This window comes from Panthera pardus, unplaced genomic scaffold (genome assembly GCF_024362965.1).
Source record: "Panthera pardus isolate Hobbes unplaced genomic scaffold, ASM2436296v1 HiC_scaffold_3, whole genome shotgun sequence".
NCBI lineage: Eukaryota > Metazoa > Chordata > Mammalia > Carnivora > Felidae > Panthera > Panthera pardus.
This window is the reverse complement of record NW_026526876.1, coordinates 60,385,615-60,529,793: the sequence shown is the minus strand read 5'-3', so window position 1 is coordinate 60,529,793 and position 144,179 is coordinate 60,385,615. Positions and strand designations below refer to the sequence as shown.

At 44.1% G+C, this 144,179-nt stretch overlaps 3 protein-coding genes and 1 pseudogene across 15 annotated transcripts; 2 read left to right on the top strand and 2 right to left on the bottom strand.

Moving 5' to 3' along the window:
• Positions 1-17,538: 17,538 nt before the first annotated feature.
• On the top strand, positions 17,539-17,999 carry LOC128774245 (40S ribosomal protein S15a-like; annotated as a pseudogene).
• A 34,307-nt stretch (positions 18,000-52,306) lies between these two features.
• Positions 52,307-76,676, bottom strand: ZNF207 (zinc finger protein 207). 9 transcript variants are annotated; one of them, XR_008418916.1, is made up of 14 exons: positions 76,487-76,676; positions 74,958-75,085; positions 70,782-70,920; positions 69,234-69,404; positions 69,033-69,108; positions 68,471-68,518; positions 67,336-67,406; positions 65,382-65,539; positions 64,134-64,226; positions 62,874-63,116; positions 62,111-62,270; positions 61,794-61,977; positions 58,658-58,712; positions 52,307-54,823 (listed from the first exon to the last, which is right to left on the bottom strand). XR_008418916.1 is itself a non-coding variant. In XM_053893504.1 (13 exons), exons 1-12 carry the CDS (start codon positions 76,524-76,526, stop codon positions 61,817-61,819), a joined length of 1,488 nt encoding a protein of 495 aa, XP_053749479.1. In that variant the 5' UTR covers positions 76,527-76,676; the 3' UTR covers positions 61,127-61,576; positions 61,794-61,816. The 9 variants fall into 9 exon arrangements, 7 of the variants coding, with proteins under 7 accessions (XP_053749479.1, XP_053749478.1, XP_053749480.1 ...); XR_008418917.1 differs by having other exon boundaries at positions 52,307-54,820; XM_053893504.1 differs by lacking the exons at positions 52,307-54,823; positions 58,658-58,712 and adding an exon at positions 61,127-61,576.
• Positions 76,677-80,872: 4,196 nt separating this feature from the next.
• On the top strand, positions 80,873-91,315 carry CUNH17orf75 (chromosome unknown C17orf75 homolog). Its single transcript, XM_019423897.2, has 10 exons — positions 80,873-81,077; positions 81,768-81,848; positions 82,927-83,052; positions 83,934-84,077; positions 84,311-84,368; positions 86,093-86,212; positions 86,963-87,027; positions 87,181-87,317; positions 88,441-88,544; positions 89,165-91,315. The coding sequence occupies exons 1-10, from the start codon at positions 80,938-80,940 to the stop codon at positions 89,378-89,380; spliced, it is 1,191 nt and encodes a 396-aa protein (XP_019279442.1). The 5' UTR covers positions 80,873-80,937; the 3' UTR covers positions 89,381-91,315.
• Positions 91,316-92,928: 1,613 nt separating this feature from the next.
• Positions 92,929-143,085, bottom strand: RHBDL3 (rhomboid like 3). 5 transcript variants are annotated; one of them, XM_019423892.2, is made up of 10 exons: positions 142,477-143,082; positions 140,906-140,929; positions 130,993-131,122; positions 126,090-126,248; positions 121,964-122,188; positions 118,591-118,739; positions 116,127-116,239; positions 110,571-110,671; positions 100,425-100,485; positions 92,929-97,287 (listed from the first exon to the last, which is right to left on the bottom strand). In XM_019423892.2, the coding sequence occupies exons 3-10, from the start codon at positions 131,107-131,109 to the stop codon at positions 97,016-97,018; spliced, it is 1,197 nt and encodes a 398-aa protein (XP_019279437.1). In that variant the 5' UTR covers positions 131,110-131,122; positions 140,906-140,929; positions 142,477-143,082; the 3' UTR covers positions 92,929-97,015. The 5 variants fall into 5 exon arrangements, with proteins under 5 accessions (XP_019279437.1, XP_053748634.1, XP_019279434.1 ...); XM_053892659.1 differs by lacking the exon at positions 110,571-110,671 and having other exon boundaries at positions 142,477-143,085; XM_019423889.2 differs by lacking the exon at positions 130,993-131,122 and having other exon boundaries at positions 142,477-142,705.
• Between the last annotated feature and the right edge of the window lie 1,094 nt (positions 143,086-144,179).

Genomic DNA, 144,179 nt, shown 5'->3' with positions numbered 1-144,179 from the left:
ACACTTAATACCACAGAATTGTACACTGAAAAATGGTAGAAATACGTTTCATTACATATATTTTACCACAATAAAAAAAATCTACTTCACAGGATTCTTTGAAGATTAAAATTTTAAAGACACTAGATCACTTCAGCGCTATGACTGACACCTATAAGTGCTCAATAAATGGCAGCTGTTAACATCATAGTTAAGTTGCTGATTAAATTAGCTAATTAGCATCACTACTCCCCTTCCTCAGGGAGCCCTCATAGAGAGCTAAAGGATCCTTTAATTAGTGAGTTTTATTGCAATCAGCTCTATCAATCAATCATCAATTTTGTTTCCAATCTTAGACTTCCTCACCCTTGCCTCACCTCCCTTCCCTCTCTGTAAAGCTTCTGTCTCTACACTATTCCGAAACACACTACAAAGCCCTAATCTCCCCCTTGCTACCCTATATTCCAGAACTATTTCTTTTCCTGAATATAATTGTTAATTTTTTAATTTTTAAGTAATCTCTACACCCAATGTGGGGCTTGAACTCATGACCCGAAGATCAAGAGTTGCATGCTCAACCACCCGAACCAGCCAGGCACCCCATAATAGTTCTTTTTTCACTGAGATTTTTAAATGTTTTATATCCCATAAATGACCAAGTAGGGAAATGCTATAATGTACTATCCTACTAATACAAGAGGATACACTTCTGCTCTCCCTCATACTTTGTGCAGTGCAGAGACAGGGAATTAGGTTAGCAATTCTAAGCTAGTGGTGATTCCCCAGCTCTGCACGCTGGCTGCCATTGAAGTTCTAGAAGCGAAAAGAAAGTACAAAGTAGACAAAGTATATCACTATTATCCTTTCATCTCTCTTTGGAAATCCTTCTCTCTCACACTGCCACCTTTCCCCAGACCTCCAGGTACCTTGTTGTATTTATGTTTTATTACAATTCTCCTTCAGTGAAAGTCTGTTAGTGACGCACTTTGTCTTTGACTAAAAATGTCTTTATTTCGACCCTCTTCCTTTTTTTTTTTTAACATTTATTCATTTTTTGAGAGACAGAGAGAGAAGGAGTGTGAGTGGAGGAGGGGCAGCGAGAAAGAGGGAGACACAGAATCTGAAGCAGGCTCCAGGTTCTGTCAGCAGACAGCCCGACATGGGGCTTGAACTCATGAACCGTGAGATCATGACCTGAGTCGAAGTCAGACACTCAACCAACTGAGCCACCCAGGCACCACTTGACTCTCATTCTTAATTGTTCAAATGGGTACAAAAATTCTTACATTGACATGTACTTTTGTCCAGCATTAAAGATATTAAAGATGACTGTTTTCAGTCTAATTGAAATTTCTTTGTAGGTAATCTGTCTTATCTCTCTGGTTAATTTTATTTTTATTTTATTTATTTTTTTAATATTTATTTATTTTTGGGAGAACGCAAATCAGGTAGGGGCAGAGAGAGGGGGACAGAGGATCTGAAGTGGGCTTTGCACTGACAAGCTGATAGCAGTGAGCCTGATGTGGGACTCAAACCCACGAACTGCGTCATCATGACCTGAGCCAAAGTTGGACACTCAACCAACCGAATCACCGAGGCTCCCTTTCTCTGGTTAATTTTAATATCTTTTCTGTGCTTGGCTCTCTACAGTTTCACTACAAAAATATTTACATTCTAATGAGTCTAAAGACTCACGCTTCCTGAATCTGAGGATTCATGTCTTACATTAACCTTGGAAACTTCTCAACCATTATCTCTTTAACGATTGCCTCCTCTGTTTCTCTTCTCTTCTGAAAATCCTTTGAGATGTAAGTTAGATCTATGTTGTCCAATACAGTAGTCACTAGTACATGTAGTTACTGAGCGTTTGAAATATGATCAGTCCACACTGAGCTGTGGTGTAAGTGCAAAATGGAAAAAAAAAGAATTTAAAATATATCATTCATAATTTTTATATTGATTATATATGGAAATAATATTTTTATTAACTTTTCCAGTTTCTTTCTACTTTAATATGGGTATTGGAATTTTTTTAAGTTTATTTATTTATTTTGAGAGAGAGAGAGAGAGCAAGCAGGGTAGTAAGTGGTAGAAAGAGGGAGAGAGGGTATCCCAAGCAGGTTCCATGCTGTTAGCGCAGAGTCTGATACAGGGCTTGATCCTGAGAACTGTGAGATCACAACCTGAGCTGAAACCAAGAGAAGGGCACTCAACTGAGTCACCCAGGCACCCCAGTATTAGAAATTTTTTAATTATGTATAATCTCACATTATATTACAATTGGACAGCACTGTGTTAGACTATCTGCTTCTTTTCACCATATTTCTTATCTTTCCCATCTTTTTATCTCTCTGTGCTACATTCCAGGTGATTTTTTTAAAGGTATTAATAGCCCACTGATTATATCTTCAGCTGCTTCTGATCTGCTATATGCTCCATCTACTACTACACTTTCATTTTAAACAAAGTGAAATCTATATGTGCATTTCTACAAGATTTATTTGGTCCTTTTCTGAAATATTGTATTATTTTCTTATGCACTGGGTTCCTTCTTTTATGTTTTTAAGTATACAAACCAAAGTCTATAATCTATATCTGGTAATTATTTGATCTTCCTGGGGATCCAGTTCTGCAGTTTGTTGTGTTTGCTGAATTTCCCTCCTGGAGGATTTTTTTTCTCATGTGTTTGTAATTTTGAAATATGATGGGGCGCCTGGGTGGCTCAGTCGGTTGAGCGGCCGACTTCGGCTCAGGTCATGATCTCGCAGTCCGTGAGTTCGAGCCCCGCGTCGGGCTCTGTGCTGACAGCTCAGAGCCTGGAGCCGGTTTCGGATTCTGTGTCTCCCTCTCTCTGACCCTCCCCTGTTCATGCTCTGTCTCTCCCTATCTCAAAAATAAATTAAAAAAAAAAAAAAAAGAAAGAAAGAAATATGAGCTCATCTTCAACAGGGTTTTATCTTTGTTATTCCTAGGAGATCTAGAGTGAGTTTGCTTCTGCCAAACTGTTCCAATATCACTGTTCCATGAGTGTAATTTACATTAGTTTACAGGCTTTGGGGAATTCCTAGAGATATTATTCCTAGAGATAATAATAAAGAAGAGAGAGGGGCACCTGGGTGGCTCAACTGGTTCAGCATCTGACTTCAGCTCAGGTCATGATTTTCCCATTCTCTCTCTGCCCCTCCCCTGCTCACGCTCTTTCTATCTCAATCTCAAATAAACATTAAACAATTTTTTTAAAAGTCGGGGCTCCTGGGTGTTTAAGTGTCTGACTTTGGCTTAAGTCATGATCTCACAGCTCATGAGTTCGAGCCCCGTGTCAGGCTCTGTGCTGGCAGCTCAGAGCCTGGAGCCTGCTTCAGATTGTGTGTCTCCCTCTCTCTCTGCCCCTCCCTGGCTCACGTTCTGTTTCTCTCTCTCTCCTTCAAAAATAAATAAACATTAAAAAAAAATTTTTTAATGATAATAAAGAAGAAAGGCAACTACCATAAAGATAAGTAATACCCCTGAAGTAAACAACCTAATGTATAAAATAGAAAAATTATTCAAAGAAATAATTTTTGAAATGTCTTTTTTATAAATGAAAAAAAAAGTAGTTACAGGTGGAAATAACAAATCATATCCCAGGAAGAAAAAAAATTGGCACAGAATGATAGAACTCTCTATCTTAGTTAAGTAACTAAACACCAAAGTTAAAGAAAGTATTCTTTAGACAACAAGACACCAGCAAGTTGACTAAAAGGGTAAAGTGGAGTTGTGAATCAAGCTTCCCTAACACCTAAGGCAAGGTTCGATGCCAGAAGATACTGACATGCTGTCACAAATTTGAAAAGAAAGAAAATGTGGCCCGAGAATATTATACCCAGTCAGTATATTCAAATATAAGAGAAACAGAAAGGTACGATGTTGGCAACATTTAAAAAAAAAAAAAAAAAAAAAAAAAAAAAAAGTCAGGGAATATAAGACAAAGAACTTTTTTAGAAAAAACAAAGTTGATTAAATCTAATTTAGTGGTGGATCAAAACAATGAACTCACTAATAGGAGAGCACTGCTGGTGGTGAGCTCTGATTCCATATATACATAGTACTGAGACTAAACAGGATGTAAAGCAAATGTTAAAAACCTTGACAAGTAACAATATAACTACGGAAAACAATGGGACGAGGAGAGAAGATGGAAAGCTGATCAGTGTTAACTTCAATTTCTTCATCTTTCTGTAGTAAGATGTTAGGTATAAGTGTCCAAAAAGTAGCTAAAATGCACAATTATTTCAATTATTTAATGTTTTTAACACTCCTCTTCTTAACTTTAAAGAGATAGTCTAGGAAATAATAGTTCTTCCAATGGAGAAATATTTACTGAAATTCAACCGTTTCTTCAATTTTACTTTTTTTTTTTTTAATGTTTATCTATTTTTGAGAGACAGAGATACAAAGCACAGGCAGGAGAGGAACAGAGAAAGAGGGAGACACAGAATCTAAAGCAGGTTCCAGGCCCCGAGCTGTCAGCACAGAGCCTGACACAGGGCTCAAACCCAGGAACCATGAGATCATGACCTGATGACCTGAGCCAAAGTCGGAAGCTTAACCGGCTGAGCCACACAGGTTCCCCCAATTTTTTTTTAATAGAGATTTATTTTTATCTTTTTATTTTTTGGAGAGAGATGGCTAAGTGAACGAGGGGAAGAGACAGAGGGAAGAGAGAGAGAATCCCATGAGGGGCAGTGAGAGAGAGAGAGAGAGAGAGAGAGAGAGAGAGAGAGAGAGAGATGCAGGGCTCACTCAAAGTGAGGCTCGAGCTCACCCAATGCAGGACTCAAACTGACCAACTGTGAGATCATGACCTACGCTGAAGTCAGATGCTTAACCGACTGAGCTACCCAGGTGCCCCCATTTTACTTTTTCTTTTCAGTAAACTCTACTCCCAACGTGGGGTTTGAACTCACACCCCAAGATCAAGAGTTGCATGCTCCACAGACTGAGCCAGCCAGGCTCCCCTCTTCAATTTTACTTTAATTTCCTTTTTTGCCGTTGTTAATTTCTGACAAAAAAAAATTAAGTGGAGAAAAGTAGTAGGAATTATAAAACAAAACACCTACATTGCTACCACTCAAAATTAATAATTGTGTGTCAAATTTTATTCATCTTCTTAGGAAATAAAACATTAAAAAGACAAAACTACCATCCCTTCAAGCCAGCTTTCCCAGCACCACCATTCTCACCGAGCAAAAACTTGTCATTCTGTCTAGAGACAAATCAGTAACTGATATACAGTATTGCTTTGTGTGAATAATCATTTTTTATTCACATAATGGTAGCCTATCAATCATAGTGTTCTGCATTTTGCTTTTTTCATTCTACATTGTGAACTGCATATAGAGCTATTTTATTCCTATTAACTGTATAAATTGCACATACTCTCCCACATTTATCCATTCCACTATTAAGGAATATTTAGATTGTTATTCTTTGGCTTTTGCTGTTACAATACTCTCATGCAATCGGCAAAGCTAAAAGGCATCCAACGGAATGGGAGAAGATATTTGCAAACGACATATCAGATAAAGGGTTAGTATCCAAAATCTATAAAGAACTTATCAAACTCAACACCCAAAAAAACAAATAATCCAGTGAAGAAATGGGCAAAAGACATGAATAGACACTTCTCCAAAGAAGACATCCAGATGGCCAACTGACACATGAAAAGATGCTCAACATCACTCATCATCAGGGAAATACAAATCAAAACCACAATGAGATACCACCTCACACCTGTCAGAATGGCTCACATTAACAACTCAGGCAACAACAGATGTTGGCGAGGATGCAGAGAAAGACTTGGATCACTTTTGCACTGCTGGTGGGAATGCAAACTGGTGCAGCCACTCTGGAAAACAGTATGGAGGTGTCTCAAAAAGTTAAAAATAGAACTACCCTACGACCCAGCAATTGCACTACTAACCATTTATCCAAAGGATACAGGTTTACTGTTTCAAAGGGGCACATCCACCCTAATGTTTATAGCAGCTCTAATGACAATAGCCAAAGTATGGAAAGAGCCCAAATGTCCATCAACAGATGGATGGATAAAGGAGATGTGGTATGTGTGTATATGTGTGTATATATATATATATATATATATACACACACACACACACACACACACACACACACACAATGGAGTATTACTTGGCAACCAAAAAGAATGAAATCTTGCTGTTTGCAACTATGTGAATGAACTAGAGGATATTATGCTAAGCGAAATTAGTCAGAGAAAGACAAGTATCATATGACTTCACTCATATGAGAAATTTAAGACACAGAACAGATGAACACAAGGAAGGGAAGCAAAAATAATATAAAAACAGGGAGGGGGACAAAACATAAGAAACTCAAATGTGGAGAACAGAGGGTTACTGGAGGGGTTGTGGGAGGGGGGATGGGCTAAATGGGTAGGGGGCATTAGAGAATCCACTCCTGAAATCATTGTTGCACTATGTGCTAACTAACTTGGATGTAAATTAAAAAACAAAACAAAATAAAAATAAAAACAATGCTCTCATGGACATCCCTGCACATATGTGAAAGTTTCTCAGTATACCTAGAAATGTCATGGCTGGATTCTATAGATCGGCTCATTTTCAGTTTTATTAGATACTGCCAAATTACTATTGCAAATGACCATGTGTCAGCATACCCAGTCCTCTCTCAGGTGGTGTGACAAAACACCATTTTCTCCATATCCTCGCCAATACTTGGCATTTTTGGCAATCTAAGTGAAATAGTATCTTGTACTCACCTAAAGTTAATAGTGTTGGGACTATTTCTATGATTGTTTAATCTTTTAGATGGACTCTTCTATAAAAAGATGGACTTATAAAAGACTATATGGACTATACAAGATGGACTCTTTTATAAAAATCAAATTTCCTCTTAAAAATTTTTTTCTCCACATCACATTTTGACTGGTATTAAATTGCTAGTCCAGATGACTTTTGGTTACTATTTGCCTGGTATGTCTTTTTCTATTTAATATTTAGGTTTTCTATGTTGCTTTGCATGTGCCTCTTGTACACATCATATTGCCGGATTTTGGTGTCTGAGTGTGGGTTTTTTCATATTTTTTAAGTTTATTTATTTATTTTGAGAGAGAAAGAGCACAAGTGGGAGAGGGGCAAAGAAAGAGAATCCCAAGCAGGCTTTGCTCTGTCAATACAGAGCCTGATCAGAGGCTCCCACTTCTGGTCCTACTATACATAGGATTTCTGCATGCACACTGGACTGCCATTACCCTCTTCAATTCAATCCCATCTGATTGTAGTCGAGAATTTCTCACGATCTCTGAGAATGCGCATTTTTTTAGAGCTCATCTATGAACACATGAAATTTTTTTTTTCCTATCATTTCTAGAGTTTGGGGGGAAGGACTGAAACTGCAGGATGTGCTCAGTTCACCATCTTGGACGAGAAACTCTTCCATAAAACTCAAGTAAAATATTATTTTTGTTTAAAATCATCATGTATAATATTTCAGTTATATACTTCTTTTTCTATCTATTCATCCATCCATCCATCCATCCATCCATCCATCCCTCTGTCCTTCTATCTATCATAAAAGAAGAGATGCCTAGGGGGCGCCTGGGTGGCTCAGTCAGTTAAGTGTCCAACTCTTCTTTAAAAAATTTTTTTAATGTTTATTTATTTTTGAGACGTAGAGTGCAAGCGGGGAAGGGGCAGAGAGAGAGGCAGACACAAAATCCAAAGCAGGATCCAGGCTCCGAGCTGTCAGCACACAGTCCAAAGCAGGACTTGAACCCACAAACCATGAGATCATGACCTGAGCCAAAGTCAGACGCTTAACCGACTGAGCCACCCAGGTGCCCCGAAGTGTCCAACTCTTGATCTCAGCTCAGGTCTTGATCTCAGAATTGTGAGTTCAAGCTCCATGTTGGGCTCTGCACTAGGCATTAAGCCTAACTAAAGAAAAAAAAAAGGAGCACCTGGGTGGTTCAGTCAGATTCTATGTCTCCCTCTCTCTCTCTGCCCCTCCCCTGCTCTCTCTCAAAAAATAAACTAAAAAAAAAAAAAAACGAATCAAAAAGACGTCCAGAATCCACTTAACTTAATATTAAAATAGTTACTTCTGGGTGGGTGGAATTTATTTATTTTTAATTTTTTTAACGTTTATTTACTTTTGAGAGAGGCAGAGTGCAAGTGGGCTCCAAGCTTCAAACTGTCAGCACAGAGCCTGACGTGGGGCTTGAACTTACAAGCTGTGAGATCATGACCTGTGCCAAAGTTGGACGCTTAGCCGACTGAGCCACCCCGGCACCCCATATTTTTATTTATTTATTATCTTCTATTTTTTTTAATGTTTATTCATTTTTGAAAGTCAGAGAGAAACAGCACAAGCAGGAGTGGGGCAGAGAGAGAGGGAGACACAGAATCCAAAGCAGGCTCCAGACTCTGAGCTGCTAGCACAGAGTTCAACGTGGGGCTCGAACTCACCAACTGTGAGATCATGACCTGAGCAGAAGTCTGACACTTAACCAGCTGAGCCACCCAGGTGCCCCTCACCCATATTTTTAAATGTCTATTTATTTTTGAGAGAGAAAGAGAGAGAGAGAGAGAGAGAGAGAGAACATGAGTGGGGGTGGGGCAGAGAGAGAGGGGGACAGGGGATCCAAAGCAGGCTCTTTGATGACAGCAGAGAGCCAGGTGCAGGGTTTGAACCCACAAGCTGTGAGATCATGACCCAAGCCAAAGTTGGACGCTTAGCTGTCTGAGCCACCCAGGCATCCCATGGGTGGGTAGAATTTAAAGTGATTTATTTTCTAATTGTTTACTTTTTTTTGGAGTTTATAATAAATATGTATCATTTTTACAAATAAATTCATTCTTAAAAGTATGTTAAGGTCAGCTGTCTTTGAGTGTTACAGGTAATTTTTAATTTTGCCTATCTGCATTTCCCAATTTCAACAGTGTGCGTATATTTGTGTTATCATGTTGCATTTTTTTTTATTTATTTATTTTGAGAGAGAGAGGGAGAGTGAGCAGGGAGAGGAGCAGAGAGGGAAAGAGAGAATCCCAAGCAGGCTCCACAATGTCAGCGCAGAGCCTGACTTGGGGCCGATCTCATGAACTGCGAGCCGAAACCAAGAACCAGTCACTTAACCAAATGAGGCACCCAAGTTCCCCTATTTGTGTTACAATGTTAAGAAAAAGCTCAAAAGGTGAGCAATCTGAAATCGGGAGCCATCAGGACCTGTAAATAGTTCAGTAGCATCATCAAATACACTAGAAGGATTGAGGAGTATTGTTATTTTCTAATAGGAGTGGTTTGGGTCTTCCTATTTTGGTTTAAGTAACAAAATTGATTAAATCACAAACACATAGGAAATATCTGTATCAGGGCTTTCACAGTTGAATCGTTAAGTACAGTCCAGCCAGTCTTCTAGAAGCCCCTTCTCTGTGAAGACCAGATGCAATAGAGAGAGTTCAGAGGAAACTGGTCCAAATGACCAACTGGTGAATGGATAAATAAAATATGGCCTCTCCATAGAATGGAAAATTATTCAGCAATAAAAATGAAGTCCTGATACATGCTACAACATGGATGGACCTTGAAAAACTCACACTATGTGAGAGAAGCCAGTCATAAAGACTCCATATTGCATGATTCCACATAGGAAATGTCCAGACTAGGCCAATGTATAAAGACAGAAAGCAGATTAATTGTTGCCTAAGACTGGGGGTATTGGAGGGAAATGCGAGTGACTGCCAATGGGTATGGGTTTCATCTGGGGATGATGAAAATATTCTAAAATTGCAGTGATAGCTGCACAATGCTGAATATACTAAAAAACAGTGAATTTGACTCTTTAAATGGGTGAATTGTATGGTATGTGAATTATATCTCAATAATTCTGGGTTTTTTTATTTTTTTATGTTTTTATTTTATTTTTGAGAGAGAGAGAGAGACAGAGTGTGAGTGGGGGAGGGGGAGAGAGAGGGGGAGACAGAATCTGAAGTAGGCTCCAGGCTCTGAGCTGTCAGCGCAGAGCCTGACGCAGGGCTTGAACTCACAGACTGCAAGATCGGAAGCCGAAGGGACGCCCAACCAACTGAGCCACCCAGGCACCCCTCAATAATGCTGTTTTTTTTTTAAAAAAAGAAAAAACTGGTTGCTTACACATCTGTCTCTTTGTGAAAAGTATTCAATTTTTCCCTTGGGCCTCTGAAATCATACTTTATGCTAGGAAGGTTTGTTTGGAAACACATTTTGTGCATGAACTGGAGCATTATTAGAATCACAACCATTTATACAAGGCTTCGTGATGTCCACAACTTGCTCCATGTGTTCCTCCTCCACCAGGTGAAGCGAAATGATTAAGAACATGGATTACAGGGGCTCCTGAACGGCTCAGTCAGTTAACCATCTGACTCTTGGTTTCCACTCAGGTCATGATCTCACGGTTTGTGAGTTCAAGCCCCGCACTGGGCTCTGTGCTGACAGCTCAGAGCCTGGAGCCTGCTTCGGATTCTGCGTCTCCTCTCTCTGTCCCTCCCCCGCTTGTGCTCTGTCTCTGTCCCTCAAAGATAAATAAATGTAACTAAAAAAATTTTTTTAAGGTAAAAATAAGGATTACAAATAAGAACAGGCCTGAAGTGCTGATGTTATCGGGGTCGGAGCTAGAGGCTAGCAGTGAAACAACATAATGACCTGCCTATCAATCTTAGGAAATCTTTAGCATGGGGGTGCTTACCAAGTAACTGATAGTGAAAATTTCACATACATTACTTCACTTCATCCTCAAAATAACCTTTAATAGCAGGTACTACAGATCTGTGTTTTATAGATGAGGAAACTGAGGCTAGCTTAGAGAAGTGAAGGAGCTTTCCAAGAATCCAGGATCAGAAAATCATGAGTCAGGGCGCCTGGGTGGCTCAGTTGGTTAAGTGTCTGACTCTTGATTTTGGCTCAGGTCATGATCTCACGGTTCTTGGGATCAAGCCCTGCATCTGGTTCTGTGCTGACAGCAAGGAGCCTGCTTGGGATTCTCTCTTTTCCTCTTTCTCTGCCCCTCCCCCATGCACACATGCACTCTGTCTCTCTCATAATAAATAAATAAACATTTTTTTTTAATGAAAATAAAGTACAAAAGTTAAAAAAAAAAAAGACAGAAAGAAAGTCATGGAGGCAGTCCAAATTGGACAAAGTCAAGGAGACTGAGAAGATAGACTTAACTCACCGAGGACACCTCCAACAAAAAAAGGCATGCACTCAGATGTCACTGCTCAATGCCTATGTTCTTAGCAGCATCTTAATCACACAGGCATGTGGTAGATTTACCTTCTCTGGAAGTCACCATTTCTCCTCTTTTTTTCAGAGTGAATTTTTCTTGACCTTTTCATTACCTGGATTCATCTCAAGAGCATTTCACTGTCCATTTTTGAAGAACCTTCTTAGCCAACTAATTTTCCTGTCTTTCCCTGAGTGCAAGCTAGGGAGTTCCAGAAAACTCTTCCCTGTATTTGCTTCTCGGGGCCTGATAAACATTTCTTCAAGGTGTGGCAACACTTCTGTGTTGTGTGCTGCAACCAGAACATCGTCAGATCTTCGAAGTCTAGTCAGAGTGCTGTATATCTCAGGGTGGGAGGGTGTTTCACACCCATGTTTATTTATTTATTTTTTCAGGTTTCCGTTATTTAAGTAATGTCTACATCCAGTGGGGGGCGGGGCTCGAACTCATGAACTGTGAGATCATGACCTGAGCTGAAACCAAGAGTTGGACACTTAACCAGTTGAGCCACCCAGGTGCCTAGGTGCAAACTCTTGACAGAGCAGCATGGTTACGAGACAAATAAGCATTCTGTATTAAGCCAGTACCACCAAAACTACATTTTTAGAATGTCTGTCTTTTGACTTGGCTAATTCCACAACACATATAGACAGGTGCCCATTTTTTAAATTTTTTAATGTTTATTTTATTTTTGAGGGAGAGAAAGACAGAGCCCGAATGGGGGAGGGGCAAAGAGGGAGACAGAATCGGAAGCAGGCTCCAGGCTCTGAACTGTCCTGACATGGGGCTGGAACTCACAAGCCGTGAGATCATGACTTGAGCTGAAGTCGAACGTGTAACAGACTGAGCCACCCAGGCGCCCCGTGGTGCCCAAATTTTAAACAAGAATTTTGTGTCATCAGAATGAATCTTCCTAGTAGAAATTATTTCTGGTACTAATGGTGGTAGTTCTCCATTATACAATACATAATGCAAATGTGTTTATAATCTGAGTGGCTAACGATAGCTTTTCCTGATGTCACATAGTTTCTCTTCATCCATTAGTTTAACCAGTCAATTAAAAGACAGAGATTTGGGGGCATCTGGGTGGCTCAGTCGGTTGAGCGTCCGACTTCAGCTCAGGTCACGATCTCACGGTTCGTGAGTTCGAGCCCTGCATCAAGCTCTGCACTGACAGCTCAGAGCCTGGAGCCTGCTTCAGATTCTGTGTCTCCCTCTCCCTCTGCCCCTTCCCCCACTCATGCTCTGTCTCTCTCTGTTCTCAAAAATGAATAAACGTTAATAAATAAATACATACATAAATAAATAAAAGACAGAGATTTTTACTGAAGACTCCTTGTACACCTGGGTTTTCGATCCCATCTGTCATCTATAAACTTCCCATTTTCAAACGACCCCCTTAGAACCCTTAGCAGAGAGCAAAGAACAGAATTCTATGCCATTACGTTGTAGCCTACAGATCATCAGATGGTAAAGGTACTCTACATATATTATTTCATTCAATCCTCCCAGAAACCATATGGAAATAAGTATTATGTAACAACAACAAAAATAAACAGACTGCTAGAAAAGATCAGAGCTAGTATCCAAATTCAGGTTATTCCAACCTAAGAACCCATGCTCTTCCTACTACCATGATTGAAGAGATAGACACATTCATGTAAAGCTATGATACACATTATAGCATGATGTCTCATAAGAGAAGGTATAAATGAAAGCTGCCCAAACCCCCTAATAAGGATTCTTATTAGCCGTAGAAAACTGGGGAAGATCTCAGGAGGAAATGGCAAATGAAAGAGGACTTTATGAATGAATAAAATATCATCCAGTTCTGAAAATACGGCCATCAGGTAAATTCTCCATGCAGAGTCACAGGGATTATCCTTCAAACCCATATTTCACCTGAAAATTCCTCAGTACTTCAAAGCCCTGCTCATCTTTTTTTCTTGTTAAGTTTTTATTTAAATTCCATGGGGCTCCTGGGTGGCTCAGTTGGTTAAGTGTCCGACTCTCAATCTTGGCTCAGGCTCAGGTCACTTGGTCAGTGTGGAGCCTGCTTGGGATTCTCTCTCTCCCTTTCTCTCTGTCCCTCCCCTGCTTGTGCGCTCGCTCTCTCTCTCTCTCTCTCCCTCTCTCTCTCTCTCAGAATAAAGAAACTAAAAAATTTTTAATTCCAGTTAGTTTATATACAGTGTGATATTAGTTTCAGATCTACATACAGCATAGTGATTCAACACCTCCACACAATTCCGGTGCTTATCATGATAAGTGCACTCCTTAATCCCCTTCACCTATTTCACTCATCCCCTCTCCCCTCTGGTCACGAGTTTGTTCTCTATAGTTATGAATCTGTTTCTTGGTTTGCCTCTTTTTCCTTTGCTCTTAGATTCCACATATGAGTGAAATTACATGGTATTTGTCTTTCTCTGACTTATTTCGCTTAGCATTATGTTCTCTAGCCCCATCCATGTCCTTGCAAATGGCAAGATTTCATTCTTTCTTATGGCTGAGTATTATTCCATTGTATATATACGCCACATCTTCTTTATCCGTTCATCAGTCGCTAAGACACTTAGGTTGTTTCCATAATTTGGCTGTTATAGATAATGCTGCTGTAAACGTCAGAGTGCATGTATCCCTTTGAATTAGTATTTGTGTATTTTTTGGATAAATACCCAATAGTGTTATTGTGGGATCATAGGGTAGTTCTATTTTTAACATTTTGAGGAAACTCCATACTGTTTTCCATGGTGGTTGCACCAGTTTGCATTCACACCAACAGTGCAAGATGGTTCCCCTTTCTCCATATCGTTGCCAACACCTGTTGTTTCTTCTGTTGTTGATTTTAGCCATTCTGACAGGTGAGGTGATATCTCATTGTAGGTATGACTTGCATGTACCTGATAATAAGTGATATTAAGCAACTTTTCATGTGTCTGTTGGCCATCTGTATCTCTGGAAAAATATCTGTGTCTTCTGCCCATTTTTAATTGGATTATTTGTTTTTTGGGTGGTGAGTTTTAGAAGCTCTTTATAGATTTTGGATATTAACCCTTTATCTGATATGTCATTTGCAAATATCTTCTTCCATTCCATAGGTTGCCTTTCAGTTTATTGTTTACTTCAGTGTACAGAAACTTTTTATTTTGATGTGGTCCTAATAGTTTATTTTTGCTTTTGTTTCCCTTGCTTCAGGAGACATATCTAGAAAGAAGTCACTATGGCCCATGTCAAAGTTACTGCCTCTGTTCTCTTCTAGGACTTTTATAGTTTCAGGTCTCACATTTGGGTCTTTAATCCATGTTGAATTTATTTTTGTGTATGATGTAAGTGGCCCAGTTTTCTTGTGCATGTTGCTGTCCACTTTCCCCAAAACTATTTGCTGAAGAGACCGTCTGTATCACATTGGATATTCTTTCCTGCTTTGTCAAAGATTAATTGGCCATATAGCTGTGGATTCATTTCTGGTTTTTCTATTCTGTTCTATTTACCTATATGTCTATTTTTGTGCCAGTACCATCTTTTCATCACTACAGCTTTGTAGTATATCTTGAAGACTGGAATTGTGATGCCTCCAGCTTTGCTTTTCAAGATTGCTTTGGCTATGGGGTGCCTCAGTGGCTCAGTCGATTGGGCATCTGACTCCTGATTTTGGTTCAAATCATGATCCCACGGTTTGTGAGGTTGAGCCCTGCCACGGGCTCTGCACTGACAGCACAGAGCCTCCTTAGGATTCTCTCTCTACCTCTCTCTCTCTCTCTCTCTGCCCCTTCTTCATTCATGCTTTCTCTCTCACTTGCTCAAAAAAAAAAAAAAAAAGATTGCTTTGGCCATTTGGGGTCTTTCTGGTTCCATACAAGTTTTGGAATTGTTTGTTCTAGTTCTGTGAAGAATACAGGTGTTATTTTGATAGGGATTGCACTGAATGTATAGATTGTTTTGGGTAGTATAGACATTTTAACAATATTTGTCCTTCTAATCCATGAACATGGAATGTCTTTCCATTTCTTTGTGTCATCTTCAATTTCTTTGATCAGTGTTTCATAGTTTTCAGAGTATACCTCTTTCACCTCTTTGGTTAGGTTTATTCCTAGGTATCTTATGGGTTTTGGTGCAATTGTTAATGGGACTGATTTCTTAATTTCTCTTTGTTGATTCATTTGTGATGTATAGAAATGCAACAGGTTTCTGTACATTGACTTTGTATCCTGACTTTATTATCAGTTCTAGCAGTTTCTAAACCTACTTTATTGAAGGGTTTTATTATAAATGAATGTTATGTTTTGTCAAATGCTTTTTCTGCATCTATTGAAATGATCATATGATTCTTACGCTTTCTTTTATTAACATAGTGTTTCATGTTAATTGATTTGCATATATTAAACCACACTTGCAACCCAGTAATAAATATCAATTGATCAAGGTGCATGATTTTTTTGATGTATTGTTGGACTCGGTTTGCTAGTATTTTGAGAAGTTGTGCACCCATGTTCATCAGGGATATTGGCCTGTAGTTCTCTTTTTCAGTGGAGTCATTCTCTAGTTTTGGTATCAGGGTAATGCTGGCCTCATAGAATGAGCTTGGAAGTTTTCCTTACTTTTCTATTTTTTGGAATAGTTTGAGAATAGGTATGAACTTTTATTTTTTTTTTTTAAGTTTATTTATTTTGAGAGTGAGAGAACATGCATGTGGGTGGGGGAGGGGTGAAGAGAGAAGGAGAGAGAATCCCAAGCAGGCTCCACACCGTCAGCACAGAGCTCAATCCCACAAACTGTGAGATCATGACTTGAGCCAAAACCAAGTGTTGGATGCTTAACCAACTGAGCCACCCAGGCACCTCAAGAATAGGTATGAACTCTTCCTTAAATGCTTAGAATTCCCTTGGGAAGCCATCCAACCCTGGACTTTTGTTTTTTGATTACTGATTCAGTTCATTTGCTGGTTATTGGTCTGTTCAAATTTTCTGTTTCAGTTTTGATAGTTTATAGGTTTCCAGCTATTTATCCCATTTCTCCCAGGTTGTCCAATTTGATGGCATATAGTTTTTCATAATATTCTCTTAGAATTGTTTGTATTTCTGTGGCTGGTGTTGGTTGTTATTTCTCCTCTCTCTCATTTGTGATTGTATCTGGGTCCTTTCTCTCCCCCCCCCCCTTTTTTATTTATTTAATTTTTTTGATGAGCTTGTCTAGAGGGTTTTCAATTTTATTAAAGAACCAGGTCCTGGTTTCAGTGATCTGTTCTGTTTTTTTTCCTTTCTATTATCATTTATTTCTGCTCTAATCTTTAGTATTTCCTTCCTTCTGCTGGCTTAGGCTTCCTTTGTTCTTTTTCCAGCTCCTTTAAGTGTAACATTAGGTTGTTTGAGATTTTTCTTGCTTCTTAAGGTAGGCCTTAATGCTATATGCCTTCCTCTTAAGACTGATTTTGCTGCATCCCAAAGGTTTTGGATTGTTGTGTTTTCATTTTTCATTTGTTTCCATGTATTTTTTTTTTTTTAATTTTTTTTTCAACGTTTTTTATTTATTTTTGGGACAGAGAGAGACAGAGCATGAATGGGGGAGGGGCAGAGAGAGAGGGAGACACAGAATCGGAAACAGGCTCCAGGCTCCAAGCCATCAGCCCAGAGCCTGACGCGGGGCTCGAACCCACGGACCGCGAGATCGTGACCTGGCTGAAGTCGGACGCTTAACCGACTGCGCCACCCAGGCGCCCCTGTTTCCATGTATTTTTTAATTTGATTTCCTGGTTGGCCCATTCATTGTCTAGCAGTATGTGGTTTAACCTCCATGTATATGTGGTCTTTCCAAATTTTTCTTGTGATTGACTTCTAGTTTCCTAGCATTGTGGTTAGAAAAGATGCATGGTATGATTTCAACCTTCTTGAATCTGTTAAGGCCTGTTTTGTGGCCTAATGTGTGATCTATTATGGAGAATGTTCCATGTGCACTTGAAAAGAATGTGTGTTCTGCTTTCTTAACATGGGATGTTCTGAATATATCTGTTGAGTCCATCTGGTCCAGCGTGCCATTCAAAGCCATTGTTTCCTTGTTGATTTTCTTTTTAGATGATCAATCCATTGATGTAAGTGGGGTGTTACAGTCCCTACAATTATTGCATAATTATGAATTAGTTCCTTTATGTTTGTTGTTTTCTGTATTTGGGTGCTTTATGTTAGGTGCATAAATATTTACAATTGTTGTATCTTCTTGTTGGATTGTCCCTTTATTAATATATAGTGGCCTTCTAGCTCTTTCTACCATCTTTCTGTGCCGCCATTATGGTGAGCATGAATGTCCTGGCAGATCCTCTCAAGAGCATTAACAATGCTGAAAAGAGAGGCAAACGCCAGGTTCTTATTAGGCCATGCTCCAAAGTCATTGTCCGATTTCTGACTGTGATGATGAAGCATGGTTACATTGGTGAATCTGAAATCATCGATGATCACAGAGCTGGGAAAATTGTTGCGAATCTCACAGGCAGATTAAACAAGTGTGGAGTGATCAGCCCCAGGTTTGATGTACAACTCAAAGATCTAAAAAATGGCAGAATAATCTGCTCCCATCCCGCCAGTTTGGTTTCATTGTGCTGACAACCTCAGCTGGCATCATGGACCATGAAGAAGTAAGACAAAAACACACAGGAGGGAAAATCCTGGGATTCTTTTTCTAGCGATGTAATACATTCATACAAATAAAATGCCTCACTGGAAAAAAAGGGAAAAAGGAAAAAAATATATATAGTGGTTTTGTCTCTTAACAGTCTTTGTTTTATAATCATTTGTCTAGGGGCACCTGGGTGGCTCAGTTGGTTAAGCATCCAATTCTACATTTTGGCTCAGGTCATGATCTCACCAACTGCCCATGACAGCCCATGCTGTCAGCATGGAGTCAGCTTGGAAATATCTCTCCCAATCTCTCCACCCCTCCCCTGTTCACACCCATGCTTTCTCTCAAAATAAATAAAATTTTAAAAATAAATAAAGACTAGTTTGTCAAAAAAAAAAAAAAAAAAGCCTAGTTTGTCCCATGTAGGTATTGCTACTCTGGCTTTCCTTTGACATCTATTTGAATGACAAATGTTTCTCCAGGCCCTCACGTATCTAGGTGTAAAATGAGTCCTGGGGCATCTGAGTGGTTCAGTTGGCTGAGTGCCCAACTCTTTATTTATTTTAATATATGAAATTTATTGTCAAATTGGTTTCCATACAACACCCAGTGCCAACTCTTGATTTCAGCTCAGGTCATGATCTCATGGTTCCTCGGATTGAGCCCTGCATTGGGCTCTGTGCTGACAGTGTGGAGCCTGCTTGGGGTTCTCTCCCTCCTCTCTCTCTGTCCTTTCACCTGTTCATGCTCTAAGTAAACCTAAAAAAATAAAATAAGTCTCTTGTAAGGCAGCATATAGAAGATGGATCTTGTTTTTTTATCCATTACGTCACTTTATGTCTTTTGCTCGGAGCATTTAGTCCATTGACTTTCATTTTTTTTTAAATTTTTTTTTCTTTTTTTTTAGTGTTTATTTATTTTTGAGACAGAGAGAGACAGAGCATGAACGGGGGAGGGGCAGAGAGAGAGGGAGACACAGAATCGGAAGCAGGCTCCAGGCTCTGAGCCACCAGCCCAGAGCCCGACGCGGGGCTGGAACTCATGGACCGCAAGATCGTGACCTGAGCTGAAGTTAGACGCATAACTGACTGAGCCACCCAGGCGCCCCAAGTCCATTGACTTTCAAAGTAATTATTGATAGATATGTATTTATTGCCATTTCATTACTTGTTTTGTTGTTCCCAGAGATTTTCTCTGATCCTTTCTTGTATTTCTTTCACGCATTGCTGATTTTCTTTAGTAATATATTTGGATTTTGTTCTCTTTATTCTTTGCATGTTTACTGGTGGGTTTTTATTAACTTGTTTTACTTTTTATTTTTAAAATTTACATCCAAATTAGTTAGCATATAGTGCAACAATGATTTCAGGAGTAGATTCCTTAGTGCCTCTTACCCATTTAGCCCATCCCCCCTCCCACAAACCCTCCAGCAACCCTCAGTTTGTTCTCCATATTTATGAGTCTCTTCTGTTTTGCCCCCCTGCCTGTTTTTCTATTGTTTCCCTTCCCTTATGTTCATCTGTTTTGTCTCTTAAAGTCCTCATATGAGTGAAGTCATAGGATTTTTGTCTTTCTCTAATTTCACTTAGCATAATACCCTCCAGTTCCATCCACGTAGTTGCAAATGGCAAGATTTCATTCTTTTTGATTGCTGAGTAATACTCCATTGTATATATATACACCACATCTTTATCCATTCATCCTTTGATGGACATTTGGGCTCTTTCCATACTCTGGCTATTGTTGATAGTGCTGCTATAAACATCGGGGTGCATATGTCCCTTTGATACAACTGTATCCCTTGGATAAATAGTAGTGCAATTGCTGGGTTGTAGGGTAGTTCTATTTTTAATCTTTTGAGGAACCTCCATACTGTTTTCCAGAGTGGCTGCACCAGCTTGCATTCCGATGGTGGTTTTGATATTTGGTTAGCATTTGGTTTGTATATAACCTCTTCTGCATACAGCTGCCTATATTGTTGATGGTCATTTAAGCTTGAACCCATTCTTCTCTCCTCTCCTCCTCATGTTTTAGATACATGTTATTGTATTTTAAATTCTTTTTTGTGTGTGAGTTCCTTGGTGGATTTTTTACAGAGACATTCACTTTTACTGCTTTTGTGTTTCCTACCTTTATACTGTCATTTTTGGGCTCTCCTTTCCACTCAAACAGTCCGCCTTAATATTTCTCACAGGGAGTACTGCTCGTCTTCAGAATTCTCTGCACTCCATCTACAAATGCTCCCTGAGCCATATCTCAAACCAAATTTCCATTATAATTTTTTTCAGGATACCTCGGGTTATTCTTGTTTAAAAATAGACACTTAGCTCTGAGGCATAAGGCTTTTCAAGAGCACTTTTCATTCCACTCATCCCCTGCATTCTGGATCATTTGTATCTACTTAATATTGCTTAATCTTAGTTACACTTTACAAAATCTCTTTCACAACTTTTATAAATATGGCCTGGTCTAGGGGCGCCTGGGTGGCTCAGTCGGTTAAGCGGCCGACTTCGGCTCAGGTCACGATCTCACAGTCTGTGAGTTCGAGCCCCGCGTCGGGCTCTGTGCTGACAGCGCAGAGCCTGGAGCCTGTTTCGGATTCTGTGTCTCCCCCTCTCTGACCCTCCCCTGTTCATGCTCTGTCTCTCCCTGTCTCAAAAATAAATAAAACGTTAAAAAATTAAAAATAAATAAATAAATAAATAAATAAATAAATAAATAAATATGGCCTGGTCTTTATTCCCCTTCAATAACAATTTTAGTCTAAACACCTAAAAGCAGAGTGCCTGGGTGGCTTAGTTGGTTAAGTGTCCAACTCTTGGTTTTGGCTCGGGTCATTATCTTGTGGTTTCATGAGTTCAAGTCCCACGTCAGACTCTCCTCTGCACAGGCAGTGTAGAGCTTGCTTGGGATTCTCTCTCTCTCTCTCTCTCTCTCTCTCTCTCTCTCTCTCTCTGTACCTCCCCCACTCAAGCTCTCTCTCAAAAAAAAAATTAATAAACTTAAAATAAATAAATAAATAGATAGATAGATAGATAGATCGATAGATAGCTAAAAGCAATAGAAATGGGGTGCCTGGGTGGGTCAGTCAGTTAAGCATCCAACTTTGTCCATGATCTCACAGTTGGTGAGTTTGAGCCCCTCATTGGGCTCTGTGCTGACAGCTCAGAGCCTGAAACCTGCTTCAAATTCTGTCTCCCTCTCTCTCTGCCCCTCCCCTGCTCACGCTCTGTCTCTCTCAAAAATAAATTCTAAAAAATTTTAAAAATAAAAAATAAAAGCAATAGAAATAAGCATGTGTTTATTTAACTTTAATATAAAGAATAAAGAAATCCAGAGGCTCCTGGGTGGCTCAGTCAGTTGTGTGTCTGACTTCAGCTCAGGTCATGATCTTGAGGTTCATGGGTTCAAGCCCCACATCAGGCTCTGTGCTGACAACTCAGAGCCTGGAACCTGCTTTGGATTCTGTCTCCCTCTCTCTCTGCCCCTTCCCCCACTTGTACTCTAATTCTCTCTCAAAAATAAATAAACATTAAAAAAAAAACAAAAAAAAAAACACAGCGGTGCCTGGGTGGCTCAGTCAGTTGAGCATCCAACTTTGGCTCAGGTCATGATCTTGCAGTTCATGAATCTGAGCCCCATGTCGGGCTCTGTGCTGACAGCTCGGAGCCTGGACCTTGCTTCAGATTCTGTGTCTCCCTGTCTCTCTGCCCCTTCCCTGCTCACTCTCTGTCACTCTCTCTCAAAAATAAATAAACATTAAAAAAAAATTTAAGAAAGAAGCATTTATATTTAAAATGAAATCTAACAACTAGGGTACCTGGGTGGCTCCGTCGGTTAAGTGTCCAGCTTTGGCTCAGGTCATGATCTCATGGTTCATGAGTTAGAACCCCGCATCAGCTCTGTGCTTACAGCACAGAGCCTGCTTTGGATCCTCTGTGCCCCCCCTCTCTGCCCCTCCCTTGCTTGCTCTCTCTCTCAAAAATAAACATTAAGAAAATTTTTAAAAAGAAATCTAACAACAAAACTAAAAACAGGCTACCACAATGTTTGCATTTTCTTAGATGATTAAATGTTAACAACACACAAGTTTAATAATTTACATGGTAACATTTTCACTAAAATTTCTCTAAATTAACAATGAGAAATTAACATTAGATGGGAACTCATCTGTATTGAGTTTACATAGCTTTGAGGTACAAATAAAATATGCCAAACATTGCTGTAGATGTTTGTATTATTTAAAAAAAAACTTTTTTGTAAAAGTTTATTTATTTTAAGAGAAAGAAAGAGCGGGGAGGGGCAGAGAATGAGGGAGAGAGAGAATCCCAAGAAGGAACCAAGCTGTCAGTGCTGAGCCTGAGGTGGGGCTTGAACCCACAAACTGTGAGATCACAACTCGAGCTGAAACCAAGAGTCAGATGCTTAACCAACTGAGCCACACAGGCGCCCCTGTATTATTACTATTTTTTTTAAGATTTTATTTTTTTAAGCAATCTCTGTCCTCAACATGGGGCTCGAATTCACGGCCCTGAGATCGAGAGTTGCATGCTCCACCAACTGAGCCAGCCAGGTGCCTGAAGCTTGTATTATTGATGACAGAATATTGTACTTACTGTATGCTAGGCACCACACTAAGATTTTATTCAATTTTCCAAAGACCCTACGAAGTAATACTAGTGCCATTTTTACAAGTAAAGAAATTGAGATTCAAAGACGCTACTTGCCCAGGCTTAAGTTGTTACTCAGGATTTCAATCCCAACCACTCTGATGATGGAACTTCTGTTCATTCAACTATACAATACCACTTTCATCTCCAAATCTGGCACATGAAAGGAGGTCAAATTAGCAAACCAAGATGAGATTTTCCAAACATTACCAATTATCTCACAATACCTGCACATGTGGGATCATGATTAGTCACGGATAAAATCTGCACCTCAATTCCACAAAAGCAACCAGAGAAGGTTCTGTCGGCCACCTTAACACACGCCTGCCAGGTATTACACATCTGTCACCCACAGGCCAGTCCTGGTGGAAAACCTCAACTTGGCTTCGGTCAGGAGAAAGCAAAGCCTCAGGACCACCCCAAAGGCCAGCTTTCCCTGATAGAGTAGCATTGCTCAAATCTGCCTTCGGTTCAGGGCACCATCTCTCAGTTTGTGAGTTGGAGACCCACACCTGGGCCTCTGCTGCAGAGCCCACTTCAGATTCTCTGTCCCTCTCTCTCTGCCCCTCTCCCACATGTTCATCCTCCCTCTCTCTCTCTCAAAAACGAATAAACTTAAAAAAAAAAAAAAAAGACTGATTAAAAAAAATAGCGTTGCTCAAAATAATTCCATCATTGCATTCGGTAGAGCCTTCTGTTAGAGATTCCATTCTATTAGAAAGCTAAATTCTACAAAAGTTTTGTTACAGTGTTTACAGGCTCACTTTAATATGAACAAGGAATTCTATACAATGTACAAAACAATCTGCAATAAATTTGCATACTTTTGTATCAGTGTAATTAATATGTATATGTGCTGCCTTAAGAGTACCCAGTGAATGCCATCATTTATGTAATATCACCATATGAATGCGACCATAATGTATGACTGATGTATAATTAATATGAATGGACCATTTATTCATCATTGATGCTTAACTGGAAAAAAAAAAAAAGGTTTTCTGCATATAAATAAGAGACATACCGTAAAGCAATGGCTCCCCTATTTCCCAAATTTTAAAATCCATTTCCACTTAATTATATTATTGATATGCTGATCATCTCAACATCCCTGTGGAGTTAATAATAATGATAATAATCACAGATTTTCTGTTATTCACCTCAAGGACTTTTTTTTGTTTTTGTTGACATTTGACTTGTTTCATGTACTTCAACTGCTAGACTTTTCATGTCTTATTTCTCATCTATTTCAGATCTAAAAATAACAACAGGGGGTGCCTGGGTGGCTCAGTTGGTTAAGCGTCTGACTTTTGAGCTCAGGTCATGATCTCACAGTTTGTGAGTTTGAGCCCCACATCAGGCTCTGTGCTGACAGCTCAGAGCCTGGAGCTTGTTTCGGATTCTGTGTCTTCCTCTCTCTCTCTGCCCCTCCCTGACTCATGTTCTGTCTCTGTCTCTCAAAAATAAAAACATTACAAAAAAATTTTTTTAATAAATAAAAATAAAAAAATAATAAAATAACAACAGTAACCTACAAGGCATTAATCATCTAAAATACTTCTAACAGGGGCGCCTGGGTGGCTCAGTCAGGTAAGCATCTGACTCTTGATCTTGGCTTAGGTCATGATCTCACAGTTTGTGACATTGAGCCCCCACATCAGGCTCTGTGTTAACAGTGCAGAGCCTGCTTGGGATTCTCTCTCTCACTCTCTCTCTGCCCCTCCCCGACTCATGCACGTGCTTTTTCTCTCTCAAAATAAATAAACACTTTTTGAAAATAAAACACTTCTAATAAGCAAAATTGCACTTTAAATGCAAGGGGCCAAATTTTGCACACAGATTAATCACTCCTTGCACAAACACAGTATCAAGGAGGGTGACCTAGGCTGAATGTTTTAACACATAGATTGTTCAGATGAAAAAATTCTAACTGTGGAAAATGTAATTTTCAAAAACATACCAAATCAGCCATTATCAATTGTGAAATATAATTTCAAAATGGTGTAATAAACAAAAATTCCTGGGCACCTGGGTGGCTCAGTCGGTTAAGCGTCCAACTTCGGCTCAGGTCATGATCTCACAGTTCATGGGTTCAAGCCCCATGTCAGGCTCTGTGCTGACAGCCCAGAGCCTGCTTCAAATTCTGTGTCTCCTCTCTCTCTGCCCCTCCCTGCTCACACTCGGTCTCTCAAAAATAAATAAACATTAAAAAAGTAAAATAACATAAACACCAATTCTTTCTTGTAATACAAATGGTACACATCAAATCAATACATTGTACATCTTAAACTTATACAATGTTATATTCTAATTATAGCTCAGAAAAAGCTAGAGATCAAAGGGGGGAAAACATAACAAAGCCTATGAATGCCATCACCATCTATCATTACCATATCTCAATAATCTGTGTCTCTCCCTTAATCACTGTTTTCACATTTACACTTCTGGTGGTATATCCCAATGATATCTGTTGATGTTACTTGAGGTCAGCATCTTTGTCTTATCTTTGGTTCCGCAAGAGCCAATACAAAACCTGGCACAAATCTGCTCCATTAAAAAAACGAAACAAGGGGCACCTGGGTGGCTCAGTCAGTTGAGCATCCAACTTTTGATTTCGGCTCAGTTCATGATCCCAGGGTAGTGTGACTGAGCCTTGCATCAGGCTCTGTGCTGATTGTCGAGCCTGCTTAAGCTTCTCTGTCTCTCCCTTTATCCTTCACTCTCTCAAAAACAAAACAAAAATAACCCTGCCCTATAAATAATCACTGAATTGAAACAAACCTTCTTTACACATCTTTGATGAACAAATGAAACAACACATGCAAAAATGCTTTGGATACAACGCTGGTTTGTCAATGACTTTTTGAATATGACATAAAAGGCACTGGCAACAAAAGAAAAAATAGACAAGTTGGACTTCCTGAAAATTTAAAAATTTTGTGCACCAAAAGATACTGTTATCACACTGATAGTTATTGGAATAGGAGGTCGGGGCGGGGGTAGGTTAAATGGGTGATGGGTCTTAAGAAGGGCACTTGTGATGGGTACCAGGTGTTGTATGGAAGTGATGAATCACTAAATTCTACACCTGGAATTAGTATTGCATGTATGATAACTAGTTGGAATTCAAATAAAAATTTGGGGGAAAAGGGGTGCCTGGGTGGCTTAGTCGGTTAAGCTTCTGACTCCTGATTTCAGCTCAGGTCATGATCACACAGTTGGTGAGATTGAGCCCCACACTGTGCTCTGTGCTGACAGTGTGGAGCCTGTTTGGGATTCTCTCTCTCTCTCTCTCTCTCTCTCTCGCTCTCTCGCTCTCGCTCTTGCTCTCGCTCTCTCAATCTTTTCCCCTCCCCCACTCGCACACACTCTCTCTCAAAATAAATGAACATTAAACAAAAAAAAAAAAAAAAAACTTGGGGAAAAAGAAAACAAAAACAAAATACTATTATCAGAGTAAAAAGGCAACTTACGGAATGGGAGAAAATATTGGCAAATCAAATATCTGATAAGAGTTTAATATCCAGAATGCATAGAGAACTCATAAAACTCAAAAACAAAAAAAACAACCTGATTCAAAATTGGGCACAAGACATTTCTCCAAGGAAGATATACAAATAGTCAATATATACATGAAAAGATGTTACACATCACCAATCATTAGGGAAATGTACATCAAAACTACAATGAGGGGCACCTGGGTGGCTCAGTCAGTTGAGCATCTGACTTCAGCTCATGGTTCACGAGTTCCAGCTCCACATCAGGCTTGCTGCTGTCAGCTTGCAGCCCACTTTGAATCCTTTGTCCCTTTCTCTCTGCCCCTCCCTGGCTTGCGGTCTCTCTCAAAAACAAAATAAACGTTGGCACAAAAACACTCAGATCAATGGAACAGAATAGAGAACCTAGAAATGGACCCGCAAACATATGGCCAACTAATCTTTGACAAAGCAGGAAAGAATACCCAATGGAATAAAGACAGTCTCTTCAGCAAATGGTGCTGGGAAAACTAGACAGCGACATGCAGAAGAATGAACCTGGACCACTTTCTTACACCATCCACAAAAATAAACTCAAAATGTATGAAAGACCTAAATGTAAAACAGCAAGCTATCAAAATCCTCGAGAAGAAAGCAGGCAAAAACCTCTTTGGCCTTGGCCACAGGGACTTCTTACTTAACATGTCTCCAGAGGCAAGGGAAACCAAAGCACAAATGAACTATTGGGACCTCATCAAAATAAAAAGCTTCTGCACAGGGAAGGAAACAATCAGCAAAACTAAAAGGTAACCAATGGAATGGGAGAAGATATTTGCAAATGACATATTAGATTAAGGGTTAGTATCCAAATCTATAAAGAACTTATCAAACTCAAAACCCAAAAAACAAATAATCCAGTGAAGAAATGGGCAAAAGACATGAACAGACAAAGACATCCAGATGGCCAACTGACACATGAAAAGTGCTCAACATCACTCATCATCAGGGAATTACAAATCAAAACCATAATGAGATACCACTTCGCACCTGTCAGAACAGCTCACATTAATAGCTCAGGCAACAACAGATGTTGGCAAGGATGTGGAGAAAGAGGATCTCTTTTGCATTGTTGGTGGGAATACAAGCTGGTGCAGCCACTCTGGAAGAGTGTGGACGTTCCTCGAAAAATTAAAAATAGGACTACCTTACGACCCAGCAATTGCACTACTAGGTATTTATCCAAGGGATACAGGTGTGCTATTTTAAAGGGGCAGTGTTTATAGCAGCGCTATTGACAATAGTCAAAGTATGGAAAGAGCCCAAATGTCCATTGACGGTTGAATGGATAAAGATGTGGTGTATGTATATGTGTGTATATACGCACACATACATACATACATGCAGTGGAGTATTACTCGGCAATCAAAAAGAATGAAATTTTGCCATTTGCAACTACGTGGGTGGAACTAGAGGGTATTATGCTAAGCAAAATTAGTCAGAGAAAGATAAATATCATATGACTTCACTCATATGAGGAATTTAAGATACAAAACAGATGAACATAAGGGAAGCAAAAATAATATAAAAACAGGGAGGGGGACAAAACATAAGAGACTCTTAAATATAGAGAACAAACAGAGGACTGCTGGAGGGGTTGTGGGATAGGGGGATGAGCTAAATGGGTAAGGGGCATTAAGGAATCTACCCCTGAAATCATATGTCTTCCCATCTACAAATCTATCTCCAAATAGTCAGGACTTCTTTGTCTCCTGATAGTATAATTTTTTTTCATAAAAAGATCTTTTATTAATTTTGGAGTAGTTTATACTTCAGGTTATCATAAATTGGTTCATTTTGCCATTATACGTACTAATTGTTACTTGTGTATGAGAATGCTGACCTTTATATAATAGTTACTTGGGGCGCCCGGGTGGCTCAGTCAGTTGAGCATCTGACTTCGGCTCAGGTCATGATCTCACAGCTTGTGAGTTCGAGCCCCGCATCGGGCTCTGTGCTGACAGCACAGAGCCTGGAGCCTGCTTCGGATTGTGTCTCCCTCTCTCTCTGCCCCATCCCTACTCATGCTGTGTCCCGCTCTGTCTTAAAAATAAAATAAAAACATTAAAAATATATAATAGTTACTTCATTGAACTAATTGTTTCACCAATTTGTAGATCTTTTTGAATATCCAGGGTAAACATCCTCCGCAAATAAGACAGCTTTGCTCTTACTTCCCAATTTTATATCCGTTAGTACTTTTTCCTGTCTTAGCATGGAGTTGAATAGGGGATAGCATGAAATGCTCCTTACAGTTGCACCATCGATTATGATGTTAAGTCTAGGTTTTTTATTGCCGGCAAGCGAAAGTTCTTTTCTACTTGTTTACTAAGAGTTCTGATCACAGATAATTTTATCCAATCATTTTCTGTATATGAACTTACCATATGACTTTTTCTTTTTTAAGTAGGCTTCACGTCCAGCACCAAGCCCAACATGGGGCTTGGACTCAATGACCCCGAGATCAAGACCTGAGCTGAGATCAAGAGTCAGATTGCTTAACTGACTGAGCTTACCCCTGATTTTCCTCTTTTAACCTGTTGGTAAGTTTTCTGATGTTGAAACTTTCATTCATTTATTCATTCAACAAGTATTGAGTGCCTGTGATGTGTCAGGCACTGCTTTAGATTCTGGGGAAATAGCAAGAAACAGACAAAAATCTCTGCACTCATTAAATTCTAGTTGGGAATACAGACAACAAACAAGAAAATAAAATATACTACTATATTTGTGGATAAGAATGCTTTTGTTCTGGGGTGCCTGAATGGCTCAGTTGGATGAGCATCAAACTCTTGGTTTTGGTTCAGGCCATGACCTCATGGTTCATGGATTCCGGTCCTTGATCTGGCTCTATGCTGACAGTGCAGAGCCTGCTTGGGATTCTCTCTCTCCCACTTAATCTCAAAAAAAAAAAAAAAAAAAAAAGCTTTTGTTCTTTGTAAGCTGAGTTTTCTTTACCAATTTCTGATAGAGCTGCTTCAGAATTTTCCACCATGACCAGTGAATCTGTCAATTTCTTTTTGTAATTCTCAGTTAATACATTGGAAAATGCATACTATTTTAAGTTTATTTATTTTGAGAGAGAGAGCATGCACAGGAGAAGCGCAGAGCGAGGGAGAGAGAGATAAAATCCCAAGCTGATCCGAGGAACCTGCCCGAAGCTCAATGAGGGGCTTGAACGCACGAACCACGAAATGACGACCCTAACTGAAATCAAGAATTGGACGCTCAACCTACTGAGCCACCCAGGCACCCCAGAAAATGCATAATTTTTAACTATAATATCTTCTTACTAGATCTCTCTTTTGTCACTAGGTAATGTCCTCCCTCTCAATTAATGGTTTTAGCATTGTTATTTTGTCTAATAATAATATTACTGTGCAAGCTTTTACTTAGTACTTGCCTAGATTTTCTTTTCAACATTTTTCATTATTCATTTTTAGCTGTCTTTTTTAAGCAGCATATAGATGTTTTTAAATCCAATATGATCATCTTTTACACAGTTCGTTTACTGTGACTACTCATATAGCTGGACTTACTTCCCCATATTAGTGTCTTCTGTATATCCCTTTTTCTTAGGCTCTTTTCTTGCCTTCTACTGAATTCATAGATTTCTGTATAGCTCTTCTTGTTTGTAATAGATTCATAGATTTCTTTTATAGCTCTTCTTGCTTGTAAACCATATATTTGCCTTCTACTGAATTCGTAGGTTACTGTATTTTCTTTTATAGCTCTTCTTGTTTGTAAACCATAGATGTCTTTTTTTTTTCAGTTGTACTCGTTTTTAGAGGACACACTTAACATTTATTCTAAATGTTCTGCAGCTATCTTTGTCTTCTTCCTGGTGGTTCTTAGCACACCACTGAACAAGTGCTCTGTCTTGTCTATTACTATTTAGAGCAGTTCTCAGAGTATTTCCCAGGACAATTTCAAAAATCTACAAGGTTAAAACATTTTTATAGTAATACTAAGACTTTGCTTTTTTCCCCCACACTGCTGACATTTGCACTGATGATACAAAAGCAATGATGAGTAAAACAGCTGGCAACTGAGCACGAATGCCGGCACTGGTACCAAACTGTCCCAGTGGTCATTGTATTCATCGTCATGCATTCACCAAAAAGAAAAAACAAAAAACAGTTACACTTAAGAATGCCCTTGATGAGGCAATAAAAACTGTTTAATCTTATCAAATTTTGACCCATGAATACATGTCTTTTTTAAAACTCTGAGTGATGTGGGAAATATGCATAATGCACTTTTGCTGCACATAGAAGTACGAGAGTGGGTTCATGGAAAAGTACATGTGTGATCGTTGAGTTGAACTAGCCACTTTTTTCAAAGAACATGATTTTATGTGAAAGAACAACTGAGAAGAGGCACCTGGCTAGCTCAGCTGTTTAAGTGTCCAACTTCAGCTCAGGTCATGATCTCACGGTTCATGACTTTGAGCTCCGCGTCAGACTCTGTGCTGACAGCTTGGAACCTGGAGTCTGCTTTGTATTGTGTCTCCCTCTCTCTCTGCCCCTCCCCCCACTCAGACTCTGTCTCTCTCAGAAATAAACATTAAAACACAAACACAGCATGTTTGCCTTTCTCACTGTCACTGGGCCCAGTTTTTCACAAAGCAATAGACTCAACCATTCTGTCTGTTTCCACAAACTGAAATCCCGGGCCCTGGCTTCACTTCCCTATTCCAGCTCATTCACCTCAGTCATGGAGCTCTCAAGGTGGTCTGTTTTACCAACAGAGGTCATACTCCTAGCCACCTTGGTTTTAGACCCAGAGTCTGAGTCCTAAAGTGAGCCCCACTCACCACTAGGGGTTTCTTTTACATTTTTAGTCACGTGAATTTATCTGTTTTTTCTTTTTCCATTTTCTCCTGGGTGTGTGAGGCCAAGGGACTATGTTGAAGCATGGACTCATTCTACTATCTCAATCACAAGCCATACTTTATTTCTACATTTTTAAAAACGAGAATCTTGTGGTGCCTGGGTGACTCTACCAGTTAAGTGTCTGACTTTGGCTCAGGCCATGATTTCACGGTTTGTGGGTTCAAGCCCTGCATGGGGCTCTGTGCTGACAGCTCAGAGCCTGGAACCTGCTTCGGATTCTGTGTCTTCATCTCTCTCTGCCCCTCCCCCACTCGTGCTCGGTCTCTTTCTCTCAAAAACAAACATTTAAAAAATAAAAAGGGGTGCCTGGGTGGCTCAGTCGGTTAAGCGTCCGCCTTCGGCTCAGGTCATGATCTCGTGGTTTGTGAGTTCGAGCCCTGCGTCAGGCTCTGTGCTGACAGCTCGTAGCCTGGAGCCTGCTTCAGATTCTGTGTCTCCTTCTCTCTCCGCCCCTCCCCTACTCGTGTTCTGTCTCTGTCTCTCAAAAAATAAATAAATGTAATAAATAAATAAATAAATAAATAAATAAATAAATAAATAAAGATGAGAATCTTATAATCAGAAAAAATCAGGTGTATATATTATATATATACATACACACCTGATATATTGTATAATGTATACTATATATATATATATATATACACACACACACCTGAGTTTTTTTCTGATTACAAGATTCTCATTTTTATTTTTTAAATGTTTATATATATGTGTGTGTGTATATATATATATACATATATATATATATATATATATATACATAATATATATATACACGCACATTATATTTTACATATACTCTCTTCATTATTTTACCATAACTGAGGCAAATAATAGAGTTATGGATGCAAAGAGTAGGAAGGGCCAAATTCTCATATAGGGAACTGGAAAAGGCTTCCCATTTCAATCATTCATTTGCTAGCATCCCAAAATGTTCTACAGATTCACTGGAACCAGAAGGGAAGAAGTGAAAAAAACATCCAGGCCCACCTAATGAGCTTGTGAGAAAAGCTCCGTGATGCAGTACTGGGTAGAAAGGTCCCATCACAGATGAAGTGGCAACAGTGCAGTGGGGGCAGGAGCACAGATATCAACTTTGGTTTGCTGCAGCCCATGTCTCTTCGGTCTGCTCTATTGTCATATGTGGGAACGGAGCCAGTTTAGCAGTCCAGTAAGAATCATGAGAGAGAGGGGCGCCTGGGTGGCTCAGTCGGTTGAGCATCCGACTTCAGCTCAGGTCATGATCTCACAGCTGCTGAGTTCGAGGCCCCTGTCGGACTCTCCACTCAGTAAGGAGCCCACTTCAGATCCTGTGTCCCTCTCTCTGCCCCCATCCCCCACTGCTCTCTCTCAAAAATAAATACACATTTAAAAAATTAAAAAAAAAAAAGAATCATAAGAGATATGACAGAAGGGGGGGCATCAGCTGGTTGGGGACTCAGAGACAGCAGTGCTGAGAGTGAAGCAGAACAAATGAGTGGGCAAAAAGAGGGTCAGTTCTGAAAGCTCAAGTACGAGTAGAGAAGGTGGAAATGGGACATGGACTCAGACACTGAAACTACACTCAAGTCAGAATGAGTTCAACAGCTGAGTGCAGGAGCACATTGGTCCTGACCCTAAGGTTTAGCTGGATCTGGAGATGGGGTGGCAATCTCTCAGCAGTGGAGAGATTAGGGATGGGGTCAGACAGGGAAATTCATACATTCAGAGCGTTAGACCATTATCATCAAGATGGCTGAAGATCCATGAAACTAAACTTCAATTACCTCAGTGCTATGCTCTAGCTCTATTTTTTTTAGTATCAAATGTGGACATTAATTCACAAACAGCAAATTATAGAAACCTGCCTAATGTCTCAAGAAAGCAGCAATTTGCATACAGAAAGATATGAATTATCAATTCAAGGTATTATTAAAGACAACTTCATTCCTTTTTCTCCTGTCGGTTTCCTTAAAATATTAAAACTTTTAAACAACATACCCTAGGGGCGCCTAGGTGGCTCAGTCGGTTAAGCATCCGACTTCAGCTCAGGTCATGATCTGGCAGTTTGTGGTTCAAGCCCTGTATTGGGCTCTGTGCTGACAGCTCAGAGCCTGGAGCCTGCTTTGGCTTCTGTGTCTCCCTCTCTCTCTGCCCCTTCTCTACTCATGCTCTGCCTATGTGTCTCCAAATAAATAGACATTGAAAAAAATTTTAAATAAAACAACATATCCTAGACTCAATGGTACAAACTATTAACTTTTTAAAAAACAAAACACAGTGAAAGAAATCTTCAGATCCAAATTTCTTGGTCAAGTAAAACTAAGAGATTGGTCACTAAATTACAAAAACAAATCCATGTATAACAATCTCAACTTCTAAATAAAAGTTCCTTTTCATTAACTCCAAAATATAAAAATGTTGATGGGTTGGCTTCACAAAAGTTGTGTCTGGACCAGAAATGCCCAATTAGAATATACATCACCCTAAGGTGCTGGGTTCTGAGTGGCTAAGCTCTACGGACAAGGTACTAGCTAGTTGGGCTTGCTGCCAGCAAAGTGAGTGTCAATGATTGCTTAGAAGGGTACCAGCAGTGTCATATATGAGATACTTAAGCATGGTTATCTTACAAACCAATTTGAAGTGTCTGGGGAGATTACATACCTTAAGAATTGATTTTATTCTTCACTTATCAAATATTTATTGAGCCCATACTATGTATCAAGCACTAGATCTGGCTTTCAAGAAGCTTGCCATGAATGACATTATTAATAAAAACATTAACAAGAAAAATTAAAATAAACTATATGCTGTGTGCCAGATACTGTGTTTTACGCTTGGTCTCTCACTAAACCCCATTTTCAGGGTGAGAAAACTCAAGTTTAAAGGTTGAGTAGCTTGCCCAAGATCACATAGCTAGGAAGTGGTAAGGAAATTAGAAGCCCACACTGTTCCAGAGCCCCAGATCCTAGCCACTGTGCACACTGCTTCTAGCAATGGAGCTAAGACATAAAAGTGTCACTATCAATAAGGTCAAAAGTGAAAATGGAAAAAAGCACTGTAGGTAATTTGGGAAGGACATTGAAGAGGACAAATTTCTTCCCATTAGGTGAGTGAGGAATGACTTTGTGAAGCAAGTGATATTTATACAAACTTTTGTGGGAAGACTAGGATCTGGCTGTACAGAGACAGGACAGGAAAGACTAGGTGTGAGAAATAGGGCACTGCATTGGAAGTCAGACGATCAGGTTCAAGCTTTACTCCTGCCTCCTGGGCTGTGCGACAAGAAGCAAGCCTCCTACCTCCCTAGGCTTTAGTTTAATCTTATGTCAAATGTCCAGTTTGGCTCGTTTAAAAAATCATGTATTACATGTAGGAAGATAGCCACAGCATAGTCATTTGTAAAAGTAAAATATAGGCAACTTAAGTTATCAATCATCAAGAAATAACTAAATAATCCAAATTATTATTCAGCTTTCCTAACAGTAACTGTGGAGATGGTAGCAGAAAAGTGTAACAAACTGCAAATCATAAAACTGTGTGCACTATTACAAACATATATATGAGTACACACAGAGTAAAGGATAATGCACAGAAATAACATTTGCAAAATAAAAATGCACGTGCCAAATCTGTGTCCCAGATCTCTTAAGTAAAAAACCCTAGGGCTGAGAACTGAAAATATATTTTTATTATTATTTTTTAACATTTATTCATTTTTGAGAGACAGAGAGAGACAAAATGTGAATGGGGGAGTGGCAGAGAGAGAGAGGGAGACACAGAATCTGAAATAGCTCCAGGTCTGAGTTGTTAGCACAGAGCCCAATGCGGGGCTCGAACTCACGAACTGTGAAATCATGACCTGAGCTGAAGTCAGACGCTTAACCAACTGAGCCACCCAGGCACCACTGAAAATACTTTTTAAAAGCTTTCCCAGTGACTCTGCTATATACCCAGGGCTGGGAGCCCTGGGTATCTAAGTGATATCTAAGATTTCTTCCAACTTTGACATCCTAATTCTCCAAGAACATTCCACACACCATGGCAGAGTAGACAAAAGCTAAGAAAAGATTATAAAAATGTATAGGGACCAGGGATTGGCTTGGGGTAACTATACCACAGGATATATTAAAGAAGGTATGGAGGCCACAAAAAGCTAAGAAGGCACTTGGACATTATGCTGTAGGCCACAGGGGGGTTTCTACGGCTTTTGACACAGAGCAGTGCCAGTCCTCTGGGTCTGTGGTCTTAGAATCCTTGGGGCCTCTGCTGCTTTTGGATGCAGGTTGGCATCATTGGATTCAAAGGGCCCTCACTGGTCTCCAACCAGGTCCCTAATCTCTTCATGAGGACAATCTAAGCTACCTGTTAGGGACAGCAGGATGGCAGTGTCCTGGCATATTAGATACCACTATACTCTCCCTCACCGAGGCAGACATCACTAATCAGTCACAGTACTCTTTCCCAATAAGCGTAGTCTGCCTCAAAACATTTCTCAAAATAGCCCTCCAGGAAGCTAGTAGATCCTAATTGCAGAGATTTGCCATTCCCTACTCTGAGCCTTCCGACCAGTACATACCTCTTCAATCTAGCTTAAAAATGCTCCATGGGTTGTACAGGAACTCTGAGAATTCTAATTTAATTTTATGTGTCTGTTTAAGTAGGTCACAGCCTGATCTTACACCAAAAAAAAAAACAAAAAACAAAAACAAACACAAACCTGATGAACAAAATATAGCTCTTGGTTAAGGCAGTGAGCTTTACAGATTAAAAAGAAATCATATTAGGAGCACCTGGGTGGCTGAGCCGGTTAAGCACCCGACTTTGGCTCAGGTCATGATCTCACAGTTCATGAGCCCCAAATTGGACTCTCTGCTGTGAGCAGAGAGCATGTGTGTGTGTGTGTGTGTGTGTGTGTGTGTGTGTGTGTCTGTGTGTGTGTGTATGTATGAATGTATATGTGTGTGTGTGTGTGTATGTGTATATCTATCTATCTATCTATCTATCTATCTATCTATCTATCAAGTCAGTCACATATGGGGCACCTGGCAGGTTCAGTCAGTAGAGCATGTGACCCACAATCTCAGGGTCTTCAGTTCAAGCCCCACATTGGAGATATAGATTGTATTAAAAAAAAAAAAACAAAAAAAACAAAATCTTTTAAAAAAAATTTTTTTTCAACGTTTTTAATTTATTTTTGGGACAGAGAGAGACAGAGCATGAACGGGGGAGGGGCAGAGAGAGAGGGAGACACAGAATCGGAAACAGGCTCCAGGCTCCGAGCCATCAGCCCAGAGCCTGACGCGGGGCTCGAACTCACAGACCGCGAGATCGTGACCTGGCTGAAGTCGGACGCTTAACCAACTGCGCCACCCAGGCGCCCCAAATAAAATCTTTTTTAAAAGTCATATACCCTAGACTTATATAATGTTATATACCAATTTTACTTCAATCTAAAGAATCATACAAAAATACAGACAGGGGTGCTTAGGTGGCTCAGTTAAGCATCCAACTCTTGATTTTGCCTCAGGGTTCCTGACCTCGAGCCCCACATCCGGCTCTGCACTGACAGCATGGAGCCTGCTTGGGATTCTCTTTCCCTCTTTCTCTGTCCCTCCCTTCCCCCTCCCCGATCTCTCAAAATAAATAAACTAAAAAAAAAAATGCGGACAAAAATTAGTTTATATATAAAGGGGGGGTGTGGTCTCATTCTTGGCAACATTAGACACCAGTAGGTACAAAACTTACAGAATATTGATAGGAAATCTTGATCCAGCCTAATTGTTGACCATGTTTGAAGGCAACAGAAAAATGTTCTCAAATATAAAAAGTCAAAAAATATACCAGCTATGGGGTGGCTCAGTTAGCTAAGCATCTGACTTTGGCTCAGGTCGTGATCTCGCAGTTCATGAGTTTGAGCCCCACATTGGGCTCTGTGCTGTCAGCACAGAGCCTGCTTCACATCCTCTGTCCCCCTCTCTGCCCCAACCCCACTAATACTCTCTCTCCAAAATAAAATAAACTATATACATATATATATATATATATATATACACACACACACACACGTATATATACATATATATGTGCATACATATATATATATATATATATATATATATATAGATATATACGCACATATATATGTGTGTATATGTATATACACAAATACATACACACACCAACTATATACGGTTTTCTCTAAAATGTACCTGGGGGCACCTGTGTCAGTCAGTTAAGCGTCTGAGTCTTGCTTTTGGCTTAGATCATGATCTCACAGTTGGTGAGATCGAGCCCCATGTTGGGCTCCATGCTGACATCGTGGATCCTGCTTGGGATTCTCTCTCTCCCTCTCTCTGTCTCTCTGCCTGTTCCCTGCTCATGCTCTCCTTCTCTCTCAAAATAAATAGTCTTAAAAAAAAAAAAAAAGTAAACTATAAAAAAAAAATGCACCTGAATATATCATCCAGCCAACCCACCAGTGAAAAAAGAAAACACATTTTTGGTTTGGATTTTTTTTTTTTTTTTAAAGTAGGCTTCATGTCCCGCGTGGGACTTGAACTCACAATCCTGAAGTTAAGAGTCAAGTGATCTGCCTATTGAGCCAGCCAGGTGCCCCAAGGAATTTGTGATATCAAAGGACTAACAGTTAATGTTTATGCTTTTAAAGCTAAATTAGTAATTATGGCTATGAAGCAGAAATGAAATAGGCTACCTGGGTGGCTCAGTTGGTTGAGCTTCCGACTCTGGCTCAGGTCATGATCTCGTAGTTCTCAAGTTTGAGCCCCAAATCTGGCTCACTGCTGTCAGTGTGGAGTCCACTTTGTTGTTATGCGAGCGTGGTAACCACTACACTACAGAAACTCATAGTGCAAAGCCCACTTTGGATCCTCTGTCTTCCTCTCTCTGCCCCTGCCCTACTTGCATTTTCTCAAAAATAAACCTTAAAAAAATTAAAGATGCTACAATTCATGAATAAGCCCACAATGTTAATCCACTAATACTAAAAAAAAAAAAAAACAAAAAACAAAAAACAAAAAACAAAAAACCCAAGAGGTTGGGTAGGAGGATGGGAAAAAATAAAATTATGATAATTTCCTCACATTTAATAGAGTGAATCAATTTCATTCTTCATGAATCAAGGTATGTATATGAACATTATCTTAAAATACAAAAAAGTAACCACTAATAAAAGCAGAAAGTCTACCACTTAATATGCCAGAACCTGGAGGGAAAGACCAAAATACACACAGCTATGTCTGGAAGAACATGCATCAAAATGTAACACACTATCTCTGGATGATTGGATTGAGGGTAGTTCCATTTTCTTTCTCACCTCATGATTCCCACCCATGCTCCCACGGCCTGCAACACTCTTAGACTATCTTCATTCCTCACATGGCTAAGCTAACTCCTCTGCGTGGCTGTCTCCTTCTCATTACTCAGATACAGCTCACATATAATTAATTCATTTCCTCAGAAAGGCCTTCCTTGATCATCCAGTCTAGAGCAGTCCCATCCCCACCAACCACTATTATTTTACCATTATTACCTTAGTACCTTGTGGAGTGCCTTCACAGCATCTTATCAGTATCAGAAATTCAAAATTAGCTTTTTTCTCTTCCTTTGCCTCTTGCTAATCTCTCACACTGGCATGGAAGCTCCGTGAGGGGAGAGGCTTGCCTGTTTTTTCATTGCTGTCTTCATCTCTCCCCTAGGATGTTGCAGCACACTTTGGCACACAATTATTTGTTGAAAAATGAGTATGTATGAGTCAATTTTGTAATCAGAACAAAGAAAAAATCTATTTTTTGTATGAGAAAAGAAAGGATCAGAGAGAGTAAGTTAGCTGAAAAAGTGAAAGATGAGACCAGAAGGTATTTTATCACACTTAATTGGCAAAAAAATATTTAAATGTGAGAACCTTGGAGCTCCTGGCTGGCTCAGTCAGTGGAGCATGTGGTTCTTGACCTTGGGGTTGTGAGTCCAAGCCCCATGTTGGGTATGGAGATTACTTAAAAATAAAATATTAGGGGTGCCTGGGTGGCTTAGTCAGTTAAGTGTCCTACTTCAGCTCAGGTCATGATCTCACAGTTTGTGAGTTCAAGCCCCGCATCGGGCTCTGTGCTGACAGCTCAGAGACTGGAGCCTGCTTGGGATTCTGTGTTTCCCTCTCTCTCTCAAAAGTAAACATTAAAATTTTTTTTTATGTTAAATAAAAATGTGAAAACCAGCAAGTGGGGAGGGAGGGAAAAAGATTAAAAATAAAAATCTGGGGCGCCTGGGTGGCTCAGTCGGTTGGGCGTCTGACTTCGGCTCAGGTCACGATCTCGCGGTCCGTGAGTTCGAGCCCCGCGTCGGGCTCTGGGTTGATGGCTCAGAGCCTGCAGCCTGCTTCCGATTCTGTGTCTCCCTCTCTCTCTGCCCCTCCCCCGTTCATGCTCTGTCTCTGTCTCAAAAATAAATAAAACGTTAAAAAAAAAAATTAAAAAAAAAATAAAAATCTGAGAACCCTAAATGTTGAAGAAGATATTTTTATGTGTGTGTTTACTTTTGAGAGAGAGAGACATAGAGGATCCAAAGTAGGCTTTGTGCTGAGAGCAGAGAGTATTATGCAGATCTCAAACTCAGGAGCCATGAGATTATGACCTGAGCTGAAGCTGGACGCTGAACCAACTGAGTCACCCAGGTGCCCCAAAGAGGACATTCTTATATGGGAACCCTTATATATCACTGGTGGGGTATAAACTGATGCAACTACTTTGGGAAACCATTTGACATTTTCTAATAAAGTTTATTATTGGCATTCTCTATCACACAGCAATTTCACCCCTGGAAAAACCCTTTCATGTGTGCACCAGGAGACAGAGGTTATAATGCTTACAGCAATACTGTTTATAAAGGCAAAAAACTGGAATCCCAATGTCCATCAAAAGGAAAATGGATCGAGGGGACTGGGTGGCTCAGTTGGTTAAGTGTCCTACTCTTGGTTTCAGCTCAGGTCATCATCTCACAGTTCGTGAGTTTGAGTCCCACATAGGGCTCAGCGCAGAGCCGGCCTGGGATTCTTTCTCCCTCTCTCTCTGCCCCTCCTCCGTTCACTCTCTCAAAATAAATAAACTTTCAAAAAATTAAAAAAAAAAAATGAAAATGGATCAATAAAGTCTGGTATATCGCACAACAGAATACTGTACAACAGTGGAAACAAATGTGCTACGGCTAAACAAGACAACATGGATGAACCTTATTATGATTTAGCATCCCATGATTCCAATCTCCCACAGCTTAGAGACAGACAGAACCATATCTATCTTGTATCTGTATATAAGTAATGAATAATAAAACTCTACAAGTAGTCAGTTATACTTCAACTTAAAGAAAAGCAAAAGTATGATAAGCATGTTTGTATATTCTTTTGTATGTGTTGGATATGTTAAAAAAAAAAAAAAAAGGAAAGAGGGGAGCCTGGCTGGCTCAGTCAGTGGAGCATGAGACATTTGATCTCGAGGTCATGAGTTCGACCCCTACAGGAGAGAGAACCCTACTTAAGAATAAAAACAAATTTTTTAAGTGGTAAAAAAAAAACAGCTACTTTTACTGAGCTAAGAACAATTTTAAATTCTTCGCATGAAGTACCACGTTTGATCTTAACCTTCACAATAATCTTATGAGGCAAGTTTCATTATTATCCCCATTCCTGGAAGTACAGCAAAGTTCTAGGAGAATACAAAGAGAGCACCTACCTCAGCCCTGGAGAGTGGAAGACTAGAGCACAGCCTGGAGATGAGCAAACTGAAACAAACTTACAGGAACACAATTTTCAACAGAATGTGAATTTCTGAAGTTAGATGCATCACCTTCTTTCTTTCACATTTAGATACGTTCTGTCAGCAATAAAATTAAGGCCAATGTAGTGGTTGGGTTCCTGTAAATTTAAACGTTTATTCATTTTCTGGAGAGAGAGAGAGGAAGTATGAGCAGGGGAGAGGCGCCAGATAGTGGGGGGTGTGGGGGACACAGGATCTGGAAGCAGGCTCTGTGATGACAGCAGTGAGCCCAACGCGGGGCCTGAACTCAACAGCCGAGAGATCATAACCTGAGCCAAAGTCGGACACTCAACCAACTGAGCCACCCAGACACTCCTAGGCTCCTGTAAAATTTAAAACATTGTATGTGGTACTCTTTAGAAATCTTGACATCAAAAAAACACATAAAAAGTACAGCAATTACGGAGATGGAGAGAAGAAAGGAAATCACTAGATGCCATCTGGTTGTACATAAAGCTGATTATTGAAAGGGTGGAAGGTATGTTAAGTATAATAAATTGGCAAACTAAGAGTTCATTTCCAGGAAGGTAGGACATTCCTGATAAATTTTTTTCTTTTTTTGAGAGCGAGTGAGTGCACACGCACAAGTTGGGGAGACACAGAATCTGAAGTAGGCTCTAGGCTCTGAGCTGTCAGCACAGAGCCCAACTCGGGGCTTGAGCCCACGGACTGCAAGATCAAGATCTAAGCCAAAGTTGGACGTTTAACTAAGGGAACCACCCAGGTGCCCCTGATAAAATTCTAATGCACAGAAATTTAAGGAAAACTTTTAATATAAAATGGGGCTTCAGGGTGCCTGGATGGCTCCACTGGTTATGTCTGACTCTTGATTTCAGCTCAGGTCATGATGTCACGGTTCGGGAGTTTGAGCCCCTTGTTGGGCTCCACGCTGACAGTGCAGAGTCGGCTTGGGATTCTCTCTCCCTCTTTCTGCCCCTTCCCCACACTCTCAAAAATAAATCTAAAACTTTAAGAAAAAAATGAGGCTTTATTAAGTCTCTGTGATGATTAAATACTTTAGAAATTTACATTACAAACTCCCAGTGTAAAGAATAAAAACGTCATATTACTATGGGACCCCTATCTCCTTCACCTCTAAAAAGAACTTCAGAGAAACAAGAACAAAAAGTGAAAAATGAACATACCTATGTTTACAAGCCAGGGAAAAACTATTGTTTTTTTTTTTTTTTTTTTTTTTTTTTTTTTTTTTTTTTAAAGTAAGCTCTCTGCACTGAATGTGGGGCTCAAACTCATGACCCCAAGACCAAGAGTCACATGCTCCTCTGAGACAGCTAGGCGCCCCTATTTGTTCCAGATCAAGAAAATATGAGATACAGGTAAAACACGTTATCTACCCCTACCCTACCCCACAAGAGGTAACTTCCATCCTAAATGTGTATTTAGTATTCTCATTCGCATGTTAAGTCTTCATACTTGTTACACATACACCAATGCATAAATACTATCATGTTGCATGTTATCCAATGTTATTTAAAGGTCATCAATATGGTACATACCTTTACCCAACCTTTTACTGGACAATGTTATTTTTTTTCCATAGTGATACACATAACTCATGGTTAATTTTAACTGTATTTTTCTGCATTTTTCTACAGATCCTTAAATTATCCAGTTCTCTATTGATGAACATTTTGGTTGTTTCCAACTTTTCAATTACAAATAATACCACAATAAGGTTTGGTACATCTCCTTGTACAGAGGGTCTAGGAGTATATACATCTCCAACTTCACTGAATTTTGCCAAATTGGTCTCCAAAGTGATTGAACTAGTTTACTGTGTTTGTAAGCAGCGGCTAGGAGGTCCAAAATATTAATTCTACCTTTCTTCAATAACATGTTCTCCCTATTTTCTAACTTAAAAAAAAATTTTTTTTAATGTTTACTGTTGAGACAGAGCACGAGTAGGGGAGGGGCCGAGAGAGAGAAAGAGAAAATTGAAGAAGGCTCCAAACTGTCAGCACAGAGGGCTCGAACTCATGAACTGTGAGATCATGACTTGAGCTGAAGTCCAACGCTTAACCAACTGAGCCACCCAGATGTCCCTTATAATTTTTTTTCTAATTTTGAGAGAGCACAAGTGGGGGAGGAGCAGAGAGAGGGGGAGAGAGAGGATCTGAAGCAGGCTCTGCGTACAACTTGAGCCTACAAGCTGAGAAATCATGACCTGAGCTGAAGTTGGACACTTAACCGAGGCACCCAGGCACCCCAGCAAAAATTTTAATGTTTATTCATTTTTGAGAGACAGAGTGTGAGCAGGGGAGGGGCAGAGAAAGGGAAGCACAGAATCCAAAGCAGGCTCCAGGCTCTGAGTTTTCAGCACAGAGCTCAACGCGGGGCTCAAACTCAAGACTGCGCAATCATGACCTGAGCTGAAGTCAGATGCCCAACCAAGTGAGCCATCCAGGCGCCCCCCAAATTTTTATTTTTAAAGAAGACAGTATGGGGGCACCTGGGTGCCTCAGTTATGCATCCAACTTCAGCTCAGTTTATGAACTCATCGTTCATGAGTTCGAGCCCCACATCAGGCTTTCTGCTGTCAGTGCAGAGTCCCCTTTGGATCCTCTATCTCCCTGTCTTTCTACCCCTTCTTCACTTGCTCTCTCACTCTCCCTCTCTCAAAAGTAAATAAACATTAAAAAATATTTTTTAAAAAAGGATATATATATTTTTTAAAAAGACAGTATGAACTTTGTACAAATTTCCAGGGACTAGGTAAATGATTATGTGCTCTTGGTAATCATGAACTAGTAGAGTGAAATACGTGGACTCATCACTATTTGTTGATTGAGAAAGACGACTGTCCATACCCGGACAGTTATCAAAGGTTTTTGAGGGTGATATCATAGGGATGAGCCATTTAGTGCCAGTTGCAAAGGCACTATGAACCACAGGCAGAATGACCTCTTTTTCAAAAACTAAAGTAGTAAGTCAACAGACTATTTCCAAGATATGCTCTCTCCCACCCAAACATGTTCACTGATGGTTCTGAAGTTTTACTTTTGTGATCTCAATACTCTTGGTGTACTGCATTGCCCAAAAATCCTCCTAGGAACTGAAATAATACTGAACACCTGCATTTATTCCCACCTGCATCCTGCAGCTGGATCATAGTGACCAATTACTGGCTCAACTGCAGTCTCAGTCCTGCTCACATAGTGCTCCATCATGCTGACAGATCATTTGCCTCTTCTCTATTATCAGATCTTTGTCCCTGGGACTGAGTTTCTTGCTTTGGGCAGCCACTAAATTCCCACAAATATCAGCTTCCATCCAAGAAGTCCCACACTGGTAACCCATACAACTGGCCTGCAAGTGAGTCTCCTTTATTTCTTCTTTAAATGTTTACTTTTGAAAGAGAGAGAAAGAGCATGAACGGGGGAGGGGCAAAAAGGGAGGGGGACAGAGGATTCAAAGTGGGCTCCATGCTGACAGCAGCAAGCCTGATGTGGGGCTTGAATTCACAAACCATGAGATCATAATCTGAGCCAAAGTTGGATGCTCAACCTACTGAGCCACCCAGGCACCCCAAGTGGGTTTCATATTTTAACAATCTTTTCAATGTTTATTTTTGAGAGAGATAGGGGCACAGAGTGTGAGTAGGGGAGGGGCAGAGAGAGAGAGAGAGAGGGAGACATAGAACCTGAAGCAGGCCCCAGGCTCTGAGCTGTGGGCACAGAGCCCACGGGGGGGGGGGGGGGGTGCGCAGAGGACTCAAACTCACCAACGCTGAGATTATGACCTGAGCTGAAGCTGCATGCTTAACTGACTGGGCCACCCAGGCTTTCCTTAAGTTTTCAAACAAAACTATCTTTTTGCCAAACTTGAAAAGATTTCTACATTCCCTAGAAAAATGCAATCTGGCAACCTGACTAAAGATTACACATGGCATGGACCTTGTTTAGAAGGACAGGAGTTCACTACTTTCCAATTGGCCTGACTCATTTCCGTTATTTATCTGGTTCTTGGAGGTATTTTAGCTTGCAATCCCTAGCCTAGCCCACCTTTATTCTAAACTAGAGCAAGGAGTGCCTAGGTAGCTCAGTCAGTTGAGCGTGACTCTGGTATTCAGCTCAGGTCATGATCTCAAGGTTCATGAGATTGAGCCCCAGGCCGGTCACTCAGTGTGGAGCCTGCTTGGGATTCTTTCCGCCCCTCACTCGCACATGCTCATACTTTTTTTTTTCCTTTTGGTTTTTGAATTTATTCATTAAAAACTTTTTTCAATGTTTATTTTTGAGACAGAGACAGAGCATGAGCAGGGGAGGGGCAGAAAGGGGGAGACATAGAATCTGAAGCAGGCTCCAAACTCTGAACTGTCAGCACAGAGCCCGATGCGGGCTTGAACTCACAAATGGCGAGATCACGACCTAGGCCGAAATCGAACGCTCAACCAACTGAGCCACCCAGGTGCCCCTATATTTACTTATTTTGAGAGAAAGAGAGAGAGAGGAAGAATAAAGAGAGGGGCAGAGAGAGCAGGAAAGAGAATCCCAAGCAGGCTCTGCACTCACTGTTAGTGCAGAGCCTGATGCTGGACTCACAAACGGTGAGACCACGACATGAGCCAAAACCAAGAGTGGACGCTTAACCTACTGAGCCGCCCAGACACCAAACTCTCTCTCAAAATAAAGTGTTTAAACTAAACTAGAGGTAATCTTTCACCAAGTAGGAAAACAGGAACTTTCTTTTATTTTTGAGAGAGAGACCGAGAATGAGCAGGGGAAGGGCAGAGAGGGAGGGAGACACAATCTGAAGCAAGCGCCAGGCTCTGAGCACAGAGCCCTATGCTGGGATTGAACTCAAGAAACTCGAGATCATGACCTGAGCCAAAGTCAGACACAACCAACTGAGCCACCCAGGTGTCCCAGGAAACAGGAACTTTTTTTTCTGGCAGACATCACACAGGAAAAGTTACTTCACAAAAATCCTACAAAAATGAAAAAAAATCCTCCTCATCTTCCTGCAAAAATACAAATTACACTGTTTTTCACAACAGCTCTATCCAAGAGAACTCTGCTGTTAAAATCCGTTATTCTTTGGCCAATCAATAAGTATCTTCTAGAGCCTGCTTAAAAATAACAGCATGACTCATGAGTCAGATTTAGATTGCACAATGTTCAAATAAAGGCGTGCACCTACATGGACCTCTCGTCTGTTGTGATGAATCAATTGCCACTTGAGTAACTTGCCACTACTGGCAAGTTAACTGGGTTCAGCAATTGAGTACCCCTTTTTAATTAAGCACCATGCAGCACTAAGCTAGGTTTTAGGAATGCAGTGAATAAGACCTACTCCTACCTTCAAGGAGGTTGTACCCAGTACAAACAAGTAAAACTAAAGGTTAAACAACTGGATCAATGAAAGCACAAATGAAGGTCATCAAGAAGACTTGGGGGTTTATAAAAGGAAATAACGTCCAAGCTAAAATTTGGTACATGAGGAAGTGGAAGTTAACCAAGGCAAATAGGGAGATTTGGAGATACAGGAAGAAAAAAGAGCTTGGGCTGAGAACCACAGGGGGAATGACAAGAAATGAAGCTGGGAAGACAAACAGATTTTCAGATTATGAAAGGTCTTCTAAACCAAATAGAGAAGTAAAACATGAGTGTCATTCATCACTCCTACCCCTAATGCCACTCCAATCATTCAAGTTTTATCCTTAAGGAAAAGAGCAATCGTTAAAATAATGAGAAACATGAAGATACACCAAAAAAAATAATGTAGAGACTTAGTACTAAGGAGGTAAAAGTCACTCTGCAAAAAATTGTATCAACAAAATTAGAAGATAAGCCACAAACTGGGAGAAAGCAATTGGAAAACACACATCTGACAAAGGACTTTTTAAAAGTTTTATTTATTTATTTTGAGAGACAGAGTGCAGGAGGGGCAGAGAGACAGGGAGAGAATCTCAAGGAGGTGACACACTGTCAGTGTGGAGTCCTATGCGGGGCTGAATTCAGGAACCACAACATCACCTAAATCAAGTCAGACCCTCAACCCACCAAGCCACCCAGGTGTCCCTAATAAAGGACCTGTATGTCAAAAATATACAACAAACTCATAAAGCTCAACAATATGCAACCCAATTAAAAAATGGACCAAAGACCTTAACACCCACCTTACCAAGATACAAACATATGAAAAGATGCCCCACATTATATGTTATCAGGAAATACAAAGTAAAATGAGATAACACTGTGTACCTACTAAAATGGCCAAACTCTGGAATACAGACAACACCAAATAGAGACCAGTGGAGCAATGGGAAGATGGTACAGACACTGTGGAGGATGGTTTGGCAGTTTCTTACAGAAAAGATACAGAGGAAATTTAAGTGCTTATTTCTAAGTGAAACAAGCCAATTTGAAAAGGCTATATATTGTATGATTCCAACTATATGACATTCTGGAAAAGCAAAACTATGAGACAAAAATGATCAAAGTGCTGGTGAGGATGAGAAAACGAAACCCTTCTGTACTGCTGGTGGAAATGTAGTTGGTGCAGCCACTATGGAAAACAGTATGAAGGTTCCTCAAAAAATTAAAAACAAATATCATAGAGTCCAGCAATCCCACTTCTGATTACTTACCTAGGGAAAACAAGAACACTATTCTGAAAAGTTGTATGTAACTCTATGTTTACTGCAGCATTATTTACAATAGCAAAGATAGGAAAACAAACTAAGTGTCCATCAATAGGTGAATGGATAGTGTGCATACATTACTCAATCATAATTAAAAAGAATGAAATCTTGCCATTCAAAAGATGAACCTTAAGAGTATCATGCTAAGTGAAGTAAGACAGAAAGGCAGAAGAGCCTGGGTGGCTCAGGTGGTTGAGTGTCTTGACTTCAACTCAAGTTATGATACCCTGGTTTGAAAGTTTGAGCCTCCAATTGGGTTCTCTGTCAGCACGGAGCCTTCTTTGGATCCTGTCTCCCTCTCTGCCCCCTCCCCTGCTCATGCACTCTCTCTCGAAAATAAACATTAAAAAAGAGAGAGAAAAGTAAACACGTATGATTTCACTTATACGTAAAACCTAAAAAACAAAAACAGAAATAGACTTATACAGAGTACAAGCCGGTGGTTGCCAAAGAGGGAGGTGAGATGGACAAAAAAGGTGAAGGAATTGAAGATGCAAGCTTCCAGCTTAAGTCAATGGGATGAAGCACAGCACAAGCAATACAGTTAATAATACTGTAATAACTGTATGCTGACAGATGGTAACTATGCTCACCATGGTGAGCATTCCATAACAGATGTAACTGTCCAATCACTATGTTGTACACCTGAAACTAATACATGTCAACTATTCTTACAAAAAAGGAAAATGAATCGGTAACAAAAGAAAATAGAATAGGTAGTTGCTAAGTGTGGGAGTGAGGGAGATGAACAGGCAGATCATAGAGGATTTTTAGGATGAAAACTCTGTATAATGACAAATATATGCCATCTTACTTTTATCCAAACTCATGTAGAACGAACACACTACACCAAGAGCAAACCCTACAGTACAAACGACAGGGTGACAGTGACAGATCAGTGTAGGTTCTTCCTTGGTTTAAAAAGTGCCATTCTGGTAAACAATGAGAGGCTATACATGTGTGAGGGCAGAAAGCATAAGATAAATCCCTGTGCATTCCTTCCAATTTTGTTGTAAATCTAAAACTGCTCTAAAAAAATACTTAAAAAAAAAAAAAAAAAAAAAAAGTGGTGGTGCTACTCCAGAATGTAGCAAAAAGGCTCAGCCGTTAAAAAATGGATACCTAGTCCAAAGCAATAAAAAATGTAAATGTAGGTATTTGTAGGTTACTTCATAGATATGTCATCTAAAAATTATGGGCCTTGGATTTTATTATCTTCATGAATTAGGAAGCAAAGTCATCAGACAAGTGCATGTGTAGTGGCACCGGGTGATGTTGGCAACGGATAAAGATTTGAAGAGATGTGGGAAAGGTGACTAGATCCTTATACGGAATTGCTTTGCACCATCAGGAACCCAGCAAACACTGAAATGCAGTCTTACACGTTATACACCTTAATTACCAATTATACATTTAGACACCAAATTGCAAGGAAGGTTACATGATTGTCTTCAGTAGTACAGCACTAAAACTAATATTCAAAGAGAAAGAATATTAACCATTCATTCAAATTTATTGAGCACCCACTACACAATATACCCAAAGACTTCAATGAAGGGGAACTTCAGGAGTCTGTGGATTAAAGACAGAGGGATAAAGACGTCATGAGGGCAAACAGAATGCATGGATTTTATAAATGACTCGTTTCATTTTAGGTAATGAGCGCTCACCGATTTGCTCTCTCAAACGCCAGGTACAAATAATCTGGAAGGATGAATAGCACATTCACTCAAAACAAATATTAGACATTGTACCTCACTGGAGAACCAAGTTTCAGGAAGGTTCTATGCAGAATTCAGATAAGAGGGGAGTTCAATTATATGCAACAGGACTTCTGTGGGCGTAACAGAAAGGTTACTGGGGGAGGGGAGCAAGGTCTTACCATTGGAAAAATGGCAAAAAAAATTGAGGCATTTACAGGAAGGTAACCAAGGAAAACAAAGATCAGAGGTACACGGGATTTCTAAAACATTTTAAGCTAGACTTGGTGAACAGAAGAAAGTATTTTAAGTAAACTCTATGCCCAACATGGAGCTTGAACTCATGACGCTGAAATCAAATTGCATGCTCTATTGAGCCAGCCAGACACTCCAAGAAATTCTTTTAACTTGTCCAGCTCAATAGCAGTCAGGACTAATAATAATTTCTGAATCCTACTGCCCCCATATCACCAGGCCAATAGCAATGAGGAAATTATGGCAGCCTCTGGTGATGTGGGAATGCAGATCTGGGGTACTTCTGAGATGTGAAGTCCAAAACCATAGCTCTATTCAGTGCTAACTTCTTTAAATCACTCCAATTCCTAGAGAAAATGTATATCCTGAATGTGGTATTCAAGACCTTTACACATTAGCCTCAAATTACCTTATCCTATTCTCTTTCACATAACTCTATATATTGTTGGATTTTCCTCTTTCCTGAACACTATTTTCAATGTGTCCATATCCTAACAATCCTTCAAGACCTAGTTCAAATGCCACATTTATCCTGATACAATGCACGTGGAATTACCTTTCTCCAAAACTGACATCCACTGGGAGGCATTTTGACTTTATTAGTATCTACCCAACTCTAAAGAAGACAGAAGTTTGGTTTTGTTTTTACGTCTCAGTATCTTACTAGATCTCAGCACATATTTCCTAAAGGAAAGTCTTGCAGATCAGGTGCAGATCAAACGTGTAAAAAAGTTTAAATTCCAAATCTCCTTGTTGCCTTTTTCATTGCTCCTAAAAGAGGGTTGGCATCATCTAATTTTTCCAATGAAAAGTAATTCGTAACACAAGTTGCTGAGTTCTGTCTTGAGTCAGGGTTCTTCCTGCTTTCTAACTAGTCTTTATAATGCCCACTGACCCCCAACCCACACACAACAGAGTGAACTTTTAAAAATCCAAAGATGTATTTACTCACCAGTTCAAAGTCCTTCAATAACTTCCACTGGAGTAAAATTCAAATCACAGTCCTGTGTGATCTTATCATCTAACCTTTCCAAAATCCTCATACTACACCACAACCCCTCCTAACCCACCACTCATTATTTGTTTGTTCTTCAAAAAAAGGTGATGCTTTCCGGTTTCTACACCAACTATCCCTTCTGCCTGGCATATGGTCACCCAGCAAGACTTTCTGCAAGGGCTGACTTCTTAAACCCTCAGCTCCAAGGTCCCCTTTTAGATCCATTTCCTATCTATCTGTACATAGGATGGCATCCAAGCATATGGTAGGCATTCATATGCATTTCCTAAATGAAAAATTTTTAGGTTTCCAGCCTGCCTCCACCCCATCCTTGCAATCTCCACTGGTGTGACAGGGCTAAGTGCCTTTACATTTTCTCACAGGCCTAGGAAATTTGTAACTATCATCATTTGAGAGAAATAACTTGCTTACGGTCATAAAACCAGGCTCTAATCTTATGCTTAGTCTAAACGACTACACCACTTCTGGTTCATTCTACCTGTTCAACTTCAATTAACGCTTTATCACATACCCCATATACCCACAGTCTAAATATCCTCATTTACCTCTTATTTTCTCCCATTAGACACACCATTTCTAATAAAAATAACTGCCCTGTCTTTTCCACACCAAAAAAATGTTCAGGACAGTTGATGCTTATTATTTTAATCATTCTCAATATAAACTGTTCTGGATACAACTTAATAAAATGGGCTCAGACAAGTAGTATCATAAATAATAAATGAAAGATTTTATTTATTTTTGTAAAGAACAGGCACTCAAATGTTAATGGGCAACCATAACCATGGAATAAAGAGGCTTAGTTTTAGCAAGAAGCAAATATCCTTCAACTTTTAGATGAAAACACAGACCGAAAATTGCTTCAGCTATCAAAATAAAAAACACCATTTCTCAAATGGTAGTTTTGGTTTTCTCAAAGCCTAGGAAACACCGCCCACCCCCCCTGCCCCCCGCCAGACTACCTCAAAGAGAAACAAAAAACTTCAGTGCCTTTTGTGAGTTTTAATCTTAGTGTATGGTTCTATACACTAAGGAACATCTCTTCCCCCCAAACCATAAAAATAGACTAATTACTAGAGCTTTTATGTTGGTAAATTTTTAGAGTTAAAATTTAATTACAACATTAAATTAGTTCATTTACCCACATTAAAAACTTTGCTACCCAATTTGTTTGTTTAGCTAGATCATTTAACCATACAAATGGACTAGCCATTTATTCTCCCTTGCTTGTTCGGGTCCCCCTTACCATCATACCCCTTGTAAAACTTGCTTTTCCATTTTACTCCTTACCAGTATAATGCTAAGGTAAATAAAACCTGTAGACTGAACTGAGAAGGGCCTCCTCTTTACTACAAACCCTTTGGGATCCTGAACTGCTTCACACAATGCTAGTCTGAAAAGAAATGGACATATTACTCAGAAATAAATCACCTTCCATGATGTATCAAGTGAAATGTTTCCATTTACTATCTTCTTAATACAACACCCCAGGGAAAATAGGGGAGATTCCAAACCTCATCACCTTTTTCTCTTACTTTAAAAAAGCACTGCTTCCATGAAAATCAAATACTAGCTTAACAACATTTTACTATGGGACAATAATGAATTCCTACAATATTTCAGAATGAGCACAAAGGTTTTTGTTTTCTCCCATTTCTGATCTGCTGTCTATTGTCAGTTTTAACTGGAGCTGAAAAACAAAAGGCTTTAAAAAAACTGAAAGTCATCACTGGGTTTTAAAATAGGAACATTTAAATAATTCTTCTTGAAGGTATTTTCTTTATCAGCCACTTATTTCTACCCTGAAAAAAGCTTGAAATAAAATTAGTATTTAAAGCACCATACAAAACAAAAAGAAACCAGACAAAGGAGTAAGGTACATTCCAATTTAATCATTGTGCACACAAATTTGTAAAAATGCTAGACACACATACATTAAGTCACAAAGGAAATTCAAGAAATCTTGTTTATGTCTAAGTAATTTTTATGCTATGGAAATTTGGCTACTTACTCTCACCACTATTACATGCATTCACAGTTACATACTTACCACATTTTCAATGTCTGCTTATCCTTGCTAGGAAAGGACAGAATTCCTTAGAAATTTACTTCACTTTAAATCTTAAAGACATAAATTGAGGGTCCATACTTTGTTTAGTGCTTATCTAGAAGAATACATCACCATTATCACATACTCAAGACATCAATTTTCAGATTTTAGAGAAGACTATCATTTTCCATACTAAAAAGTATTAGGAGCTTACTGTTCATTGTTGTTTACAAAGATAACAGCAGGAAATACAATGTGAAAACATCCTTAGCTTATATTGACATCATCTAGGATGTGGTTTAAGACTAGAGAGGAAAAAAATCCATGTGTTACACTGAAGGAAAGTACTGAACAGGGCATAAAGTAATTAGAAATATACCCAGAGGCTAATTTCTGCTGGCATACACAGTCTCAGAAACCAGCATTTCTAATCCACATTTTCCATGCAAGGTTAGAGAGATTTAAAAATACACTTGAAATTTTTAAGTTCATTCAAAGGGAATCCTGTAAAGCATTAGTCTGCAGGAACATTTCAGGCAAGTCCTTCTTCAACCCTACCCTTGGCTTTAATAGCTCATGAATCACTGCAACAACGGCTTCACGGAGAACAAATTCTGCTATTTAACTTTTATACCTATGCAGTGTGGGAAGTGAAAGCATTGAGAAAACACTTTCGGTTGTTAGCTAAAAGGAAAATCTTAATATTTGTAAAAATACTAGATAATTCTGAATAAAAACATTTTTTCCATCTCACTAAAAGGAAACAATTTATATGTTAATAGGTTTTCCAGTTAGTCTGTTAAGTCAAAGTCAGAAAGTGATCCTGGATTATTAGGGAAATGTCAGGAAGTGAAATATTCAACTTTTAAATAAAATACATTTCTGATTCAGATATTATCTAAAGAGTGTACAAATTCAGACTGCTCACTTCTTTGATCAGTATCCCATTTCAGTTAAACTTAAAAGGAAAAACTGTGACATATAAGTATAAAATAGTACTCACCAGAAAGGCAGCTTTATAGAGATGGTTTTAAGGAAAACCATTTCCACTGTATCTACGCCATTTCTTATACAGATTAAACTGTGAAAGGCAATGAAACTTAAGCCCTTAGGCAATTTTATATTAAAAAAACAAGTGGATATCTTAAAATTTTATTATCAGTTGATATAGTGAGATTTTTAATTAACTAAATGCATGACTTTCAAACAAAATAACACTAAGATGGTCTGTTTTCAGTGGCTAATCACCACCCCCAATTAATAGGAATAAAAGATCAACTAGTTTTATGGATAGATGTTCTCAAATTAGACATCATTACAGTTAGGGTGTAAAGGAGGTAGCCATGCATCCTAGTCAATGCTACAGAGTTGAAGGATGGTTCAGGCTTGTGCAAACCAAACTGTATGCTTTATTCTTTTTACCTTTGCATTTAAAATTTTTAGCAACACAAAAGCATAATATTTAAAGGTTAAAGGAAACTCTCAAAGATGGTTCAAGACAACAATGAATTCTGACAGAACCAATGACAGTAATAAAAACCTTAACATGTTTTTTACAAGCCATTATGACCTTACTACCCCTCAAAAGGAACATACAAGGAATTTGTCTAGGTTTCTTGATGGGTAGTCAGTTTTCATTTGAATATTAAAAAGTTTTGTTATTCTTAATTCAAAGTAAAATGAGCCCACAGTGGTGGTGCAACAACAGAATAGTTATAGTTTACAAAAAAAGGTGAACAAAATTAGTACTTATTTACAGCAAGAGCTACTACAAACATTTAACAAAATACACAGTATGAAAACATTTTCTAGCTTATGACTGCACACCATTTATCACTGCTAGAGGTAAGGAAACTTGACTTTTTTCTTAGGTTGATTCATACTGTAAAAAGTTAAAAGGTAAGTATGAGTAACCACCATGAGAGTGGCTTCAATAGAGCCTGGACCCAAAGCCCTGCACTCCAGATCACATGCCAACACGTGTGTATAGCCAATTGAAACTTTCACCGTCTTTTCCTTTTATGTACAATGTATTTATTTAGGGTCAACCACAACCAGATATAAAGGAGCAGTAATACACCTCTCTTACAACTGAGGTTATTAGCAAACCTAGAGCTACTTTGGCCCAAGAACTGAGTGTTTAAAAGTGTCCAATGGATCTATTATTAGTTATACTCACATTTAAGTAACTGCACAGCTTTCTTCCTTGTGTGGGTTATATGGATATGTTTGAAAAAAAATAGGAACATCAGGTACTTACAGATTAAACTAACCTGTACTGGCAGGGCTGTGGGATTTTTCTTCTCTACCAGTAAGTAGCAAATGCTGAAATTCTGCTGCTAGTTAACAAAAACACAAATTGTATTAAACTGAGGAGTTCAATCCATAGTTTTAAAAAGTCAATGTGCATTAAATTTCCTCAGAGCCTGACATTAATACATTTTAAACTTTTTCCCCAAGTCTTACAAAAGTAACCTTACATTGGCTCTTTATTTAGAGTGACTTTATGAGAATGACTTTAAAACACTGTGTATCTATTGGACATACCTCGCTTTTAATAAACTATGTATTCCGATATGTATATGTGGAAGTTTTGGTTACTCTAAAAAAGGGGGGGGGATAGACTTGGGGGGAAAAAATCTCAACATGGTAATTTCTAAATTTAAGTGTGTGTAGACATACTCAAACAGAGGAAAGCAACTTTTATTAGTTTAAAATTCAATTTTCAAAATACTTGATTTCATTTTATTAGAGATTGTGGATTTAAAACATGGGCTGAAAAGTAAACCTATTGTTTCTCCTCGAAGTATACTAACAAACTACTAACTAAAAGGAAGGCTTTGCTCAATAAATACACACCCCATATTATTCTAACTCAAACCTACAGAAACTTCAGTAACTCTTCCCTTGGCTCACTTGGGTGATTAAGCAGCCTTGTTTTATTAGTAGAGACAGGAAATGATGCTGCGTATTTTATTTTCATCTGATTGCTCAAGCATTTAGGAATAAAATGTTAAGAATAAGCTACACTGGAATAAAGGATTCGATGAAACCTTAATCACAAATGCAAACCAGGAGGGCTGTTAATTTTCACTACATTTAAGGTTCTTAAGCCTAATAACACTATATAATTAGACCTTTCCCCCAAATAATACTGGTCTGTATGAACATCATTCTTCATTTTTATCAAAGTTGAGCATCAATAATTTTCGCTGCCAGTTCCTCAAATTTAACCCAAAGCGAAGGCATACAGATTCTTTAAATACAATAATGCTTAAAAACAAAACAAAACAAAACAACAAAACTCAGACACAGTAAGAATGCCAAAGGGCCAGGAGAATTCCAAAAAAGGCCTTTCCCTCTTTACAAACACAGCATTACACAAACCCCTGACCAAACACACAGCATATTACTGAAGCTGTGCCATAATACAACCTTACATACCATTACAGCATTTAGAATTAATGGATGGGGTCCAAGTTATCAATCATTTAAATAGTTTACTCACATGTATCTTCTCTGTAGTTAATTTGATCAAAATTAAAACATACACACAAACATATTCTAATATAGCTGATTATATGCCTTCTAAAGAACCTAACCAGGAACCAGTCTTGATTTATAGTAACAGTATTCAATTTGCTTCAAATAGAAATAGTTCAAATTAGCTTCAGTGAAGAGCTCCTTTAGATCTTCAATTTCTGCCTTAATATGACTTCTACATCCTGCTTTAGTAAAATAAAGATATTTTCCAGAAGATATGTAAGATTAATTGAACAGATTTAAAGAGAGATTGTTTAAAAAATTCAAATTAATATATTATTTCACGATATTATTTTTCCAGGGTTAGAAAATGAAAGGCTCTTCCCTTTGTGGCCAAATTATTATGCAAGAATGTATAGAGCTCAGAACAACAACAAAAAAACAATGCTTAGAAGAAGAAATTCTCCTGAGTTTTACTGAAGAAATCTTTTAAAAAAATTGCAACTTTCAAGCTGATTATTTCTCAACAAAAATGCCAAGTAAGAACATGAAAACACTGGGGTAAAGTTGGAGATATTTCAAGTATTAGGGTGCTCAAACTGAAATCCCGCTTTCCCCATTTCCTACACAATAGTTTGATTTAGATCCATAATAGGGGTTGCCTAAGAGCAAGATGTTAAAAGTACTGTTCTGAAAATTCAACATTAATCACAAAATTGTGAATATCCACTATGTGCATAACACTATACACAACATCATTAAAGTAACTGTTTATTATTTTGCCAAGAAATAGCACAAAGAGGGTTTCTACGCTAGGAAAAAAAAGTCATTTATTAAAGTGATTCAGATGACAGAAAATAAAGAAAGGGTTAAAAAAAAAAAACAAAACCTTCACTAATATTCAAGTCATGAGATAGCAAGCAGAAGTGTAACTAGGGGAATGTTTACTTACAAAACTGCCTCAGAGTCAATAGTCTTATAACTGAAGCTCTCCTTTTAGAAGACTTTTCCATAAAAGTTACAGTAAGAGAAAACCGATTTTGTTTTGAAATAACACACAAAGGTTACTTAATATTAGGCAGATAAATACTGCCTCTTTAAAAAGACATACCTGATTTATACAAAAATTTTGTATTTTAAATATTCTTTATATCCCCTAACCAATACAAGTATCAGTTTACTCATAACAAAATTTTATCACATTTCTTCCTTTCATTTACCAAGTTTACCAGTGGAAGTAATAGACACCTGAAAGTTATGTAATTCTCAAAATCATACTTCAGAGATATTAAGAAAATTAACTTCAACAATTTATGCCACCCTGAGACCCTCCAACTCCCAGAAGTCAAGTATGTAAGAGCCTATTTCAATTATAATTATTTCAACTATCACTATTAGATTAGCACAAGCAGCAGCCTCACTCGAACATTTCACTATACTGGGGGATGGTGGATGCAACAGAAAACATCTCCAGTTAAGGAGATGTAAAAGGTGTAATTACTGAACAAAGGTATGAATGTATTCTTTTGTTGTAACAAAATTTTCTTCAAACATTAAACTCTTTTTTCCATGATTCAGTTACAGAGAAAAATCATATATTCTAATTACACACTGAAAATTTGGAATTCACGTAATGAGTAATTTTTCTTTATGCTTCCAAGAATTAAAACCACAAGGAAAACAATCCTGGGTTGGCTAAACATTGTACTATATGCTGTTACTGTTTGAAAGAAAATGCTATCTGGATAGAACAGTTGCTTAAACACAGGAAAGAACGAAAAGTAATCCAGGTTCATGTTTTGGCCTCTCTTCCAGTTCCTTCTTACGCCCACAACATACACACATAAACATGTTTCTCACCAAATATAAGCAAATTTTAGTTGGGAACAAATGTGGATACTTTTAATGTGTGCATATTGCATAAAATATCATTCACTAAGGCTGAAAATGAACCTCAAAATGACTGTTCCAAAACCACAGTTCAATGTACTAACTTTACCACATAATTCAATTTCAGTTTAGCTACTTAAAAAATAGTAATCTACCCATACTGACAGGTCTGTACTACTTTTATCAATGTGTAGTGTATATGCATACATACCACACACACACACACCACCTTCCCACCTTTCACAGGGCTCTACATTAACATTTGCTCTAATGTGGTGAAGTATGAAAATATTAAAAAAAAATCACAAGCATTTCCACATGACCTTTCAACCTTAATGTTCAAAGCATTGACTTTGGGATTAAGAATGCAGATTTCGGTAACCAGTGGCATTTCCAATAATCAAACTTATCCATGAGGTTAAATTTAACAGTTTGGGAAGAAAATGACAAGTTTTTCCTAAAAGTGAAAGTGGAAAATTTGAACGAAACATTTCATGCCTCCAAATCAAAACCGTCAAATTTTGTTAATTTACTAAAGTTCAATATAGCAATACCAGCTTTACTGAGGCTGTTAACACAAAGTAAATTACATATATCAAATATTTTTATTTATGTTTATTAACACCACAGTCAAACGTGAATATTAATATAGAGCCTTCTCTGCCAAAAGAGTATAAAAATCCTAAGTTTAATTAAATTTAGGGGCCTTCACCAAACTTGCTGCAAGTTTGGGGACATAAATATCCAACAGCCATAAAGCTGTGAAAGCCCCTATAAGGAATAAAATAAATCCCACTTGCCTCAGACTGAACAGGGCAACACTGAGACTCAGCCTCAGCCTGTCCTATGGCAGGGCTATAGGAAGAAGAAAATTTTAATTTTAGAAAAACATTACCCAATTAATTTAAAAGACATGCATTAAAAAAAAAATCCCCATGATCAAGCAAGCAAAGGAAAAAAGAGCAGCTTTTTTTTTAAAAAAAGCTATGTCTGCTATAATTCCACTCTGAACCCATACTTATTTTTGTTGGGGATCTCCCCCCAAATAACTAAGTTCAATTAAGCTGAGTTTACGCTCAATATATAACTCGATCAGTGGAACAGGAGTACACGAAGAGTATTTTCCCCACTCCTAATGGAAAATGTCTGAGATTATTACTAAAATATAGAAGTACTCAGATTAAATGAGAATTCCAGCAGCCATTCAAAAGTTGATCCTCACCTGCTGGTCTTGTTCTGTCATACAGTTAGGTAAAATCTACACACAATAGAAACTAGTGCCAGACAAAACGTTAAGTCACTTTGTTTTTTTTAAAAAAGGAGGATATAGGAGTGGACGAAGGGACAGCCAACGTTTGCAGTCCCACTAATCTTACAACTTCCTAAATTATGGCAATTACAATGCCTGCCTGAATGTAACAAGTCCTAAAGGTTGTCTTCTGTGAAGGCAGATAGTTTACTTCAACTCAACCCCACCTATTACTTAAAAGCAGCGTAAGTCAAAGTAAGAGTTATTTCAACATGATTTGTTACACTCATGTTTTAACCACACTATGGACCCCAGAAGCAGTTAGGTAAAAGGTATTTTCTAGAAGCTTAATTATGCTGATGCATGCACAAATTACACTATAAATAATACCAAAATGGGCACCACTTCAGCTATATATACCTAACACGACACAGGAAGACGGTGTGCTTTAGTGCCATGCGTAACACTTTGGATTAACTTTTAATTAAAATTCTACCACTTATTTAAAAGTACTGGTATCTTCTCCCTTCAGTCTTCAGAAAGCAACAAACCTTGGCATAAAATATATCATCTTTGCATTAAATGTAAATAAAACTTTGTAAAAGTTCTGAAACATTACTAACCCATTTGTATTTTGCTGATAAACCTGTACATGAAATGCTTGAGACGTGGTTTGGGAAAACATTTCCTATTTAATCATTCTAAATTTAATCATGCCCTTTTTACCTTACAAATTTTCAACACAGGTTCTTCTTTGGCAGTATGATAAACGTGCTGCCAAATCTAAGAAATATGTATTAATCCCACAACTACTTAGTAGGCAGGTGAGAGAAAAAGTATGGGGCTTTGCTGCTGGCAGACGGAACAAATGCATTCTCGGTGATACATGGACGTTGCCTTTTCAAGCTATGAATTTTTGAACCTCAATGGTATCATAAGAAAAAAGCTATAAAACATTTCACTGGAGCAAAATGTGTGATTTAAATTAGCACTCAGCTTTGTAGATATTTGTAGGTTTTGTTTAAATCAATCTCTTCTAGTTGTCACTTAAATACAGACTCTTATGATTAAAACAGTTTTCAACATCTTCCTACAAGGTTAAAACTTTTTTTCAAAGACAAAAACTCTGATTTCGGGTCATATCTATACGTTCATATATAGGTTATAAAGACTTATCACCATTTTAAGTCTTAACTTTAGGTTGAGAAAAACTCAACTTGAGTTCATCGTATTAATAATTATGCTTTGTACAGATCACTTGATACTTTAAATAACCACGAAACTGCCTTGCAAAAGATTTTTAAAAATGGATGCCAAAAAGTCAACAAGAGGTATTACTGTACGAGACGTGCAATACAAGATATGAATAGCAGTCACCTCTACAAAAAAGTTCTTCACAGGACATAGTAACGTTCAAATTTCCAAGATGAAAAGGTTAATAGGGAAGCCATTTAGGCTAAATAACAGAAGATAACCATCTAATCAAAGAAATAATGTAATTTTCCAGGAACATAATAAAAAATTTTGTATCCATCTGTTAACCATCCTAACAGAGGCACATTTAGATTTGGCATTACACTTAGAAAAGATTCCAATCTGTTAACAGTAAAAAACAAAACAAAACAAAACAAACACAAAAAACTCTTAACTGCATGCACCTAAGCTTCTAGAAGTTTGCACCTGAAAAGCTTCTGAGGTCCACACAGTACTGCAGTCTCAAAAATAATCAGAAGGAAACGAATGGGTCTGGCACTAGGCTCTAAACCTCATCAGCAGGAAAGAGGGCACACTAAAGTTACGTTTTAAAGATCTAGGACATCTAACATGTAGTGACACCAAGGGCGTGGAAAGGTGACACAATACAAAGATTTCATACTCACTATGTAATGGCTCGTATGTAACTAAGTTTTTCTGTCAACTTAAGCACTAACATACAAGTCTATACATACTGTCCAGTTTAAAACATGCAGCTAAGGAACAGCCTACAATTCAAAGACAGAATCCAATGATGTATCAAAACTGTATTGGTAACTATGAATTTTATTTTGTGGACATCTACTGTGGCATGCATCTGTACAAACCTTTCAGGCAGTGGTCCACAGCTGGGTTATGAATAAAAAGGCATAAGTTTTTCTCTCATTTTATTACAATGAAGTTTAACAGTACAGAAAAGTCACATGACCTTGGTGGGTCAGATTTCTTAAACCCTGCAACATGAGGAACTCTAAATACATTAAATATTGTTATACATTCAGACTTCCAATGTACAGGTCTCGGAAACAGTTACAGCCCTCACCAAGCTAGGTTGGGGACATGAAGTCCAACAGCATCTGAAATGCTGTGAAGGCATAACTTTACAAATAGCAATGTAAGCTTACAGAACTTGCCTTTATTAAGGTGGTATGTTCATGTAATTCCAGCGCCTTCACAATATAACGAACCAAATTTACTATACTTCACTTCTAAAAACCTAGATGAAACATGAAAAAGAAGCCATACAGTATAAATTGCAACTTCAGGAAAAGTTCCTGCTTTATTATTCCAAATAATTTTTCCCATGTAAAATAAATGTCCAATAGTTCCTGGTATGTGGGAAGATAATGTTTGTTAAAGTCACAATGAAGCCTTATTGACGGAAGCTTGGCTATATAAACAGCACAAGTTGAGAAAAGGTTTAATCTCCAAACCTATTAGACTGGATGAAGTAAGATCAGTAACGGCCACCTTGCGACATTACAGGAGGTCTCATTCCCATCGGAGGTCGAGGAGGCCCACCTTGGTAAGGGGGTACCATTGGCGGTCCCTGCCCATACGGTGGCATAGCACCAGGAAGGTAACCTGGCATGCCTTGATGATGACCACCATACTGACCTAAAAAACACATTTAAAACACAAAAAATAGATTGAGTTGGTCTGTGCACTGTACTTTTAAATGCAATGTATTTTGAAGATAAATTTATGTGTATACTCAGAAAATCCACTAAATAAACATAAAAAGAAATACCATGAGGCGGCATTGGGGGTCTCATTCCTTGTTGCTGTGGGATGCCTGGCTGTGGTGGCATCATACCTCCAATAGGTCCAACTGGTGGATTACCAATGGGAGCCTGTCCTGGTCGAGGAAGATTACGTTGGTATTTAGGTAACTGTGCCCTTCTCTCTTCCTATGAATAAAAATGAACACAATGTTAAACACTTGAATGCAGAGAGAATCATTAAGCATAAAAGGCAAACATTTAAAATCTTACACAGTAACCTTTAACAAATGTACCCTTGTCAACCATTACTTTCGCTCCACAAACCAGACTGACTACTTAAAATCTCAATGCCTCAAGAAAACCTCACCTATTTTTTATATTTGAAGAATGGCTAATAACTTTCCAGGAAATATACACCTGCCTCAGCAAGAAAGGGTCTAGTGAGAAAGGTAGGTAAGTTTCAAAGGATCTGTAGATTCTACCTCTCACCCTTGTTTGATTAATTTACAAATTTATGTTAACTAATATGATTTTTGACAGCAAGAACCCAAATTAGTGTCTTCTTTAAGAAACAGTCTGGGAGTAGGAGGAGTGTGTCTAAAATCAAAACACACGCATGCAATATTTATTCTGTGGTTCTTAGAAATCAGAATGATAAAAACCACAGTGTAAGCATTAAATCAGATTATAAGACCATCAGTGTACAAATTAACACTTCTCAAGAGGAGGATGAGATGCTACAACAGTATTCAAATTATGCTAGTAAAAACCTGTATGTGAAAAACTTACCAGTGATATATCCTCATCTGGATGGATCAACTTACTGGTTGCACTGGTTGTTGTAAGTGTAGCAGGCTTACTTGTTATTGAAGCTGCTGGTTTAGCTGCAGTGCTATTTGTTGTACTAGTGGTTGAAGCTGTAGACTGTGTATAAGCAGGGAATGTAGGCTTTGGGGGTTCTGTAGTTGTTGCAGGGGTACTATTTAAAGGCTTGAAATCTGTACCAACAGGTCCTTGGACAGCTGCCTGAGCCTGTAAAACACAATCTTTCATTAACGAAACTTCAAAACCCAAAAGTGAGTATATCTACTATAATTAACCTAAAAGTGAGACACCAACATTCGATAAAGGACCAAACTTTAAATGAAATTAAAACAAAGTTAACATGATAAAAACTCCACAAAAATCAAGATAATATGTAAGAATATCTAAAGATGCTGGGTCAAAGTCACATCCAAAACTCAGCAGCAGAAATAAAGACTGCATATGTAACTTCTAAGAGTTTATCTACCTTCTCACCAAAGTTTATTTGCTTTACAAAGCTGTGTATTTTTTTCAGGCTGATGAAACACACTGTATCACAATAGTTATGCTCTATTGTTACTATTCTAAATTAGTTGTTTAATCAATCTACCAAGCAGTTCAAAACAAAAAAGTTCAGAAATTACAGAATACAAATGCTTGGATAAATTTCAATTACCAAGCATAACATAAATTCCATCAGTGAGGACATATTAAAAAATGTCCTTCAGAAATTTTCTTTATATAGATAATACAATGTCCTCCCACTTAACAACGGCTACATGATTATCACTGACAAAAGGGTTTAGTAGGAACTTTTAAACATAAAGTTACCAGTAGTAAATAGGTTACTTTTCAAAATACCAAACAACTGAAATATGAAGAGTAGGCCAACTTTAGAACCAAACGCAGAGTACTAAATTTCCTTACATTGTATGTGATGCATTAGATTAAACAGCATAAATCAAAAAAGCTTAATCATGCATCAGGCTAACCATTGGCCACTATAATGCATTTACTGCTTACATGCTTTTAACCCTTTAGAACCATAGGAGTTTGGGGTACATTTTTTTCTATTGGTACGAGTTCAAATTTTCAAATACCATTGATTTTTATTCCATTAACTTTACTTAAAAAAAAAATTAAGTATAGTATATTTTTCAGAAAAGATTTAGTTTTAAAGTAGGGTCCAAAGGGTTAAGTTTATAAAGCCATTTTAACAATTTTAAACTGCAACTTCCTGCGTACTTGTGCTGTGCTAGGAAACAGAGCTTTAGAAGATGCAGACAGACTTTCTGAATTGGATGAAGCTGTACTTGAGCTTGTTACAGGTGTCCCCATCTGTAGCATAAAAGAAAGGAAACAATGAAAAGTCTCCAAACAAATGGGTGAAAATAAGCCATGTGGTAGACTTTTTTTAGTATAGATTGCATTTTTATAAACGCAAAATATAATGCAATCAAATCAGATTTATTTTAAGAGGCAGGCAGTTAATGCATTTACAATAAACAAAGTGACAGTATGAGCCTCATAAAATTTTTTAAATTCTACACCAATAAACCTAGTCATTAACCAGTTTCTTTTCTAAAACTGGATGTGTTTTGCACTGTGATATTTCAAAAATGATACCTTCAACTGAGACTAAAGATGCGTTACTGACACTTCAATCCAATTGAATGATTTTTGCTAAAAGTTTGACATCTCTCAATAAACAAAATCCCCACCCACCTCAAAAACGTAGTTAATGTGTTTAAAGGGGACTTAAAAAGTAATACTTTTAACTTAGCAACTACAAACAAAAAAACTGAGAAAAGAAAACCTCTATGGGATAACGTTAAAGTGAAAAGAACAAAACAAGAACATACATCCCGACCTTAATTCTGAATCGATTACATCTGCTTAATTTTGAATACAACTTGGGGGAAAAGCCCAAAAATAACCACCATTATACAGTTACTATATATAACAAAAGCATCTTTAGCTTCTGAGTTCTGAACATAGACAAGGCCAGTAGGAAAGAGAAGTCTAACTAGGTCAAACGATGCCTTCCTGCAAAAGTGCAGCATTGTGTTTCGTCATTGTTCTACATTAAAGAGTCCAACGAATGATTTGCTAAGGTCTTAGGATTTTCACCTTTGCCTTTGATTTCATTCCATTCATAGTTCAAGATGTGAAGGAGGACCTCTAAACACTATTATGTATTTAAGTCCCCAGAAATTAAACTTTCATTCCTAACTAAAGCTAAGAATGACCAGAATTCACAGCTATGAAAACAAAAAACATACTACACTATTGGGTTCCAGCCAATCTTTTTTGACTAGAAGAAATCAATGTGTGCAAACATGGAAGAGAGTAGGACACTTCTTTGTATTTAATAAATTGTACGAAAAGGATTACCAACAAAAAATTGACCTATGACGATTTAAAGGATTTCTATAAACAACTACACTTTACCTTTAAATACAAGTGCACTCCTTTTCAGAAATTTCACCTTACCTGTCCAGCACTGGGGAAAAGAGGCTTAGTAACTGGAGGCTGTGGAGCAGGAACTGTTGCTGTCGGTGCAGGTGGTCTATTAAGAATGCCTGGCGCTGAAACAGCCTGTGCTTGAGTCATTGGAGGAATTCCTGGACGGGGAACAGGAGGGGGCATACCTGTAAAGACGAAATATTGGGGAAAGGGAGCTGTTGAAACTTTTAATTCAGAAAAAGTATTTTCCCAAGACTTTCTTGTTAAAATATACCATGTTAAAAAACAATTCTACACTACAAAGTTACTGATGAACTGCTCAATTCAATGAAGTCCAAATATCTTAGGCATTTGTTCCTTGGAACAATCTTGCCTCAACCTTTCTATTCCTTTGTATCTCTTCAGAATTTTGGAAAGTGAAAGACACCACTAGAGACTCCTTGTATAGGAAAAGTAGAAAGTAAGTTACTAATCTTCCTGATTTAGCAAACCTTGTGAAACACGTAAGAGAACTATTACAATCATCCAACAGCTGGATGTTCTCTAAACTCGAATTCAATTCAAATTATTGTAAAAACTTTTGATAGGTCATATACCCATAAATTTTTTTTCAGGAAACTTATTCTTGCAAACACTTTAAAAGATTTTTAAGTCATCTCTAAACCCAACATGGGGCTCAAAATTACAACCCTGAGGTGAAAAGTCACACGCTCTACTGACTGAGCCAGCCAGGCATTCCTCCTTTAAAGCAGTTCAAGTAAATTTTCCGAAAAATCCATTACTAGTACGTTCTTCAAAGTTCCTCAACATAACTTAAAAACTTTTATTAACTTCACATTATCAACTGAACACTGGTTATTATTCTACATTCCTTTAAATGCCTAAAATTCTCTCAGAACACATGTGGAGCTATTGCCTATAAATTAATGCCTGTCCTGGCAATGATGCACATTTTGCCGCTGCCTCATTTATCCTGTTACTTTTACGTCAACTATCACTTGAATACTTCTTAATCTGCTATGGACTGCACACCAAACTTGCTAGGATTACATACAAAAAAAAAAAGCAACCAATTGAGAAAGCCTAATGAAGGCCTGTGTGGCACACCTACTTGGCTAATGAAATTTGGTTCCCCACATTATAGGATAGAGTCAAGATAGTTCTTAACACAGGCTCCGTTTCAGCTAAAGGGTCCATTAGCCCTGTTTCTGGTCAACTGTAAGAGGCTAAGGAGCTTCTGGGAGAGTTACTTTGCTGCCTAATGACAAAAAGGTGGGGTGCCTGGGTGGCTCAGTCAGTTTAGCATTCGACTCTTGATTTCGGCTCATATCATCTCACAGGCATGTGATGGAGCCCTACATCAAGCTCTGTGCAGACAATGCAGAGCCTGCTTGGGCTTTTCTCTCCCTCTCTCCCTGTCCCTTCCTGGCTTATGTGTGCACACGTGCACTCTCTCTCAAAATAAATAAACTTAAAACAAGAGCCCACTGCTGTTGACACCCTTTCTTGCCTGAGTTATCTTGTAACAACTGAGCGACATGTCCCAGGGAGAAAAGCTCAAGTTGGCAAAGGAGAAAATTTTAAACACATGGGTTCTTGAGATCCCCAGCCACTGAATCCACCACTTTTCATTGAGGGAGGCCATAAATGCCTATATTGTTTAATACAGTTTGTTACGGTTCCCTATTATTTTCTAAGACTCTCCGTTACTTATCTAAAAAATTCCTAACAAATAAAACCCCTGTTAGGTATATGAGCTTCGGTGTATAGGTTCTGTGACTCATTTCTGATTGCTTTGAAACCTGTTTACTATTTCAAAACTCAAAAAAAAGCATCCATTCTAACACTTGTCCAATCAATTTAAAAAAGAACTAAATTTTAATATTAAAACTGCACCAACGTCCACAAACCTACTGTCCACAATACTTAAGAATAAAGCATGCCAGTCCTAGTAAAAAGGTTATTGTCTAACGTTTCATACCTGGTGGCATACCAGGCATCAGAGGTGGTATTCCTGGTCCAGGTGGCATCATTCCACCCATTGGCATCATTCTATTAGAAAGCAAATTTCAAGAAACAAACCAAGTTAATCAACAGTATAAACTATTAGAAAACATTTTGGCTAAAGCCTGAAACAATAGATAAAAGACTTGAATTTGACCCCTAATATTGAAATTCAAGCTGAAAGAACACACAACACTAGAACAATTCTATCAAAGTAAGTCTTCTAAAAACCATCAAACCTCTTGGGTTTATCAGTAAAGTAAGGGGGAAAAACCAGTCTCTTTTACAAAACATTTTCATACATTTAAGGTCACTACGAACAATCATACCCTCAATACAGACAAGAGGCCTCATCTAAAATATGTGTAATTTGAAATCATAATCACCTTTGGTCTCATTTGGAAAATACCCATACAGAATATAAATAAAAAAGAAAAATTATTTTAGAGTCATTATATTTTTCAAAAAGAAAATATTGAATATACACTGTGGAGTAAAGATTCTTGGGAGGAGGGTTACAAAAAAACTACCACCAAAATTAATGACAGTCAAAAGTAACCTCACACAATTGCCTAATTTCTAACGGCCACCTAACACTAAACCATGACTAAAAACATAACCCATATTTATTTTCCTTCCCCTAAAAGAGCTCACCTTCAAATACCAGTGTCCATTCACTTAAAACATTTACAAGTTTGTGAATTCTTAATTGAGGACTTTATTAGAAAATTAACTTCTATATATAGATTTCATTACAAGAAAACCGAATTACCTTCTATAATAACGCATGTTAATTTGGCAAAAGAGTATCTATTCTTTCTTAAATATCAACACTTTTTACTAAATTCCATTACTTTAGCAGTCTGGCGAAAAACAGCTGCACGTTTAGAAAATGCTTTATTTATATGGGTCTATTTATTACTAGTTCCTCACAAATGTCTTTTTTTTTTCCCCTCCATTAAGACTTGTGTCAACCAGCTTGCACATTCTAGAAGTTTTAGTGAGGAAGGTTAGAAAATTTCTGAAGTCAACTGAATAGATACCATTAAACACACAAAAAAAATGACATTATGATTATACCTCCTGAATTACATTATGAATGAGATGCTTACATGTTTTCACCGCAAAATGACTGGGTGTATTTTCTCTGATGATGCAATCTGTGAAAATGTATGACAAAATCAAAATCTAACTGTGATTTTCAAAATACAGTGGGAAAGTGTATTGTATACCTCTCACATCCAACAATTTTTTAAGTAAAAGTGATAGGCACGAGCACCTCATATTCATTTTAGTTCTTGATGATTTGACAAATAAATCATTTACAGAGTTTGCTTCTTGTCACAACTACAAAGTGTCATGGACAGTTCTGAATCTCAGAAACACAAATCTACAACCAACTACTTTAATTACATCAGAGGCAATTGAAGTAGATGGCTGCCTACACACATCCTAAAACCCAAAAATCTATTCTCCTCAGAGGTAAATTTATATTCCTTAAATTTATTGGTAGACCCCTTTTTAGACAAGTTTAAGTTTAGGGAGCCCATACCTTTAAGAAAAAAAAAAAGAAAAAGAAAAAAGGCAAAGTAACATTTTACAATTCATGTAACACCCAAGTTGAAAAGATTATTACTAGGCACAAGCCCACAAGTCAATTAAAAGTTTTCTTACCCAGGTGGCATGCCTGGCATAACTGGTGGCATTCCTGGCATCAGAGGAGGAACACCCGGCATTAATGGAGGTATGCCTATAAATAAAAATTTCACCAACAAAAAAGTCACAAATATTAAAGGGTTAAGAGAAAAATTTTAATACTTCTATACCATATCAACAAAGTCCTAAGAATGTTAAATCGTAACCCTTATGTGATACCTGGAGGCATTCCTGGTGCTCCCGGGACTGGCGGCAGTCCTGGCTGTGCCATTGGGGGGATATAACCTTGCTGAGGTTGAACAGGCTGTGGCTGAAATGAAGTTGAAGCTGCAGAGTCATCATCATCATATTCATCAGAATCATCTTGTTGCTTCTTTTTTTGACTCTCTGCTAACAAAAGTTTTAATTAATTTTTCCCATGAAGTAAAAAAAAAAAAAAACAAAAAAAAAACTAAGCAAGCTTAAGACATTCAAACATCAAAAAAAGTTATTTCACTGTAATTAGCTCATGAGATTTTTCTTGCAAAGAAATTCAGTCAATATTATTCTTTTTACTCTTCAAATGTGTTTTCAATCTCTATTAAGCAAAAAGGTTAACATCCTTTCCCTATTCTGACAGGTAAAAAATAATTTTCCTATGGGGCACCTGGGTGGCTTAGTTAAGCATACAACTTCACCTCAGGTCATAATCTTGGGAGTTCGGGAGATCGAGCCCCACAATGGGCTCCATGCTCATGGTGCAGAGCCTGCTTGAAATTCTCTCTTGTCCCTCCTCCCGTACCCCTCCCCTGCTTGTGCTCTCTTTCTCAAAAGAAATAAACTTTAAATAATTTTCCTCATTTTTTTTGAAAAACAAAAACAAAACAGCTTTCTATTCCATCTCAAAAGGTAAACTATGACAAAGAGGTCTGACCTTTCTACAATGCTTTCAAAAACAAAAACCTTCAGGGCACTTGGCTTGCTCAGTCAATAGAGCATTTAACTCTTGATCTCAGTGCAAGCTTTACGTTGGGTGTAGAGCTTACTTTAAAAAAATTTTTTTTTCCATAATTGATTAATAACTTCTACCATCTGGATAATAAGTGATTGTAAATTCCAAGTCAAGTAACAGCATTACCAAAAAATTTACTATTAGTGGTTATATAATCAAATCAAAACAAGCTACCTTCATTTTCAGAAACCTCAACACTTGCTAATTCCACTTGGAATGCAGTTATGAACAAAACTATATTATAATAAAGTGTTTGGAATAATCCATGTGATATTACATATATACAAATCAAATATACAACTCCAAACATTAAGACATAAGAAACAATAAAACTCGGGATGCTTGGGGTGCTTAGTCGGCTGAACGTCTGAATCTTGATTTTGGCTCAGAACATGATCTCAGTTTCATGGATTCAAGCCACACATGGGGCTCTGCGCTGACAGCGTGCAACCCGCTAAGGATTCCCTCTCTTCCCCGACCCCACTTGTGTTGTCTCCATTGTTCTCAAAATAAACTTGAAAAAAAAAAAGAGTGCTGGTGGCTAAGTCAGTTAAGCATCTCTTGATTTCAACTCAGACCATCATCTCAGTTATTGAGTTCTCTCTGCCACTCCCCCACTCACGCACATGCTTGCTCTCTCAAATAAGTATTAAAAAAAAAAACCCTCAAAATTGGAATTTTGAATAACATCCACTATTAAATTTATACCTCAAAGTAGTAGTAATACTCTCATTAGTAAAGCTGTGTTAAGAAAAAGCACACATCCTAACGTTTACCTTGCGTTTTCTGTTCAAGAAGTCGTCTTCTTTCATCCATGTCTTTTTCTGGAATACCTTCCATACCATATATTTCCAATTCTATGTCTGTTCTCCCAGGTATTGCATTTGGTACAGCATCTATTGTCTCTTTATGCACCTAACATTAAAACAAACTTCCATTAGATAAAGTGTCTCATAAAGTCCTTTAAGAGCAATCTGAAATTACTCAGAGAACACTTAGTATAATCATTAAGAATAACTTGTTCTATAGTGAGACTATCCGGATTCAATCCCCAGTTTTGTTGCTTACTTACTAGGTATGTGAGACTACGCAAATCCTCTGATTTAAGATTATCCAACCTATATACACTACCTAACATCTAGCATCATTTTTAGGAATAAATGCATTAAATCATATAATTTATATAATTACGTAAGTAAATATATGAAACTATTTAATACCTGTTACGTTACAGGTATTAAATTATATATGTTAAATGAAACAGTGAGTACAGAAAGCACTTGGCAGGATGTCTAACGCATAGTAAGGACTCAATAAACATTAAGTTTACCATGTAATCTTGCTTGCTTGAATTATCAGCAATGAACTGGCAGTCCCACTCAAATGAGAGAAGGTTCAAGTCTGACTTAAGCACAGCTTATGAAAGTTCTTACTATATGAAGAATTAACATAAAATTTCCAAGATTGATCTTGAGACAAGCTGGTAGTTACAAATTGCAAAAGTGGCACTTATAATTAGCATATCCAGAACTAACGCGTTACCTGAGGCACTTAACACTGCCACAGCAGTGATCCTGTCATTACACTAAATTTGACAGATTACAAAGAGAAAGAGATTTTATTATAAAACACTGGAAACCTACGATTTTTTTTACTAATGGTTTTTGCTAGATCAAATGTTTCTAACCCTCAAACATGGGTAACTTCTGCCAATATGGTAAAATTCCTGTCAGTCTTGGTTTCTTCAGCAACTTGCCTTAACTTAGGCTAAAAAAAATGTCAAAGTATTTTGCCTAGACTATCAGCATCACCTGAAAGCTCATTACAAATGCAAATTCTCAGGGGCCCCCCACCCCCTCCGCCAGAAACTCTTGGTTAAGACTAGCAATTTGTTTTAACATGCCCTGCAGGTGATCCTGAGGCATGCCCAAGCTTGAGAACCACTGCTTTAGGGGACATATTTGTCTCATACTCAATTTCTCTTTCCTCCCAAAACATTTTCATGCAAGAACAGAAAAGTAAAGAAAACTGTTTTCTTCTTAAGAAGACTCAAAGACTTTAAACAGAGACATGCAAATCAAATTGAGAAATTATCTTAATTTTTGATTGATCTTTAACCATTGTTCCTTATTGTGATTAAAAGATCCATGAACAAAGCTTCTCAACAAGGGACTTAATCACGCCGGTTTTTTGGCATGTTACTGTTCTTGACAAATGCTGATGAAGGAACTCCTATGTTCCTCAAAGTAATAAAATTGTATTCATACACATGAACTATTCTATTTCTAAATGATAAGGGCAAGAATATACTAATCAAAAGCTATTGGAAAAAGAAGAAAAATAACATGATTTACTTAACTACCTCACAATATCCTAGCCAGAATTAGACTTCTTACAACCTTGCCTAGTAGAAATGATGATGATCTTGGTTGAAAAGATAGGTGGAGCAAGCACTGATGTGAACCATCTAAATTACTAATGTCCTAAGTTTATTATCTATAAAATTGGAGGATGTGTCTGATTTAACTGCCAGGCCCATTTCACAGGTTGCTGTGAAATTACACTAAAACCATAAAAAAAAAGCACTTGGTCAATCAACAATGTCACTAAAATAGTTTCTCAACTGATCTCCTTCCAGTTCCATTCCATTTCTCTGTTCTTCTCTATAGTACAACTTCTTGAAACAGTGCCTCTACTTTCTCATTTTCTCTTGAGAGTACTCCAATTAGGCTTTCATCCTCATCACTCTAGGAAATCACTCTTGGCAAGTGACCAATGACCTCCACTTTGATTAAATCCAATCTCTGTCCTCATCTTCCTAGACCTACCACCAGCATTTCACTCTGTTAAGTAACTCCTTTAATCATCTCATTTGGTTTCCAGGGCACTACTCTCTTAGATTTCCTACCTTTTCAATGTCCTTGAATGGTTTCTTTTAATCTTCTAACCTTTAAGTGCTGTGAGTGGCCCAAGCTGGAGTCCCTGCACCTATTCTAGATCTATATTCTACCCTCTAATAGGAAACGACATCTAGTATCATGGATTAAAATAGCTATGCTCACCACAGCATCCTTCCAAATTTCTACCTCCAGCTCCAACCTCTCTGAAGTCCAGGCTCACAGATACAATTGTTTATATGACATTTCCAACTGGATAGTCAACAGACTGTCTCAAAATTAACAACACAACACAATTGTGACATCCTCATCTCTAAGCCTAGTCTTCCTGCAGCTTTCAACATTTTAGTATACGATAACTCATTTCTCACAGTCCTCAGGCCAAAAACCTTCAGATCAATCTGCAACTCCTCACTTTCTTATACTCTGCATCTAAACCTATCAGCAAATTCTGGTCTCTGTCACCATCACCTCTTGCCTGGAATACTCCAGTCATCCTAAGTGTTCTCACTGCATTCTGCTATCTGTCTATTTGCAACTCTATAGGCAGGAAAATCCTTATTTAAAAAAAAAAAAAAAAAAAAGAAAGAAAAGGTACCAGAATATGCTACACCTCTCTCTATTCAACCTTGCATTTCATTCAGAATGAAAGAAAATGGCCTACAATAAGTAAACCCTTCTGTATAAAGCACATTGCTACCCTTTCTTTTTCAATATAGAAGAATGCTCCTGTATGTCAGGGTCTTTCATCTGCTGTTCTCTGGAAGCTCTCTCTCATTTCCGTTCAGATCTGTTCAGATGTCAGCTTCTCATTCAGGTCTTTCCTATCTTGTGGCCCTACCTATGCCTCTTACCTAGTTTTAGCTTTCTCTATCACTTATCGTGAAAAGGCAAACTAAATACTGCAGTGTTTTCTTCCACAATACAAATCTAAACTCCATGATGGTGACTGTTTCCTTCACTGCTGTACACCTAGTGCCTAAAACACTTGTCTTAGCACAATGCTGTCTCACAGAAATCTTTTGTGATAAATTGTAATATTCTTTCTGCATCAGTACTATCCAATACAAGTCATCCACCAGCCACATGTGACTGAGCATTGGAAATGTGGTTACAATGTGGAGAAATTAAATTTGTAATTTTTAATTTTAAAATTTTCTTTTAAGTAGTCACATGTAACTAGTGATTGCCACAGTGGAAAGTTATGGGTCTAGCACATAGCAGGCCCTAAAATATTTCTGAATGGGTGTTAAGTTATTATTACAGTGACATAACTGAAGAGGATCTATATAAACTTGTTTTTTTAAATAAACTTATTTTTTAACTAGGGGAAACAACATCTTATTTTAATTTACCTCCCCGCCTCCTACCAACAGTAGTTTCCAATAAATAGGGATTTGCTCATCTCATCTCTCTCTAGGGTCCAATTAGGCCAAAATTCAGGTAGCACTAGGACTGGCCAAAGTAGAAGAAATAATGTTGAATAAGACATAAAGGCACTTACTAGATCCTTAAAAACATAAATTGCAAAGCTCTCCCTACCTAAGTAGTGAAAAGCTCAAGAAACCCAGACATCATTAAATGAAACACATTACCTTTCCAAAAGAGGTCCAAGGAATAATAACTGAAGTAAGCCTATCCTCAGGCAAGAAATTGTAACAAATCCTTCAATGGCAGAGAGTAATGGTAGCTAATTATGTATTATTCTCATGGGATTAGAACTGGTCAGACCACAAAATTTAAATCACTGATCTTTGTTCTCTAACTCAAGTAACTGAGGAGATACTCTGGGACCTCAACTTGTCCCCAGTCTAAAATAAAAAATATTATTAATAACTTAAAGATAAACACTATGAACATAAGTTTTCTTCAAACATAAAAAAAAAATCAATTATTTAACTTAATGGCCAAAAAACAGGTTTTTTTTTTTTAAGCTGACCATATCTAATCTTTCACAATAAACAAAACCCTACAACTGTTAAAATAAATTAATTTTTTTTCATGTTGTTTCCACACAAGGGGTTAAGAGTTAAAGACAGAAAAAAAAATCCTTACCTGCATGCAATGAATAGCTAAGCCAGGTCCTGTGTACAATTTCTTATGACATATATGGCATTTAAAATGTTTTGCTTTTTGGTGCTGTATAAGGATCTTCTCATCATCAAAATCTCTATTACAATACCTGATCAATATTGTTAAGGTACAAAAATAGCACAAAATGACACTGCCTATTAAAAAAAACCTGTCATATTAAAAGACTAGGAAGAGGAACATTAAAACATGAGAGCAGTTAAAACCAAGAAGGTACTTTATGCCCATAATCTCTCACCATCTGTAAACGAACACATCTCAGTAATCAGCAAGATTACTGTAAAATCCCCGCATTTTACAAAGATTTAAGTAAAATAACTTCTGTTCAATATTTCAAAATTTACAAATGCACGCTGTGGACTGGACAGTTCAATGTCAAAAAATCCCCAAGTTTATGTCAAGAATGGATTTCAAAACAGAACTCATTAACTAGAAAACAAAATAATCAAAATGTTAAAAATCTACCTAACCTATGGAATTCAGGAATATCTATTTTATTTAGATCCAAGAATAAACTCAGTGAGTAAGAATGACACAATTTCGTATGAATAATCCACAAAGTTGTTTGCAACTTCTTACGAATATGTTGCCATGGCATGTATCTAAACTCACAGATAAGTTACATTAATAATAAAAACTGAGAAATTTTCTCTCACTGGGCAGACTTTCCTAAAAGCTCATTAAAGAAATTCGTGACCGTTTTTCAACCATTATATAAACAAATGCAGTTCCGTAACCGTTTTTAGATACGAGACAGAAGTAAATCAATTTTAACGTAAACGGTATTAGCCCTTCCCGAAAAAAGTATTAAAAAGACGCCACGTTTTGCTAAAAAATAAAAAGCATTTTTTTTTTCCAGTCTTACGAAGCTGGGTGATAGACACAAGAAACTCCACCCTTTACGCTTCTTGAAGATTAAGGCGCCAGCGGGTGAGACGCGGAAGCTAGTTCTCCCCCACCCCACTCCACCCCCGGCCAAAAAAAAAAAAAAAAAAGAAAGAAAGAAAGAAACCATGGTTGACTAACACAAGCCTTCCCTAAACCACCGATTCCCCAATTAAACGGAAAAAGTGGGTGACACACTCCGGAAGCTCTCCCCTAATCCTCCAGAGTCAATCAGCGTATTATACTCGAAGAAAGTCCCTTTGTTGAATCGTCACCAAAACAACAGAATGTGGCAGAATATCCTTAGGGGACACTGTCCTTGGTGGAGGGGGTCCAAGCCGCCTCCCAGCGGTTAGGTCAACGCTCGCACCGAAGCAAGAACCTCCTGAGTCACGGAGTCCCACGATCCACAACTGCCAGAGCCTCTCGCCCTAGGGAATTCAGTTCCCACGAAACCTTCCCAGATCCGGCTCCAGCCACCAAGCCACCCACCTCGAGGCCTACATCCCAGACACTCTCTGCCACAGGCCAAAGCAAGGCCTCCCAGTCCCAGTCACCACCAACCGGCGCCCCCGCTCGGCCTCGACTTCAAACCCACAAAGGATATCAGCACCACGGCTTCAGCTGCTTCTTCTTCTTGCGACCCATAACTGCGCTCTACCGACAAAGTGAAAGGGGGAGAAAACTAACAGGAAAAACGAGGCAAAAATCGCTCACTCTTCCGACCCAACGGCCACCACCGCGTCCCACAGGAAACAGACACAAAATGGCCGACGCCCTCGTTCGCCGCTCTGCTCCCGTCAGGCACTGCGGCCGGAGGCGGAGCCAGGCAGGGAAGGGTCACATGACGCAGACCTCCTCCCTGAGTGGGTGGAGACTCGTGGCGGCTGACGGGCGGCCGCCATCTTGTCCGTTTAAGGTGTCCCGGCCCTGTTTGCTTGCGCTGGCTGATTCCTCCGGTTTCCTTTGTGAGGGAGTTGGTGGCCGAGGTGCACCGATACACTCGCGAATTGAAGGAAAAAAACAAACAAAAAAACCTGGGAAGATTGCCAGCGTAATTAAGGGCAGACTACAAATAAAGAATAATGAGAGAACGCTCAATTTTTAATTTTGTTTCATTGCCCGGATTAATCCTTGCTGTACTAAGGGTTGGGCATTTGCCTGCTAAGTCAAAGAAGTCGCAGTCTCTGCCTGGTGACTTGCAGGTTGGTGACAGATGAGTAAACGAGGCAGTGTGGTCAGCGCTGTGATGGGGGAAATACAAGGGGCTGCGGACAGAAGAGGAACACACGAACAGGGCCTTGGAGGCCACGGGGGAGTCAAGAAAGATTTTCTGAACTGAAAAGTTAATGGGAGCGAGGGAGGTGGAGGAGAGAGGATCTCATTGAAGGAGCAAAACGTGCAAGTCTTTGAGGCTTAGCGCCTGAAACACACCAGGGGTTTTCGGACCGGAACTCATAGTAATGGGGCTGGTGGCAAGAGACTATCCTAGGGAGAAAAAAGGGAATCCAGGCTGGAAAGGAAGAAGTAAAACCGTATTCGCAGATCGCATGATTTTGTTACGGGCTGAACTTCACTCACAAAGAAAAATTAGTAAACCCTAACCCCCAGTGCCTCAGAATGTGGCTTTTAGCGGTGAGCAAGCTGCCACTCTAGTAGAGGAAACACTAAGTACGTCATGTCGGGAGTGATAACTGCACTGAAGTAGAACTAAACAATATGGGGGGACACGGTAGAGACTGATGGTTTGACAGCAGAGACTTGTGTGGGATGTTTTTTTGTACAGGGCATTTTCTGTCTCAGGAGGCTGCATTTGTGCAGAAAACCGAATAATAACGAGGGAGGAAAAAAAAAAAAACAACCCATGCAAATATCTGGGGGCATTCCAGACGGAGAGAAGAGCAGATTAAAAGACTGTTACACTGGGGGGGGGGTGTTTGAAATATTTGAGAAACACAGGAAATGTGACCAGGACAGAGTGAGCAAGGAGAGGGTGATGGGAAATGAAGACAGAGGGGGTATTACAGGCTAAATTATGAAGGCCTCCGTGCATCACATAATAAGAGCCCTTTTGGTAGGGTTGTTTGTAAGACCCGAGCAGGAGAATACAATACAAAATAGCAGTTAAGATTATAGATTGATCACTTACATTGACTGAGCCTCAGTTTTCTTCTCATCTATAAAGTGAGGATAAACCCCTCTGTTACAGAGTCGGTCAAGGATAAATGAAATAAAACAGATAAATAACCTGGCCCATGGTTACTGCTAACTAAATGACAACTATTAAAGTATAAATGCTGTATTCATATGATTATTGCTGTTGACACTTGACAGACCAACTCGCAAAGACTAACGTCCTCAGATTGTTTGTAGATGGTCAAGAAGCCAGCGATGAGATTCCGTAAGATCACCCTGTCTGCATTACTTTCTTGGCAGTAGTCACATTCTGCCCCTCCCGGTGTGCATGCCTTTTCTCCTTCAGTTGTGTGTGCCAGGACAACAACTTAAATACTGGATTGTCTTTCTATATGTGCACATATTCTAACTCATTCTTTTTGATAGTTGCATAGTCTTCTAGTACACGTGTATTTCTTCCTGCTGCTATAACAAATTCACCACAAATTTAGTGACTTAATACAGATTTGTTATATTGCAGTTCTGGAGGTAGAAGTTTGAAATGGAGGGGTGCCTGGGTGGCTCAGTGGATTAAGCATCCAACTTCGACTCAGGTCATGATCTCACAGTTTGTGGGCTTGAGCCCTGCAACTGGCTCTGTACCAGCGGTGCAGAGCCTGCTTAGGATTCTCTCTTTCTCCCTTTCTTTGCCCATTCCCCACTTGTGCTCTCTCTCTCACACAAAAATAAATAAACATTAAAAAAAATTGAAAATTCATTTCAATTCTGAAATGAATTGGCAGGCCTGTATTCTTTCTGAAAGCTTTAGGGGAGAATCATTTATTGCCTTTTCTAGCTTCTCGTAGATGCCCAAATTCCTTGGTTACCAAATCACTTCAGTCTCTGCATTATATGTCACAATTGCCTTCTCCTCTCTGATTTCCTGCCTCCTTCTTGGAGAGACTTGTGGGTTACACTGGGCCCACTTGGATAATCCAAGAAAGTCTTCCCATTTCAAGTTCCTTAATATTTTTTTAAAATGCTTATTTAATTTTGAGAGAGAGAGAGAGAGAGAGTGCAAGCAGGAGAGAGGCAGAGAGAGGGAGACATAATCTGAAGCAGACTCCAGGCTCCCAACTGTCAGCACAGAGCCCAACACAGGGCTTGAATTCATGGACCTCGAGATCATGACCTGAGTTGAAGTTGGACACTCAACCGACTGAGCCACCCAGGTGCCCCTCAAGTTCCTTAATATTTTTTAAAGTGTATTCATTTTAAAGAGAGAGAGAGAGAGCATGAGTGGCAGAGAGGGAAGGAGAGAGAGAATCCCAAGTAGGCTCTGCTTTGTCAGCACAGACCCTGAAGTGGGGCTTGAACTCATGAACCATGAGTTCAAGTTCTTTAATTTAATCACACCTGCAGAGTCCCTTTTGCTATGTGAGGTAACATATTCTCAGTTGCCAGAGATTAGGACATGGACATCTTGGGGGGTGGGTATTCTGCCTACCACTGCATGCACCGAAACTTACATAATCAGTCTTCTATTGACCAACATTCAGGCTGTGTCTAGTTTTTCATCATTACAAACCAGGCTGCAAGGAATATTTTTGGACTCATGTATTTTCACACTTATATGCATGTATCCATTTGATGATGTCCTGGTGTTGCACTGATAGTCAAAGGGTATGTGCATTTAAAATATTGACAAGTATTTTCAAATTCCTTTCTAAACCATACGCATTGGGGTGCCCAGCTGGCTCATTTGGCAGGGCATGCGACTCTTCATCTCAGGGGTGTGAGTTCAAGCCCCACGTTGGGTGTAGAGATTACTTAATAAAATATTGAGGCACCTGGGTGGCTCAGTCGGTTAAGCGTGGGACTCTCGGAGTTTCGGCTCAGGTCATGACCTCATGGTTTTGTAGGTTCGAGCCCTGTGTCCAGCTCTGTGCTGACAGTGTGGAGTTGGCTTGGGATTCTCTTATCTCTCTACCTCTCTCTCTCTGCCTCTCCCCTGCTCACGCTGTCTCTGTCTCTCTCAAAAGTAGACTTAAAAAGAGTTTTTTTTTTTAATTAAAAAATCCTAAAAAATTAAAACTAACCACGTGTAGTAATCTTATTCCTATCAACTGTTTATGAGACTGACTGCTTCTTCACACACCTCAACACAAGGTACCATCAAACTTTCAAATCTCTCCTAACCTGTCAGGTGTAAACTTGTACAATATACCATCAATTTCATTTGAAATTGAACAGTTTATTTACTTATTTTTCATTTTTATTTCTTCTGTGAACTGCCTACTGTCTTTTTTTTTTTTTCCTGACGAACGACAGCCATTCATCTATTATATATGTTGCAAATATTTTTCCTAGTTGGTCATTTGTGTTTTGACTTTGAGCCACACAGAAGTGTTTAGTTTTTTTTACCTAGTCAGATTTATTAATCTTTTCCCATGTGGCTTCTAAGTGTTTCAAACATTTAGAAAGGCCTTCTTCAAGAATCTTTAAAATTCTCCCGTATTTTCACCTGGGAGGAGCATTTTAAAATTCTTCTAAATCTTTTACCAAACTGGTGAATGTGAATGCGTGTCCACGCCCCCCTGAAAGGTGGTAGGAGGGCAGATTCAACCTTTTCCACGTGGCTAGCCAGCTGCACCATATGTATTAGCTAAGTCTCCTAGACGTCTTGAACGCTAGCCAGAGGAGAAAAGGAGCCAAAAGAGGAATGGTAAAAGATTCTGCGTGACCCGGCGCACCCGCACGCCCCTTTGGGGAGAAAAGCGCTCCTAGGCCAGCCGGCTTCCTGACCTGCGACCCGGGAAACCGGCGGAACGCAGGTGTGCGAGGGCTGGGAGCCGCACGAGCCCGGCCTCGCAGGACTGTACGGCAGCGGGGGAGTGGTTTGGCGGGAACACAGGGCCGCTCGGAGGCCGCCGCCGCCGCCGCGATGCTCCCCTCCTTGCAAGAGTCTCTGGATGGGGATGAAAAGGAGCTAGAGAGCAGCGAGGAGGGAGGCCCCGCCGAGGAGCGAAGACCCGAGCCACCTCCCAGCAGCCACTACTGCCTCTACAGCTACCGCGGAAGCAGGTGCAGCGCCCGGATCGTCCCTATGGCCCCGCCTCGGCCCCGCATCTCGACCCCGCATCCCGTCCCTGGCGGCTCGAAAAGCCTTCTTCCCCTCGGCTAGCTAGACTGTCTGGCCCTAAGCTCGCTTCACGCCGTTCTTCCTGGCCACCGTCCTGGGCTGTCGTGCCCCTCCTAAGCCTCTGCTCCCCAACTGTCCCTGTCGTCTTTTCAGCCCTTTCCTGTCGCTCCTGCCCTTTGGCGCAGTGCTTCGCACGCTCTATAACGTCAATTTCTACCCCTGTCCTTCCTGTTACTATCGCCTGTTTTCTTCCATTAACCCCACACTTCCCCCCCCCCCCCCCCCCATTATCCTCTGCCCTCGCTGCCTCTATTTCCTCTGTTGGGGCAGACATCCCTGGGGCTCTCTGGGCCCTGTAAAGTCTGGTTTTTAGAAGAAATTTCTTGACTTTTGTGGATATCTAATTTAACCTTTCCTCCAGCCCTTAACGGCCTGGAGAGAGAAGGGACTCTTGTCAGCACTGTTTCATGGGTTTTCCCTGCCATGAGGATAGGCAATGGAGGATCCATGCACTTCCACCTTGCAGCATTTTAGCTGACTGTTCACCCCCACCCTGCTTGCAGGGGTAGGGGCCATACTCCGCTTGAGTTATAGCCCATAATTGATAGCTGTATTGCTTTTGCCATATGCAGGTTGGCACAGCAGCGAGGGGACAGTGACGATGGAAGCCCAAGTGGCACAAATGCAGGAACTCCCTCTGGTGATGATTTCAGGTAAAAACATCTTGGCCATAACCCGTGCGTGTGCAGTTATCTTCTGTGCATCTCTCTGTCCTCTAGATATCAGTGGGTACCCTATTTCCGTTCGGCTTTCCCCAAGTCAAACCATCAAGCCCACCTATCCCCTAGGAACCTCATCTGGATTTCCTCATTAGTTCATTCATTCAAGGCTGGGCAGATCGAAATACTGGTGGTGCCCCTGCTGATTAGCCAGAGGCAATGAATCTTAGTTCTTGATTGGAAACTGCATTAAAGATTCAATATCATATGGGTATAAAGAGATTTAAAATCCTCCCTTCCCCCTCCCCTCCTTTCAATACCTTTTCAGAGCTTCTCTGCTATGCCCTAGAATATAAACTCCAGGAGATTGTTGTCTCTCTGGTTCACTGGTATCCCCCTACCTGGCACCTAGGTAGGTACTAGGGTAGACGTTTGGTTTTTAGGTTTATTTATTCTGAGAGAGATAAGAGAAAGTGTGAACGGGGGAGGGGCAGAGAGACAGACAGACAGAAAGAGAAAGAGAGCCCCAAGCAGGCTCTACACTGTCAGCACAGAGCTTGACGCAGGGCTCAGTCCCGCGAACCATGAGATCATGACCTGGGCCCAAACCAAGAGTCAGACACTCAACTGACTAAGCCTCCCAGGAACCCTTAGGGTAGACATTTAATACCTATTTAATAAATGAATGGATGAATTAATGAACCTTAACACTTGATGCAAAGTAGGGTATACTACAAAAATATGTTCACGGACTGGATGATGGATGGTTTAAGGAATTTTTCAGGTGTTGCAATAGTATTGTATTGTGAAAAGTAGGTAAGGTGAGCGGAGGGGATTCCAGTGGAGTCATAATACTAGAGAGAATGAGCTGGCAAGGTAGGATTATTTTAAGTGTTTGATGATGTAGATCCTACTTGGTGACATACACTCCTAGAAGGCTCACCAACAGGAAACATAAGAAGCTTTTTCAAGTCCTTAAAGAGATTGGGGCTTTTGGTAATATTCTGCCTTACGGGGTGTGCGTGCATTAGTCCACTGGTAAGGGATGTGTGTCTTTTATTTATTTGTCAAGCCTCTCCTTGGTGGACACTAATCTGCCATCTGAAGCGGAGCCAGACCTGCGCAGTTTCATTGCTAAGCGTCTTTCTAAGGGAGCAGTGTTTGAAGGGCTGGGTAATGTTGCATCTGTGGAGCTGAGGTAAGTGTAAAATGTGCTGTGTCCTGAATTTTCCTTTCTGGGCTAAATATGAGAAGTGATGAGAAATTCCAAACGATCAGCTCTTACTAGATTTGCAAAGTGCATCTTTGTTCCCTGGCGGCCTGAGCACTGGGTCTCTCTCACACACACACACACATTTGTAGAATGGAATTACTTGAATGGCAGACTCTGCCTCCTAAGTGCACTTGTTTAGTCTTGCACTTGGAAGAGGAGAGTTAATTACCAAAACGAAAGGTGTACACTTGACAGTCTGTAAAGTGCTTTCACAAACTTCGATGCCATTCTCTCTACAAAGGGGTCAAAGAGCAGAGAAGCAAATATAGTCAAAGACACTAAGATCACAAGGCTGGTCATGTTGATGGAGTTCAGGTGTAAAAACATAGGTGTCCTCCGTTGAATTCCAGCCATCTTTCCATTACATCCCTTGACTGTAGTTCACTTCAGAATATGATTTTAGCATCGAGTCCCCTCAGAGGACAGCCACAGGCCAAAGATAAAGCCACAGGATAAACATGTTGTATCTGCCTGGAGCGTCAGGGTTTAGGGGAGAGAGAGAACGTGGTTATATTTATGTAAATGTGGATATACCAAGAATGACAAGAGAATTTGTATGTGTTTTTCACGTAAGAGAGGAGAATTCAAAGGAGTTCTGTTAGGTGCTGCTTTCGCTAAAGCCCATGATGGCGCATGTTAATTTTCTTCTGCTATTACAAGTAAACCAAGGAAAAGTCTAGGAAGTTCCGACCCTGTTTGCAATCTAACAGTATTGCCAGATCCAGATGATCAGGGTTCAGAGCAGTCTGTAAAATTAGGTGCATGAGTTAGCAAAATACTACATTTTACTGGTTTTTCTTTTCCAGGATTCCAGATTACCGGGTCGGTTGTTATTACTGTCTTTTCCAGCAAGAAAAGCTGCTTCCTGAAACAGCAACAGTGGACTCTGAACGTAACGCTTCAGAGTATGTGGTCTGTTTTTTAGGAGGGTCTGAAAAAGGACTTGAGCTATATCCTTTCTTTTGTCTTTGATGGTATCAGGAAGAAAAAACATGGGAAGCCAGGTGGAGGAGTATTACTACCAACCTCCAAAGAGCTTTTCTACCCCTTAAGTGTTTGCTTCATTTCATACCTTCATACGACCACTTTGTCTTTGAATTTACAGTTTTCATTGAGAGATTTTATATTTCCCATTGAGAGATAAAAACAGTCTTGATCCTTTATTGCTTCCTTAAGAACGTACTTTCAGGCTTGAATTGGACAAGTACATTCAAGGCCTGAAAAATAACATGAACTGTGAGGTAAGATGATTGTTTTAACTATTCAGCTTGAGATGATTAACATACTATAACTGCTGTACTTATGAAACCAAACAGGTGGATACAAAGACACACAGATTCTAAAAATGTACTGCTTTATGGGCTAGAAGGGTATTTGTTAAGAGAAGCAGGGAACCTAGTCCTGTAAGTGCTCTAAGTTTCACAAGACTGCTTCTAATATTTTGTATCCATGAAAGATATGCTCTATTAAATTCATTGTATATGGTTAACTTGCCAAGAAGGAAGAGTATGCTCTTTTCCTGGTTTCTAGGCCCCTAAGATTTATATTCTAGTCAGAACTAATGCCCATGAAGAAGCCTCTGGCACCAAAGACATGCTATATAGTGGTCTGACTGCCCTTGAACTCAACATCAAAGATTTTTAGAAAAATTCCATTTTTCATTAATCGATCTTTTGTGAATTAGACACATCTGTATTAATTTATCCATACCTTTAAAAAACTACACACCACTTGTGGCAGTTGCTAAAGTCGTTAAGAATTACGACTTTACTACCCATTACACGTGGTAACAATTCCTTTTACTTGTCATGAGCTTACAAGTTCCTGCAGGAAGGAGAGCATAGGAGTGAGCCAGAGCAATGAGTCCGGGGCAAGCTGCTCTCCCAGAGTGGAGCTCTTCTGCTAGTCCCCAGTGAGCAGCACAGCCCAGAAAACCAGATATGCTCAGCCCAGATATGCACAGCCCAGAAAACCAGATATGCAGCATGTCTGACAGCTGGAGTGCTTTGATGAGCTAACTTGTGTGTCCTTCTCTGATCCCGTTCGCATGTGAATGAGCTGTCTCATTCCTTCAGCCTTTCAGCAGGTGCTTTATAAGCTCACACATGGATGTTTCAGGCACTCCCAGGTGCTGAAGAGACAAGAATTATTAAGAGAGTATCTCCTGGGGGGCCTGGCTGACTCAGCTGGTAGAGCATGACTCTTATCTCAGGGCTGTGAATTTCATCTCTCCTTTGGTGTAGAGATTACTGAAAAATAAAATCTTAAAAGAAGAAAATCTCCAGAGTGCACACGGTATGCTGGGGGGAGTGGGGGAGATGGACAAGTAAGTGCCCAACATTTCCCAGTGACAACATAGCATGGAACCCTATTGATTTGGTCTCTTTGTTTTATGTAATGCATTTCTAAGTGTGTGTGTTTTTTTGGTTTGGTTTTGTTTTTAAAATAGGTTTCACACCAAACATGGGGCTTGAACTCACAACCCTGAGATCAAGAGTCCCATCCCATGCTCTACCAACTGAACCAGCCAGGTGCTCCTTAAGAAATTCAGTACAGAATTAATCCCCACTGTGCTCAGCAAGCCTAGGAAAATTATATCACAATTCCTTTTTTTGAGTTGGTCGTGTTAGCTTGAAAAAAGGAAGTGTCTATCCCCAGTTCTTTACACTGTAAAGAGTATCATGAATTGGGGCACCTGGGTGGCTTAGTCAGTTGATGGTCTGACTCCTGATTTCATCTCAGGTCATGATCCCAGCGTAGTGGGATCCAGACCTGCATCGGGCTCTGTGCTGAGCATGGAGCCTGCTGGGGATTCTCTCTCTCTCTCCCCCTCTGCCTTTCTTCCCTTTGTGTGTGTGCTCCCTCTCTCTCTCAACAAATAGATAACTACATATCATGAAGAAAATGTTAAGTCCACTAAAGTGAAGGCTTATATTAAACCAAATAACATTCTTTCCTAATCTAGGAAAGGGGCCTGGAGAACCATATAAAATCCTACTTGAGCAGCTGGTTTGAGGATGTTGTATGCCCAATCCAAAGGGTGGTTCTTCTCTTTCAGGAGAAGCTTACCTTTCTGCTACATGCCGTGAGTATTGCCCAAACAAAAGCATTTCTTTAATTGAGAGTCACGTTGACAGAGTCTGGATTATTTAAAGACATACTCACTGTCTCTGAACATTACTTTTTCCCTCCTGAATATTCAAACTATGCTTGCAATCGGGATAGACCACTTTGTTTACTGAGATCTAGAAAGTTCTATTCCTAAGGTAGAATCACAAATACTAAATCTTCCTAATAGGATAAACATTTTTAAATAATACTTTTTGAAGTGATCTGGGAGAGGTATAATTTCCAAAACAATTTGAAAAGGAAAATAAAAATCCAAAGTGATTTTAACCATGTAAAAATGTCCAAATAGGGGCGCCTGGCTGGCTCAGTCAGTAAAACATACAACCCTTAATCTTGGGGATGTAAATTCTAGCCCCACATTGGGGATAGAGTTTACTTAAAAAAAAAAAGATGCCAGATGAAAAATGAAAAATGCATTAACATATCCAGGCAATGGGGAAGGCTAGAGTATATGGCCAGGCTTTTATGTAAATATGTGGTGGGTAAATTCAGTGGAGACTGGATGGTCCATGAGACCAGGGTGGTAAAGCACGTTTTAGACTGCCCACTGACGCCTCTAAACAAGGCTCTGGGGAGTTCTGGGCTAGTGCCCATCAAGCACCGTCTAGTACAGTGGTTATTGGGGAAGCTGAAGTTTAGTCTCAAGTAGCTGCTCAATAAGGAAAACTGATACATTTATCAACTAGGCTTTATTTTTCTCTTGTAGGCTCTCAGTTATACCCCTGTTGAAGTTAAAGAATCAGATGAAAAAACAAAGAGAGACATTAACAGGTAAAGAACAGTTTTGCAAGGAGGGAACTTTTTCCACAACAAGCCTGATATACATCTTTAACTCCCCACCCCCACCCCCACCCCAGAATGAATTTGCTTTCTCCCTCCTATCCTGTAATACTGTGTGTGGAAAAGAACTTGTGTGTACGGCAGGTTTCTGAGCGTAGCCAGTCTTCAAGGCCTCATCCACGAAGGCACCATGACGTCTTTGTGCATGGCCATGACAGAGGAGCCGCGTAAATCTGTGGTCATCGATTGTAGTAGCTCCCAGCCCCAGTTCTACAATGCAGGTGAGCACAACTTCTGAGGCAGCCTTCCTGGCACCCTTGGGAGCCTCTGTTTTTGCACCGAAAACACATGATACAAATTTATCCGTCCTGCCTTGTGCAGTTGTACATGTTTATCTCAAACTCACCAAAAACAATAGCAATCCTAGAACCAGGATTGCTGGTTAGAATAGAATCCATGGAAATCCTGCCATGCCAGGCAATTCCCCTCCTGTGTATATAGAGAAATTCACGTATGTGTGCATAAGGAAACAAGTACAAAAATGTTCATAAAGGCGTCGTTTGGAATAGCAAAGACTGGAAGCAAATGTTTATCAACAGGAAGATTGAAAAACTTATATTTGTACAGTGGAGTTCTACATAGCAGCAAAAATGCATGAACTAGAGCTGTGTGCCTTGGTATAGCTCAGCATACTATTTAGTGGATCAGCTATTAAAGAAAAATACATAACATTTTAACGTATGCAAAGTAGTACTATCTAGGGCTTAGAGATAAAAAGAAGTAGGTGGCAAAAGTTCTCTGCCCCTTTCCCGCTTATGCTCATGCTCTCTCAAAAATAAAAAAAATATTTAAAAATAAATAAGTGGGAATAATAATCCTTTCTGATGGGAAAGGAGGGGAGTGTGGGAAGAGGCACACAGGGCTCCAGCCAGTTGTTTTTTGTTTTGTTTTGTTTTTTAATATTTATTTTTGAGAGAGAGACAGAGTGTGAGTAGGGGAGGGGCAGAGAGAGAGGCAGGCACAGAATCTGAAGCAGGTTCCAGGCGCTGAGCTGTCAGCCCAGAGCCCGACGTGGGGCTTGAACTTGGGAATGACGAGATCATGACCTACACTGAAGTTGGATGCTTAACTGACTGAGCCACCCAGGCGCCCCGCCAGTTGGTATTTCTTAGCCAGGTGTTGAGTAAATTATTTTTTTAGACTGTTACAGAAGTCTTAAATAATTCACTATATGTGTTTTTATCAAGAAAGAAAATCCCGACGTACACACATATTGAATCATCATGTTGTACACTTGAAACTAATATATGTCATTTACACCTGTTAATAAATAAATGGAACAAATGTCTTATGCTTTGTAGGATTTCATTTTTATTCGTTTAATTTTTCTAAAATACCTTATAGGAAGCAACCGGTTTTGTGAGGATTGGATGCAGGCTTTTTTGAATGGCGCTGAAGGAGGTAACCCTTTTCTTTTTCGACAAGTACTGGAGAACTTTAAACTAAAGGTAATTAATTGGCTATGTGCCAAATGCCACATATAATTTTTGTCTGAATTTTCATTAGTACCAGTGAGAGAGTAACAGATCTGCTTTACGGCTGTGATGTCTGTTAAACAGGACGTTCTCAAAACCAGAATCTCCAGAAGCCATTTACTTTATATTTTTCAGGAGCTTCTGCATTTATATCCTTGCATTTCCAGTTAATTGGGTTGAATGCTTGCTTGCATCTCAGGCACATCAGTCTTCTAATTTGTGATGTATCTTAGTTGGGAACTGTGCGTGCACGCGTGTGCGCGCACACACACACACACACACACACACACACCACACCCATGCACACACACCCCAGTTCGGTGCCTAAGGGTTCAGAATTCTGATGGGGAGGAATGTTGTTACTTTATTTAGTTGATTTTAAAAGTATTTTTTAAAAGTATTTTTATAAAGTAATTTCATAAGAAATTTTGTTCTCCCATGGGCAGAGCATATTAGCAGTAAGAATGATAGAAATATTTAAAATAAAAAACATCTCAGCAATGTAAGTTGAGTTCTCAGCTGGATAGGAGATATTTTTCAGGCTTCATTATTATCTCACTAAGCACATATTTAACTGGGAAATCTTTTTCTAGGCCATACAAGACACAAATAATTTGAAGAGATTTATCCGACAGGCAGAAATGAATCATTATGCTTTGTTTAAATGCTACACGTTCCTGAAGAACTGTGGGAGTGGAGATATCCTTCTGAAGATTGTTAAAGTGGAACACGAAGAAATGCCCGAGGCCAAGAACGTGGTGGCCGTCCTCGAGGAATTTATGAAAGAAGCCCTCGCCCAAAGTTTGTGATCACACGTTTTGAGATCATTGTATTGTGAAGTCGTACATTGAAGCCTTGGTGTTTGAAACTGCACTTGTCATAATTGTCATAGGATTGCTACTTAAGATTAGTTGAAACCCACTCTAGATTTTTTTCATTTTGTACTTGTAAAACTTAACTTACTTAGACATAAAAATCCGAGGACCGTCTTCACTGAGTCCTAGACACACGTGTGTCAGAGTCGTGGAATTTTGGTATACCACTGGCCCCATAAATTCTAGACTTCGGGGGGTTGATGCTCAAAAATCTTGAACAGTAATTCTGTGGCTTCTCTGAGAAGTTGGCTGCAGTATTTAGCAATTTTTCCTCCCAGAAAAATTGTAATACTTCTTTCTTCAATGTATTATAGCTTCTTGAAAAAAATGTCCTCCTAGTCCTAGGACAAGATTAGCCCTCCAACACCATTCCAAAGATAGATCTGTGCATCCTGTGGGTGCTTGGATAGATTTTTTGGTCTGATTGATAATGATATAGATGATAAAACCAGCTTTTAAGTCAATACACAAATCATGAGTGTGTAAGAAATTAAATGAGCTTTAAAAATAGACGCACTAGCTTCAAGATAAAACCTTATCTCGGATGGAAAGCTACTGCGGAAGTGGCCTCCATCATTCATTTGTTCACAGGTATTTTGCCAACAGCCTGTACTTTGTCTTTTCTATGAAAATGCTAGTTTTCAGATGTTAAAACAGAAAGTACATAAATTCTACAAGCAAACTGTAACATGAAGGACGCAAACAGATTCTTCATATCACAGTTACTCATTGATTTCAGTTTTTTGTATATTTGTTACAAGCCTCACGTTGTTTTACTCTGAATCAATTGAACGTGCCCTCAGCTGGAGCCATTTATAATTCCCACGGAAGCCAACCGTAGCTACACACATATAATGGCAGTTTGTTCTGCGCAGCTCTTTAATAAATCCATTTGATAATGATTTTTGTTTAGAAGATCAGAAGTCTCATTCTCACTGCCGTCAGGATGCTCAGAGGAACACAAGCCCGTAAAAATCCTCTCCTAAACTCATCTAAATTCACTTAAGTGCTGAGTTTTAACTTTCAGAATGACTGACGATGGCCTTCTGCTTTCTCTTCTACAGAAGTCGAGGAACATGACTCACCAAGCCATTTCTTTTCCTTTAATGAGAAATACAATTCAGGATCTTCATAAAGGCTCTCCTATGGTTTTAAACTTTAATAACTTGGATTGTAGGCAGTATAGGAAAAAAAATTCCAAATAGCATTTTTTATAGCATTACTTACAGAATGACTATGGGAAACAGGCAATTCTGTGGCACTACCCTCGAATCTGACTTTTTCTAATGTACTCTGTTGCTCATTTAGAAATCAATTTTTTTTAATAGACAACATTAGGACCTCAACATTTGGAGTCTAAAAAAAAATATTTTTCATTTTCAAATTCACATATCAACAGCCCATGATGTAAATGGCCTTTAAAAGTAAATGTATTACCTGCTTCAAGCTATTTATGGATATAGTCAAGGTATAACTGTATATTCCTTATGTGTACTTATATGTATATATTTTGTGATGCAGGCTCACTACATTACCCAGTTGTATACCATACAGTCTTATTTTACAAGTCTGTGACGAACTATCACTACTGTAGGCAAGGACAATGGTGACCTGGAACTGGATAGCTGGTTGGCCATGAGAAGAAACTCAGAGAGCTCATGACCAGCAACATGTACTGTACTCAAATTTTAATAAGCTAATGAATTAACTTTTAAAGTTTTTAAACAGGATTTGTCCAGGCCCGGAATACATTTATGTATTACTTGTGTGCTCGACACACAGAGGAAATAATGTTTGTCATGTATCAAAAATGGCCTCGGTTTACCTATAATTAGATTTGTAATAGTAATAAACTGACTTAGCTTCTCACCGACAGAGTCATTTTTATTTAACTATCTCCATTCTCAACGCTGACATTTTTATTCATCCGCAACAAGTTTATGGGGAAATTACACCTGTTACGCTAAGGAACCTGTTGAAGAAAATCACACCACCTGCCGGCATACACCTTTCTGCACCTCGCAGGAGGCATCAGGCAGTGTAAGGGCAGTCTCCATCGCGGTGTTTTACTCATTGTCCAAGGAAATACGGCTGTAGGACCCAATAATGCAGGTCACTTCCCCTCACTCTCACTCATTACTAATGTGACAGAACGCATGTCCTTTACCGGAGGCGCGCGTATACCGGATGCAAGGAAAGCCTGCAGGCATCTAGGAGCTAAGATTCAGTTAGGACCATGTTTTCCTAACCATGCGTCTTCTCAGTAGTGGAGACCCACCCCTGACATCGACGGTCTCTCTACTTGGAGGTCTAGGAGGGCAACCCCAGTTCTACAACTGCTAGCCTTCCCAAATGGGTCACAGACTTCATATTCTGAGCTGGCATCAATGCTAGATCCTGGGGGTCAGGGGTGATTAGGGAGCAGTAATGAACTCATAGCTGTGGATTTTCTTGTAAACCACTTCCAGGAGGGCTGATAAAGAGATCCTATTAAGTGAACACCGAACAAACATTCCAAGGTTCATTACTGTTACTAATGCAATGAGACTGGATCTTTAAACAAACATCCTGACACTTCAGTGTCCTTGAACACCTGATGAACAGCTGAGGGTTGAGAGCATGAACTTTGGAACCATAGTATGAAGCCATCTATGCCATAAAGCACCTGCCAGTCACTAAACTCTAAGCCTTCCCCTCATGTGTAAATATGGGCGTATTTATACTCACTTCACACAAGTAGCTATGCAATTAAATGAAAATAATACATTGAAAATGCCTCATCCAGTGCCCAGCACATACTAAGTAGCCAGTAAATTATCTTCATAATTACCTTATCACTGGTTAATGTCTTACAAAGTTATGGGAAGAATGAGAATCTGGTAGAAGGGAGGAACCAGAAAAGTGAAGGGGGAAGTGATAGGGAGCCAAAGGCAAAGCCATCTAAACAGCTTTTGGCTATTCAGGGAGCTTGTCTGTCAGTGCCTCAGGTATTGGAGCCTGGAACTGATGGGGTACAGGGGGTGCACGGGTGCTCAGACAGGGTCCTGATCTTCCCTCTAGGGAAGTTAGTTATCCACACTTGAAAGAGAAATGAGTTTTTTGACCTTCAGCGTGAGCTGTACTCAAGTTGTTCTAGAATGACTTTTGCAGCATTTAAAAATGTGGTTTGGAGCGGCGGGGGGGGGGGGGGGGGGGCACCTGGGTGGCTCAGTCGGTTCAGTGTCCGACTTCTGCTCAGGTCATGATGTCATGGTTCGTGAGTTCAAGCCCTGCGTCAGGCTCTATGCTGACAGCTCAGAGCCTGGAGCCTGCTTTGGATCCTGTGTCCCCCTCTCTCTATGTCCCTTCCCCACTCATGCTCCGTCTCTCTCTCTCTCTCAAAAATAAAATAAACATTAAAAAATTTTTTTTAATGTTTTTTTTCTTTTAATAACGTACAGGAAACTGATGTGAAAGAACATTATGGGAAACGACTCCCGTGCTGAATTTAACAGAGTAGTTTAATCCCCGAATGAAATTTAACGGTTATGAATTGCAAACCACATACGCTGTCATCGGTTTAGAAAAGCTGGAGTAAACAACTCACTTCCTCAGACTTCATCCATTCAAAGCCCATTTGGTTGTTAAACCTACCAAGCATTGGACCTTCACACTTACACCCTTCTTGTTTTCTCCTTCTGTACATGAACCATGTCCTTTCACCCTGAGAACGTTCCCTATCCCTTCCTCCAGATCAGAATGTTGACTGCCCCTAGAAAGACCTACAGACTAGGCTATTGGGGTAAAGAACGAAGTACCTAGGTATTTCAAAGATTACGACAATAACAGTAGTCAAAACATTAATCTCCCACCGTGTAAGGGTAGAAGGGGAAGACGGGACCCCCACGAGCACAGCTGGCACAAAAGCTCTTGACCTGAAGCTGAGTGAGTTTCCTTATTTGCAGACCACCTCCCCCTTCCACATTGTACACAAAACTGTCTCCCTGCGCATTGTTAGGGCAGGAGAAAACCTAGCTCTCATCAACCATTCAAAAGAGTTCAGCAATTCAAAAACGGTTCCACCAGACTGGAAGCACCAGCAGCAGCACCAAGCGCTGAGTCCCAGCTCTGTCTTGTGCACATCACAGGCCCAGCACCGCTGCTGTCCCCCCACCCCACCTCCCACCTCCAAAGATGAAACAGGGCTCCCACGCCAGCCCTTTATGCCACTTCCTGAATAACCGATGGCTTAAAAAAAAAAAATCTTTAATGGAATCTGTGCTCGAATAATATGTTGCGACAAAAATATACAGAATGTACACAATACAAAAATATTTAGAAACAAACATTGCAGCTTGTGTTTCCTTTTGTTTTCCACTTACTCAAGTCCTTGGGGGTGGAATTCACGGTTTTTAAGGCAGAGGAGTGTCGGTGCTTTCCGGCCAGCCCCAGGAGCAACATGAAGGCAGCCAGGAGATGGCTTCCGCTGCACCTGGGAATCTGCATTATTTGCAAGCGAAATTGAACACTGTGGGGGAAGATCTGGGTTTGTGAGCAATGACTCTCCTAATCCTCTGGGTAGGAACGGTCCTCGTGGAAATGGAGAGTCCTATTAGCTGGCAAAAATGCCTCTTTAGGGAGCTTTTCCTAATTAAAAAAATGAATGATTAATGGTGTCATTAAAGCAAAATTTCTCCTTTGAAGATTTGTTTTCCCTTCCCTAGTTTCTGTGATTCCTCTTCTGTTTAATGAGCGGGCAAATCTATGGCTGCTGTTTGGGGGATCCCCGGCTTTCAATTTCTGTATCCTATGGACGCAAGACCAGCCACCCTCCCCGGCCCCATAGCACACTGCCCTCCAAGCTGGGCCAGGGGCTGTGCTGGATGGGGAAGGAGGGATGATGGGGATGTGCTGCTGGCCGGGCCCTGGGGGTGTGGTGGGGGGGGGGGGGGGGAGGGGAGGGTGAGAAAGCCAGACACCAAAAAGGAAACCTTTCTTACCAGACGATTGTCTCTGGCCCTGGTTTGGAGACCTGGGTTGTGTGGAGTGACTGCGTGGCCCTGCTCGGAGCTGATGGTTGGGCAAGAGTGGAGAGGGGGGTGTTAAGCAGACTGACGAGCTTCGGGGTCACTTTTGGACACTGCTGACAGGGAACAGCTGCGGCTGGCAGCCTAAAGTCAGGTGAGGCTCCCTTCGTGCATCTCAGACACGACAGCAAATGGGATTTCCGCCTCAGACAGTCCTTCTCGGGAGCAAGCTCCCGTCTGGAGACCTGAGGGACCCGGGTGCTTCTCTGAGGGCTTGCTAGAGCCTTCTATTCACAGTCTTCTCGCCCCTGAGAGGGGAAGACCCTCTCCAGGCCACACCCAGAGAAGGCAGGGGTGACTGCTCCCTCCACCCACAACCCAGAGCACCCGGGGTGCCTGCAGAGAAGCCCTGCCTCCCCGCTCCTCCAGTGAGGGACAGCACTGCTCCGGTTGAGGGGCTGTGGGCCATGGCCAGGGCCGCCCTCCCCATCCTCACTCAAGTCCTCTTGGCCCCCAGTCCCAGCGTGGTCTCCTCCTAGGAAGCTGACTACACCCCTTCTCTCTAGAGGGCAGACACAGGCTGTCAGGACACAGACAAGACGCCCGAGGGAGACGCAGCTCCGCCACGAACCTGGGCCCGCGCCAGCTCGGGTGGGCAGTCCTCAGTACCGTGTCAGCCTGAGTGCGGTGTGACCTCGGCAGCCACATGTGGGGACCGGGATGATGTATTTAGCACTGGGCAAAGACGGGGTTGGGGTGGGGGGCGGTTGGCATAGCCTGGGGCTGAATGAAGACCCTGCTCATTCATGTGTGATCACGGAGGACAGGAAGCCACAGTGGCCCAAGATCCCCAACTGCCTGGCCCAGCTGACTTTGGACCAAGCTCCTGCCCCGTCCCTGCGCAGACCCAGTCCCTCTGCTTCCCAGACGGGAGTTCTTCGTCTTTCTGGGTTGTCAGTGGTTGGGAGTTCCGCGAGCAGTATAAAGGGAATCACAGATTTTGTCAAAGGCCTTCTTCCCCTTCCTCTCTGCTCAGGGCCTGCACTCGCTCCTGCCTGGGAGTCATTCCCTGAGCCTCGCTTTCCCACTTGTGCGGCAGAGGAAGGGATGAGCCTGCCAAGTTCCCTCCAGGCTCTGAGTATCTGAGTCTATGGGCTGCCCTCACCTCGGACCCTCATCCGAATCCCCAACAATTCTCTAGAAGCAGTTTTCTGCCTAAATTGGAATTCCTTTGACTGCAGCCTCCTGTCCCCCCTACTCAGATGGACACATGGCTTCAACATTCCTGCCCCGGCCTTACACCCCCACAGCTCCTGCCTTCCTAAGGGAAAGAGAACAGAACCTTTTTACACGTGAAGGTCATTCCAGAGGAAAACAAGAACGGAATTGGGCAAAGGCAAACCACGGCGTCCTGAGGGTCCTTGGGAGGGCCCAAGGGCTCCCTCCGTCGTGGACAAGTCTCCCACTGGTCAGTGGCGCTCAGGGAGATGCCTGGAAAGGATGAGGAACGGGAAGGAAGGGGCTAGCTTTGCTGAAAGTAAGATCCTCGGCAGTCACACCCTCCCACCTCTCAGTGCTTTCTTTCCTTTCACGCAGACCCTCCTGCACACCCACACTCCCCCCACAGCCTTCCTCCGTAGCCTCCAACTCCCCTCACATTCTTTCCGTGGCATCTCCTACCATCACACAGGCGTCCTCATCCACCACACACATACAACGCACACACTCACACACGTCCCCATGAACAAAGGAGAGGCACAATGTAGGGTCAGGAAATGAAGGAAAAGGCTCTAAAAACAAGGCAGGCCATGGGGCGCTGGGGCACTGATGTGAGATGTCAGCATTCTGGAAGACAGGGAGGGAGAAGGCCAAAGTTGGTATGGGGCCTTCCCTAGGGTGGGACTTGGGATGAAGTTTATTCCCTCCTCTTGGGTTTCGCTCACTGGACACCTCCAGGGCAGGAGCGAGGCCTGGACTTACAGCATCTCCCTCCTCCGCCTACCCCAGGCACTAGAGGCCATGCCCCAGTGCCCACCAACAGGGGGGACCCTGGGCTCCTCTAGACTCAAACTAACATGTCCACCACCTGGTCTTCTTCCACTCCAGAGCTCCAAACCTAGTAGCTGCGGAGGGAACATTTCCTGGCCTGCGACTGCACCTCCGGGCTGGGCGGGACAAGAGTCCGCCTGGCTACTCTATCCTCAGGCCTTCCAGACATCTCAGTGTGTGGACGAGGGAGAAGGAAAGCCCAATCTGTGACAAGAGGGGTCCCCTAAACACACAGAACAGGCTCAGCCCAAGGGAAGGGCACCCCAGGCCTTCGCCTTGGCCTGATGTCCTCAGAACAGTGTAGAAAAAAAATGGTAACCACATCCAACTCATCCAGCAGGCGCCTTTCAGAAAAGAGGCTCCATTGTCCAAACCTGAACGCAAACATCACAGCGGCCGAGCATCTTGTTCTCTACTCCTCAGCGTGGAGGAGCTGGCGCTGAGAACAAGAATGTACATGTTCCTTCCTGCTGTTGCCTCTCCCTCCCCTCCCTGACCTCGGTCCCCCAGCCTCCTAAGGAGGCGGTGGCAGCTTTAAGTCCAGCAGGGTGTAGGCGAAGATGTTCCAGAAGACAGCGAACAGCACGAAGACTGTGTACATGGCCACAAAAATCCACCACAGCGACTGGTCCTGCAGCCTCTGCTCGTAGTTCCTCAGGACCACCACGCCCAGAGTGATGCCCACGGCCACGCCGCCCAAGTGCGCCACAAAGCTGGGGTGAGGGCACGGGGGATAGGCTGATGGGTGGAACCGGAGCCACACAGCCCGCCCAAACTCCATGCTCACTGCAAGGAGGAAGGACAGAGAAGTCACAGGAGGGCCACTGGGCAGGGATTGAGAGAGACGCCTTGCACTCGCTCGCTCACTCCATCCATCCATCCATCCATCCATCCATCCATCCATCCATCCACACACCCAACCCCCTGCCTCAGCCACCCACCCATTAATTCATTCACTACCCATTAGGCTGAGCACTGTCTGTTCTCTGCGCTGGAGACACAGTAGTGAAGACAGACCAACCTCTGTTCTCCCAGGGCTTACAGATCTGGCAATCGACCAGCGTCAATTACAGACATAAGATAATTCCAGTAAGAAAAATTCTATGGGGGAGAAAACAGGTGACTTTCAATCAATGCTGGGCCTAAGGAGGGGGATTCTTTGGTTTGGGGAATCAGGCAAGATCTCCCTAGAGACATGAAATTTGAGCAGAGATGTGAAATATCAAGAGAAGATCCTAAGAAGAAAGAGCATTCCAGGCAGAGGGGACAGCTTGTGCCGAAACCCAAAGACCCTTGCTCCTCCGCATGCATGGGTCCTGGAGGCTCAGTTTCCCCATCTGTACAGTGTCAGCCTCTAACTACCAGGCCGCACTGCTGGAGCGTCAATACCAACTTCAATATGTGCTAGCACTTTACGGTTTATAAAGCGTTTTCATGTATTGCTTCAAAACATTTAGAAAACCCTCAGAACCAGTGCTTTTGGGACTGGAAACACGGGATGGAAGGAGAAAAGGGCAACGAAGGACTGGGAATAGACAGTGCCAACAGAGTGCTAGAATTTCTCTCTTAACAGAGTCTAAAAAGCCCCCATCCCATTCTCCAATTCATTCTTCTTGCATGAACGTCTTGAGTCACCCAGTCCAACAGGATGTACTCTCTTGAAAGGATGGTCGCTGGGAAACTGCCACTTCATTGCCCACCACCAAAACAACACTTAGGGCAAGCCTTCTCATCCCCATTTCACAGATGAGGAAACCAAGGCAAATTTGACAGATTGCAAGGAAGTCCTTTGAGGTGAATTTTGCACTTGTTCAGGTGCCATTTAATGAGCCACTATGCTCTTCTCCGCCTTAACCACTCCGGAGGTGCCAGCACCTCCAGGGATGAGCATCCCCTGGGAATTGCCTAATCTTCCGGCCTGGGCCCTGCAACTCCAAGGATGGCCGATAGATGGCAGAGAAGGAGCAGCCAGGAACCAACACTGTGTCCTCCCTGACCACCCCCCCCAACCCAGGCCCTGGGGTATCTTCCTGCCTTTGCTTAGCAGGCCCTGGGTGCCACAAAGGAGGTTTGAAAGACACTGGTCCCCACCTCCAAAATCAGCATTTTTGTTTTTATGATGCTTAGACTGTTTTAAACAGCAAGATTCAGGCTTCTCCTCCCTTCCTTGCATACAAACAGTCTGAGCAGACAGGGAAGCAACATTCACCCCACCCCCACTCCACTGCACCCCACCATCCCCCACTGACCTGGCTCAAAGAATCTGTGGGCCTTCGAGCAAGAGATGTGCAAGTGGATGGAAGTGCGGTCCACACAGGCCCATGGCTGTTCTGGCCCACCCTCCTCTTCCCCGCGTAGCAGGTGGACCCAGGCAGACAGCCCAGGTGCTCCTGCCCAGCCTGGCTAAAGAGCGGGCATTAGAAATGGCACAAGCTGGCTTTGAATTCTGCCTCTATCACCGCCAGCTGGGTGGCCCTGGGCCAGCAGTGTGTCCCCAGTGTCTACCGGTAAACCAAGCCTTATTAAAAATACCCTCTTCGGGGCGCCTGGGTGGCTCAGTTGGTTGAGCGTCTGACTTCAGCTCAGGTCACGATCTCACGGTTCGTGAGTTCGAGCCCCGCGTCAGGCTCTGGGCTGATGGCTCAGAGCCTGGAGCCTGCTTCCGATTCTGTGTCTCCCTCTCTCTCTGCCCCTCCCCCGTTCATGCTCTGTCTCTCTCTGTCTCAAATAAACATCAAAAAAAAATTGAAAAAAAAAATACCCTCTTCATGGCCGTGTTCTGAGGCCTGAATGACAGACCATGTGTCCCCTCTTCTCTCTGCCTCCATCGCTTCTGGAAGAGGCTCATCACCTCAAATGAGCCTCTAATAAGGCCTCTGGTCTCACTCCCCACCCCCAACTCCTTCTCTACTCTGAGCCTGACTGGTCTCCTGAATCTTGAATCTGCCAGTAACTCCCCTGCTTAAAGCCCTCCAGCGGCCTCCTGGCACATCCAGGTTGAACTCCAACCTCTCTCTTTGCATTTACAGCCCTCATGACCTGACTCCTATTATCTCTGACCACTAACACACACAGTCCCAAACCTCACATGTCAGTCTCGCCAACTGACTTGACAGTCATGACCCTCCCTCCATACACTGTATCTTTCTTTGCTGGAAATGTCCTCTTGCAGCTGGTCTCTGTTCTGGACACTCAAAATGACCTCTGCAGGCAGAACTGACTTCTCCCGATGAGAGCCCCACCACACCCTGGACACAGGGGTTCAAGGATTAGTTACAGCCTGTGAACCTGCTAAACTGCAAGTGAGTATGTGTGTGTGCACGCACATGTGCACATACGTACTATCCTGGGGATAGGGTCTCTAGCTTCTAACAGATCTCAAAGGACTGACTCCATGACCCAAAAATTATTAAGAAGTTGTTTTTCTTGGGGCGCCTGGGTGGCTCAGTCAGTTGAGCGTCTGACTTCGGCTCAGGTCATGATCTCACGGTCTGCGGGTTCGAGTCCTGCGTCGGGCTCTGTGCTGACAGCTCAGAGACTGGAGCCTGCTTCCGATCCCGTGTCTCCCTCTCTCTCTGCCCCTCCCCCACTCTCACTTCGTCTCACTCTGTCTCTCAAAAATAAATAAATGTAAAAAAAAAAAAAAAGTTATTTTTCTTGATCTGGGTGCTGGTCATTGAGCTGGATACTCATCCCGCACCTTTCTGGTTCCATGTTATAAGTCAATAAAAACTTTAAGAAAGATTAAGTGGTAGCAGAGTGGGCCAGACTTCTCTAACAGCCCCACTTTGTCACATACCATTGACATGTCTCCCTTTTTCCCTTGATCACACACCCCTCGAGGGCGGGGACTGTGCTATCTTTATATCCTCCAGGCCTGGTGCAGGGCTCCACACCACCCAGCCTGCCCCGTCAGTACTTACTACAGATCAAGGCCACAGCCATCCGCAGCAGCTTGAACTGACACTTCATGCCTGACCAGTTCTACAGCAAAAGGAGAAAGTTCCATTAGTTCCAGATAGGACCACGCCTCCGCGGATGTATCTTGTTTAAGAAAACCTGACATCGGGGCTCCTCGGTGGCTCCGTTGGTTGAGTGTCGGACTTTGGCTCAGATTGTGATCTCAGGGTTCGTGAGTTCGAGCCCCGCCTGGGGCTTGCTGCTGTCAGCCATGTCCGTGCAGAGCCCACTTCCAATTCTCTGTTCCCCCTCTTCTGCCCCTCCCCCGCGGACACGTGCACGCACTCTCTCATTCTCAAAAAATAAATAAGACATTAAAAAAAAAAAGAGTTTAAAAAAAAGAAAAGAAAACCTGACATTATAGGGTGCCTGGGTGGCTTAGTCAGTTAAGGATAGGACTCTTGGTTTCAGCTCAGGTCATGTTCTCCCAATTCGTGAGATCGAGCCCCACGTCAGGTTCTATGATGAGCTTGCTTGGGATTCTCTCCCTCCCTCTCTTTCTGCCCCGCCCTCTTTCTCTCTCTCTCTCTCAAAATTAAAAAAAAAAGGGGGCGCCTGGGTGGCTCAGTCGGTTGAGCGTCCGACTTCAGCACAGGTCATGATCTCGCAGTCCATGGGTTTGAGCCCCGCGTCGGGCTCTGTGCTGACCCCTCAGAGCCTGGAGCCTGTTTTGGATTCTGTGTCTCCCTCTCTCTCTGACCCTCCCCCATTCATGCTCTGTCTCTCTCTGTCTCAAAAATAAATAAACGTTAAAAAAAAAATTAAAAAAAAAAAAAGAAAGAAAGAAAAGGGAGAGAATCCAGATCTAGGAAGATAAGGTCCCTGCCCCCTCTACATGAGCTGACAACACCTGAAAGCTGCCTTAATTGTCAGGTCTCACGTTTGCCAAAGGGATGCAGGACGGCAACCAAGCAAAGTCAAAGCAGAACCATCAGGATGATGAAAGAAACCAAAATCCTGCATGTGAGAAACAGATGAAGAGAAGACCCAGGGTCAAGTTCACTGTTATCAAGTATCAAGTGAGTCACCATAAGGAAAGGTCATGTTCAGTGTGATCTGTAAGTGGAGGATTCAATGGATGAAAACATCAGAGAATTTTTTTAGGCTCGGGATGTTTCCATTTCTAATAAGCAAGAGCCGTCCAAAGATGGAACGCTCCATCCTGGGGGACCGTGTGTTTCCCATCACTGAGAGCTCCAAACGGGGGCTTTACGTCACTTGGAGGGGGATGCTGTACAGGATCAGGCATTGGAAAAAGGGGGAGCCAGATGGCCTTCAAACAAATCGCTCTTTCCCCTGAGAATCTCAGGACACTCTGAACCTCCAAAGCAGATAGACAGAGTACAATTATTCATCTTACAAAAGGATTTTTCACTTTACAAAAGACTTTGCCACAGGGTTCCTTTGAGGGGCTCTCCCGCGGCGCATTCAAAGCACCGTGTCATTTATAGAGGCACGCACAGAAGTCTGGAATCCCCCTGGAACACACCAGCCACAGGGAAGGAGGCTACGGGGTAGAGCCAGGGGCTTCTGTTCCCTCCCACCCACCCGCTCTGTCTTTGCTGCCTGGCCCAGGCCCAGCTGAGGACACGTCTCGCACTCCTTTGACGTTGGGGGAACGTGTTAAATTTTACCAAGGCCCTGAGCATTGGCACATACAATAACATTTATGGAACCTTCGGTGGAGCAAGCAGGATGCGGGGCATCTGCCAAAAAGAGGATGAAATCCTGCAGAAGGCGTTCGGCTTTCGCCCATTGCCTCCCTTTTCCCCATTGTTCTTCACTGACTGGAGAGCCCTCTTCACGTAGGGTAAGGTGGCGACACATGGCTGCTCTTCAGGTGGGGAAGTCTCATCTTCGCCTGCTGACGTGTTCTATGCTAAGAAGCCGATGGCAGGCGATGTTGTCACCTGCTGGCAACTGCCCACAGAGAAGCCCCACCAGAAGACAGGGAACAACAGGAATCGATGCCCTCCACTGGATCTGGCAACCCAACCTAACCTAGAGCAGTTAGCTGGCGGTGGGCGACCCCTCAGCTCCTCTCCGGGATGCAACCGTAGGATGGGCAGGGCCTGGGGAGTCCCTGACAGAAGGACCAGCTCCTCCCAAAGGAGCACACTGCTGAGCCGCTGACAAAATGGCCCTCCCAGCCCCGTGACACCCCTGGGGCAGCCCTGTGAAGGGGCTCTAACCACTGAAAAATTCTTCCTGCTATCATCCGGCCAGGCTTTGCCTCCCTGTCATGTCCACCCACGGATCCTAATTCTCCCCTGACAGTGACACCCACGTTCCTAGCAGTCTGATTCCCAACAACCAAAAGAGAGTGGAAGCAAACCAGTATCCCTAGATGGACAGACAGAGATACAAGGGAATGTCATTCACTTTAAGGAGGAGGGCAATCCTGCCATGTTCTAACAAACGAACCTTGAAGACATTATGCTCAGAGAAATAAGCCAGTCACGGAAGGACAAATACTGCATGAGTCCACTCCTACAAGACACAGAGAGTGGCCAATTCATAGAGACATCAAGTAAAAGGTGGTTGCCAGGGGCTGGGGGAGGGAGGAACGGGGAGTTGTTTAATGGGTAACAGCGTTTCAGTTTTGTAAGATGAACAGTTCTGGAGATGGATGGTGATGATTTCCCAACAGTGAGAATGTACTTGACACAACCGAATTGTATACTTAAAAATGGTTAAGATGAGGGGCGCCTGGGTGGCTCAGTCGGTTGAGCTTCTGGCTTCGGCTCAGGTCATGATCTCACGGTCTGTGAGTTGGAGCCCCACGTCGGGCTCTGTGCTGACAGCTCAGAGCCTGGAGCCTGCTTCAGATTCTGTGTCTCCCTCTCTCTCTGACCCTCCCCCGTTCATGTTCTGCCTCTCTCTGTCTCAAAAATAAACATTAAAAAAAAAAAAGTTAAGATGATAAATTTTATGCTGTGTGTATTTCACCACAATTAAAAACCAAAGTGAGGGACACCTGTGGCTTAGTCGGTTAAGCGTCTGACTTTGGCTCAGGTCATGATCTCACGGCTTGTGGATTTGAGCCCCACGTTGGGCTCTGTGCTGACAGCTCAGAGCCTGGAGCCTGCTTCAGATTCTGTGTCTTCTTCTCTCTCTGCCCCTCCCCTGCTCATGCTCTGTCTCTCTCTCAAAAATAAAAATTTTTAAAATGTAAAAAAAAAAAAAAAAAAAAAAAGTGATACAGAACACTCCCAATATTCCTTTTCCTCATAAAAACCTTCTGGGGGCACCTGGGTAGCTCAGTCGGTTGAGCGTCCAACTCTTGGTTTCAGCTCAGGTCATGATCCCAGGGTCGTGGGATCAAGCCCCACATCAGGCTCTGCACTGAGTGCGGAGTCTGCTTGGTATTCCCTCTTTCTCTCCCTCTGTCCTTCTTCCCTACTCTCTCTAAAATAAAAAATAAAAAAATCTCTGGAAGAATATCTTACCTAAAAACAGCGTCTCTTTCACTGTGCCCTGAGTGATAATATCAGGCAAAATCAGTCTAGAATATATTGGCCGCTCTCTCCTTCAGCTGAGGTCCATACCTCCCTCCCTCAGGCCCTATCTGGGGTCTGTCTTCAAAAGCACCTTCCATATTTTTGGTCTGGCAAGGCCAGCGGTGAGGTGGCTCAGAACTTCTTTCTGGCTAAGGTCTTCATTTGTAAATCTGGGCCAACTCAGTGCCTACCTCAATTACCTACCTCACGGGTTGCGAAGGTAAAATGAATTCATACGCATAGAACACCAAGAACACTGCCTGGCGTGTGGTAAGCGTCACGTAAGTGTCTGACGTGATCATCTAGACCTGAGGCAAAGACAGTGGGTTTGCCCTGCACAGCACCTTTAAACCTTCTGAATGACCTTGGACTAGCCGGGCAGTTTCAGCTTCACCCCAGCGCTCCCCGGGCCAGCCTCGCTTACAATCCCTAACTGGCCCTGAAGGCATTGGAGTTGACCGGCTTGGTCCAGTCACATCTCCTGCACTTTAGCAAAGAAGAAATGGGGAGTCGAGGAGGGCTGGTTCAAGGTCATGGTAAGTTAATGTCGAGGTCACTAGGGCCCTCAGTCCGGGCCTCCATCTGCCCACACTTCTGAGGGTCATGTTCTGTCTGTGCCGTCTGTCCCCACTGGCTGTTGTGTGTCCACCTGCCTCCAAAGCTGAGTGGACGTGGGGAAATGACTCCTCTCCCAGCAGCTGAGGGGTTAAACTCCAGTCACCCCTTCCCACCAGCTGCTTCATTTCCCCGCCCCATTATTCCCTCCAAACTGCAGTGAAACAACAGGAGCAAAGCACAAGATCTCCTCGCAGCCAGCCCTGCTGCCCTGCTGCCCTGCTGAGGCTATAAATGTGGTAGTGCCTGCGGCCCCAGGGCACGCGTCTCTTGCAGCCCCTTTTCATGTCTTTCCTTCCCAGAGCCTTGCAGGGTGAGAAAGAACCCCCCCTCAGCAAACAAGGGGGTAACCAGTCCCCTGGGCATCTCGTTCACCCAACCAGTTAGGAGCTCAGAGGCTGGAACCCAGGCGGGAGCTTCCCGGTTTCACCTATCTTGTCAAAAGACCTCAAAAAGACCCAGCACAGGAAAGGGGAAAGCATGACAGACAAATTGGGGACTGATTTCCTGTGAAAGGATTTTTAGTAATGAAATGAACCTTACGACATAGAGATCTCCAGTGTCTTTTAGACAACGCTCTCTCTTTGTGCTTTGACAAGATGGTCCCATTGCAAAAACTGAGATCTCGAATGTTTTAGGGAAGCAGCTATCGTATAGAAGAGAGTGTAAGTAAATATGTCCTACATGGAATCACGGAACTCTGGCCTGTGGGCCCCAACAAAAGGCAATTAATAAATTATTCAATTATGTGTATCTTAACACATCTAGTCTTTAAACTAAGAAGGCTTGGGGCCTGAGTCGGGTAAGTGTCCCACTTCAACTAAGGTCTCACAGTTTGCGAGTTCAAAGCCTGCGTCCGGCTCTGTGCTGACAGCTCAGAGCCTGGAGCTTGCTTTAGATTCCGAGTCTTCCTCTTTCTGCCCTCCCTCCCTTGCTCACACTCTGTCTCAAAAATAAATAAATATTAAAAAAAATTTTTAATAGGGGTGCCTGGGTGGCTCAGTCGGTTGAGCGACCGACTTCGGCTCAGGTCATGATCTCACATTTGTGAGTTCCAGCCTCGTGTCGGGCTCTGTGCTGACAGCTCAGAGACTGGAGCCTGCTTCCGATTCTGTGTCTCCCTTTCTCTCTGCCCCTCCCCCACTCATGCTCTGTCTCTCTCTGTCTCAGAAATAAACATAAAAAAAATTTTAAAATAAAAAATAAAAAAAATTTTAATAATAAAAAAATAAACTAAGAAGTCTTGATTGCAAGTTTTTTACGCCATCCGGTTTTTTTGTTGAAATATTTTCTGAACTTAATCCCTTGATGTAAACTGTAAGCTTTTTGGAACTCAGAGTGGGGTTTTTTATAAAGATTTTATTGATTTATTTACGTAGTTTATTTATTCTGAGAGAGAGAGAGAGAGAGAGAGCGAGAGAGAGAGCATGCGCACGCACGTGAGCAGGGCAGGGGCAGGGAGTGAGGGAGACAGAGAATCCCCAGCAGGTTCCTCACTGTCAGTACAGAGCCCGACATGGGGCTCGATCTCATGAACTGTGAGATCACGACCTGAGCTGAAACCAAGAGCTGGACGTTCAACTGACTGAGCCACCCAGGTGTTCCAAGATTTTATTTTTAAGTAATCTCTACACCTAACATGAGGCTCAAACTCATGACCCTGAGATCAAGAGTGTCACGCCCTACCGATTGAGCCAACCAGGCACCCCTGGAACCCAGAGAGTTTTCATGAAAAACAAGACATGCTTTCATTTAAGGCAGAATCCCTCACTTAGTCCTGAGAACAGAAGTGTTGAACACTTTTTCTGTTTTGTATATGATGTAAAAGGGACACATTTTCTAATTGCTCCTACAGATAACAGGCAAAATTGATAAACACAGAAAATTATACGTATTCAAGGATATGTAAACACACATCCAGACCCACACGCGATCCCCCAGCTGTGTGGTGATTTGCCACATGGAAAGCATTTTCACATCCACCGTTTTCACTCTCCATGTCTGTCTCACAACTACCTCGTAAAGAGGGGCTGCAGATGAGGGAACGGAGACCCTGAGAAGTGAAGCAACTCACAGCTTTTAAGATGGTCGGTCCAGTACTCACGTCTAGATTCTCTGACTAGCATGCTGTTTCTCCCGTCCGTTCTGACAAGGTGTTTCGCTGCACACACGCACGCAGGCACACACACACACACACACACACACACACACACACACACTCACACACAAGTCTTCATTTGGGAATTCAAAATTCTAGCATACCTATTAGATGGAAATTGCCAATGTTTAAATGCTTCTGACCCACAGAAATGGCCAATGTATAGGGTTCGTGCTAATGCATCTCTCAAGTGCTGGGCGCTGAGCTAATTTGGGTAAAGGCGGGCTCTTGTTGAAAGGAAACCAACCTTTCTAATGAGAAAACGAGGTTTGTTTCACCATCAGATAAGCATCACACAACTTTCTAGGGAAAGGCTACCATATGTCATGCTCCGGGGACTGCGACGCTCCCAATTGGCCGGCGAAAGCCACGTCCTTCTAGAAGGGTAGTGGGCTCTCGGATGGGACTGCTCATCTCCACCACCACAGGCCATGGGCTACTTGCCAGAAAGAAGTGTAAACGGGAACAAAACTGCTTTCACACCTCCCTCCTCGAGCCCCATGCCCCACCCCGTGGTTCTTGGGGTGATCTGCCCTCACCATGGGAACTTTGGGGCCCCAGGGTTGTTTCCCATGCTGCAGGGAAGGGGGTGGAAACAGGGCCTCTCTATGAACTGTTTATTTCTTCTTAGTTGTGCTTGTCGGTCCCCTCACCCATGTACACATCTTGGGGCGGGGGGGGGGGGGGGCGGGGAGGGGAGTTTGTTAGCATTTCCATCCCCTCCAGAAGGGAACTGGGGCAGGAGGAGGGGGGAGCGGCGGAGGTGGAATCCAGAGAAAAAGCTGTGTCTGGGGAAAGCTGTGGCACCGATACAGAATGACCCATTTAAAAGGGTTGTGTGAGGCAGCCCTGTGCTGTCAGGATCTTCAGCGGACCGGGCCGTGTGTGTGTGCGCACGCACACGTGTGTAAGTTCACGTGCACACACACACACACACACTCGCACGTCCACGCAAGCTTTCCTACACCTGCTGTGTCTCTTCAGGTGCTCACGTGAAGTTGCCAAAATTCAGATGAGTAGTAAATGTCGTTGGCGTCTGTCGGTCCATCTCTCCCCCCACCCTCCTCTCCTTCCCTCTGTCCCTCTGCCGCTCGCTCACTCTCTCTCTCGATGTACAAAGGGGACTTTGGTGAAAAGAAAAGGGATGGTGTGTTGAGCCTGGCAGGTGACAGTGACAATAAATAATAAAGAAGAAATGGGAGAATTTAGGAACTCCAGACGTTGTAACAGCATTCACACATCCTCCACGTGGGTGAAGACAGTGACAGAGGAGGGAGGTGAGAACAGGAGGACCCTGGGGGGAAGCGATGCCGTTTCTAGACACTGCTCATTCCTTCTTTCCTTCCTTCATTCAAAATTTAGTTGGGGGTGGGAGGAGGTAGCCTGGCTGGCTCTGTGGGTGGAGCGTGCGACTCTGGATCTCGGGGTTGTAAGTTAGAGCCCCACGTTGGGGGTACAGATTACTTAAAAAAAACAAACAAACAAAACCAGGGCATCTGGGTGGCTCAGTCAGTTAAGCGTCCAACTCTTGATTTCGGCCCAGGTCATGATCTCGGGGTCATGGGACTGAGCCCCACATGGGGCTCCGTGCTGAGCGTGCAGCCTGCTTGGGATTCTCTCTCCCTCTCTTTCTGCCCCTCCTCTGCTTGCACACGTGTGCGCTCTCTCAAAATAAACATTTTTTTTAATCTTAAAAAAAATTTACTTGGCACCACCTGCCATTTGGCCAGCCCTGGGCCAGGCACCGGGGATGAGTAGAACCTGGGCCTTCCCTGGTGGGCATCAGGCCTGCAGGGCCGCTCCCGGTGACTCCTCCTCCCGACTGCCTGTAAAACAAGAACTTTGGCCTCCTCTGGGACTATCAGACGGATTCCTATTTCTCTCCTTAAAGACTCTGTCTCCATTCAGGGTCCAACCCTGGCCTCTTCTTGGAGGAGGAGGGAGTTAACCTTTATATTGAATAGGTTATTTTCACCTTATCTCATTTATCAATATCATCTCATTTCACAGATGTAGAAACTGAGGCACAGCGCAGTTAAGTAATGTGCCCAAGGTGCCTCTTTGGGAAGTAAGTAGCCAGGACTCAGATCTGGGCTGACTGGCTCCGGAGCCTGGGCTCTCAGCTAGTACGCTAGAATCCCCTTCAGGAGGGGCATGTCTGGCTCAGTCGGCAGAGCGTGTGACTCTTGGTCTCGGGGTTGTGAGTTCGAGCCCCATGTTGGGCGCAGAGATGACTTAGAAAACAAAAATCTTAAGAAAAGAATGCCCTTCAGGAAAAGGCAAAAAAGAGCCTGGGAAAGGAATGGCCGTGTCCCGACACTGTGAGAGGCTGGTGTAAGGGAATGACACCTGAGTGGCTGTCAGGAAGTATGGGTTCAAGTCCCGACTTGCCACAATCTTCACTGTGACTGTGGACAAATCATTTAACCTCTTAGAGGCTCCTTTCCTTTTTGAGAATTTTGCTGAGATCCCTTTACTTTTAATCATCTGTGACAAGCAATGAATTACAATTACGATGCATGCTAGTGGTCAAGGATTGTAATACTCTTTAAAGTTGTCTTTTTTAAATTTTTATTATTTTTCTGAAAGTTTATTTTTTAAAATTCCTTTCGCGTTTATTTCTTTTGAGGGAGAGACAGACAGAGTACGAGCAGGGGAGGGACAGAGAGAGAGGGAGACACAGAATCTGAAGAAGGCTCCAGGCTCTGAGCTGTCAGCACAGAGCCCGATGTGGGGCTTGAACTCATGAACTGTGAGATCATGATCTGAGCCGAAGTCGGACACTTAACCGACTGGGCCACCCAGGCGCCCCTTAAAGTTTATTTATTTTGAGAGAGAGAGTGAGAGAGCAGGAGAACGGTAGAGAGAGAGGGAGAGAGAGAATCCCAAGCAGGTTCTGCACTGTCAGCATGGAGCCCAATGTGGGGCTGGAACTCACGAACCGAGAGATCATGACCTGAGAGGAAATCAAGAGTCGGTGGCTCAACTGATTGAGCCACCCAGGCGCCCTTTTTCAATTATTTTTTTAATATCTGTTTGTTTGTTTAATTTTTTTTTAATGTTTATTTATTTTTGAGACAGAGAGAGACAGAGCATGAACGGGGGAGGGGCAAAGAGAGAGGGAGACACAGAATCCGAAACAGGCTCCAGGCTCTGAGCCATCAGCACAGAGCCTGACGTGGGGCTCGAACTCACGGACCGCGAGATCATGACCTGAGCCGAAGTCGGACGCTTAACCGACTGAGCCACCCAGGCGCCCCTCTGTTTGTTTGTTTTGAGAGAGAGTGAGAGAGTGGGGGAGGGGCAGAGAGAGAGAAGGAGAGAGAGAATCCCAAGCAGGCCCTGCACTGTCAACATGGAGCCCAATGCAGGGCTCAAACTCATGAACTGTGAGATCATGACCTGAGCCAAAATCAAGAGTTGGGTGCTTAACAGACTGAGCCACCCAGGGACACCAAACATTGTCTTTCTTTTTTAAAACTAAGCTCTAGTCCCAACGTGGGGCTTGAACTCACGACCCCAAGGTCAAGAGTCGCAGGCTCTACTGACGCAGCCAGCCAGGCACCCCTACTGTAACACTTTTTAAAGCTGAACGGGAAAGGGGTAGCATAGGGAAATGGGTAATTTCATAGGCAAGAAGGAAAAAATACGAATCGTATATGGAAGAGCCCCATTTGAAATCAGCCTGCAAAAAGTGAGGTGTCAGTGAGCCCTCCTACCAGCCAGGTCTGCCTGGCATTTCTGGGCCTGAGCCGGGAAGTCGAAGAAGATCCCCGGCGAGGACTGACATGCAGAGGGGAGGCCGAGATAGGCATGTTGGGACAGCAGGTGCTCACCATCACGATGTTGGCCAGATGGGCAGAGACGAGTGCATACACCCCTCCAGAGGAGCCCACAACTGGTGCAGTCATGTCAGCCACAGACACCGCCAAGGACCCTGGTACAGAGAGACATCAGGAATTCAAGGGTGCTGGTGCGCACTCCCCGCGCCTGCCCCAGGCCCTCACACGCAGCAGCCTTGGGGGGTAAGACCCCAGAGCAAAGGCTCCATCTCTTCCTTTCATCCGGTGTCGCCCTGGGGCCTCCTAGAAGCTTACATTCATGGCTTGAAAGAGCCATCTGATTCGAACTTCTTTTACAGAAGACCCAGTGGAGGGAAGGGACCACCTGCCTGTCACTGCAACTCTGTCCCGCTTGGTGTTACCTCGGGGCTCTGAGCGATAACAAACGGTAGCAATACTTACTGCAGGGTCAGCTGCCACGCGTGGGCCACCGTGTATGGCGCGCTGGCCACGCGTTTCACTTACATCGGCCCGTTTAACCCCCGAGGCCGCCCTTTGAGGAGGGTGACAGCAGCCTCAATGCAGAGGTGAGGAGGCTGAGCCCAGAGTCACTGGTAGGAAGGGCTGCAGCCAGGATTTGAGTCCAGCTTTGCCGACACAAAGTCCACGCTCGCGGCCTCAACGGCAGCCACTCCCCGAACTGGTACAGACAGAGGTCAGCCTCCACCCTCCACCCTCCACCATCGCTCCAGAGCATTTCTCTGCTCAACGGCATCTAGAAACCCGCTTGGCTTCACCTCCGACCTCCCTCCCTCCGGCCGAGTGACAAAAGGCCAACAGAATCTCCAGACTGGGGGTTCCGCTGGAGGAAAAATGTCCTTGAAAAGTCCCAAGGAAGAGAGAGAGATGATGTCATACCCTCTGGGGGGAGAAGGGGGTAGACTTTTGGTCTGGGGGATGACAAACTTTTGTGCTGGAAGGGAAGCTGGGCAGAGAGGAGAAGGGAAATGTATTGTTCTGGTCTCATTTAAGTGTGATCAATGCTTTGGCTTCCAGGGAAGGACACGAGAGACTAAAAATAACCAGGAGGTAGAGCCCAGGGCTCAGAGGCTGAGGTGGCTGGCCTGGGTGAGTGCGCAGAAACCACCACTGGAAAATGCCCGCAGGCTCGGGAGCCAATTAGCCGCTGCCTGGGTGGAGACGGGCAGAAGTGCCAAACTGCAGGCTCCACACAAGTGTAGGGTCCGCTACTTAGGAGGAGGCTGGGCTTAACCCGGGAACCCGGGCACCCGACACACCTGGGCATCAGGAGCCCCCAGAACATCATCCGCCTTCTCCCCCCTCGCTGCCCCCTCAGACCTCTCTCAAGGCTCCTCAGCTCGCTGGGAGATCCCTATGGCAAATTCTTGGTCTCAAGGGGGATGTGATCTCCCAGGAAAAAGCACTGTCATGAACCTAGAACTCCCAAGTCCTTCTCCCCTCCCAGGGTGACTATAAATCTTTCTTCTCCCCTTTCATGCCTTCCCTCTGGCTTTAATTAGGTATTGATCTATTGTCAGATCTTTTTTTTTTTTTTTTTTTTTTACTGCCTAGCCAAGGGGTCAGCCATATATAACAGAAAAAAAAAAAAAAATCCCAGGGTGGCAAACAGACAGGCAGTGGGATCTGCATGACAAAGGATTCCCACGCTCTCTGGGCAGGGCCCGCAAGGAAAAGGGTGAAGGCTGCATTGCGGGGCTGTGGAGGGCTGGCTGCTGGAGACGGAGCCGCTCATTAATTACCGCGTGGACAGAGGAAGCCCCAGCCTCCCTGGGCTGGCCTCTTTCCTCTTGCAGGCCCAGCTTCTGCTCTGTCGGCCTCCCGGGTGCGGGGGGATCCGCAGCGGTAGGGAGGCGGTGGGGAAGGCCCCAGGGTCCAGCCTCCCCACCCTGACCTTTCTCTCACCCTACCCATGGAGAGGGGTCCACGACCCCGGGGTCAAGGGTCAATTTGGGATTGTGGCAGGAGTCTGGAATGGGGGCGTGGCTGGCTAGTTGCGTGACCTTGGGCACAGCCCCTGCATTCTCTGGGCTTCAGCTTTCTGTGACATAAAGAGGTCTAAGGCTAACCAACTTCTGAGCAGTGAAACCCTCTTTTCAAAGGAAACCTTACCCACACCCCTACCCCCATGGAGCAGAGCGCAGAGAGCCTATGGCTGAGTGGGGGTGGGGTCTGGGGAGTAAAATTTGGCAGCCACTGGAGGGGACCTCAAGAGTTCCTTCCAGATCAGAGAGATTCAACAGCCCGAGATTCTGGGATCCAGGATCTGAGGTTTGGATCCTGGTTCTAGAATCCCGAAAGTAACAATCTGGACTCACCGGTCCTCCTTGTATGGCAGAAAGATTTCCTCAAGTGGCTGCAGGTTAGCCCTGGACTAGAGGGACTGGGAACAAGGGCATGCATACATATCAATATAGTAATAAAGGTCATCCCGGGGCAGGAAGCCTGGGCCATGCAGGATTCTGGACAAGCTGTGTGGAACCTAGCCTCATGGATGACAGTTCCATAAGGCCAGTATGAATGCCCCAGACGTCATGGGGCAGAGGATGGGGATAGAATGGCAAGATGGAGTGAAACGCACCTCTGCACAGGCCAAGGGACCAGTTCTAGTTGGACTGTGAACTCTTTTGAAAAAGTTCTGGGTCCACACCAGCACGCAGATAAATTGGTGACTTTATCATAATGCACAGCTGCGATAATGTTAGCCTGAAATAATTTAAAGCAGGTGTTTTCCAACGTCTCCCTTGGCCATTAAAACAAAAAAATCCAAATAGAAATCAGCAGAACATCTACCTTTGAGCAATATAACTTTATTTATGTATGTATTCTCTCCTTTGTTCTACAAATATTTGCTGCTTAACATATGCCAAACCCTGAGTTAAGTCTCTGGGGATGCACACGTGGTGTATCATCTATATAATCTATAAGAAAAGCTGGGTGGAGCCCTTGAAATACTGGTTTTTAAAGTACCTAAATTTTAGCCACGTGATAGTTAGCTAGAAGCAAGAGACACGTCAGCCTCAAGCATTGGTTAGAAGCATGGGGCTCCCACTCACTCCTAGTACTTCCCTCGTCCTTCTAAGAAAATTATGCTAGTCGTTTCACCTCTCTGAACCACCTGTGACATGGGAGTGACGGTACCCACCTCATAAGATTTGTCAATACAGGAAAAACGTATGTGCATCCTGTATCACAGGCCCAGAGTATCGGATGTGCTCAGCAGAGGTTGCCTGTCATTGCTACAAAATGTGATGGCCTTGTCTTTGCAATATTTTCATTGGGCAGGAGCTAAATGGTGGGGTCTGATGTCTATTAAGACCTCTCTGGGTGGGGCGCCTGGGTGGCTCAGTTGGTTCGTGTCCGACGCACCTTCCCCTCGAGTCATGATATCACAATTCGTGAGTTCGAGCCCCACATCGGGCTCTGAGATAACGGCACAGAGCCTGCTTGGAATTCTCTATTTCCCTCTCTCTCTGCCCCTACCCTGCTTGCTCTCTCTCTCTCTCTCTCAAAAATAAAAACATTAGAAAAAAAAAAAGACCTCCCTTGGTTTCTGACAATAAATAACATGCACAAGGACAAGGCCTGCCTTCTGGTTCTCATAACATACGGTAGTGGTTTGAAGCACAGCCTTTGGGGTCAGGCAGCCTGGGTCTGGGGCCAGTTCCACCACTTACGGCTAGGTCTTCTCGGGCAAGTCCCTGAGACACCCTAAGGCTGTTTCTGCACCTGCAGCAAGGGGAGAGTAATAGTACTTGCCTCGAGGGGTTGCTTGCCTGCCCATGGCTGACACTTGCTAACTACTGGCTATCCGGTCAGGGTCTGGCTGGCTGTGAATGAAGCCGCCTCTCTGAGCTGGGATGCACACAGAGTAGACAGGGAAGGAAGGGGTGCAGGCAGATCAATCAACTCAGTCCAGAAGATCAATGACATGATTTATGGTGACCAGAGTGACCTCTGGTCTGAATCAATGCCTCAGATGGAATAGTACATGTTGTTTGCTTTATGATACAGCCCCACCCCCTCCTGTCTGGTTGGCAAGGATCCCTTCTGTCTGTGCACCATCCCACTCTGCACCGGGGTCACTGGGGAGTGACACCTGCACTGCCTTCCTGCTGGGTGTCATCAGTTTGGGTGAGGCCTGAGTCATCTTGAATCTTACTTCCGTCTTCTGGGTTATTGGCACTCCCATCTAATTGACTGCTAACTGCAAGTGTTATGAGTGTCTTTCCTGTTCCTCGCCATTAACCATCTGGGTCTCTGGGTATGTAGGTATAGAAAATGTGGCTATGAATCTCCAGATGTCAAGACTCGGGGACTGCGTGGGTGGCTAAGTCTGGCACACAGAGATCCTCATTAGACCTTTGCTAAAGGATGTGGAAGGTGCTAGATGCTGGGGAAACTCATGTGGGTGCTGTCCGAGGTGGCCAAGTTTTCACCCGCAGCACACAGAGAAATGAAGAAGGTGAGAGGCCAATCTCCCAAGCTGAGGGTTCCTGAACTAGCAGACCAGCCTCGAATGGGTGAGTGGGGTGGGACCCTTCCCTCTTGGATTCCTGAAGCCACCTCAGTTACTCCCAGGGTCACTATCTGCTCATTGTTTACAAGGTCAATGCCGCCCTGCTCTCCTGATGACAACTTTAATGCCACTCAGAAAGGATTAAGATCTTACTTAAACATACACACAAAGCTCCCTTGGGCACAGCTGTCAAGGTGAAGAGCTGAGGCGGCAAACCTTGTTAAAAAAAAAAAAAAAGAAGAAGAAGAAGAAGGAGAAGGAGAAGGAGAAGGAGAAGCAGCAGCCAGCTATAAGGTTGGAAACATCACGAGGGAGATCCCTCTGTTCAGAAACCCGGTTGGTGCAGACTCTTTCTGCAGAAATGCAGTCTGCTCTCCCCGGCTCACCCCAGCCAGCCTAACCTCCCTCCAGGGAAGGAGAGGGGGCGTCCCACTGGCCACAGGGCCGGCCATCCTCAAGGTCATGGTCCTTTGCCGTGTGAACAGAGTCAGCTAGGGCCCCAGTCTCCTCCAGCTGGCGTGAGTGCTCACTACCTCTTAGGCCAGACCTGCTTCCTGTCAGCAGGGGGTCAATCAAGGGGACAGGTGTAGGCCTCGTGGGTGGGCCTGGCTCCACCCACACCTTGGATGTCCCTACAGGGATCTTACTGTGCCTGTGCAGTTTATATGGCACTGTTACTCCATTTGTCACCTCACTCCACCCTCCTAACACCCTACAGGCAGATCTTATTAGTTCCCTCCTAAAACCTAATGGGGCCAAGAGAGGTTAAGGAATTTCCCCAAGCTCACACAGCTACAACATGGCAGTATAAAGACAGAAACCCCGGTCAATCTGCCTGTTCCACATCCTGTGGTCTCCTCCCCTTGCCATCACATGCCTCCCTCTTTGGATGGTAGTCCCCTTTCCAGAGGAGGTTTGCTAACCCTGGTAGTTACGAGCCTTGGCGATGGGAGTCCTGCATTGCTGGAGGCTGGGGGCTTGCCCAATCCCATGGGGTCTCCCAGCCACCCTGGGGAAGTTTACCCCTGTGGACTTGCAGCCCACCTGCCTACCTGCCACAACGCCAGCCACGTAGACAAGCCCAATGCGGGTTGCTCCGTGCACCATCTCCAAGGGCACCCCTACCAGGAGCTGCAGCACCACGTTGAGTCCCAGGTGTTCTATCCTGTACAGAAAGACCACTCCATTCATACACTCATTCATTCATTCATTCACTCACTCATTCATTCATTCAACAAACACTGTATGCCAAGATGCTGGGGATCCAGCAGGGAATAAGACCTATACCTACCTTGAGGAGCTCATGGTCTGGGTCTAAGGGACAGGAATTACAATGCAGACAGGTCGTCTTGGAAACAGCATACCTTGCCTGCCACCTGGGACAGGAAGGAACAGTGCAGGGCCTGGGCAGTGCTTGGCAATGCCTGCACCTGCCATAGTGAGAAGGCGCCTCACCACAGTTAAGATCCAGCAAATCCATCCATTCACATATGAGAAGCCAAGACTCAGAGAGGGACACTGACTGGCTTACAGTCACACAGCCCGGGTTCCTGATGGGCAGAATCTGCTCCATTCACCAGGCCACGAAGTTACTCTGGCTCACTACACATTTGTAAGAGCTACTGATGTTCAAAGAGAAAGATGTTTTCAAGACAAGTGCAAGCATTAGAGGGGCGCGTGGGTGGTTCAGTCAGTTAAGCATCCAGCTCTTGATTTCGGCTCAGGTCATGATCTCACGGTTCGTGAGATGGAACCCAAGTCGGGCTCTGTGCTGACAGCATGGGGCCTGCTTGGGATTCTCTCTCTCTCTCTCTCTCTCTCTCTGCCCCTCCCTTGCTCACTCTCTCGCTCTCTCAAAAATAAATAAATAAACATTAAAAAAAAACAATTGTAAGTATTAGAGATATCTCTTAGAACTTAATAATTCAAAGTTATCCCTTAAAATATCATGAAATCCCTTAAAATCCCATTCTACCCAACACTCAGGGTTGGGTTTTCTTACCCTATGAATACTTTCCTTTTTATACTATCATACATCTACGACCAGATCTTGTTGCTAACTGGTGTGTAGCCGAATGCCTATGTTATTGGAAAAAGTTGTAATGTTACTCTTGCTATATCAATGTGTGCTTTCAAGTTTACAAAGCACTTTAACATCCACTGTCTCACGTAAATTGAGCCTACAGCATCTGCACAGCTTCCTGGAGATGTTTAAGTTATAGGGTAACAGAGCACATCACGAGGGGTCTGGACCTTGGCCTGGGTCACAGCCCTGGTCCTGGTCTGCAAGGCCCTGCCTGGAGACTAATCACTGTGCCATGTTGGGCACACGTGAGCACCTGTCTACCCAGGAGGGCACCTGCAAGGTAGCTCAGACAGATGGGGCTCTGTTCTACACTCCTATCATGCCTGGAATCTTCCAGCCCTGACTGCCAGCCGAAGGGTTAGAAGTGTCAGACAAACGCACTGGAAAAGAGCCGGATGCGAGCATCAGATTCATAGAGAGACTGCAGAGGTTTTCCGGTCCTGTCTTCTTGGTTTACAGGCAAGAGCCTGAGACTAGAAGACACCCGGTGAGGGGAACTCAGGGCTCCTGCATCCCAATCCGAACTCCTTCCTCTCTACCTCACTGGATTCACTGGTCCAGAGTGGGACCCTGGATCATAGGTCACCTTGCTGGGCTCATCCCAGATGTTGGCCAGCTGTCCTTATCTCCTGTCGGCTGCAGCACCAGCCAAGAGCCCCTCCCTCCCTCAAAATCACAGACCTAGAAACTCCTCCAAGGGCTCTCCCAGGCAGGCACTGCCCCATTAGAAGCAATAGCTAGAGAAAGGCCTGAGGCCACCACTATGGGCCTCAGCTAAGAGCCTCTGTGCACTGTCCACTTTGGCCTCCAGGCTTTTAGCTCCCAGAGGCAGAGAATGCACAAAGAGGCTTTGGAGGCTTTTGTCCATTCTTGTTCCTCACCCCAAAAGATCAAGGAAGGCCAGAGGTCAGTCCTGGAAATAAGGCAGCAGTCTTACCCACTGTGGAGTCACAGGCTTGGGCAGCCTGGGCAGGGAATCCCATCAACAGATACTATAATTATTGCTAGAATTCCTCAAAAAGACTCTCACCACCTATGGAGACCACCTTGGGAGAAAGGCGCTTTCAAGAAACCTGTCCTTTATTCCACTTCTGGGGGCACTGACACGCACACAGTTTATGGATCATGAACTTGGTAGCTAACACTTCCCTTTCTGCTTTGGCCACTAGGAAGCTCAGAACGAACTTGTAACCTACATTTGTACCACTTTCACTGTGGGCTTAAACTTAGCATTTTCCTCCATCTATTTCCCCTTTTCCATACTGTGTCAGGAATGAACTATCTTCTGGTATTAGGTAAGTTTCAAGGAGCCACCTCAAACCCTGTGTCCAGGAAGATAAAAACAAACTGAAACATTTCCTTCTAGGCTCTCTGGACCTCTTGTTTTCCTATGGGGACTCTAGCCAGAGCGAATGAAGGCAGGCACTCACCCCGCGTGCATGAAGATGTACGTCAGGTAACGCCATGCCTGCGCGCGGAGCTGTGGGTGGTAAACCAGCGAGTTCTTCAGGTATCGCGGATGGGTTACCTGCAGCACGAATTGACCCAGCGACACTCCGTTGTAGAGGAAAAAGGCAACCTGGATGAAAACAGAATGGCAGGGGCCTGTTACTAGACGTGAAACTGGCCAGGAGCCCCTCTGGTGCTAACGTTCAGAATCCCCTGCAGGAACTTGTCACTTTTCCTCCTCGGAGAATGAGGGACAGCCCCTGTGGCCGGCACCCTGCCTAGCTCTCGGCCACCCCTCACCCCACTTTGGTTTGGTTATTTTGTGTTAAATGGTCATGTGGGCTCTGCCTGCACCTCCTCTGTGCGAGGCGGGAAAGGCTCGGGGGGGTTTCAACTAATTGCAGCAAAAACTTACACACCCGTTTGGGGGAAGAGGCAATTCTACACAAGGTGATTTTTTTGAATTGCGGTAAAATACGCATAACATAAAATGTACCACCTTCATCAGTTTTCAGCATACAGCTCAGTGGCATCCAGTGCGTTCACGATGTTGTGCAGCTGTCAGTGCCACCATCCACAGAAGTCTTGCAAAAGTGAAACTCTGTCTCCATTAAGCACCAGCCCTGGCAACCACCATTCTACTTCGTCTCTATGAATTTGACTCCCCTGGGTGCCTCATCTAGGCGGACTCACACAGGTAGCTGGCTTATGTCACTTAGCATGATGTCCTCAAGATTCACTTATGTTATAGCATGTGTCCAAATTTCCTTCCTTTTTTAAAAAATTTTTTAATGTTTATTTTTGAGAGAGAGAGAGAAGGACAGAGACAGAGTGTGAGCAGGGGAGGGGCAGAGAGAGAGGAAGACACAGAATCCGAAGCAGGTTCCAGGCTCTGAGCTGTCAGCACAGAGCCTGACACGGGGCCTGAACCTATAAGCCATGAGATCATGACCTGAGCTGAAGTTGGACGCTTAACCAACTGAGCCACCCAAGCACCCCATTCTTTTTTTTTTTTTTTTAACATTTATTTATTTTTTGGGGACAGAGAGACACAGAGCATGAACAGGGGAGGGGCAGAGAGAGAGGGAAACACAGAATCAGAAGCAGGCTCCAGGCTCTGAGACATCAGCCCAGAGCCCGACGCGGGGCTCGAACTCACGGACCGCGAAATCGTGACCTGAGCTGAAGTCGGACGCTTAACCAACTGAGCCACCCAAGCACCCCATTCTTTTTTTTTTCTTTTTAATGTTTATTTGTTTTTGAGAGAAAGGGGGAGCACAATCGGGGGAGGGGCAAGGGGAGGGAGAGAGACAGAGGGGGGGGGGGGAGGGAGAGAGAGAGAGAGAGAGAGAGAGAGAGAGAGAGAGAGAGAGAGAGAGAGAATCTGAAACAAGCTCTGAGCTGTCAGCACAGAGCCTGACACGGGGCTTGAACCCACAAATCATGAGATAATGATCTGAGCCGAAGTCAGACGCTCAACCGACTGAGCCACCCACGTGCCTTTTTTGTTTTCTTAGAGTTTATTTATTCAAGTAATCTCTACACCCAACGTGGGGCTTGAACTCATGACCCTGAGACAGAGTCGCAAGCTCCTCTGACTGAGCCAGCCGGGCATCCCTGGGATTTTCAGTCCTACAGTAAATGGCCCCAATTTGCGTGTCTCTTTAAGACTCAGGTCGGCTTCGAAATTTTCTTTTGTTCTCACCCATACTGCCAGGTGGTCAGCAGGTTGTAAACCAGGTATGACAGCCAGGTTCTTACTCCCTACTGCTGGCTGGTTGTGGGCCCCTTCTAGTAACTTCCCACCACGTCCCTCCCATTCCCTGTTATGGACCCAGGAAACCAAGTTACTGAAACTATATGTAAAACGAAAGCTTTGGGCTTTAGTACAAATACTCTGAAACAGTTATTTCAGCATTTTCTTCTTGATTGGTGGTTTGAGTTTACAGAGCTGCAGTTTCTGGAAATTTGAAACCAACCTGGACGCCTCTGTGGATGACCTTGGGCAAATTACTTGAACGCTTTGGTCCTTGGTTTCCTCATCTGGAAATGGGGATGCCCAAGCTTCCAGGTGGTCATGAGGTTTGAAAGTGCTGAAGCACAGGAAGGGCCAGCTGTGCGTGTCATGTACTCAGCGAATGAGGCTGTAATCGGTGTGGGGTTCGGGCCTCCTGGGCGGGACCTGTGCCACTCCCAGCGCCCCCATCCCCACCCTCCAGCAGATGGACTCCCCTGGGTTCTCTGGGGAGCTGTTCTGTCCATCTTACATGACACGGGTGGTCTGGCAGCAAATACAGCTCCCAAGGCAGCTCATTATTATTGGTCCTCAAATAGAATTTAATAAATAGACCAACACAGTAAGCATTTGGAGAACGATTCCAAGAATATCTCAGAAACATCGCATCTTCAACATGCGCTTGGATGAAGCCATAACAACAAACAGAGGAGCGCTTGGCCTTGCAGACCAGCTATTCTGATTCAGGAAGAAAAGAAGAAGATCGCCATGGAGCTTAATGATCCTGCCATTTGATTCGGCATCAGCTTTATAGGAACATATGCCGTGGTGGTAATTAGGCCCGTGGCTCTGGAAGAGAAACGGGGCAGACTACGGAACACCATTCAGGAGCTGGGGTTGGGGGCCCAGGGGTTCTAGGCTCAGCAGCCAAAAGAATTCAGAGTCTCTCACACAGGGGCACACACTCAGAAAACGGTACCTTTGGCTTCTACTGCATAAGCAGGAGACGTTTAGAATAACGATAGGGACGGATGATTCCCTAAGGGGAGAATGTTCTTTCAAAATACGTTAAGCCCACATTTACCTGTTCATAAACACTCCCTCCCATATGCATTTTGAGTAATGCTTCTGTGTTCAGAAAGCGCCACCAGGCACTCTTGCGCTAAATAGAGGAGTTCTATGGGAGAAGGAGGCGGGCCTGGTGATCCCTGCTCTACGGGAGGCGGCGGGGGGATGGAGTCCTGGGGGAGCAAACAACTGGTCCACGTTCCCCACCAGGGAGGAACTAAAATAACTTAGTTTTAAGGAGTTAGCCTAGCCAAATCCCCCACGTCAACAAGCTTAGGACATTGTTCTTGTTGCTGCTGTTTTGGTAGGGGGTGGTCATACGGGGATTTTGCTGCAGCGATAATAATCTTCGGAATATCCTTGTGGTCCCGGGGTTCTAACAACACTCACAGGCCCTGTAACACGGCCTGACTGGCAGCTCGGCCTCACCCGCCGCCTTGTGGTGGAGGAGACGCTGCCCTTCCTGTCTTGATCTCAAACACCCTCTTGCCCACCCCCTCCGCGCCCCCCACCCCAGGGCTGGGCAGCCCCTTCCCCACCCTTGTGCTTGCCTCCAGCAGCGTGACCGTGATCATGAACCAGGGCGGGGGGCAGCAGGTGTAGCTGTCGTAGTACCACTTCCGGTCAATCTCCCGGGGCAGGGTCTCGTAGGCCACGTGGCGGATGAGCCGCTGGGAGAGGTTCAGCCCTTTCTCCTCCAGCAGGGCCTTGCTGCAGAGTCGGCGGTTTCCCTGCAGGATGGCCTGGCGGAAGCTGTTGGACCGCTTGTTGCTCATCTGCGTGGGAAACAGGGCAGGGGGAAGGGCTCAGAACTGGGGTCTCGGGGTCTCAGCACGTACCTTGGACCGACCAGGCCTCATCCCACCTTTCTCTTTCTTCTACACTGGGGTCCCACGTGGCAGATGTTCTAAAGCAACTTGTTTTGGGCTCCTTGGATATTCTTAACTAGTCTACCTGTTAGATGAGGACGGTGAACATCCTCATTCTACAAAATCAGAGAGAGGTTTAGGAGTCGAAGTTCAAAGTCAGAACCTGTACCCATGATCACCGTACCTTCCTTCCACCTAACTACCCATCATCCATCCGTCACAAGTGAGTGTCAACACATTGCCAGGCACAGAGGACACAATGGTGCTTAAGACAAATAAGAAACCAGCAATCGCGGCTCAGCGTGAAGGCTGCTGGGGGAGCACTCAGGAGGCAGCCCAGCCCTGTCCCACGGTGGTCAGGGAGGGCTTTCTCGAGGAGGGGGTAACTGAGTGAGAACTGAAGGATGAGAAGGAGCTCGAGTCCTTAGAGATGCCAGCTTGGGAAGAGGTGAGCAGCCCTGGTGAGGTAGAACAGTTTGCAGAGAGGTCTCTAGAACAAGAACCCAGAGCTGTGTTTGTGGAAGGTCATCACTCCTGAGTGCCTGGAACGCTTGGTGTGCCAAGGGACTGGTCGTAGAGCCTTGTCTGAGGACCGACCGGCCCTACCGTCCGCAGCCTCAGGCTGCCGGATGTATCCTCACTGGAGTCCTGGCGGCCTCGCTCTGTGGTCAGCCTGACTCCCAGAAACCAGGCGGCCGGCCTTGCTGACTTCTAGGCTCCTGGGGCCTCTGTGGCGTCCCACCCGTCCTCCACGACCACACTCCAGATCCTTCTTATGGGGAGATAAAGCTCTCCCACCCCCAGAGCCCACAGGGCTGCCTGGGTAGCTGGGGTGGGGGTTATCAACACATTCCTGGGACTGTGGCCCTATCAGGGAACATTTGGCTAAACCTGATGGCAGAAGCCCAGGGAGGGCTGGCTGGTGAACCAGGCCAGACCAAGGCACAGGGGTTTAAGGTAGAATGAGCCTCTGTCTGCAGCACCCCTCCTCCATTCCCGGGTTCCACGGTCTTTCACTTTCAAAATCTGGCTTAAAGCTCACCCCCTCCAGGAGGCCTTTCCAGATGAACCCTTTCCACTGATCCCCTATTCTCATCCTCTCCATGCCTACAAAGCTTGGATCTGGTTCTTCTCACTGGTGCAGGAATTCTGTAAATGGAGGCAATCTTGGGGCTTCGTGTTCACTGCAAACCCGAGACAGGATCACGTTGTCAAACTGTTTTGTAGCCCGTTACCATCCTCTCTCCCAATCCCCAAGTGGGCACAGCACACATACTCACAGCACACCCACAGCTACACCCTGAAGCCGGGCAACGTGGGCTCAGCACGAGCACTGCGCACACACACTCGCCATTCGCCCGCACCCTTGATGTGTCTAGGGCCACCCCGCGTCTCAGGCCTCATGGAGCTTACAAGCAGAGGCACATGTGAATTATTCGGTGCACAGCATTGTCCTCACGTTACGAAGATGAGGACTAAAGCTTGGAGGTGAGTAATTTTCCCAAACACCAGGATTTTCTCCAAAGAGTCAGGATTCAAATCCAGCTACACGTGACTCCAGAGTCCATTTTGTGCCAGTTAGATAAGGGAGCCGCTTCTTCCAGGTGGATGAACCCATTCTAGGCCTTGGTGAACAAAACCCAGGCCGGATTGCAGTCCCCATTCACCTCACTGGCAGGCATCCTTGTACAGTACACAAGCTGCACACCCGTACACGACAACCCTGGCCACCCAGGTGTAATGCAACGTGGCCTGTGCTAGAAGAGAGGCCTGGGCAAAGCACTGTGGGGGCTCTGGATAAGGCGGGTTCATTCTACCTGGGTTGGGTTGGGGAAGGGCCCACAAAGGATGCAGGCGGGTTTAGCTGGTAAAGGAACATTAGAGATAACAAAATCTTTCTAATACTCCAGGTTATTTAATCCTCGCAACAATCCTGAAGAGGGAAGGTATCCTTTGGCTTCATTTTACAAATGAGAAAACACAGGCTCAGAGGATCTTTCTCGGTGAGTGGCAAAGGCAGGGGCAGGAGCAGGACCCAGGTCCTCTCTGGGCACGCTGCCTTACCCAGAGCTCCCCTCCTGGCGAGCCCCCCCTTAGTCCCGGTCTCCAGGCAGCCCTGCTCACACAAATCGAGGCTCTGGCTGGCTGCTCCGGCTTAGAGCGTGAACACAGAAATCCTGACAGTAACAAGCAGTCTGCTGTTGGGGTTCACGCAGAAGACCCACAGATCCTCGGCTGGAGAGAAGCATTTCGTGGGCCCAGCCAAGCCTTCCCTCTGGCCTGAGACTGAGCAGGGCATGTGGCAGTCGTGCTGGCACTCCGGGTGTGGATGTGGATGGGCCCACGCAGGACTGGCCCGAACCACTGCTGGGCTCCAGGTCACAGGGCTCACCCTCACCACCCATCCCGTGAATCCTGACTCCTCCATTTAGCTCAGCTCCGTCCCCCACCCTCTCGGAGGTCTGCTTTCTGGCTCCACTCTGAACAGCCCTAAAAACCCTACAGCTGCTCCCTGCAATCATGCTACCCTCCGAGCAAAGGCAGGTCTCCATCACCAGGCAATTAAAATAGCCCCAAAGCCTGGACACCCACGTCAGAGAGCTCACCAGGCACAATGGCAGGCACGGGCGGTACTGACCCCCCATCACCGGTGCCTTTGAATTCTAGGAGCCTGGGGGACTTCGCACGAGTCGTTTCACTCTTGCCCTTCCACGGAAGGCAAGAAAAGGGGTGACTATCTTCACTTCACCAACAGGGAAACCGGGAGGAGGCTTCTGGCCTTGTACTGACCCAGCTAGTTCATACAGCTTCTACTCATGTCCTGTCCATCCGCATCCCTGCTGGGATGCTTCCTGCTGAGCCCCCCTGAACGCCATTCCAACCCCACCACAGTGGCCCCCATGACAGCAAAGCAGTACCTCCTACTGAGGGAGAAGTCTCTACTCCAAGACACTGGACCAGTGGGCAGGGCTCACAGGCCACCTGTCTCCAGCCCCTGCGACTACCCAGGACGGTAGGTACCCAGCCAGCAGGTCTGACGAGGTCTGGCCTTCACCCGAGTGCCCCATTGCTCTCAGCATCCACTCTCCAGCTCTTCTTCTTCCAATGATAACCTCCCACTTCCTACTCCTAGCCCTTCCTCTCCATGGAACTGACCCCACCCCCAGCTCCATGGGTGGGCACCGATTGGCCTACGTCAATCAACACATCCCACTGACCCAATCTAGGCCAATAAGCGGGAGGAAATCCCAAGCCTTGTGCGGGAACAGAAGAGTCCCTCTCGTCCTCTGCATGGTGAGGGCCTGAGGGTGTAAGGGCTGGAACAGCTGCAGCCACTTTGCTGCCACACGGAGAGTCTGGAACTGCCAGGGGCTTCTTTGAGTATGGGCTGACGCTGCAGAAGGCAGAACCGAGTGACAATGAGAAACCAGGTCCTCAGAGATGTCCTTCCACCTTCTGAAGCCTGGACTTTTTCAATGTTGCAAGTCAACAGTTCCCTTTAGTTGCCCAAAATGATCTTTGTTTTGTTTTTTGAGAGGGAGAGGATGCAAGTGAGCAAGGGGCAGAGAGAGAGAATCCCACAAGGGGCAGAGAGACAGAGGGAAAGGGAGAGACAGAATAGCCCATGTAGGCTCCACACTGTCAGCACGGAGTCGGCAGCGAGGCTTGAGCTCACGAAACCATGAGATCATGACCTGAGCCAAAGTTGGATGCTTAACGGACTGAGCCACCCAGGACCACCCCTGGTCTTCTAAGCCATACACCCCAAACAGGTCCCTCCCAGCAGCGAGAGCCCCAGAGTGCTCACCAGGTTGACAAAATCCTGGTAGCCGATCTGCCCATCCGCCTGGCTGTCGGCGAGAGCCAGGAGCACCTCCCGTTTGTGCGGGTCCAGCTTGGAGCTGTGGCTCTCCAGGAGGCTCCGGAACTTGCCTGTGCTGATGTAGCCTGTGTTCCCAGGGTCAAACTGAGGGAGAAGCACACATAGCAGTGGGGTCAGTGGGGCCCTGCAGGTGTCCCACCTCCATCCCCACGCACGGGCTCCTGTCCCCAGCCCTCTGCCAACAGAGGCCCAGGCCGCCTCTGGGATATTTCCAAGGCCCCCAGAGGAAACATCCAAATAGGGCATGGACAACCACTTAAAAGTCCTAGAAGGCCCCAGAGCCCTTGGAGATCGCCCAACCCAACCATCTCGTGCATGGACAGGGAAACAAGCTCAGAAGAGGTCAAGCTCCATCCTGTTCGCCCCTAATCCTGACCCTGGACAAGAGGAAAGCAAGAAGGAAAAGGCAAGAAGGGAAGGAAGATGAGGAACTTCTGGGGTGTGGGCCAGAGGGACTCCAGTGGGGAATGCTGAGGCCCCGGGCCTAGGGAGCAGGGGCCCAGCCTTGCAAATCCTCCTGCACTTGACTGCAGGCGCCTTTCACACCTGCATGCAGGCACACCTACAGCCATACACATGGGCTTCGGTGGGGGCTCCCCAGAGACCCCATGCAGCTTTGCAACCCCCCTCCCAGGGGTCCCTTTCCACCCTCGTCTCCCAGGGAGACTCCCACTCACCCTGCCCAGCTACTCCGTGCAGTCTCGGGATTCCCCGGGATGCAGGCTGCTCTGGCTGGCTCCCTGCACATCGGACAGACCTCGGGCCACCAGCCCACCTGGCCCTCCACTCTCCTCCCTGAGCCTCTTCACCGGGCTGCTGGGTAACTGGCACCGGCCGCACTGTGTACCCCAGCGTTTAGCAGGAGTCGGGCATGATCGGCACTCAGCAAACATTTCTTGGGTGTATAAATAGTGGGTGTTGGGATGGACAGACAGGTACTGATCTTCCAGGGAAGGTATTATTGGTCTTCTTCGTCTCTCCCAGAAAAGCCCATAGCCTTTCCGTGCCTCTTCCACAGCCCCTCTTTGCTCACAGAGCCGCGCAGGGGTCCCCCGCACAGCACATGCCCTGCTAGAGAATGATGCCAACTGTCTGTCGCCACTGCTGAGAGCTGTCCTGTTCACAGAGTGCTTCCCCACATGAATTCGCTGTGCCTACACATGCTGTGGTGAGCTGCTTAGATTTTAGAAAGCAAACAGTGGGCGTCCGTGTGTGCGCGACAGGGGAGTCCAGGTGACCAAACCCACATTTACCCCTTTTTTTTTCATTTTTAAATTTATTTATTTTGAGAGAGAGAGAGAGAGAGAAAGGGCGTGAGCAGGGGAGGAGCAGAGAGAGGGAGAGAGAATCTTAAGCAGGCTTCGTGCTGCCAGCACAAAGTCCGATGTGGGGCTCGATCCCACGACTCTGGGATCATGACCCAGGCCAAAATCAACAGTTGGAGGCTCAACCAACTGAGCCATCCAGGCACCTCTCCCCCTTTTCTAGATAAGGTCAACGGAGACTATTTTAGGAAGGCTGCTCCCGCGTGCAGTACCTCTAAGACAATCCAAGAGAAACAGCCCAGACTCACAAGTCATGGGCTATTTCAATTCTTCCCAGAACTCAACGAGGGAGGACATCTCTAAAGAGGTCTATTTAAAAATCTGCCTGTGTCCCCACCCTGAAGTCCAAATACCAGGTTCCAGGGATGACACCTATTTAGTTCACACCACTGAGTATTTCAGGAAACTCAGCCACTCCCTGCGCCACAAAGATCTTTAAGGATGAAAACACCTAACATTTGCTGACTGTCTCATGGGGCCAAATACCTCTCTAAGCACTTTATGTGTATAATTTCTTTGACCCCCCCCCCCCATGACACCTTCCTGAAGGAGGTCCTATTACTATACTATCCCCATAGGACAGGGGAGGAAATAGAGGCACAGGGGGAGGTTAGACGATGTGCCTGGCAGGCGGTGTTCTCCACCCAAACAGTTTAGCAGCACTGGTAGCCACTGACCTTCAGCCTCCAGGGGCTGCCCTGGAGCAAAAGTGAAGGATCGATGTGGTGAGAGGAGGGGGAGGAGGGGGCTCTGGGGGTCTCACGGCCCCATCCTAAACAAAGATTTTGAAAGCACGACAGAGCCTCACATAGCAACAGTTCTGACCTCCTTATTGCTCGGCTAGGAAAGTGAGGCCTGGAGAAGGAAAGTGGCAATGACAGGCAGCGAGGGTCTCCTTCTGATGCCTGGGACCCCTTGCATCCCCAAGGGCTGATGCAGGACATCTGACTCGCCAGCCTGGCCTCACACAGGCCCCTTTGTGCTAGGTGGGCTGATGGTAGGGGTGAGGGGTGGAAGCTGAGAAGCAGCCCTGTGTCCTGGGAAAATCCACTCTTCCCCACTGCCACCCGCTATGAGCATTGTGGTGGTGGGGGGGGGGCACTGATATGCTTATAGGATAGAGTCTCTCCTGACATGGTCTGGGGGGAGCAAGCCCTCTCATTCAAGAGCAGTGACACCAATTGCTTCCCAGGGGCTTGGGAGGGCAGTGGGGTGGAGGGGCTGGGATCAGGCAAGGGCCCCTTTCCCTTGTTTCAGCTCCAGACAAAGAACCACCTGCTCCCCAGCTCTCCCTCCCCCTCCAGGGCTCCCTGCTGTTGTCCTAGTGACAGGGGCTGCCCTGTGGCTCTGGGAGCCCCCACCCCCGCCAGTCCTGCCCCAAGCACATTACAGGCTCCAGACTACTGAGAATGAGCTGGAAACAGGCCGAGTCTTCCTTCTCTGCCAAAACTCTACCTTTCATGCCAGGGCCAGACAAGCCAGACAATGGGGGTCATCACTACCCTAATAACGAGGCCTCAGGGATGAAGAAGGGTGCCTAGCAGGGAGAGAGACACAGGGAAGGGGCTGGCTCCACAAAGGATGCCTTCTGCCCCCCACCTCCACCACCTGGGGAAGAGGACAGCAGAGGCAGACAGTGGGCATGGGGTATGGGGGTGGTGCAGAGAGAGGAAGACAAAGGGAGAAACAGTCACAGAGACAAGACGTAAGCAGAAGGTGGACAGAGGTAGGTCCTGATGCCCCAGGAGAAAGCCGAGGGCTTTGAAAGGAGGCTACAAGGAACGAGGGATCCCACTCTTGTTTCAGCCACTAACTAGTTTATATAATTTAGGGTAAACATCTCAAGCCATAATTGCCCCATCTATCAAGCATGCCTAATGTCCCTTCAGGTTGTAGTAGGTTAAAGCAAACGTGGGGGCAGCCGCCCTCCAGGGCCGAGGGCTTCACGGACTTGGTGCCCACTTCTACTTGCCTCATTCAGAGCGAAGCAGGGGGCACCCGTGTCAGGGGGCTTGGCTGCCCCTCCTGGGTTCACTTCCTGCCCTTGGGCCTCCCTCAAGGCCAGGTATGGGGGATAAGATCCATGGTCTGGAGCTTTGGGGAAAATAAACCCTACAAATGCAATTTTCCTTGTTAATAATGTACTGAGGACCCCAAAGCTCCCCCCTGCCATGTGCCCTGTGCCTTGGACTCATCCACTGTTAGCAGTGGGTCGCCTTCTGGATGAGGTCTGGCTGGGTGGGTTCCCAGTGACGGTGACGGTGACGGGGGGGGGGGGGGGGGTGTGGGGGCCGTGGGGGGCAGTGGCTGTGAAAGGGCTGCAGGCAGGGGCCCAGCAGGCAGCCAGGAGTCAGGAGCATCCTCGCAGCTGCCTCCTGAATAGGGCCCCCAGCACTGCGGAGGGAGGGGGCAGGCCAAGTCCACATTCAGCCTGAGTGGAGGATGCTGGCAGCAGGGGGAGGAGAAAGGCACAGACTGAGAGCTGACCCTCCCACAGGCTCCCCGCCCACCTGCCTCCGCCATGAAAAGAGCTGCCAGAGGCTCCTCAGGGACATTTAATCCCAGCAGCACCCAGCCCTCTGGCCCCTTAATCCCCCAGGTTGCCAGTTTTCCCCAGCCTGGGGCCCCACACATGCTCTGTCATGTACCCTGTCTCCTGCCCTGGATCCCTTCCTGTGCACTTATGACCTAGGCTGGGAAAAAGCCTAGGAATCACATCCTGTACCACCTAAGGCTCTTTCCCTCTTTGGGGCAAAGGAGTAGGGGGAGCTTCAAAAGGAGCCCTGCCCCACCTGCTTCGCTGTCTTGGGCAGATCATTAACCACACTGCCTCAGTTTCTCTTCCAGTCACATGGTAGGAACTCTCCCTTCTCAGGGTGATGTAAGGAAGTCCATCCCCATTGCTGCACATATAAGCAAACCATATGCAAATGAGGCTTGGGGAAAGAGAAATCCACAACCCACACAGCACACAGAGGCAGCCAGTCTTCTATCTTTGCTCCGTCAAAGGGCTGATGGGAAATTTGGGATCAGGATGAGGCAGCTCACATGGGAGGGGGTGAGGTCTCTGCTGTCAGGGAGACCCCGGGACATTGGGGAGAAGGGCAGCAGGCCAGGGGATCATAACGTATGGCCCAGCAGAGCTGAAAGGAATCTCTATGGTTCTCAAACTGCTCTGCAGAAACTTAGGACAACCCCACTCTGAGTTGTTTCCTGCCCTGGCCTTCTGCACAGCACTTGGTTGAACGACAACATGTTAGAAGCTGCATATGTAGAATGGCTGCTAGGTTTCAGGCACTACCTCATTGAAACCTCAGGTCACCCTATGTCCTGGTTTGGCTGAGACAGTCAATAGGCTTATACCTATTGTCTGAGCATGATTATTACCAGCGCCCCTTTCCCCCTCAAAATGGTCCCAATTTGGATGATAAATTATACAGAGTCCCCCATTTAACCCTCACAACAACCCTCTCAGGTAGATACTATCATGAGCTCCATCTTACAGGGGAGAAAAACGAAGCAGGTGGAGAGCTGAGTTGGCCAAGTTTGAACAGCCCGTCGTTGGTGCAGATGGATTCACGTCCGGGCGAAGGGGCCCAGAGCCTGCCCTCTCCCATCATTAGGACAGTGTAGCTAAAAAAAAAGCGTGAGAGAGCCCAGTCTAATCCTCTCCTTGGTTCATTTAACAAATATTTACCAAGGATCGACTACGTGCCAGGCACCACACCGCATTTCCTGGACAGGGAAACACAGGTGCGGAGAGCAAAAGAAAGTAGCCCAAGGTTACAGAGTGATTTAGTGGCCAAGACAAGAACAGTTCTGGGCTCCTCCATGGGAACCTGCTCCAGCCTTGCCCTTCTTTGTCTCTCTGTGCTGTCCTGCATGCGAAATATAGCCTCTGGCTCGGGGTTTTGTGAACATCAGGCCCAAGATGGTGCCTAAAATAAGGTCCCGTAAGTTTGGGAAACGCTTTTGGAAGGGCCTGATGCATAAAACCATACTAAGGGCTCACAGCGAAGAGACCTGATTTTGCTCAGCCCAGCGTTTCCCAAACTTACTGGACCTTTGAGCATCATATTTTTCACACCAACACTCCATGGGACACCCTTTGGGAAAAATGCATGACTCCACTACAGAGTAGTAATTTCTTCCTTTTGTGGAACCTGACCCTCTGTCCATGGTTCCGAACCAGCCTGTCACCTCCATCACTTGAGTGGCAAAGGCCCTCAAGTCAACTGACACTTTGTCTGGAGGCCCCCAGCGGTTAGAAATCTGTGGGACCCAGGCCACAGCCCAAGGGGTGAGGGGGGTGTCACCAGGGAGAGGCTGAAGAATCAAGGACTGGCCTAAGGGACGGCTGGGTTGAGCTCTCAGAGAACAGCCCTGCGGGAGCCAGGATCTGTCTGCTCAGCACCCAGGACAGCGGCGCCACTCCTCCCTCCCCACCCCCCCCAACCCCTCGTGCTGGCTGGGGAGCCAGGCCAAGGTTTCAGAGTTTACCCAGCAGCAGCGAAGAATCCGAGAAGAAGAAAGGCGCACACACACTTATTTTCTATCTATTATGTATGTGTGAATTGTACAAACTGCATTTCCAGGACAATTACACGTCTGGTCCCTGTTCCCAGCACTCAAATTTCCTTCCTGCTCCTAGGACGACCCCCTCCCTCTCCTTGATCTAGAGAGCCCCAGGATGCCAGTGAAGGGTGTGGGCACTTCCGAGGACACCAAAGGCAGCACCCGGAGTGCCTTGCAGTCTGGAAGGTCGGGACCCAGAAGGCTCCCATCCCTGGCCCCACTGCGTGCCCTCGCTGTCCTTCAAGACAGAAGGAGCCCTGGGAAATGACCACATGGCATGCGTGCGGGGTGGGCAGGGGAAAATATGAACAGCTGCCCCTCCTCACTTGGGGGGCAGTTACCAAGGCTCATCTGCTGGGTCCTTGCACAATTAACCAGCCTACCTAGGGGCTTACGCTCAGCAGAGCTGTCCCCACCCAACAGCCAGAGCTCACCAGGGAACTCGGGCCCATTATGGATATTTACTGCCCCATAAATTAGGTCCAGGCCTGCAGCTGCTGAGGTCAGGAGGTGGGGTTATGGGAGTAGCAGGTTTCTCTTCCAGTTCTCCCTCCTTGCAAACGAGGATGCTAATTCTCCCCGTAGAGAAAACTACCTCACACTGTTCCCCTGACTTCTCTTCGCTCTGAAATACTGATTTTCACAAATCTTTTATTACTTTTCTTCTCATGTCAACCCTGGAGTGAGTGTGATTAGTCCCATTTAACAGACATAGGAACTGAGGGACACAGAGATAAACAGCTTGCCCAGACCCCCCCCCCCGGGGGGTCACTCAGGAGGGCCCCTGAGCAACCCTCCTCCCCACAAGTCAAACAGCTGAACGGGGCTGTGAGGTTGGTTAGGGAGCTAGAACACCCTTCCCTCAGCAGAGAAGCGGGCATCCTGGCCTGAGTCCAGGCCGAGTCGCTGGATAATGGGCATGTTTCCAGTTTCCATCCAATGCGCTCAACACCTGGACTGGAGGGGAAGCGCTCCCAGACTTTCCCTGGGATGCAGGACGCTGGGGTTAGGAGGGCAATGAGGGGTGGGGCCCCTCTTTCCTCCAGGCTTTGTCTCTTTCCACCCTGAAAGCCCCTTGGAAGACTCTGCTTCTTTTTCAGAACCCCCCAAAGAAGGCCTTGGAGACTCGGGGGGCAGGGGAGACAGCTGGGGGCTGTGACTCAGAGGCAGGTCTCTTGGGTCCCCAGGAGCAGACATAATGCCCATGCTGACTCATCCAGGCACAGCCATCACAGCCGCCTGGGGACTGAAGCTGAGTCACAGCATCAGCCACAAAGGCGGGCATCCTGGCAGGGAGGGGGGGCCGTCACAGGTCACAGGCGGGGTGGGGGGGGGTCAGTGCAGTAGGATTGGGTATGGGCAGGGGCTTACATCTGCCCCATCCCTCCCTTCCCTTCAGCCTAAACCCACTTCCTCCTGCTGCTCCTAGAAGCCACCAAAGAGTCCCTCTGGTCCCTCATTCCCCAGAAAAGAGAAGGCTGAGAGACCCAGAGGAGGGAGTGGGGGTGGGGAGGTAGGATAAAGGGTCACCAAACTCCTCTGCCTCCTGGGCCCTCCACCCTGTTTCAGAAGCCACCTTGTGGAGAAACACATACAACCCCTTCTGCAGAGGATCCTCCTTGGCCTTGCGTCTCTGGGCAGGCCCCGCCCCCTCAGGCCTCAGTTTCCTCCTCTGTAAAGAAGGTCTAGCACCACTCACCTCACAGGGTGGCTGAGAGATCAAAATGAGATGAGGAGATATGTGCATGCAGTAGGCACTCAATATCTGTTCTCTTGAAGAAATATTTACTGACTCAAACCTGCAACGTGCGTCAGGAAAGCTGGGGGGGCAGAGATGGTGGCTCCCCCCGGGGCGCTCACAACTCAAGATACACACAGACAGAAGAGTGCCCTATTCTCACAGTGGACTGCCAGGTCGAGGAGGCTGGCTCTGGGCTCTGGTCACCTGACAGGCGGGACCGTTCACCCTCAGCCACGCAGGCAGCCAGGCAGTGACCAGAGGGGACACTTGGGCGTCATCCCCACCCCAGCCAGCCTTTGTCCCAAAGCTTCTCTTCTTTTCCTGTGGAAAGTTCAGGAGTAATGTGGATGTCCAGCTCCTGCCCTGAAGCCAGCTTGATAGGATAGGATGAACCCCACCGGAATCCTGGGGATCTGAATGCTGATTCAACACCTGTGACCCTTACACGTCACATGTTCTTTCGAAATGAAAACAGTGTCCATTTCCTTAAGTCCCAGTAAGACGATACAACTGCCAGGTTTCTCAGGTGCTCCCTGCATACTGCCCCTACTGCCCCAAGTGCTACACACACACACTCTCGGGAGCCTCACCACAACCCTGAGGGAAGGATATTATTCTAGGCAGCTTACAGATGAGAAAACTGAGGTTTGGAGAGGTTGCCTGGCTTGCCCATTGCCACGCAGCTGGCAGGAGAACTGGGACTTGAGCCAGATGTGTGTCCTCTTCGTTGTCCTAGTCACTCAGGACGCCAAGTGAGCAAATGGAAGTCTGCATGGCCTGGTGGTGGGAACACAGGTCAGAGGGGAGCAGAGCTGGGCTCTAGTCCCAGCACTGACAGGACGGCTGCCTATTATGTGGCAGGCAGCACACAGTCTCAGATCCCTTGGCCCCACTGCTCAACTGCTACCACATGTACTTCTGTGAGTGGTCAGGGATACAAGGGTTAATTCAGCATGACTGCCAGGGTCACTGGGACAGGAGCAGGGTAGGAAAGCTGGCTTTGTGGTGGAGGGACTTCCATAGCCTCAAGGGCTCTGGAGGCCACCTGATAATGGAGTGGAGGTACAGAGCCTAAGCAAGGGCTCCAGTCAAATCTACGGCTTTGTCCTTCTCTGGGAACCTCTTTCTGCTGGCTAATCATGTGTTCCGGGGGCCGCCATCAATGCCTTGTCTCTGGGGCAGGTGTTTTCTCCATGGCCCTTCACTAATCCATTCAGTAGCCCCGTGTGAACCTCTTTTCAACTCCCAGAACTTAAGCCAGCGTGCGGGAGAATTGCAAATGAGGTAGGCTTTAGGGTCAGGCCAAGGGAAGACCCCAAGCTGGAGAAAAGGGGGCTGAGCAGGGGAGATACTTGGGGAGAGCAAGCAAAAAAGTCCTCTGGACTCAGAAGTGGCTCTCTTTAGAGGAGCCCAGAATGGGAAGGAGCTGGTTTAGGGAGGCCACTGCCTTCCTGGTGGGGGCCTGGATCTCAGAAGCAGCCCTAGGCTTCTTCTAGTAAAGTCTGAGTCCCAGTCAAGAGACAGTTGTCAAATGTCCACTGGGTATCAGACATTATGAAGAGTCTCCATTTCCATTTAATTTCCACAGTTGCCACTGGAGTTCAAGATTACTGTCCTTGTTTGAGGCGCCCGGATGGCTCAGTCGGTTAAGTGTCCAACTTGAGTTCAGGTCATGATCTCGCGGTTCATGAGTTGGAGCCCCGCATCCGGTTCTGTGCTGACAGCTCAGAACCTGGAGCCTGCTTCAGGTTCTATGTGTGTGTGTGTGTGTCTCTCTCGGCCCCTCCCCTGTACATGCTCTCCCTCTCTCTCTCAAAAAATAAACATTAAAAAATTTTTTAAAAGATTGCTGTCCTTGTTTTACAAATGAGGAAATAGGGGCTGAGAGCACTAATGTCACTTGCCCCCAATCACAAAGTCAGTAAGGCTTGAAGCCAGGTCTCTGTGACTCCAAATCCAGGGTTCTGGACCCAAGAGGCTGCCTAAGTTGCTCTTCAAGCTGGTTGTAGCATGTTTATAATTTCAGTGGTGGGACAGTCAAAACTTGTCTGCTTTCCTTCTGGGAGATTAGCAGTTGGGGCTCTTTTGGGGGTTCTGAGAAATGCACGCTGTCAGTGGAAGGGGGAGAACACACACAAGCACAATCAAATTACTTTCAATCTTTCCTTTTCTTCTTGCTCATCTGTGCTCAAAAGTAATTGTGCTTTGTTGACTTAGCAGAACTCTGCCCCCAAACACTTTTGCTCATTAAACATTTGTAAATCTTGAAGGCATTTTAAGGATGAACCCAAAAATGGTTTTCCCAGCCTGGAAGCCCTTCATGGGTCCTCTATCTGCCACTGACTCACTATTTGACCTTGGACCCCTGAGGGCACTTCCCCGGGGTTCAGGAAGGGACTGAGAGTGAGACTTTCCAAGCGTAACCTGAAAAAAGGGAGCCTGGAGGGAACCTATGTAATAATGTAAAGCAAAAACTGAAGGGTACATTACCTGCACAATTACAAATAGCAGGGGAATAGATGAGAAATAAAGAATAAACCTGGGGCGCTTGGGTGGCTCAGTCAGTTAAGTGTCTGACTTTGGCTCAGGTCATGATCTTGAGATTCTTGGGTTCAAGCCCTGCATCGGGCTCTGGGCTGACAGCTCAGAGTCTGGAGCCTGCTTCAGATTCTGTGTCTCCCTCTCTCTCTGCCCCTCCCCCACGTGCGCGCGTGCTCTCTCTCTCAAAAATAAACATTAAAAAAAAAAAAAAGAATAAATCCAACCACAGATAAAAATTTACCAAGTGATCAAATTTTCCAAACAACACCTAAAGGAAGTGTTTCTTAGTAAGTGATGCTGGCAAGGGGTGCCTATGTGGCTCAGTCAGTTAAGCGTCCGACTTTGGCTCAGGTCATGATCCCACAGCTTGTGGGTTTGAGCCCTGCGTCGGGCTCTGTGCTGACAGCTTGGAGCGTGGAGCCTGCTTCAGTTTCTGTGTCTCCCTCTCTCTCTCTGCCCCTCCCCCACTCATACTCTGTCTCTTTCTCCCTCAAGAATAAACATTAAAAAATAAAAATTAAAAAAAAAGTGATGCTGGCATAACTGGATAGGAAAAAGGTCTGGATAGAGTCAAGGGTTTGATGATTTTTTTAGTATAGAAAAAGTAGTAGGAAATACAAGTGCATATTCATAAAATCTAAAAAAGAAGGAATGAAGAATGGGGTGCCTGGCTGGCCTAGTCAGAAAAGCGAGTGACTCTTGGTCTCAAGGTTGTGAGTTCGAACCCCACGTTGGGTGTAGAGGTTACTTAACTAAATACGTAAATGAACTTTTAAAAAAATGTTTATTCAGGCAACTGGGTGGCTCAGTCGTTTAAGCATCTGACTTCACCTCAGGTCACAATCTCGTGGTTCATGAGTTCAAGCCCTGCATTGGGCTCTGTGTTGATAGCTTGGAGCCTGGAGCCTGCTTCCGATTCTGTGTCTCCTTCTCTCTCTGCTCTTCCCCCACTGGTGCTCTTTCTCTCAAAAATAAATAAACATTAAAAAAAAAAACATAAAATAAAAAATGTTTATTGGTTTATTTTGAGAGAGAGAGAGAGAAAATGAGCAGGGGAGGGGCAGAGAGAGAGAGAGAGAGAGAGAGAGAGAGAGAGGAAGAGAGAATCCAAGGCAGGCTCTGCCTGTCAGTGCAGAACCCAACCCGGGGACCGAACCCACAAACCGTGAGATCATGACCTGAGCCAAAATCAAGAGTTGGCTACTTAACAGACTGAACCACCCAGGCGCCCCTAAACAAATAAACTTTTAAAAAATAAAAAAATAAAATAAATAAACACAGATGAAGACTGTCTCGGGTCCAAAGCAATAGGAAGAATCATGAAGGAAAAGCTCAACAGATCCAACTATAGGAAAATAAGACACTTTACAGCATATTACACTACAACCACGGATTCATATTTAGGTAACTTTAAAATCTAATATTTAGGGAAACCATTAAGATCCCAAGTACATGAGAAGACGATTCCCTCAGCAGAAGTACACATAGGAAAGAAAGTATATGGAGTGTCTAGGGGTTGGAGTGATGATGTCTAGGTGTCCTGCCCGCTAGAACTTCCAGGACCCGCGGGGAAGAAACCAGGGGTGGGGTGAAGAGGGAGAACACATTACTCTCCTGCTTGAGCGGGCCAGATTCCCAGAACACCTGGTGGGGCAGGGAAACCTCCAAGGGACAGGGGTCACCTGTTTTCTTCACTTGGAACTCCCACAAAAGGCATCCTGGCCATTTAGTTGGGGGGTGACCACACAGGACCAACAGGCGTAGGGCACAGCTTCAGTCCTTGGGGCTTAATTAGCTTCATGCTGGGTCAAAGCTACTCTGTGTGCTGAAGAACCAGACAGCAGGTCCCAGTTTGAAACTGGGTGCTCACTGGTGTTTCCGTGACCCAGGAGGGAAAGGAGGACTGACTGGGGCCAGCCTCTCATCCCATCGACCTCTGGAAGGTGAACACATCAGCTTGGAGGGACCCTGACAGGTGTCATGTGCCCCACGCCCCCACCACAGTTCAACTGGTCAGGGCTGTCTCTTTCCTTCCTTCCTTCCTTCCTTCCTTCCTTCCTTCCTTCCTTCCTCCCTCCCTCCCTCCCTTTCTTTTTTAACTTGAGAGAGAGAGAGAGAGAGCATGCGTGCACAAGTGGAGGAGAGGGGTAGAGGAAGAATCTTACGCAGGCTCTATGCTCAGCATGGAGCCCAATGTGGGGCTTGATCCCTCAGCCCTGGGATCATGACCTGAGCTGAAATCAAGAGTCGGATGCTCAACCCACCAAGCCATCCAGGTGCTCCAGGGCTGTCTAGTTCTGTAAGAGATGGTTGGGGCGCTGCCTCAACCCCCAGCCAAACATTCTTTCCTAAGTGCACCAGGTTCACCAACCCTGGAGTCCCACCTTTAAGCAGGCCCACAGGAAGAGGCAGGGGGAAAACCCTTCAGCTTTCTGAAGAACCTAGTATCCTGAAGTTCCGCATCCTTCTGTGAAGCTTCCTACCTACTCTCCAGTTAGCCCCATGCGGGAATGGCCCCAGGCAGCTTCACAAAGGAGGGGGAAGGAACACAGAGGAAATCTGCCAGAGGTCAAGCCCTGCCCAGGAGCAGCTCTCCTTAAACACAAAGCACCCACAGGAAGGAAGGCAACAGAATTGGGCTTCTAATGTCATGTGAGGGATGGGGAAGAAATTACTGTGAGAAAAAATGGTTTGCCCTGAGTATGTCTGGGAGTTTTCTTCCTAGGATTAATTTTGTCTGTCTGGAAAGGTTTCTGGGTGGGCCTTCCCAGAAGTAGGGGCATGTTCGTTGTGACACTAGGGACCTCCCTCCAGCAGGAGAAAATGGATTTCACAGACCACCCGCTATTAGTTGCTACACATCCTCTCTGCTCTCTGCACATCCTCCCCTCTCCCGGCTCCAAAGTCTTCCTACTAAAAGTTTTCCTCCATTCACCCAAACAGTTCCTTTTAAAATGTAAACACACACACACAGAAAACTAATCGAATGAGAAAGAGACACAGAGGGAAAAAAATGAAACACTTTGTTCTAGGTTCTGATTCTAAATCTGGCAGGAGGTGTGAAGGGCTGGCAGCTTGCTGGTCTTGGTATGGGTGACAGCAGGCGGCCCCTCCTGCCTCAGGGCGGCAGGCCAGCAGCGGCTGTGCTCTTAGGAACTGGAGGGAGAGTGGGTGGCATGTGGGGGCAGAGGGAGAGATGTGCCACCCCACTGGGACAGGAGCCGAGTGGATGCTCCCCAGACCACAGCCAGGCCTCGTGCTAATGCGGATGACACCCCCCAAGCCCCACCCCAGGCCTGCCATGACTTTCCAGCTGTAATTCCAAGTCTCAGTCCCACTTGGGCACCTGCATTTAGTGGGCTCCCCAAACCGAACTGGTCTGAAACCAAAGCTGTCATTTATGCCAACACCTGACCCCCACCCTGACTTTCCCTTTTTCCTCCCAGGTTCAGAATCTCAAACTTATCTATGTACTTCACTCATTGACTCAGGGGCAGTAAGCCTTCTAATTCCCCGCGGTCACATCCCTCTTCCTTTCCGTTTTTACCTCATCTACTACGTCACTGAGGCAGACTCCTGACTACTTTCCCTCATGCCTGCAACCCACCTTGCCTCCATCCTATCACACAGGACCTTCCCAAAGCACTGCTCAGATCCCTGCTAAAAAGCTTTCAAAAGCTTCCCCTGCGTGTAACAGGACGAGGTCTGGTCCGAGCTACTTTTAAAGCTCTATCTCCTTCTCCAATCCAACAGGTGCCCTCTGGCCGGACCAGACAAGGCTCTTAAAGTTGCACAGACTTCGTGGCACAATCATGCTTACCGCGGGACCGCAGCGTTCACTACTCCCCCTGCACTGGGACATCTCTTGCCTATCCTCTGCATCGAGGAATGGAGCGGGAGAGGGAAATACACAAAAGCTTTCAACAGGAGTACCAAGCAAAGAAGAAACTGTTTCCTTGCCGAAGGTCAACTGTCCATCAATTGATTCCAAAGGTGGCATTTCCAAATATACTCCCCACACCTAGACGCTAGGTGTTGCAAACAATCACATACTATTTCCCCTAACTCTCATCCGTGCCGCAAAGTTAGAGACAGCTTTCAAAAGAGCTCATACTGTGAGTCATCCTCCAAGGAGGGTAGAGATTTGACTTCAGTGGTAGCCACATGGATCTCTGAAGGTGGAGGTAGGAAAGGAGAGGGGATGTTAACCTCAGCCCTTCCCCCACCTCCTCAGCCCCAACTGCAATCCCCTGGCACATAGAGAACGTCCCTGGCTTTCGATACCTATTGTCCAATTTCTATGTGGTTTAAACCTGGCTCTGGTGAGGCGGAGTTAGGAGAAGGAGGGAGGCAAGGATCTCTCAGGGGAGCCCACCGCCTACTCCTGAAACCTGGAGAGCAGCGGAGAGCAGTGTTCGGTCTCATAGATGCACTAAGCCACGCCCCCACCCCACGTCAGCATCTCAGGAGTGCAGAGCTAGGGAAGCCCACGCAGGCAGGGAGACTGATTGTGGGGAGGGCTGGAAGGAAGTGGGGGGGGGATTTAACTGCTCACGTACCTGATCAAACAGGACTTTCCAGTGCTGGTAGAGAGGGAGGCCATGCACAAGAGGAGGAAGAGGAGAGAGAGAGAGAGAGAGAGAGAGAGAAACACACACTTATCACCAAGGACTCTCCAGCCCCCCTGAGATTTCGGACACTGCCTCCCAGTTGCTGCCCAGACTCAGGGACCCGCCACAAGACACCAGGGGAAATGTGGGAAGAGCTCCCCAAGTGAATCTGCACTAAGCAAAGGGAGGGAACTCAGGTTGGGGAGGTTGGGGGTGGGGGGTGTCCCTCACTTGGAGACACGCAGAAAGGGATAAACAGAACAAGGGTGAGTCTCAACAATTACTAAATAAAGGCATTCAACTCTCCCCAAGGGCCTCTAATAACTTACACCTAAAGCTTGTAGCCGTGTCTATTCCCACACCTGGGAAAGCTGACCCAGGTGCAATCCCATCAGAACCGCCAGAACCGTCCCAACGTGCTAGGGGCCAGAGACCCCTACTCAGGAAAACTCAGCCTGCACAAACGCTAACATTTTGCCTGCAGCTTGGGAGGAGGGGTCTCTGGAAAGCACTGAAATCTAAGTGGTCCCTTCCAAGGCTGAGTCTAATTGGTGAGTTCGGGGCTTGGGGGCCAGAAGCTGGTGAGAGGTTTAACTGCGGGAGCCAGAGGGAAGGGAGGATGTTAAGCTCCCCTGGGGCACACTCATTCAGACTTGCCGGCTTAGGTTTAGTAGGTTGGGGGGCCTGGCTTCACCTCCATTTCCCATTCTGAGAGAGGGCTAGGGCAGGGCAGAGCGTCTGCCCAGTTTTTCCCCTCAGTCTGCAGGTTAACCTGGGGAGGGAGTAGCTTAGGAAATTCCAGTTCCCAGGACTCCCCGGCGCGGGCTCCGCCGCTGGCTCCCCGAACCGAAGGGAAGGAGACTCCGGCGGCAGATGGCAGGGAAGCCCTCTGGGGCAGCCCCTCCCCATCCTCGCCCGGGGGACCGTCGCAGGCACCGACTCGGTCTGGGACTCCCGGGCTCCCAGTACTCCCCCTCTTCCTCCTCCAGCCAGGTTCGGGGGCTGGGGCCGGCTTCAATTTCAATCAGTGTCGCGACAGGGCAGGTGCAGGGAGGGAGCTAATCCGGAAGCGAAGAAGGGGGTCGCCAGACCGGTCGGCGCTGCCGGGTTCCGGGGACTCTGCGGCGCCCGCTCCTTCCCCGGGCTCAGGGAGCCCGCAGGTCGCGAGTGGGAGGGGAGGGGGAGTCACTGCTGTGACGCGGCCGCCTCTGCGGGAAAACGCCGTGTCCCGGGCACTGCACCAGCCGCGGGGAGGGGGCTCCGGCGGCAGACGGGTCCCCAGCGCAGCGGCGGGGCTGTGTCCCGCAGCGAAACGGCGGGAGCCCGAGCAGGGGGGTGGCGCGCGCGCGTTTGGGGGAGACCGGTCCCTCCGCCCTCTCCCGCCCGCGGGGACCCGGCCAATCCGGGGCGCTCCCGCCGTCACCTTGAAACCTCCAAGTTGCCCCGCGGGGGAGAGACGGGGGCAGCTCCCCCACAGTGCCCCCCAGAAAGTTTGCCCGGGCGGGGGAGGGGGCACTCACGTCCTCCGGCGCCACCGGCGGCCGCTCCTCGGCCTCGGGTTCCAGCTCCTCGATGCGCTCCGCCTCGGCGCAGGCGGCCACTGCGGGGCCCGGGCTGGGGTGCTCTCCCATGCCGACGCGGGGTCCAGGGCCGGCGGGCGGCTGTGGGGCTCGTCCCGGCGCGCCGGGCTAACTTTGCGCGGCGCGGGCCGCGCCGCTCCGGGGGCCCTGTGCGCACCGCGCCGCCTCCGCGCCAGCCCCGCCGCCCGCTCCCGCCCCCATGGCCCCGGCCCCCGCGTCGCCGCCTCGCCACCCCGGGACGCCCGGCCCCTCGCCGCCAAACTTCTCCGCGCTCGCGGCCCCGCCGGCCTCCGCCCAGGCCCCCACGCCCGGCTCAGAGGCGAGGGCGCCCTTGGGCCGGCCCCGGCCCCGCGGCTCCCCGCGCTCCCTTCTCGCTTCCCGCGGCCCCAGCTCTGCGCCGGAGTCTCCTCCTCCCCGCGGACTCCTCGGGGGCGGCGCGCGGGCGGGGGCGGGGCTGCTCCCGGGGACCGCCGTCCCCCGCCCCCACCCCCCCGGGCGCCACCACCAGAGCCAAATCGGTCAGAGCGGCGCGGCCCCGGGAGGAGAGGGGGCAGAGCTGCGGCGGGGCTGGCGGGGAAGTGGCTGCACCGCCCGGGGCGGAGGGGGGGATGTGCGGGCGAAGGGGGCGGGGGGGGGGGGGGCAGCGCCGTGCGGTCCGTGGCCCCATTACCACCAGCCTCCAGCAGGGGCCCGGGTTTGTCTCGGGGCCGGGGTGGGGTGCAGTGCCCACTTCCCGAGACCCACCGGGTTAACGATCACTTGGAGGCTGCAGATGCGTGAAGGAGGCAGGGGCGAGGTTTTCACTAAGTTGGCAACGTCGGGGTTAACTGGGAGTGAACTGGGGGCGGGATGCTGGGAGGACGGGATCCTCAACACCCTTCCATCTCTCTTCCCCTCCTTTCGGTCTCAGATAGGTCCAGTAATTTAGGGATGGGAGAAGTCAGACAGGGGCTGCCAGGATCCCCAATCCTAAGTCTCTCTTCCTGCAGGAGAGCTATGTTGACAGAGCCCTGGCTTCATTTGACCAGGTTGACAGAGGCAAGCCCAGAGAAGTGCCCCAACTGGGAGATGGGAGGTAAAGAAGCTAAAGCAAATAGTGATGAAGTTAGATGGGAGGAATAGGAGATCTTTTAAAGAAGAAAAAAAGGTGGGGAGGTGTTGTTTCCCTGCAGGACCTCCCAGGAGACCGTCTCCCAGAAACAGAGGCTCTGCCTGCAAACTCGTCCGGTGGTCTGCTGGGACAGGTGCCACTCTCCCAAGAGGCACAGGGGCTCGTGTCTGGTCATTGGTCCCCTCCCAGTCCTCTTCCTAACACCCAACACCCACCCACTCACAGGTGTCTGCTCCTCTCTGCTCCCTCTCAGTGAGGGAGGCTCTTTTCCAACACCGAAAGTTGCAATTAATGCTCTCATCATCATAAAGCAGACACATAACCCCAGTCCCAGGATCTAACCTGTGACCATCTCACCCGACAAGGACTGCTCCCCTTAAACACAGAGGAGGAAATTAACTCTGTTCTAATTAGGTGAGTTTGCTACAGACACCAATTTTCATCTCGGTTTCAGAAAGTGTGATCATTTCAACTATTTTTGTTTCTTACCACCCTCCCCCATCCCTACTCTACTAACAAGTCAAGATCCTGC

Coding starts and splice junctions, on each gene's coding strand:
- ZNF207 (XM_053893503.1), bottom strand. CDS start 76,526: ATGGGTCGCAAGAAGAAGAAGCAGCTGAAGCCGTGGTGCT. Junction 75,086..76,486: donor GCAGCTGAAGCCGTGGTGCT/GATATCCTTTGT, acceptor CAATATTGATCA/GGTATTGTAATAGAGATTTT. Junction 64,227..65,381: donor TTTTCCCCAGTGCTGGACAG/GTAAGGTGAAAT, acceptor TTTATGCTACAG/ATGGGGACACCTGTAACAAG.
- CUNH17orf75 (XM_019423897.2), top strand. CDS start 80,938: ATGCTCCCCTCCTTGCAAGAGTCTCTGGATGGGGATGAAAAGGAGCTA. Junction 84,078..84,310: donor TCTGAAAAAGGACTTGAGCT/ATATCCTTTCTT, acceptor TTAAGAACGTAC/TTTCAGGCTTGAATTGGACA. Junction 84,369..86,092: donor AAAATAACATGAACTGTGAG/GTAAGATGATTG, acceptor TTCCTAATCTAG/GAAAGGGGCCTGGAGAACCA.
- RHBDL3 (XM_019423889.2), bottom strand. CDS start 142,587: ATGGGAGAGCACCCCAGCCCGGGCCCCGCAGTGGCCGCCTGCGCCGAG. Junction 122,189..126,089: donor ACCAGGATTTTGTCAACCTG/GTGAGCACTCTG, acceptor TTTCCCACGCAG/ATGAGCAACAAGCGGTCCAA. Junction 118,740..121,963: donor TCACGGTCACGCTGCTGGAG/GCAAGCACAAGG, acceptor GTTTTCATCCAG/GTTGCCTTTTTCCTCTACAA.